This window comes from Notothenia rossii (assembly GCF_949606895.1).
Source record: "Notothenia rossii genome assembly, chromosome: 11".
Classification (NCBI taxonomy): domain Eukaryota; kingdom Metazoa; phylum Chordata; class Actinopteri; order Perciformes; family Nototheniidae; genus Notothenia; species Notothenia rossii.
Window position 1 is genome coordinate 42487503 of NC_136910.1, and position 144179 is coordinate 42631681.

General features: G+C 41.1%; 3 protein-coding genes across 10 annotated transcripts in view; 2 read left to right on the forward strand and 1 right to left on the reverse strand.

Annotated features, from left to right (window-relative positions):
• Window positions 1-5384: 5384 nt before the first annotated feature.
• Window positions 5385-43798, forward strand: pdlim5b (PDZ and LIM domain 5b). 8 transcript variants are annotated; one of them, XM_079656685.1, is made up of 15 exons: window positions 5386-5541; window positions 10632-10737; window positions 24112-24263; window positions 31255-31288; window positions 33186-33208; window positions 34078-34098; window positions 34243-34269; window positions 34465-34619; window positions 35461-35488; window positions 38891-39054; window positions 41198-41378; window positions 41537-41717; window positions 42232-42352; window positions 42447-42562; window positions 42655-43798. In XM_079656685.1, the coding sequence occupies exons 2-15, from the start codon at window positions 10639-10641 to the stop codon at window positions 42742-42744; spliced, it is 1392 nt and encodes a 463-aa protein (XP_079512811.1). In that variant the 5' UTR covers window positions 5386-5541; window positions 10632-10638; the 3' UTR covers window positions 42745-43798. The 8 variants fall into 8 exon arrangements, with proteins under 8 accessions (XP_079512807.1, XP_079512811.1, XP_079512806.1 ...); XM_079656681.1 differs by lacking the exons at window positions 33186-33208; window positions 34078-34098 and adding an exon at window positions 31609-32123 and having other exon boundaries at window positions 5385-5536; XM_079656680.1 differs by lacking the exons at window positions 33186-33208; window positions 34078-34098 and adding an exon at window positions 31609-32123.
• A 497-nt stretch (window positions 43799-44295) lies between these two features.
• On the forward strand, window positions 44296-104133 carry bmpr1bb (bone morphogenetic protein receptor, type IBb). The gene is made up of 14 exons (XM_079656688.1): window positions 44296-44483; window positions 47806-47875; window positions 50056-50196; window positions 85943-86271; window positions 96217-96376; window positions 96715-96817; window positions 97101-97203; window positions 98562-98658; window positions 98743-98887; window positions 101341-101533; window positions 101743-102040; window positions 102138-102313; window positions 102410-102540; window positions 103119-104133. The coding sequence occupies exons 4-14, from the start codon at window positions 86184-86186 to the stop codon at window positions 103242-103244; spliced, it is 1620 nt and encodes a 539-aa protein (XP_079512814.1). The 5' UTR covers window positions 44296-44483; window positions 47806-47875; window positions 50056-50196; window positions 85943-86183; the 3' UTR covers window positions 103245-104133.
• Window positions 104134-143520: 39387 nt separating this feature from the next.
• LOC307025320 (zinc finger BED domain-containing protein 5-like) overlaps window positions 143521-144179 on the reverse strand; it is a gene marked incomplete at both ends in the record, with an annotated part of 1533 nt that continues 874 nt past the window's right edge. Inside the window, one exon of the mRNA XM_079659955.1 lies at window positions 143521-144179. This exon is cut by the window's right edge and continues 874 nt beyond it. Within this exon, the coding sequence (XP_079516081.1) occupies window positions 143521-144179 (659 nt within the window).

Genomic DNA, 144179 nt, shown 5'->3' on the forward strand with positions numbered 1-144179 from the left:
TCCTCCAGCCAGACTCTCTGGACAATATCGCGTCTGTGCACTCCCAAGCAGTCATCAGACTCGACCTAAAGAAAAGGCCCTCTAGACCCTGGCTATTGTGAGGAAAAACAAAGCTCACGGAGTCTGAAGAGAGAACTGTTGCTCCATTTGCTGCCTCCGGACTGTTCTGCTCAAGTGTTTGAGTCCGTGCAGAGACTGCTATAAGCTAAATGTTTAAAGTGTTTATTTATCTATGTGTGAGCAGAAGAGTAAAGTTGTTTTTGTTGTTTACGAAGGTCTTTTAAGTAGCTTTTAAACTCTCAAGCGTTTAGCAATACAGTGCAATTAAATTCATTTGTTTAAATGTTTTTATGCATTCGTATCAACACTTTGGCGAACAAAGAGAAATCTTACAAATGAAATCTCGACTTTAAATAACCTTCAAAATAAAGCAATTTATTCTAAAATGTACCTGTGTCTAAGGGCCACACACTTACTGTATAACAAGAACAATTAAACATCCATATTTATTATCAATTATCTTAATTTATTTTGTTTTGATGAGAAAGCATATATACATGGGTTTACTTTATATCCACCTTTTGTTCATTTAAATGTGGTTAATATTTGAATGTCTATAATGCACAATTGGCAAGTTAATTATTCTATTATGCCTTTATAAATCTTTGCAGAACTCAATATATAATACATGTAATGCGCCAGAAACTGGTGCTTATCATATTTGTACGTTTTCTGATATAATGTGCTGTATCATGCGATATAAAACCGGTGACTTTCATTCACTGCAGCTACTCTGAAACCAGAATTACATGTTTGATATAAAGTGTTTTGCTAACCAAAGGAAGTCATGTTGCATAAACAGCTACCATGTGCCATAGTCATAAAGGCACTTGATGCCCTGATGTATCTTCATTTAGCAAGCGTTCTGATTTTATAATAAGGATTAAGCCTGCATGTTCTCAGGAACAGTATTAGCACCGCAACAATCACTGACATTTTGCACCTTCTCCTTCTTTGATTATTGCATCTTTGTTGCTTTCGGTGCTATTGTTACATTTTAAACTATGGTCATTCATTTGTGTGTTTGTTGTGAGAAATAAACTTCTCATGTAGCTCTCAACACATGTTTCTGCCCAATCTCTGGGCAGCTGTATAAAGCTTGAAACGCAGAATCTCTTATAAAGGCTATTATACAAATTTGAATAATCCGGATCATGGATCATAAAAACCCATGAGATAAATGTTATTTTAAAAGTTGTTTTTTAAATTACTAATTCAATTTTAGCGCATCAGAATTCAAATATTTCTTGATTAGCCATTGTGAATTTGCAAGTATTATGATCACAATTCACACATAATAAACTTTGATATACGGTATTATGCATAAAGATCTTGTATATACAAATTCTGTGTCATGTGTGAGAGTCTGCAGAATTAATATAGTATCTTGGTCTACTTTTTAAAGCCCTCTCAGGAAGCAGGTGGATGAGGATATATTTTCCCCACTAATGATTTTTTTTTAACCAAACAAGTGAAATGTTTGTCCAATTTCAGTCGCTTTTTAGCATGCCTTGAGAAGCATTAAGAGTAGATTACACACACTACATGTGCTTTGATCATCTGAAGCATCAGGGTGACAGGTGTTCATTAACCATATTAATCTTTTGAATGTGTTACTCTATTGGCATGGGGTTTATGCATCCAGTTTCATTTAAGTACAAGGCAATAAATGGATGATGCCAATTGTCTAGTTTTGTCACTTGAAGTGTGTTCTCCCTTTTAAATTCAAACACCCGGAAAGCTCCTGGTTGAGAAGTCTCTGAACTTGAATTCCAAGATGTCCTGACAGTGTGCTCCTCCAGTTATGTAAAGATGATCTTGAGGTATGTACTGAAGGCCTGCTGCACTTCAGTGCTTCAGTCACATTGCACAGGGGGATATCTGCTGGGTTTAGCCATTAGTTTATAACCATATATTGACATGGCACACATGTAGCTGAAAGAATGCCCAGCTGACCTGCGCAGCAGAATGAAAACATCTAAGAGCATCTGGCTTCGCTGGCTTCGCTGGCTTAGTACAGTAAATGGTGATCAATAATAGAATAGCACATGCCTTTTAGCATGTTACACAAATCAATGCATATCTATTTAACAAAATATCACAGTTAACTAAAATGATGCAAGTCACAGTAATGGTATATTTTTGTAATACATCATACAAGTAATCATTGATTAATTTTAGTAATATATTAATAGAAACATACTTTAAAGCACATTGGAAACACTTAGAATACCCTAAATCAGGGGTGTCAAACTCAAGGCCCGGGGGTCAAATCCGGCCCGCGACTTCATTTAATGCGGGCCCTCAAGAGCTTTCAAAGAATATAATATGTTATCACTTTTTTTCTCAAAACAGGTTTTTTTCTCAGAATTTGACTTTTTTTTCTTCTCAAAAAAAGTTTTTTTCTCATAATTTGACTTTTTTTCTCAGAACAAGTTTTTTTCTCATAATTTGACTTTTTTTTCTCAAAACAAGTTTTTTTCTCAGAATTTGACTTTTTTTCTCAGAACAAGTTTTTTTCTCAGAATTTGACTTTTTTTTCTTCCAAATATTCTTTTTTTCTTAGAATTTGACTTTTTCTCAGAATTCGATTTTTTTAAAATAATTTTCTAACATTCTCAGTGAAGAGACTTGCAATGATTTGCCCTAGACTTCTGCTTTCAGACGTAGTTAATTATGAAGTTATTACCCCATAATAATCCAATGCAGAGGCAATAATGTCATATAATACATTATTTTATATATATGATATATTTATATATGTATTTTGATATATAGTCTTAAAGTTACAACCGGCCCTTTGAGTGCAACCATAATGCTGTTGAGGCCCGCGAAGAAATTTAGTTTGACACCCCTGCCCTAAATAGTGTGAATCAGTACTTTGATTTTTTTTTAACAAATTCCGCTCAAAGCCGACACCATAGTCCACACATTCCTCTCCTGTTTAAATCTGTGGTTTATGCTATAATCACACTTTACAAACTGAGGGATTACAGACTCTCCTCCACCAAATAAGTACGCAGCGTTTTACCTTTGAGTACATGAAAAATGTCTGTCTTAATAAATAAACTGACCACAATTGGAGAGGGTTTCCCCTGCTGCCGCCAAACCTCTCCTCCTAACCTGCTCAGCTTCTTTTCAGTAGCAGTCAGACAAGAAAGGAAATTGTTAAACCATGGAAATATGGCTTCAACTATTTCACCATTTATTGATTCATCTGCAAATTACAACATTGATTAAATAAAAATAAAATGTAATGATTAAAATAATTGCATAGTAATTTTATGTTGTTTGATTGAAATATTTCCCCACGAATTTGCATTGTAAGGGCAACAAAAAATGTGCTCAATAATTTCAATAATTTTGATCTGACTGCTTATTGCTATTTTTCTATACACCTCAAATAATTGGCCTGTTGGTGGTGCTAGAGGAAATATATGTCCATAGAAAATAGTATGGAAAGCTTTATCTTAAAAATCATACTTTTTAAAACTTTGTCCATCATATTTGTATAATTTGAGTCATACATTGTTGCTCATTCTAGGTGTAGCGAGTCATAAAGTGACAGTAGCTCAGCAATGTTTTGTAATTAGTTCAGAAAGAATATTAAAGCTAAACAATATATAAATAACAATAATCATTGCTTATTTTAGTTTTAATTAAAATCTTTGTTGGTCATCATGAGACACACTATTCAAAACATTTTTTTGTAATCTCCATTTCCTTAAATTGGCTTTATGAAAAGCTCAGCCTCAGGCTAGGTGCGATGTCGTATGAACTTGGGGAGGAGGGAAGGATAGACGATACGATCTCAGCCCCAGGCAATGAATTACTGAGCGGCTTTAAATCCACAGTATTTAAACTGTGAAGCATGCACTTCCTCTGATGACCACTAGAGGGCAGACCAACACTGGCAGTACAATCAAAGTGACTGAAACCTGCTTACATGCCTTATCACTGTAACTGCATAATGGACCATAAATAAGCAAATAATCGTTTGAATTCTACATTTCAATTAACATTTCCTCCATTTGGATTTTTACGTTTTATATATTTATTGATCATTTCATATTTCACATACTAAACATCTGGTGGGTAATAGTAGGATGGCATGTGACTTGTCTGTCCTTTATATAGGAGGTATTTAGTGGAGAGAATGACATCATTGTCCACTGATGAAACAAGGCAAGCTGACACCCAGCAACGTTTAAATACTTCTTTCATAACATCATGCAAAAAATATCGCTTACATTCCTGTAACCGCTGACAGTCTGCTTCCTTACAATAATGACACAACTCTCTTTGACTCAAAATAAAAACAAGGCACTTTTTGTTCAACTTAGAGATACAACAAGGGCAAATATTGCATGGTAAAATATTATATTTTAAAAGAAACACATTTGATTTAGAGAGCTACTATTGTGATTCATGAGGTGTTAAATAATTGACAGACTTAACAATAATTTAAATGACTTTGATTACAAGCTGATTCGCATGAGCAATTATAAAATATGGACAAAACCAGAGGTGGGAAATAATTGTGTACATTTACTCTGTAGTGTAAGTACTAAACTTAAGTACAATTTTGAGATATTTGTACTTTATTTTTCCATGTTATGCTATTTTGTACTACAATTCAGAGGTAAATTGTACTTTTACTCTACTAAATGTATGTTTTACCTTTAGTTACTGAAGTGTTGAAATATAATGAACTCTTCAATAAGACTTAAGTAAGTTACACCTGGAGTAGACTCACAAGCTACCCTGCAGTATACAAAGTCATTCAAACTAGTTGCACTTGCACCTTTACCAGCTTTGATAACACATGAATGCATCAATAATGATAACCAACCCAAATAATATGCTATTCTGCAATGGACACATTTGAATAATGAGTACTTATTTACTTAGTATATTTTGCTGCTAACACTTTTGTACTTTTATTTGAGTAACTTTTGAATGCAGGACTTTTACTTGTAACATAGTAGGCTATTACTAGCCTACACTCTGGTAGGCTACTTCTAATTTTACTAGAGTACAAAATCTGAGTACTTCTCCCAAGTTAATGTATTCAATCACAACAACTCATTTGTTTGACATGTTCACAAAGAGATCGAGATCTTTCGTAGTGATTTCGTCAGTTTTGCATTTTGTGGCCAGGTATGACCTCAGGAGGGCTTGCAGGCTAAGCTTCACCTGAGCCGTCAACAAAGGGACACTTTGGGAGTTCACTCTTCAGCCTCACCTTTTCTGTCCCACGGTCTGACATGCCCATGCCTGCCGCCGTGCGTTCACAGAGAAAGCTCACACACTCACTCACACACACCCACACACACGCTGCTGTGAGCCCTCCTACCGGCAGCCAGATGGGGCTGGCTTATATGCGGAAGCTTCAGTTCCGCTCAGTCCAGTTGACTCCGAGAACAGACGGACTAAAGTCACGCTTCTCCCTCCGCACCAGACCCGGCTTCACAAGGCAAGGTGAGTCCGGTACATCTGACAACTTCTCACAGATAGCGGTCCAGGGGAAGCCACTGCTTGTGTTACCGTTATATTTAACTGCTTTATGTGCTACAAAGTTGCAATTAAATGAACATATGGCATACGAAATATTTAGGCATTAGTTAAAAAAACACGATTTGTTACGCTGCTCCTAACACAGTAACAGGTTTCTTTTACTTACAAACAAGTTGGTTTAAAGTTTATAAGAAAAGTGCACTATTAATGTCAGACATGTGTTTTATGTCACACCCACTGACTGAGGCAACCAAATACACATTAAATGTCAGCTTCCGTGAAAAAAAAAACAAGGAGTGCTGGACTTTAATGACGCTAATGTGTGTTCCCTAAAGTAAACACACGACTGATGGTGGTGACCTAGGGAGTTATCACTTTCTCTAAAGTCTACAACTAAAGCAAAATATTGTGTTAGAGAATTACCCCTAGAAGTTATAGTATATTTATTGGTCTACTCTAGACTGACACACTGAGGTAGCCTACTTAAAGCCTGCCCTAGGCATTTAAAGAGTATATATTTGATGCGTTCTGAATGTAAGAAAGTGTTAAATGGAACAAGAGTTGCTTTCAGACCAAACATGTATAATCAGCTGGTGTACAGAAAGTGTCCAATAAATTCAGGTTGGTGCAAGTTGTCCCAATGATACAAGGGCCTTTATGTGACTTTCAATCAGTTGTTTTTTAAGTTTTAATTTGTTGTAGTCTTACATAAGAAAATATTTTCACAGTAGGCCTATGTGCTACATTGAATAATTATCAGATATTTCTTGTCTTGTATTGACAAGTTAAAGTGGATGTCATAGACAGCCCACTACAGTACATTGTGAGAACACTCAGTGAGTAAATGTCCTGTCTTGCAATGATGTCACCTGGCAACACATTGTCTCCTGAAACATTGTGAAATGAGCATGACGTCTAAAGAGGCCAGTCTACACTCTATCTACACCATAACCAAGATAACTGTTTTCTTCCCAATACTTAATAATTACTTTAATGAAACATCTGTATTTGGCACATGCAGTAGAAAGGGCATGGAGTTCAGGCTTTTAAATGGCAGTAAAACACAACCCTGTCGAACCCTATTTGATTCCCAATTACTGTAATAGAGCTTTTCTCCTGTGAGGCAATATTTGTCTAATCCAACCATGACTAGAAAGCCACACTGAATTGCAATTTTTATACTATTTTGTAAATCTACCTACAAATGAGATCAAGCAAGTTAAACTAACATCTACACAAATGTATAAATGTATGATAACACAGTAGGCAGGCCTCATGTGTGCTGCGCTGAAAGGATTGTGTTGTTATCTTGTTTTTGGTGTGAATGTGCTGAAATATTGGGCATAAAAAAGTGCCATTATGAAAGGAACTTATAAGATAAGGCCGAAGTGGAAAATACCCAGATGTATACAGGCTTAGAGAAGTGTTGATGTGATTACTGGTGATAAAACGCTTTTTGCACGACTGCTTTTCCCTCGGTGAGGGTTGGGAACACTGAAAGGTGTGTCTGCTCATGTCTATGCCTGATATCATTATGGATTGCAAAACAAGCAGGGACATGAGATGAGCTAATGTTTTTTTCTTCCTTATTAGGGAATGAAATGCAACTGAAATGTGGGTATGATTTGTGTGCGATCCACATTTTTCTATCAGCATTTTATGTAGCTTTTTTTCTGAAATGCCCCAGTTGGCTGGCTATGAAATGTAATACAGAAACAATCTCTTGGGAACAACTGACATAGTTAACAGAGCTATGCAATGCTTTGTAATCCTTAAGGGCTGTTTTGAACAATGACCTCAAGACATTGTGTCCTGAAGAAATGTGAATAAAACGTATAGTATCTATGTCTATAATAACTTTTGTACTATCACCCCTTAACATTAAATGAGCGTTAGCATTAGCAGTTAAGGGGTGTATACTTTAATGAAATTCTAAGCAAGGCCTGCAACAGTTTGAAAGATGTCACTAAGTTCCATATATTGAGGTTAGGACATCACCTACATTTGTTTTCACATCTGAAATGTGTACTCTATCTCTGTTTTAACAGTTGTTCAAAGATGTGTCTCAAATAATGCAATATGATGAGTACAAACAGAGTGAGTGTAATTGATTGGTGATAATGGATGTGGGTTGGGTCTTGTAAATTCCCCAAAAATAAACGTCTTGGCTCACATCGACCCTCGATCACCTTGAAGAGGGAGACAGCAGTCTATAAGTAGTTTATTTCTTATTATAGACCTGCATATTCTCCATGTGGCCATGGTGTACTCTAGTTTGATTCTGAGAGTGTGTTGTATAAATAGTAGAGCTATGTGCTCTTTGTTTTCCAGGTGTTCACCTCCTCACGATCATTTTCACGCATGATTTTATTTTCCAACCGCCCTCATGCCTTCTGTGTGGCTTAGTTGCTGGCTTCTTTGAAGAGCCCGTTCCCCTCCGGGAAATATGATGAGTCAGTTTGTTGGCCAACCCTGTGATCTGACGTGTGTCTCGTACAAGGAACAGGTGATGGTCTGCAGCAGGTGGTGCTGGGTCCCTGAGGGAATTTGTGTGACAGCAGCATGACTTACAACCTGAGAATGGCATGCATCTGGGATGACAAGGCATTATTATTCATGAAATACTGATCAGGAAAATGTGTTTTCTCTGCAGTGCCAAGTGCACAAAAGCAATAGTTGAATCTTGAATTGCTTTGTTTAAGGATGGACTATGTGAGGAAAACGTGATATCATTTTTACTGAGGCTAGAAATAAAAGAGCAGTAGATATTCAAATTGTACAGCACCAAATGATAGCTATACTTTAATGCCTCTATTCACCCCTCTATTCATTCATTAGTTTAGCAGAAATGTCAGATGTTTAGTTCTTTACAACATAATTATTTGGTTCTCAGTTTCTTTCTAAAATTCAATTTGATTACCAATAACATTACATCAGTGTTAGACTTGGCTTTGATCCTACATTTCACTTTTTTCCAAGTGATTGCAGTGTACTGTTTGTGACATAGGGCTTGTGGGTCAGCCTTTGATTTTATGTTTTTATGTCCACATTCACCCTTCCTGTTGTGCAGGGCAGAGTTCACATGATCTTTTTCTTTCTGAACGTTCTGCAAATATGGTACACCAATTTCCCCAATCATTAACCTAATACATTTAATAATGCACTAAATGTAAGCATGTGACTGTACTTAACCTCAATTTAGCTTCTAATAAATAGCTTTCAGCTTCAAATTTTCAGTGGAAAAGGAATGCATGACAGGCAGGGCTTCAACCAGTGAAACTTAATAGTGCATGAAATATTTTACTGGACCAAATAGTCTTCGCGTTGTCTCACTTTTGGAACTGTCCATCTGATTTGAATGCACACATGTATAATCAGGATATGGTATTGGTATCCATCCATGAGGTAATGTAGATGATGGTGCATTTGGCCATTGAGACGTTGGCAAACCTTCTCTCCAATGAAACGTAGAGTTGGCAGTTGAGATGTATCAAGTCTATGACCATCTAGGGTGTGTCGAGCATTTATGCTGCATTCACAGAAAATCAGCAGGCTGAGCCAAAAATGCAAGACCTACATTCATTTTCAAGTGGGTAATATGTTGATGTGCGGATTGCATGGGTTACCCACTGTGAAAAGTTAAAGACAGAGCCGTCTTTTGGAGAAATCATCCTGATGTCATGCTGCGGTAGCATGGCCAATCACGTAACCAGCTGTCCAGATCTGTACAACCCTGCCATGAGGGAGTACAAACGCAGTAATCTTTGTGAAATGACTTGGCATTCATTGTCAGACAAATGTACCATTTAATTGACACTCCCACACATCGTTGCACAACCCTTAGCTAATTGCCGCAACGCCTGATTTGGTGTGAATGCAGACAGACAGTCGCCTGAGGAAAGGTTAATGCTCACTCTGTTATATATTAGGGATAAACAGATATTTTTGCCGGATGTGCTTACGACATATTTTATATAACGTATTTTTTTCTAAAGACCATTTCTCAACACCAGGAATCCATTTTAAGGATGATACAGGTACAGGACTGTTCACTAGGCTTTGTCTTATTGAAACGATGAATACCAAAGGGGGCTACCGTAAGTCTTTTGGAAAAAGGAGATACAATGCCTTTGCCTACCAATGCATCATTTAAAAATGCTGAAGTTGCCACTGGTTTGATTGTTTTACCCCTTATGTATTGTAAGGACAATAATCTATCTACAATAGGCTGACAGTACCTCCATAATGCCAGTTCATTTTGTAATATAGTTTGTTTTCTCAGTCTGGCTACCTTTTGTCAGAAAATCATTTAATCAAGCATTGGGTTCAATGAGAGGACACGGAGATCATGGGTCCAAAGTGCAGCTCCAGAGTCAGTGATCTGAGATTATTCTAGATAAACAAAGGGTAGTCAATGCTAACACTAAATATCCCTGACTTGTCCTTGTTTATTTTTTTCAGACTACCTTTGTGTTGCTTATTACAAGTCACACTCATTTGCTTGAGGATGTACATTTTCATTAGCAATAGCAATGTGGCAACCCTTGTAGTCGAGCCCTGTGCTGTATATGATATATGACAGACTCAGTAATATCCCTATCGTAAATGGCATTGCCTAGGACAAAGCTTTAGAAAAGGACTATTAATAGACAGTTGTTCTTGAATCTAAATAGTTTCACTGTACCAAACCAAAAAGGTCTGGTGATATGTTATTGGATGACAAAAAAGAAATAATTATAAAACACAATGATGAAAAACATACCTGGTATACCTTTGAATCTACACTCGTCATCGGAATGCTTTTCTTCAGGTCAAATAGAATATCCGTTTACAGTGCACTGACTTGAACACACTAAGTTGGCTGCACAACAACTATGAACTACGTGACACACAGTTTGTTTACATACTCATTTCCCGTTTTTCTCTTCCTTATTGTTGTGTTATTTCTGTCTGGGATTTTTCCAGTGTGGATTTAGACTCTTGGTGTTTTATATCCCTCTAAATATTGGTTCATGCCCTATCAAAAGTAAAAATATCTTTTCTTTTGTGTCTAGGTGAATCATGAGCAGCAGCTACAGCGTCTCACTAGCTGGCCCCGCCCCCTGGGGCTTCAGACTGCAAGGAGGGAAGGACTTCTGTCTCCCCCTCACCATCTCACGGGTGAGTGGAACATGCACACAAAATACTCATGTACCCTTCACTCCATGACTGCCACCTCTGAGGCATGCAGTACAGGCTCGTGATGCCATTCATCTCCTGTGTGACAGTCATTGCTGGATTTAGACACCTTCCCTAAAAGCTCACGGGCTCTGTCACTCAATCCCTCACAGTCATGACCTACCTCAGACTATTGTCATAATAATATTACATAACTGAATTGTAACCACACTATCCGTCAATTAAGAAAACTCCCTAGCATTTCCCAGACGGTCATTGAGGGTATATTTTGGAGATTAAGCTGATAGCTGTTAGCGGCTGCTGTCATTTTGGTCATCAGATGAGGGATGATGCAAAGTGTTCTGGCATTTCTCGCTGTCTTAAAGGTCCCATGTCATGGCCATTTCCACTGATCATAATTCCATTGTTGAGCTATACTAAAATAGAAAAATACTGTGCAATTTTCCAAACTCACATTGGTTTCGCATACAGCATCTCTGTAAAGTATGTGTATTCAGCAGTATTCACTTTCTCCACTAAACGGCTCGCTGCAGCTCCCCCCCCCCCCCCCCTCCCTGTGAGCCCAGTGTGCTCTGATTGGTCGGTACGTTGTGAATCGCGCTGAGCTCCGTGGAGGTGCGATTTCCTTGTTTAGCGATACACAGCCAAACACAGCCAAACTCAACCTGAACACACACAAAGTCACAGCCGAAATAAAAACAATAAGTGTGGCTTGATATTGAGTAAGAAAAAGGTTGATAAACGCTGTGAGAATGGGTCTGCAGAGAGAATTTCGCCGCGATCCCAACTGTCTGTTATCAGCCTGCAGCCAGGGAGGAGAGATCAGCAGAGCTGCCTGCACTGAGTGTGTGTGTGGATTGGTCAATTTGGACCAATCAGCGGGGGCTTAACGTAACGGCTCCGCGGACGTAACGTAACGGCTCCACGGATTGGTCCATTTAGTTCCGAGTACGTGCTTTCGTAAGCACGTACCCGGAAGAATCAAATGGATGATGACGTTTCACCAACGAGGCGTTTTTGGGAGGTCTTCTCTGTGTTAGAGTTTTACTCGCTACAGTGTGTACTTTGAGGGTTTTGACTCTATAGACCGTTTACATGCAGAAAAACCTTCATAACACACAAGGGGACGGATAATAACCGGAAAAGCATGATATGGGACCTTTAAAAACGGATACAAAGCACAGGCGACTATGTATACTGGTTCTGCAGTGAAAGCATCAGAACCTGACCTTAAAGGTCACCTATTATGAAAAATCCACTTTTGAATATCTTTTATACATAAACATGTGTCCCCTTTGTGTAAAGAGATTCTGAAAGTTTTAGGAAAAAAGATTCTCTCTCTTTTTGTCCTGATCCATTTATATAAAAACCTGTATCAAAATGAGCTGATCAGATTTTGGCCACTTTATGATGTCGATACGATTTTTTGACTTGTGTAACCATTAGCCAATCACCAACCAAGGTAACCCCCCCCCCCCCCCCCCCCACACCTTATCACCTGAATCTCCTCCTAGAGCACCATTGTGTTCATTTGAACCAAATATCTCTCATAGGGGCGTGGGGAGGGGCGCCTTATTTTCATCTAAAGTAAAAGACAGAGAATCAGCACTTTTGAAACAGGGCTGAAACAGAGGGGTTTATGGGACGCTACAATGCACGATCTGTTTGGTATTTCGAGCCAAACACTTCAAAGACATGTTTTGTATATATCTGAGACCTATAATATATTGATGAAAAACTGTATAATAGAGTTGAGCCCCCAAAAACTCAACCTGGGATTTGGCTCCGGCTGACCTGTTGGGCCCTCAGCTGGGAGGAGGGCTGCGCGGCTGTCCCACTGATTGTAAAACAGTACTATTTATGAGACATGCTCACACTGTTTATGTTCATTGTGAAGGGCCTTCTATGTAAGATTGTTGTCCAAATTACACTACACTGTCTGATAAGTAGCAGTCTTTTCAACCCGAGACTATCAGAAGTGTCTAAGTTAAACTAACATTGCTTCTTGTCAAACATGATTAAAATGATGCAGATTGTGCTCCACCAGTGAAGGCTGTGCTTTGACAACAAATATGGCTGCTGCAGTGTTATTCGGTTCATGCTACTTCCTGTTATGTAATTGTAATCTCTATGTCATGGCCAAGGTCAGCGACTCTGTTTATTTGTTGTTGGAAGGATCAGTTACGGAAGTTTGAACAAGAGGGGAAGTGACATACCTTTTGAGTACGAAAAGGCCAGAATATCTCCTATGATAGCAATGGAATGAAGGACATTGTGTTTTCATAGTGGTATGTAGCTGCCAGGAGACATCATGTCATCAGATCTCAAAAACAATACAAGAATAAAGCTTCACACATGTCATTGTATTAGATGTCGGAGCACCTGGATATATGAAAATAGAAAACCAAATTTCTTTTTCAGAGGGCCAAGATCAGCTTAAATGTGGCCATTTTGACTCTTTTCCCTTTAATTTCCAATCAGCCATTTAAAAGAAAAAAGGTTAAACATCATGTGGATTGATGGCAATGGTTTAATTAGTTGATATGTTTTATTATTCCCTCTATCATTCATAAATCCCACAGGAACAATTAAAAGCAAAGGAGCTTCTGAACCCTTCCTGTGATATTTGAAGTGATGTGCCATGTGATGTTTTTACCACAGAGAGATAGTCAAACAGTAAGAAGACACTGTGAGTTGGTAAAGGTCTAACAAATGCCTTACAGATGTAACATTTATAAATGTTTACCACTTAATGGACATCACAAGTGTTGAATACAACACCTGTGTCCAACAGCAGTTTAGTGTTGAGTCCTAAGTGATTTACTCTGCATGCCACAGTTCTGTTCTTCTCATTCCATCACATTGTTGGTAAGTGTCATTCTGTGACATATTTTCATCCCAGCTCATGACCAGGGAATGGCGCAGTTAATGGCTCACATTTCTTGATATTGTCCAGGCGCCAAGGCTCGTCTTTGTCTATTTCTCTTCCATATCCTAATGTCACACAAGCCACAGCCAAGAGACTGAATGTGCAACATGTGGCCTAGATGTTGCAGTAATGCTGAAAAGGTTTATTTATCTATTATTATATCTTTCCTTAAATCTGTCATTTCTCCATTTAAGTCATTTGTAATGATTACTGTTATGTAATATTAGTTTAGGGAGTAACATAATTTACTAAGGGAGGAGTACGTGAGATAATGTACATACATGGAAACATCTGCCAACAGTTTAACCATTACTTAAATTCCTTTATTAGCTAGATGATGAGAAAATGTAGTTCACAGCCTATGTTTGGGTTCATTAGAGACCCACAATGCCTAATTGTCGGACATTTCAGTGAAGATTGTGCCTTGACTTTAAAGCCTCTATTTATTTTTGCTTAGATGGATGCGATTGCCATGGAATAATGATGTAATATAATATAATATAACATATGCTTACCACATGTAACTGATCCTAAGATTATACACAGTACAGTACCGGACATAAGCCTGGTTTCCTTTTTTAGAAATATTTGTCTTTGGTTTGGTAATGAGGCTAAATCATAACATAAGCTGGAATACGAGTCTTATGTATTGTGTGGTATTCAGTTGGGATGTTTGTCAAAAGTGAGACCACCCAATAATGTTGAATTATGGATGAAGGTCAAGGTATGTACATACAGTAATGTGTGTGGGTGTCTGTGTTTTTGTTCCCTCAGACTCTTTCCGTTACCAACATCTGTGATTTACCCAGATCCTTTTTGGGCATTTCTTGAAAGGTGTCTATATGGGAAAGAAATGTAGACTAATTTGGCTTTCATTATGAAACAGGGGAATGTTTCTGTTTAAAGGACAGACCCTGGACCTGTGTTGAATACATTGGTTTTTAATCATTAGTATCTCTCAGCCACAAAATGTCTGTTTATTGTACATTAGGTCAAGATAAATGTTTATTTTTTCCGCCATTGACCCCTCACTTCCCCCTCTTGTTCTTTGTCCGCTTTTAATTGTTGTTTTAGTGGCACGTGATACTTTGAGTGAACATTATATATTCTACTTTTAGCTCTTTGTTCGCAGCAGGCCCTGCCCCTGAGCTTACAGATGAGCTTAAGCACCACCATCATGTGTTAATATGGTGAGGCTACTCTCACTGTCATAAAAAAGCAGCGTGATGATGGAGTGTGTCTGGGCAACCAACAACAACATTAGGGGTAAGGTATTCTTTCTGTATTCATTTTAAGAGAGAAGGATCACCTCACAGCCCCACATTGGGTAGCTTGCATCTTGAGTTATGTATTACATCTCATTGGACAAAAGCCTTTATAAGCTAAGGTCTGTAGGTTTCAAATGATAAACAGGAACATCTGTTGTTCTTTTTGAAAGTATTAACTCACTTTGAAACAACCTTGAGTGTACTGTACTCTTTGATCTGAATGTAAAAATATCCTTCACTCACCTGTCATTTGCTACGTGCTGAATTTGAAAGTCTAACCAAAACCGCACACTCCGCACGGTAATATAATAAGTGCAACCAAGTTTAATTTTCAGAGCCTAACGGTGAGCGACTTCCAGGGAGGTTCAGCTACTTAACATGTTTTAATTCAGTGTGATATAGTTATGATCATCTTGTCATACAACATTTTCTATCTGTGCTTCAAATTATTTTTAAATAATAAATGTTTTAAACAATCCACATGCAATCTAAATACATCATGTGGATGTGCTTTGACTGAACTGGCTCCACTTTCAGGTTATTCTACACTAGAAAGGGATCATTTTGAGTATCAGATATCAGGACAGTATGTGATAGAAAGTGTTTAAGTGAAAGTAATACAATACCTTTCATTAGAGGACATTTCTCTTCTATATTAAGTTACAATAATACAGAGAAAAGGGTTATTATCTTGTGTACCTTTTTAGATAAAGAGTAATTTGTCCAACATTGAGCCATGACTTTCGGTTGAGCTCAGTTCCAAAAAAAACAAAATCAAACAATGGAAACCTCCTGGCGTTTCAGGAAACTATTTAGACAGATAACCTGTGGCCTGTGATGCAAAGCTGTCAAACAGTTTTAATATCTGTCTCTCGTATTAAAAGCTCTTGAGAATTTTACATGGAAACTGACATTTTATAGAAATCCATTAAATCCACCCCATATTTCATGAATATACATTTCACACGGCATATTTAATAATCTGTGATTCCACCCAGGGTCATAAAGATGTGTTCAGGTTACATATGGGTTTAGTATAAAGCAGTTATCTGCAGTGTGTTTGATCTCTTTGGTGTCTGTCTAGAGCTTTATTAAGGGCATCTGCTTTTAATCTTCCTGATGCTATATGGCAGAGCTATAAAGAATGAGAAAGCTGTAACTCGATTTTGATTTAGATCACTCAGACTGTTTGATTTTTGCTTTGATGAAAGATATTTTTAGGAAGATTCAACTTTTTGTTTAAGAAGATAGATGAATTAGCCTAATTCAAATACACAATGGGCCACTGATGTCTCCTAATGGCTTCTGCTTGGACTACAACCTACAATTAACTCTTGGTTTTAAGGACAGTTGGATTAAAGACAGTGATAGTCAGTCTTTCTTGATAACACGCATGCTACTTTATACTGTAAGCATTGTGAAGTGATCTGATTAGGATGCAATATAAATGCCATTTAAATCAAATCAACCTTAACCTAGAGTGCGTGTTTTCTTGTGCAGTCATGCAAAATATGTGTTAAAGGTCCCATGTCATGCTTTTCCGGTTATTGCCCATCCCCTTGTGCGTTATGAAGGTTTGTATGCATGTAAACGGTCTGCAAAAGTCACAAACCCTCAAAGTACACCCTGTAGCGAGTAAAACTCTAACACAGAAAATACCTGTCTATGCTGCCCCAGAACGCCTTGTTGGAGATTTCTCTTTTTCATTTTTTTCTTCCTGGGTATGGTGACGTGCCCATACCCAAATGGACCCATTGGTCCAAATGGACCAATCCGTGGAGCCGTTTTGTTACGTCCGCGGAGCCGTTAGGTTACACACACACACTCAATCTTTGCTCAGCTGCAGCTCCGCCGATTTCTCCTCCCTGAGATGGCGGGACGTGGCGAGGCTGTGAGTCGGTGTGTGAGCACACACACAAACTCCCAGCCAGGCTGCGGGTGTCGGCTGGTTTCGGGCTGGGTTTCGCTGTGTCTCGCTGTTTCGCTGACGGCTACTGGGCTCATAGGGAGGGGGGGCAGGAGCTCCAACAAGGCGTGTAGGACAGAGAGTGAATACACATACTATACAGAGATGCTGTATGAGAAACCAATGTGAGTTTGGAAAATTGCACAATATAAATCTATTTTAGTATACCTCAACAATGGAATTATGATCAGTGGAAATGGCCATGACATGGGACCTTTAATATTCCAGTGGTTCTCCCATTTGTTATCAGCTGCCACAGCATGGCTGGTATTGTTTTCAGATTCTGAGTGTGCATATGTGTCATCATAGCAAATTGTGTTCCCGGTAACACCTTCTGTCGGGAACTTTCACAGAATTCGCTTTGAGTACTTTGCCAGGTGTTTACGTTTCTCTCTGTCTGTGGGCAGATATTACCACTACGATAGTGACGCAACCGTGGATGTAGTCATGAAACAGGTGCTAAGTTGAGAAGATGGGTGTGGTCCAAGCAAGGGAGCCATAATAGTGGACTAGGAAGTGTAGAAGGGAGCATTTTCCCTCACCCCCTTCCACTTTATGCCCCTGGCCCAATTATAAAGATATATGTATATATATATATATATATATATATATATACAAAGATATTGTGATCACATCCAAATATCGTTTTTAGTTTAGTTTTTTGCTGAAACTTTGCTGTCATGTACTGTGTACTCTGCTTTAGGGCACTGGTACAGTCTATTTGTGTCAGCTTTATCATAGCTACAACATGTTAAGACTTTACAATCCCTCTGCCCGTTGACAGAATCCAGAAAAGCTCAGGAGAGTGGAATGAATCATGGAGGTTGCACTTGCACTTGGCTCAAGGCCCCACCGCAGTTAAAAGCCTTTTCATATCATCTGCCTCAGCAGCATTAGTCAGCCTGGTTTGTTTCTGACCTGACAAAAAAGCATTCAGTATTCAGCGAGGGGTTGGTACTGCTTTGTGTTGTTTTATTTGCGTTGTCATAGCGATTTCACCAAGAGCTCATACGAAGGTCTGCTTGGCATCTCGTGTTTTCCAGCCGCCTGAATGATGTACTAAAATGTGGGGTCAAACCAAGACCATCGCTGGTCTACCTCTGTTCAAGTGGACTTAATTGAGATATGTGGCTTGGAGGAAAATTAGTACTTGCCATTTGGTCCACTCCCAATGACTGGATTCCAATTAATTCTCATCTCTCTTATAGTTTGTTCGAGGTGTTGCCAGTGTGCACACATCAAAGGGAAGACCACTCTTGACAATACAATAATAAATAATGTACTTTATGGCTTCTGCTTGTGCTAGCCAAGCAGGTTGTAGTGGTTGTTCTCCTTACAGATTCCTCCCATTCTGACAGGTAAAATGTGTATTTCTGATGAACTTTACAGGTTGAATGGGTGTAGCCTTGTGTCTTTGTGATGTCATTGTGTGTGGCCCAAGTCTTTTCCATATACGGTCTTCTATCTTAAGTATGCCCTTCACAGACATGACATGCATCTCAAAGGCCTTCAGTCTTCACCACAAGACACTTCCTGTAACATGACTTCTTAAAAGTGAAAAAACACAGCCGTCTTCCTTACTCCATCATTTCACAGAAGGAAGGAAGTTATGCCAGCGTAGAGCATGATTAGTATCCCACTCGTGCTTAGGTGTTATTTTGATAATGTTACCTTACCTGAAATGTGTTTTGTGTTCTGCTCCCATAAAGCGTTTTCTGTGAGATTTGAAAGTTTGACAAAACACTGTAAATCAGTGGTTTAAAAATACACCGTTGATCTGTTGATGAGAAATTCCAGTTTAAGGAGTTTTGGCAGCAATTTCCTCTGGAGAGGGACTGTGTGTCATAAATTTAGCTGTTCAACTATTTAACAATGCTGCTTTCTCTCCAAACAGAACCCCGTTCTCTTACTCCCCCTATAATAACTTTCAAAGAATCCCTTGTTTTTCTTTATTAATTTACTGCAATAATACAAATAAATTGATAACTGAGTAAACAGTCCTTGGAATAAACCAGATTGATTACCTCTGCCAAGGAGGTCATGTCTTCGGTTAGGTTTGGTTTATCGGTCTATTCTTCAGCAGAATTACAGCAAAGCTACTTGCCAAGATGTCCTCAAACTTTTTATAAGGTTGAATCAAGGAAGAAACCACTACATTTGGGAGTATATCCCAATCACAGGGCGGTTATATGCATGGAAATGGCTTTGGTGGAAGTCTGTGCCTTTCCAGTTGTATTTTCTTATTTGCTTTTATGACTGTATTTGATTATGGCTGTTAAACGGATTTAAGACACATGGAAGCAATGGACCCTTAATTTTTTAGGCTTCTGATTTACCGCTGTACAAAATCCCTCTGAATTTCTCTAAATCTCTGAAGAATTGGGAGAAGATAAAGTTATTCTACAAAGACATTTAAACAAGCAATACATTAAGAGGCTTTTTAGCAAGTAACATCACAATCTCCAGTGTACTCAAAGATTTGCTATAATCCCTCAGATGGATCTGCCAAGTGTTGTGAATATGTGTATTTATACATAATTTGTAGGAGCTGAGGGACTTACATGTGTAGTTTGGAAGAACAGTCATTACCAGTGACTGCACAGCAGTAAAATCAGCCGTGTGGAGAAGACCACAGCAGCCACACCATTGGCTGTAAACCTATTCACGAGGCGCAGTTGGAAAGACACTTCATTCATTCGAAAACATCCTTCTCCTCAGCCAATCTCACATGAAATCGTTGAAATTAACGTTTATTTGATGTAGAAAGGTTACAAATATTTTTCTTCTCAAATTCTGATCAATTGCACAACTTATAATGTGTTGTGGTTGACAGTATTTAGCCAAATCCTGTTGCTAAAACATCCAGTTCTCCTGAGAGAGCTGGAGTAGCACAGCCAAAGTTCCAGTTCATTACTTATCTGCTCTCCGTCACGAGTGCCTCAGACCTCTCTTGATTTATATTTATAGACTGTGGATGCCTGGGATTCCTGCTGCAACATCCATTTGTTTTGTATGCATGTGAGAAAGACAGTGTTTGACTGAAAGAAGTTGGGATTCATAAAGTGCCCTCTGTTCACCGCAGACGAAAGCATAAAACCTTGTTAACCACATATGAAAACACATTTTTCTTCTGAGAATGTTACAACAGTCTACTCCTCTCTCCATGTCTTGAAAATATAGTTTGAGGAATTGCCATACAAGGAGTTGTATAGTATTTTCTTTTCTCACATCCCTACAAGGAGAGAACTTCAAATCTCCATTTTCCCTCTCTCTCTTCCTCTCTAAAGAACGCTCACAGGCCCACAGAGAGAGAGACATGACGTCTCAGGGACACGTTCATTCAGCAGATTTTGTTCTGCTATAGACCTCAGGGGATGTCTGGTAGAGTATAACATGGCCAGCAGATGCCAGTGATCTCTGAAGAGTGCTTACTCTCTTTATTAGCTTCTGCCTTGAAGAGCAATGACTTATTTTATTTATAGTAAATGAGTCAAGTCTCATGTGGCAGGTGTGTGTGTGAGCCGGACTCTGAGTGTGTCAGTGGAAGCTGTGTTCAGGCCTGTGAAGTGAGAACGCTGCCCTTTGTGAGTAACACTTAGCATGTGGCTGCTCTATAGGCTGGTAAGCATACATCAGCCTCAGCTATGCATTCTACACTTCCCGCTACTGATCTACTTGATAATGAAAAAAGGAAAGCGCTGCTCCAGAGAAAATGTGTTGCTCGCTGCCACTGTCACTTCCTCATTCTTTCTCCCCCCTCCCACCCACTCTCTCCCCCCTATGTTATAATGAGGGTAACACAATGGCACATTCTTTATGTCTCATTGGCTCCTTTTTTTAAATGCAAGGGGAAATCCTTTTGGAGTTACCTAACCTGAATGCATTCTTAAGCAGTGGGGAAAGGGAAGATCTTGTTTTTCATTTATCAGCTTAATCAGGGCTGGCTGGCTCTTATAAATAACCACTCCCAAGTGTGTGTGTGACTGAAAAATCGAAGGTCTTTTGCATGTATTTAAATGTAATTGGTTCATAGAAAAGTATCGCAGAAAGCACTTCGGGGGCATTAAACTAATTTCTGACATTTAAGTTCCAATTTTATGTTCAACACTCAACAGAGTTGATGGATAACATCCATTTCCAGCCATTATGCTTAACGCCCTCTTCATTATCCTGTTCTGTCTCTCAGCACACTCACATCTCTCCTCAGCTCCATGTCCCGATTTCTAAGTGTTTTTTTCACACTGCTGAAAGATCACATACAGATATGCTTCTAACAAAGGCTGCATCATTTAATAAGTACACATAGTTCAGTCTTGTTCTTGAATGATTTCAGGTGTTGAATGATTGATAGGATGCGCTCAGCCTTACGTAATCACTGTTCCATCACCACACCTGGCAGATAGTCATCCTATCGTCATGGTTATATTGCTTTACTTCCTGTGTGTTGAATGCAAGTCTCAGCAAGGTGGAAAGAGAGAGTATAAAACCCGATAAACTTCAACCTTATTCTACTCGCTGGTGGATATACCGTTGTAAAGTAGAGCTTTAAAGGTGGGGTAGGTAAGTTTGAGAAACCGGCTCGAGTGCGCTAGAATTTGAAACTCCAATACACACGAACGCGCACATGACCAATGAGGGCACGAGATAAGTTTGTGCACAGATGGAAGGCTGAAATGGCAGGTAGGCCATCCAGTTTTTTTAGCCGGGCCGGCTAAAATGATTGGTCGTGCTTTTTACAGTACTACGGCTTTTTACAGTACTACGGCTTCCACATATGACATTTTTTTATGGATTTTTTGTCAAAGCACTTAAGATATTCATTGCTATCGGGATGTTAAGAGCATTCCATGGAATTTAACAAAAAGTGTATCTCGAGCCGGTTTCTCAAACTTACCTACCCCACCTTTAAGGGAGATAAACCAGGTCAATCGGGTAAATATTTAAACTACAGATACCACCATGACACTATCTCAGTTAATTATTCCTGTAAGGCGATTGTTTTTTGTATTGTATTGTGTGTTCTACTTTACAAGGAAAACCTGCTTGAGAGAAAACAACCTGTCACCAGCAAAATTCAATATTCGAGATTGCAAGATTTTAATGTCATATGCACATAAGCTACAGTGTAGAAATTGCAATGAAAGTCTTATGACCCAAGCTCCTCCAACGATGCAACATATTTAATAAAATGCAGAAATACTAATAAAAAATAGTGCAAGAAGTCTATATACACGTAAATATAATATGATACAAGAACAGAATGTAACATTTAAATATTGTACAGTAAAATGAAAACCACCTCCTAGAAAACAAAAAAAAAGCAACTCCCAGAACCACAATCACAGATAAAGTACACAGCACAGAAAACCCTGAAGTAGTTTCAAATCTCTAAAGACACTCATTTTTATCTGACAGAGGTTGAAAGCTGCAAAACGGATAAAATAGTTAACCATCATCACCTGATGCTGTGATCATTGGCTGGGCTGCTCTTTCAAAGTATTCAACACGTCGTCTACATGTTCTTAAATGAAAAATGTCATATTTTGAACAATCACAATTTCCTTTTAATTCAACCCGTTAAGCCCCAAGGTCCCCGCCGGCGGGGAACCTGTTTTTTTTTTCCGGGACACTGTGTCTCAGGGGATCTTAATATTTAAGAACCTATTAATGTGTTATACCAGATTAACGGAAATAATCTCAGCTAACTGATGATATAAACCATTTTTACCAAAACAAAACACAAGTCTCATAAGAAGCATCTAAATGACCCCTTAGCGAAAAATGCTAACGGACATTGGCACAGAACTCAAGATAAAAGTACCCTTATTACTTATCGTAGCTGCACATACAAGATCTCCGATTAAAGCTGAGGTTCCACAGATTATTTAGGTATATAGTATCATCGCTGAGTGATCCGAACTTGCGACAGGGGAAGCAAAGACAGACATCACAACACGTACCTTTACGTAGCTTCTAGGGAGATCGTCTCACCGTAGCTGTTAATCTGATCAAAAGACGTGTTCAATGGCATTGAAACGAGAAAAAACGCGGCTGAATCGGTTAATCCATAGGTTGATAAAGTTCCTGGGCAATAATTGGAATTATTTATAATCCATAATTCCATTTTTATGTAAAAATCGCAGAGCAAAAGTTAGCTGCTAATGGTAGCCACCAGAGTGGCTGCTGCTTCCGGTCTTGGCTATGCGGCAGTATAATACAAACACATGACCAAATAAGGACTATGTGGGAGTTGCCCTCGATTCCATTGGCTCAGACGGTTAGAAAGAGATGTCACATGTCAAAATCCAGCAGGGGGAGCCAGAGATATGAAAATCCACCCAAATGACCCCAGAAAAGTTTTCTTTTTGCTAAATCTGTCTTAAAATGTCAAATATCCCTTGTTTTGCATCAATCTTGATACAGGGTACTTATTATATGTTGTACTTTGGATTCCTAAAGCTTGTAGTCTACTAACCCATCATCCAAGGTTAGTTTTCACTATAAGTACAAAATATATTTGGGACGGACACTATAATTTACAGTTTTTTACCATGTTCAATCTGAATTTTCTTTAAAATAAAAAACATCTATATTGAATCTGACTTTTCTACATCCAACTGACAGGTTTATCATTACTTTGAGAAACAATATTATTAATTTAACCCTTTTAGAAGGGAAGATATGGTCATTTATTCTGGGAATGTCATTTTCGAGCCTGAAACCTGAAAAACAGGCTCAGGGTTTAACAGGTGTTAATAATACGTGAAACTAAAATATATTGCGCTTATTCAATCATTTGGTAAAGTGAGTCAGCATTTAGTTTTTTTTAAATCTTGTGTCGGTGGATGTGTTATCCTGTCCGAGGCCGAGCGATGTTGTGATGTTTTGAAGGGAATAAGATGTGTATCTTATCTGAAGTTACATAAAACAGGAAATGGAAAAGACAGCACATTGCTTGGTAATTACAATAAATAAATCATCAAAATGTGCGTACACAGCCTTGTTTTGATCAAATGCCTTTATTTATTTCCTATTCATTCTCTCAAACTGTGCATTCAAACCCTACAGTTTCCTACAATCTTAATAAAGAACAAGGGGTAGAGTTGATAAGTAAATGCTGTGGAAATAATCATATTTGTTTGGTCACGAGCTTCTTATTTAAATTAATCAAATGTATTGTTTTCTCATTGCAGCTTAATGATGGAGGCAAGGCAGCTAAAGCCAACATGACAGTCGGAGACATCATCATGTCCATTGACGGCATTTCCACGGACCGCATGAATCACCTGGAGGCCCAGAACAAGATTAAGGCCTGCACGGGCAATCTCAGCCTCACTCTGCAGAGGTAACAGTTGCACACATGAGCACACACTTTCTGCAGCATAATCTATGGATTTCCTCGCTCAGCAGTGGAATGCATACTTTGTTGATTTTGCCCACCAGTGTGTATTTAAGCCTGTTTGAAGAACTTATAGGAGTCAAGAGTTTCCATACTGTATGCATTTGAAGCTACTTTTAACAGGATAGTGAACAGACACAAAGAAAACTTTAACTGGCCATCTGAAGATTAATTGACATGTCTGGTTTATTTGTACTTTTTATTATTTAAAAGCAGATGATAGTTTCTGCCACAACATATGCCATGTCCCGGAATCCTTTCTGAGGTTTCAAATAGTTTAAAATACTTAATTATGATTGATATTTCTTGCATGATTTATGTAATAGTACATTGGCAAGAAAGCATGGTATTGACATTTCTTATGTAATTCAATCTAATTGGAATCACACAATAGACAACATTAAATGGAAAGATTCTGAACGAGAAAAAACCCACAGCTGTACTATAACTACTGTGCAATAAATAGAAGTTATAAGTAACAGTCCAACAGCCATACCATTTCCATTATTTAAGTTATACATACCATACAGTCTTTCCAGGTGTTGTCCAGCCAAATAGACACTCTCGGTGCTTGATGCCAATACGTCTAAAAGTGATTTCCATGTAAAGTAAATCTTAAGGCAAATCTATTGCACATTTTACAGTGTAAAATCACAGTTTAGAGGTATGCAAATCAAAATACTTGAGGTTTGCATTCCAGTTAAATTGTTGGCCCAAAATCGCTTCCTTGGATCTCCAGAGCGTGTACTCACAGCGAGAGATTCTTAATTAATAGTTTACACATGTTCTTTCTGGCTGTGTAGGTCATGGCAGAGAATCTGTAAAAGTCTTCAGTTTGAGTTTGATCGTGCTGAGTTCATCAACTGCCTTCTGCTTCTCTTAAGAGACAAAAGGAAGACCCTGGTATTCTGAGGCCCTTGAGTATATTAAACCTTAGCGCAGCGCTCTGAGCACTTTAAATGTAAACCCCCTTATAATAGCGCTCTGTAAGGCCGTAATATATGCTTCAAAGAAAAGACAACACAGAATTCAACTGAGGGTTTCATTTTATTTGTCCACCAAGGAACATTTTCTCTCCAAACAACTTTTATAGTCTATGTAGTGAAAGGTCAGGACGCCTTGAGTGAGTTTTGTCGACAAATAAATAGCTTATATTTACTTTTTAAGGACAGCACTGCCTATCCAAGATCAGTTCTCTCATCTCAGAGCTTCTAATATGGACGAGCAAAAGTAAAAATGATTGTGATCCCTTTCATTGAAGTTTAGCGTACATGTTCTGCAGCAAAGCGTAGAGAAGAGTAACTTTAGTGGCAGAAACAAATAAAGGCAAAGCATGCACACTCTCAGAGCTGTAAACCATGTTGACAGAAAAACTCAAAGACTAGTTTGCATGTCCTGTCATTCCATCACCACATCAAAGGAGTACTATTACTGTGTGCTGTAATCGTGGGAAAAATAATCCTAAAATAACCCTGTCCCACAGCTGTATGTAATCTACTGTGGGTAATGGCTTCACAATGAAACATCAAACATTGGGGTCTCACAGGACATGTAAACTACGAGAAAAAACACCCAATAAACAACAAAGGTTTCCTCGATATAAAGGATTGAAGTTTGCTTCTTTTTTTGGCGGCATTCTTTAGATTGCAGGCTGTTTGATATCGCATGTCTTCATTCAGTGAAGCAGAGAGAAGAATTTAAAAAGAACTTTTCTGTGTTTGTTTCATTTTGGGATTGAAAAAAGGATACTTTATACTTGGGACTTGAACATGATATATTATAAGACATTTGAATATAATGGGATTGGACATTCACACTGACCATTTTGTTATTGTCTTCTAAATTAGTTAAAGATCAGTATAATAAATGTTGTATTTGAGGTGTTTTACTAAAATATTTCTCTCTGACGTGTAACACTTTCTCAATCCACATTCTCACGTTAGATTTATGGTTTTCATGATCACACTCTTCTTATCATAAAAGCTTTCAAAGAGTGCCAACAGATGATTAATGTCACTTCAGTTTAGTACCATTATGTCTCTTTGTCATAGCTCACATTCTTTGGGCAGTTCCCTAAAATGACACTGACATATAGCAGGTGTTAAAAAAGATACTACAGCCCTCACCTGTTATGCACAGCATAACCCTAACCTAACAAAGCATGTAGTTTGCACTACTACTCTAATTAGCTCAGATTGTTGCACTCATTTCAATATAAGGGCTAGATAATTATGTAATTCAATCTAATTGGAATCACACAAGACAACATTAAATGGAAAGATTCTGAACGAGAAAAAACCCACAGCTGTACTATAACTACTGTGCAATAAATAGAAGTTATAAGTAACAGTCCAACAGCCATACCATTTCCATTATTTAAGTTATACATACCATACAGTCTTTCCAGGTGTTGTCCAGCCAAAAAGACACTCTCGGTGCTTGATGCCAATACGTCTAAAAGTGATTTCCTTGTTGCTAGGTAAGGGGAAATATTTATTGTCGAGAGGAAATTGTATTGAGGTTTGAAAATATTCTCCTCATCCTGGCAATATGAGTCTGAATGCACAAAGAGCTGTTGTGTATTTTGTGGCAGAGAGAGAAACCAGTTTTTCCATTTCCAAGATTGTGGTTACAGGAAAACATGTCAAAACAGCGTCTGACAGCACCCACTAAGTTTCGCTGATACAGAATTCGTCATGAACTAAACACACTGTTTAACCAAAGTTTTCTGTTTATGACCACTACACACAGTCCTACATTTCTCACAATAACACCTACCTCAGTGGAACATGCTACATGTATAGTAGGTCAGATATAGGCCTCTCTGAGTAAGTGGCTTTATCAAAATCCTGTATCTTCCATCCATTCACATGTAACTGTTGGTATGACTCGTGAATTTAATGGGTACTTTTTGTTCTACCAACACGTAAATATTCTCGCTGAGCAGCTGATAGTTAGTCACGCCAGGAACCTGTGGGAAGTAGCCGCAGGACGGTATGATAATTGATGTTTATTTATTGTCATTGAAATATGCAGCACAGTGCAATATTCCCAGAGGTTGTGGCTGGCTGCACCTGGTTACAAAACCTCAAAGATAATACAAAACATATCAATACGGCTGGCCCTGCGATTTTATGTCAGCTACCACAGCACAGCAGTCTTTGACTTAGATTTTGTATTTGTAACTTAAGATTTTATTCACTACGTTTCAAATTAAGACAGTGCTGCAGCTACCTTATATAACAAGGTTTACCAACAGGTCGCTCAATATGGCTAATCATGATTCAGCTGGGGGGCTGTGCTTTTAAGTCTACAGATATTTTCATACAGGGCCTATGTTCACCCAACGAGTCTTATGGAATGACCGGGTGAAGTAGAGGACAATCCAATGCAGCCCGAGCCCCCGCTGACTCCTGGCTGCCTGCGCCAGATGTGGTGTGGTGGTCGGAAGAAAAGTACGAAAGGATGAGGGCTTGTTATTGCATCGCTTGGGCCTGCATTAAAAATATCCATTAACTGGAGTTGCAGTTTATTCTGCTGTGGTTTGCAGATCTGACCTCAAGGAGAACTCTCTTAATTTATCCACTTTCTTTATTCAGCAATTGTGTCTCAATGCAAATTTGAATAGCTTTTGTCTAGTCCTCTGGTTGACCTTTATTACCCTACTTGCTTGCCAAGAAGAGCCCACATGACCAACGTTAAGAAGGGCTGTAGATGGGCATGACAAGGCACATTTTAAATGAATGCCCTTTGTCACTATGATGCATGTGACTGCTGATATGGACAAGTGCACAGAGTTCCTACTTGACACGTGTATCAGACACGGATAAGTATCCAGGCAACTGACAGCAACAGGCCGTCTAGCTGCATGTTAATAAGCTCTGAAAGGAGCAAATGCATTTCCTTCATTACAAGCACTGTCACAGTCTTACATCTCTCTTGGTTTCTTTTAAACCCATCTGTTCTGACTGTTTCTCATGAAATATCATCATGAGTTCCACTTAAAAGCCAAACACCCGTCTCCTACGATGCTCATTTGTGTTGAAATATGAGGGAGCAGTGACAAAAGGGGGAACAAGGAGAGGCGGTGCGCCAGAGTCACGCTGTGAGTTTTGCCACTGAGCGGACAGGCTGGCTGCACAGAAAAACATAAATACAGAATGTAAAGTTAGTTTCCACACCGCTTATTCCACATCCCTCTGTTTGAGTTTTTGTTTTGCTTTCCTATGTTTTTGTTTTTCTTCTTCTCCATGCTTTGGCTCAACATTTCATGCAGCGGTAAATCTGCGAAAACAGATAGTATATGCCAGGTCCCCTACGTTTTAACATTCATCACACAAGTTGAATGCAAGAGGGCAGGCCCTGTTCAGAGAGGTTATGAAAGATATAACCCAGGCTTGACATGATATCAAAATATGTACCAAATTCTGACTCCAAGCCTGCTTCAATATGATGAAAGTGAGCCAAACGTTATATAGATCTTAGAACAAGAAAGAAAGAAAATCATTAAAGCTGTTTCTTTGGTACTTTTCCGACAGTAAATAAATGGTGTATGAAAACCACACTGCAAAAATGTAAAGGCTATTATTTTAGCAGTTTTCCTTCAATATAAAAGAAAATGCTATTTGAGTCTGCTAAGTGGTATGATGTGTGTATGGTGAGAAAGCTGTGTCTATTAGCCGCTCCATCATTCAGTCAAATGCCATACACCAGACTATTTCTCTTGGCCCTCAAAGAAAAACGGGCAGGGTGGAAATGTGTCAGCCTGCTCTGCCCTCAGGGTTACTCCTCTGGTAAATCTCCTCGTTCTCAAACTCTTGAGGTGTGTGTGTGTGAGTGTGTTTGTGTGTGTGTGTGTGTGTGTGTGTGTGTGTGTGTGTGTGTGTGTCTGACAGAGTGGGTGTATTCACACGCTCATGACATGTTGTTGAAATCCACACTTTAGCAACCTATTTGTTCTTCTAAATCCACTTTTGCTTTCAAGATAATATTTATTTATACCTTGCACCTATTTATTATCATTTCCTAAAAGTATATTGTCTTTAAGAAATGCTCCATATATGAATCTTGTAGATATCAGCCTCAGTAATCTAATAAAACTAAGCATCCTGATTAGATTAGGAGGAAACAACTGAAGCGTGTTCTGGATTCAGCCGAGATTTGATAATGCCTTCAACAGAGACAGCATTTCTCTTTGTTATGAATACATACTGTGGCATACACTGTGGTAATACGGAAAGCAGTTCTATTGTATGTATAATATTAGTTGGATTAACATTAGAGAAATAACGTCAAATGTGTGTGATGAATGCATATCCAGTGTAATACGGATAATGCAGTTAAGTGGCAAATATATTTAAATCTTGTTTCATTGATGTACTTTGTTATGTAGATACTGCTATATCAGATCAGTGAAAAATGCAAATGATCATAGATATGCTGTAAAATAAAGTATAAATAATATGCATGTATTTTCCGTAAAAATGACATCCTAATTCTTATGCAGCTTTTCTCAATGAGCATTTAACCTTTTAAGTAACCTTGTGAATAATAATAAGTGATACATGGAACTAATACTTCATCACACATTTCAAAGAGAACAATTACGGCATCCAGTATTATTTTTCTTTCCTTTTCATAATATATAAAATGTTTACGTAGGATGCCTTCCATCAGAATTAGACCAGTTGGTGCCATGATTACATTACAGTGAGATTAACCATGCACATGTACACTGACACCCAGAAGTAAATACTGCCTCTTTGTCATAGCAGAGCTAAAGCAGGTCCAGCTGTGCAGGGAGCTGGAAGGCACCGAGGGGCTGAGCTCAACAGATGTTCGCGGGACGACCTGAGCAATATTTGTTCAGTTTGCTCTGAGAAAAAGACAGATAGGGAGTGAATCTGCCCAGCTGCCGCTCACTGTGCCGCTGATGGCAGATACACACTGCCTCATTGTAGACTGGGTCCACATTTGTAACAGAATGTACTGTTTGATCTCTAGCCCTTTAACTGTTTCCATTGGCACTGCCTGCTGCTTCTCCATAAGCAGGTCCAATAATATTACGGTACATTGGAAAATAAGCATATTTACTGGAAACTGTCAATGCAAGTATGGGCACGGATTTTGTCAACATCTGGTTCGAGGGTTGGGTACTTTTAGAACCTGATGCCAATTCCATTTTCTGCAGACAGGAAGTGCTTAACAGTTTGTTGACTGTTTTCCTAACATGGCAGAGAGGAAGGATGCCAGCCGACATACCATAGCTTTTGGTCCGGATATTGACTTGCTGACTCACTGTCTGTTTTTTATGTTTTGTTTTAAAGACCAATAAGGGACACATGTTATGCAGAGACAGTTCTTGCGAGTATTAAGAATGGACGTTAGGTTTGTTGGACATTTGCCGGTTTCTAACGAAAGTATCTCAGGAGAACAACAGATATACAGTCCTCCACATCTCCCAAAGGTGATAAAACTGTGGCAGCTGCTTCAATCATGAGTGTAAATCAGATACGGACACGCAACCTAAAGTACTGTAGGTTCACATACTTGCAGTTTTGCTTGTTTAAGCCCCCTTTACTAAAAAGTACATATAATTGAACAAACTTCTAAAACAAACAATTTTGAACACTTCTCAAGGACGCTATTTGATTCTATGTATACTGTATCAGTGCACAATAAAAGCCAACTTCTGGAGCTTGCTTTAATTTATTTATTTTACATCAAACTCATTTTAACATATAAATGCCATTTCATTTGGAAACATCTCTCCAGTTTGGTGTTTTTCAGGATGCTCTGACTCCCAAGATATATGATGTAACCCTGACAGAAAAAAAAACAGTGGTGCGATTGTCACAAGACTATATTGTAAAATTATAAATTGCTGCTTTGAAGATGTGAGTGCAGTGTTTTCATGAGTTTCTTTCTGTCTTCACAGACCCAGCAGTGCCCCTCAAGATGGAGTCACTAAGGTATGAAGTTAAATATTCACATCAATTCTGTATTTTATGAAGGTCTTCTGAATTCCATTTCATTTCTAAAAACTATAGCAGTTTCTTAAAAGTGAGCATTCTCACTGTGCCCTTCTGAGATTATGTCAGAAAACCGACTGGCTTGGCTTGCATACCTGACCTCAGAGGCCACGCTTTATAGCACCTCTTAAAGTGGTATGGCACAGGCATGACTTGTGAAAACACCTTTGATTTGTTGTGCAGTGCTTTTTGAGAATGCTGTATTTACATGCATGGGTTTATTGTGGATGTGCATGCTGTGTGTCTCCACCTTTATCCAGGAAGAGCCTCAGGAAATCATAAAACCTGTCCCAATCACTCACCCTGCCCCAAGCACGGCATACACCAAGCCCTCCAGTCAGCCCGGCCCTGCGTACAACAAGACCGCCCGGCCTTTTGGGGGCGACAGCAGCATTGTGGTCACAGCCCCCTCCCCGGCTGCCCCCTCCATCCCCTCACCATTATCTGCTTTCAAGCCAGCTGCTCCTTCTCAACCGCCACAGCCTCCATTTCTGCTGAAGTCCAGCCTGCCTGCCCCGGACTCAGCTCCAGCCAATTCGGTCACCAGGCCCAGCCCTGTTCGCTCCACCTTCACCCCCCCATCTGCCTCTTCCTCCTCATCTAACTCCTCCTCTCCAGCCAGAGTGACAGCCCCCCCCTCCCATCCTAATGTCCCACAGCCCTCCGTCTATAACACTCCGATCCACCTCTACTCCAATACCAATGCATGTGAGGTGGCTGTTGGACAGAGACGTGGTCTTTTGGAGAGCCAGGGGCTGTCAGAGAACTTCAATGGGTGGGTACCATTCATCAAATCAGGTTTTTCTTCATGTTGGTGCATTTATTTAGTCATATTTGTACTGTGCGCTGTGTGCTTTGGTGAGCAGACCCAGAAGGCCTTGTGGTTCATAGAGGCCACAGATAAGTTGGCAGTTTTTCTTTGCCCAGAAGAAAGTAAAATGTCCCATTCCACTCCTCCTGAACCTCATTCCCTATTTCACCCCTAAACATGTGTCTAATTTAAAAAGCTAACATTGAAATCTGAGGCACGCTGCACATCTTGTTTAAATCTTCTACACGGCAACCGGAGAAGTAAGAAAGAGTCTAGACAACTTGCTAACTGATGCTACTAACTGCCTATCTATAATTGACAGTGTGGTTCGCAGCACTGCCAAACACACGGTCTGTCCAACAGGCTGCTGCAACACTTGTTTCTAATTAGATGTTTTCTGGCAGCGCTGAGCTAAGTTTGGCTGGACTGAGTCTCATCAGCACGATTTCACTCACAGGTTGGGTTACAGTAGACTTTGCAAGGTTCAAGTGATTTGACACTCTTTTTCAACTCTCTATTACTTGAAAAAATAGGTCGCAGAGATTTGTTTTTATTGGAGAGCAAGCGGCTCAACACTTAAGTATATCTGTGAAGCCTATATTTATGTATTTACAATGAAATAAAACCCGTCAGTTTGCTTTTTTTAGGAATTTTTCAAATCAGTTTTTGCAGATAACCTGTTCAAAAGTCAAACATTTAGAAATAGAAAACAAATATATTCATGTAAAAACTTAGTGTACATAAAAATACAAATTCATAATACACTAATAAGGCTCCAAATGTCTTATTTCTTCAACTTTGGACTATCAGCTCACAGTTGAAGTGCATTTGTTTCAGCATGTGTGTTTGTGTCCTCACCCGCATGCTCTGTTTCTGACTTCCTTGGCTTTTCTTCATGCACATTCTCTCAGAAGGGCCTTTTACCTAAAGGGCATGTGTTTCGGACTGTGATCCATCTCCAAAGCTTGTCTCTTCCTGCTCTTCCTGTGCTTCAATCCTTTTCCGTTTACCCCTTCTTTCCCACAGGAGGAAGAAGAGACAGACACCAAGTTAGTGCTGTGAATGATAATGCATCTGCTGCAGTTGCTTTCTAACCATGTGGAATGTGATTACAGCCTTCACATCTCTCTGGTTTATGATTACCAAAAGGCATGCTTGCACCTCTTTGAGCTAACCCTCACAAACCTCTCATTCGTGCCGCTCATCCACTTATAGTACATGCTCACTTCAAGGTCCAAACAAAGTTCGAAAACGCTGTAAACAATCAATCTCCCAGACACCACAGGACACTCAGTGGGGGTCAGCTCATACAATTCATTCTTTTTCTCAGCGGCGTCAGGCTGTGTTAGCTAATACTGTATTTACAAGCGGGCCTGTCAGCACACTCAGTTCCTCGTGTCACCCACTCTGCATCTGTCTCGCTCCATCTGCTACTGTTGGCAGAATGTTAACTCAAGGCCAGAGAAATCACTGCCAAGTTTATTCTGCTTTGACTGGGAACAGACTGTCTTTGATCATCCTTCACCTCCACTTGAATGACACAAACACACACTTACAGAATACCAAATTGCACACACTTTGACTTTTGACATTGAATTGGCTCACAGTTTAGAAACAGCACTCAAACTAAACCGTGCATGTAAAAACATAACCTAAATATTATTGCATTCTAGAGAACCCTCGAATTATTTTAGGTAGAAAACCTGATCCCTAATTTTCACAGCACATTACTGCCACCCTGTGGTGAGATGTGGTAACTGTCACTTTTATCTCTAAAACTCACTTGACAACCAGCTGTTGGTGTGTTTCATTTCACCATTTTAGTATAGTATAGGTAATTGCTTAATAACCAAATATAATTTTTAAGGGAATTGCAATATTTGGATGACTTATACTCTGTGGGTTTCCTTTCTAATAGTGAGCCTCAGACAAGTCTTGTGTAAGTATAAGTCAGAACAGTTTCTTGACTTATGCATATTAAGAGTGCAGGCTCAAAGAGTTTAGCACTTAATATGACTTTTAATCTTGTGATGATTTCTACCTTTGTGTGTTTCCTTTCTGTCTTCTTATTGCTCGCCTGCAGACTTCCACCTCCAACTAAACCTAGGAGGTAATTGTGAATCTAACAGCATTTAGGTCTAAGTTTGAACATGTATCTACTGTATTGTTGGTCGTCACTAAAAGAGTGAGTTGTTTGTCAGCTTTTGTGTGTGGTATCTTGTTTTTAGTGATGTTCTCAATATTATATGTTTAATACATGTTGCCTTCCATGCCTGTAACATCATCATTGTTGATCTGATCTTAGGAAGGTTAATGTGGAGCCTGAGGACCATGCGTCCCAGCTGAGTGATGCCAGCAAGAAGCGTCTGATGGAGGACACGGAGGACTGGCACCCCCGAACCGGCACCTCCCAGTCCCGCTCCTTCCGCATCCTGGCCCAGCTCACCGGCACTGAAAATGGTGTGTACTAACCTTAGTGTGCTAGTATCTTTAAATGGGGCTTAACACTGAAGCGTCATAATAAGGTGTCTTTCATGCTTTTGTGTTGAAAGTAGCTTGATATAATTTTAGGAAATAGTGTCACTTCATTTTAGACCTATTAAACCACTTAAAGCCGGATCACCTATCAGTTTTATCCAATTCATTTGAGTGGAGCCCATTTTAACATATTTCCTTGAATAGCTTATATAAGACTTTTAATAATGTCCCTCCTGCTAATCATATATCTTTAAAAAAACGTCATTGTCTCTTTAAATCACAGTGATATTACTGTTTCCTCACTCATGGAAAGATTTCATCGCCATATGAATTCAATGTATCTTTTTATATTACTTTTTTTGACTATAATTGACATTGATGGTTACATGATCAGGCTGTGGTTTTTGGACTCTCTCCACTCATAGGGCTTGTGTGAATGTGTGTGTGGATGTGTTTCACCAATGAAAAATGTCATTTAAAGCAACCCCGGTTATAAAAGGAAGTTAGATGAGAGATTGGTCCGTCTCGTTCTCTCTTTCTGTCTAATTAAGTTACCAGACTGGTGTGGAATATGAGACGTGCTTTGAACAGTTGATGTATATTCAATGTGCGTGGTGCTTCTGCAGCTGTGAACAATTGGGGAATATGTCCAAAAAGGGTCTAGTTTGTATGGTTTACACTTGCTTATTCACTTCGTACTCTGACAAGATTAATCTAGAACATGTTAAAGCAGATATGAAGCAGCAGAATTGTTTTTCCATATTCTCACTGACCTTTTATTGTACTTTACATTCATTGGTGTTATTTTTCTCCTCTGTTGCAGAGCAAGCTCCAGAGAACGGTGGAAAGAAGTAAGTGGTTGGTGGTTTGTAATGTAATCAAAGTTGGTATGTGGTTGTGAGTGTTCATTCGCTCTCTGTCTTTCGTCTGTGAGTATTTTTTGCATGCGCTGAATGTGAGGCATCCATTTTATAATAGTAATAATAATAATTTCTTGATAATTGAGGTTTCATATTCCGAATTGGTCCTAAGAGTACTCATGTAAGCATGTCTGGGACTCTGTGATTCAGAGTTAAGCCCTGATTTCCTGTTCTTGTGGTCCCACAGTATCATGCTTCATTTAAGGCTTAATTTTGAGAAACCGCTTTGAGAGCTCTCAGAGGAAGAGGTTGGAGCGGAGACAGCCGGAGACTCAGCAAAGGCCCTGATTGCTACTGCTGTTCTCCACCTTAAGTCAATTTAATCTGCAGTAAACACAGATATCCCTCCACACCGGGGTTTCAAGCTATCAGTGTGTCACTCACTGGAACCTGTGGGTAATTAAATGGCCGTGTGGATAATAGCAGACCTGCCAGAAGAAGATCCTGCTCCTCTTCTATTAGTGTTCAGTGTACTCTTCTTAAAAAGAGAGCATACACGTCTGCCTTGAATTATATTTCAAAAGAAAGAAGGGTCTTATATTTTGTATTGGTTGCGCTCTTGCTATTTCCCCCTCATTCATACATACTCTTGTGTTTTGCTTTACTTGTCTTCTACCTTTATCTTAACCTTTCCAACTTTCCCCTTTTCTCCTTTTTTCGCTTTTGATCCTGCTTCATGGGACAAATCAGAGAGAGCAAGTTGGACCCAGAAGTCATAGGACAAATGTACAACAAGCTGAGAGATTGGCATCATGATGTTTCAGCGCGTTTGCTAAATGTGTAGTAGGCACATGTCTTGTTTCATATTTTATTTATCATTATATTATTCAACATTATTTAACGTACAATGCCTCCAGTTTGCTTACCATCCAAGTTACAGCCATGATTTTGAACACTTAGTTTGAATAACTGAAGTAAAAAGTGAATTGAAAATGTTACTATGTAAGGATGTAGTCATATTTTCAAATGTTAATTTAAGTCATGTAAGTAATTATGTGTGCTTAGAAATGCAACATTACAGTATATCACAGGGTACACGTGTTCTTCTCTTTCGTTACTGTCCAAGCCTCCACTCCTCTGCACTTTCTGTAATCTTGTACTTTTTTTTTTCCAGCATTTCTGTTTCCTGCTATTTTCTATACTAACCTATAGTTTAAAAGCATAGTTTAACTTTGCTTTTGATGATTTTACCCTCAATAAACTTTTGTCTCTCTTTCCTGCTGTTGCTTATTTCCTAATCGTTTCATTTCCTTTTCTGTTCTTATTGGCGGGGGGAAAAAATTGACTTTTCATGTTTTACATTTCCATGAAGTTAAGTTTATGATATGGAAAACTCGGTTTTGCATGAAGAGAAAAAGGGTTCAAATACATGTAGTTTATTTATTTGAAAAATAAGACAATAAATGACTTTCCTCAAAATAATCGAATATAAGTCAGATCCGTTATTGCCAATAGTTATCATAAATCATGAGAACCAGCTGATTTCTTTCCGCTGTGGTTTTATCATCATTGCAATATCAATAGCCTCATACTGACTCTGTCACGCATCACTCAAGGTAATAAACATATGGTTAATGTGCTACATTTAAACACTGTGGGATCTGTCTGCCATTAAAAGAGCTCTGGTTTTGCGTCACTACGATTTGAGGCCACAGACACCAATGCAATCTGGTAAATCTACTCACAAGTGAAATATAAAACCAGCTGCTGGTCGCATTGCATTTCCTTAATATAACCCTCCTGTCATTCAACCAGAAATACCTAACAGGCAGGATATGAGAAAGAAAACTATAAGACATGATGAAAACCATGACAAGAAATAAAACCATGAATCCTTCTTTGACAGTATGCCATGTTGTTGATAACATGCAGTCTTATGTTGCTGCAAAGAAAAACAGCTTCAGGGTTAGAAATGTCTATCCTGCTGGTTCAAGTCCTTTGCTCTTCTTTATCTGAGCAGTCACTTTAAGGATGCTTCTAAAGGGCGGGAAGTTATATATTTAAGATTCAATCAAATGTAAACAAGCAGATCATGTGTACGAAACTTTATTGAAAGTGCCAAATGTATTAAATAAGTATCTTTCTTCATTTTGAGTTCATTGCTCCCAACAGGAGGTCCTCATCTTGAAATTAAATATGAAAAAATTCACAATTGGCAGGCACTAGATATATAAGGGCTTCTCATTTTCAACTGTAATATATTATACAAACAAAGAGATAACCACTGCCTCAGAGTGTCTTCATCATTGCTGTTTCTGGAAAATAAAAGCAATATCCATTGCAGAAATGATCCCACTGGCTATCTCCGATAATGATTGCAGGGTACGCTTCATGTACAGCAGACAGTATGGCATCACCACCTGTAATTGTTGCCTCATGTCAGTAATTGACAAACCATATGTACAGTGGGCGTCAGTGCATATCCTTATTTGAAGGCGCCCCATAATTGCCCTAATTGTTTGCATGTGTCACTGAGATTTCCACTGATTGTAAACGTTTGTACCTTCAGTGAGAGAACCAGCAGTTGACACGATCGCACTACGCATTATTTTGTGCAGGAGGCTCAGTTCAACCTGTGACACTTAGATGTCTTTCTTACTCAGGGATCAAAGGAACATTGCACAAAAATAGCACACAAAATAATGGGAAAAGCTGTTGCTGGTAGGGGGGGGAAAAAGTGACAGGCATTAGTTGCAGAGGTGGGAAGTAGTGGAGAACAAATACTTCGTTAAGTGCATTTTTCCTGTATCAGTACTTTATTCCAGTACTTATTTTTCTGACGACTTTTTACTTTCACTTCTTACATTTTGAACACAAATGTACTTTTACTTCTTACATTTTAAAAACAGACTGGTTACTTTATTTTTAATCTGTGTTTGGTTGCGTGATCATTATTATTTAGAGTCATTGCGTGCCTGTTGATTTTAACACGATCCGTGTATCCATCATTTCCTGGTCTTCTCTAAAGAAGAGGGACCAATGAAAACGTTGTAATTTGCAGTTGTTCATCTGCAGCATCGAAACATTCATTAGCTAACAATGACATTATTGTTCTATTAATATAAAGGGAGGTCAGTTACTCTTTAAAACAGATGGTAGCTATGGGTACTTTTTACTTAAGTACATTTCGAAGCCCATACTTCTTTACATTTACTTGAGTAAAGAAGTTTAGTCAGTACTTCAACTTTTACCAGAGTATTTTTAAACACGAGTATCTGTGCTTCTACTCGAGTAAAGGATGTTTACTTTTGCCATCTCTGATTAGTTGTGTGTGAGTGTATCTTGTGTGTTTTGAGTTGTGATTTATAAGAAATATGTACATCTGTTCCCCAGTGAGGCAGTTGACAAAAGCACTCCCGCTGTGCACACCTCGCCTGCAGCCAAAACATTTTCCAAATCTGCAGCCTCACCCAGGAATGGTAACGGGGTCCCTGCTTCCACGTTTAAGAGCCCAACCACCCAGAACAAGCCTTCCTTCCAGCCTGGAGGCCTACCAGGTACAGAAAGCATTCCCTAGACTCTGTTGTTTACTGCCTCTGAAATGGATGTGGTTTTGTATAAGGTATTGTGTGCAGTTGCTACTTTCAGCCTGCAGAGGGCAGTCCCAGTCTGTTAAATCCCTGCTGCTCAGCCATGGCTTTTATTGGTGGTTTAATACCTGGCTGGTACTAAACCATTTAAGATTATGAGCTCTATAAAAACCAGAGGTATTTCGTTAATGAGCTCAGGTTATTGGATTTCCCCAAGATCCCTTTACTTAAATATATTGTGAAAATGAGAATTATATATCTAATTTTGTGCAAAGGCTGTCCTCAAATCTAGCATGGGACCGTCAAGGTGGTCAGGGTAAATATTTGCTGAAAGGAATCAGTCAGGGATCATTATTAGCAATACTTAGACACAAGTATGCAGTCATACATGAACAGATGCACTATGTGCCCTGAACTATTTCCCTGGAGGCCTTTTTTTAGAAGCGGCTGCTGAAAGGTGCCACGGGCAGAGAGAGCTGGAGAGGGCATAGTTAGCTCTCTGTCGGCCGTGATATTTATCAGATTAGCACATACTTGAGTTCAAGTAAACAGGCACGTATGTTAGCCATGTGGAATGCAACCTTTACATTTATTTACATGAATTAGTAATTTGGGCACTTAAACAGCAAGGCAAAAAAATCTGTGGAATATTTACAACATACAATAAAGCATCAACATGTATAAGATGCTAGAATGGCATTAAAATGTATACATAGGTGTTCTAATTTGAGTCACATACAGTTTGCCAGACTCGTCATTCTCTACATTCCTCTGTTTCTGAATTAAGTAAATATAACCGACGAAACACAGATTTGCACTCCTGCTGAGTCAGTTTGGTCTTCTCATGCAGACTTTTTTCCTCCTTATCTTCCTCATACAGAAAGACAGCACTGACAGACTCTGTTTCACTTTCCGTATTATTAAATGTGGCTCAGCCCTCAATATTTGCTCTTGCCAAAGGGTTTGTTTAGAACGTTCTGCCCCACTGACAGCTTGTCACCATCCACCTCGCTGTGTCAGCTTCTCCACAGATAACACAGTGAAATGCTGCCACTGAAAAATATTCTTCTGTGTAATTCCCTGCATTAATACTGCATTCAATTCAATTTAATAGGCTCCTTTTTAAAATATATTTTCTGTTTTATAAAACAATTTAAATGTAATTTCTTCTCTATTCTCACAAGTAAATTATAATGGAAAGTTGTTTGATTCTGAATCCCTCCCAGGTTGCTAAGGCCCAAATTTGCTTTTGGCTTCGACAAAAACACGTCAATGCTCAGGTAGTGTTTGGAAATGTGGATATTTTAGGTATTATTATGTTTGATGATAACTCTGGTGACAAGCTAATGGTGTTTAGAATAAGAGCAGCTCTTCAAATCAACCATACCAGAAATATTATTTAACATAATAATAATAAACAAATGAAATATCAGAGAGAATCTTCTTTATATCCCTTTTTGTAGCCGATATCTTTTTCTAAATCACACATACTCTCTAGTATCTTTCTTTCTATGAAACCCACTCCCAGTCTTCTCACAACCCCGCTTTGTTTATTCAGTTTGTTTGCTCTCCATTACAAGGACATTTAGGGAGCCCTTGTCCTTTGACCTCGGAAGTCTTTGATAACGGTGCTCTCTTTCAATGGGGTCTCTGTCCCCAACGCCTTCACCCTGGAGCACTCCCTCTGAGGGCGGAAACACTAATCTCCGTTCAAGATGCGTGTTTGCACTGAGAGAGAGAAGGAAAAACTCGTGCATCCTCTCCATATGTGTTGAGATAAGATGAGGGGGGTTATTTTTCCAGGTGTCTCATCTGACTCTGGGAATGTGTTGTTTCCCTTCAGTGGGGAAAAATGTATCCGTTGTCTGGGCTGGGTTTGGTGGCTCTGTCCAACACAGCTGTCTCAGGCTACAGGCAGCGAGGTTAGAGATCATCAAATCACTCACACACCTAAACACAAGTAATGACTAAAACATACAAAATATTGGATCAGTGGAAGAAAAACATTGTATGAAAAAGGTTTTGAAAGGAGTATTTGTCCAATAGCTTCTGTGTTATCAAAGTTTCTTTCCATTTGAAAACTGACCCATTATTTTCCTTACTGGTTTAGGTTTTCCTAAGGGTGGAGGAGCTCCTTCATTTGGCAAAGTGACCAACCCTACTCCCAAAGGTCCAGACCGCCCCATCCCTCAGCCACACCCACAGGACCTCAACTCTCTGGTGCAGCGGGCCGAGCACATCCCAGCCGGGACACGCACCCCCATGTGCAACCAATGTAACACTGTCATCAGGTAAAAAACATTTAAAAAAAAGGCATTTACCATAAAACATTTTTTGTAACAATGACAACGTTTCAGTGATTACATAGTTCAATAAGAGTGACTCACTCTCCACAATGTACTACTACATTTCCCCCCCTAAACCACTTTCCATTGCTTATTCTCAACAGGGGCCCATTCCTCGTGGCAATGGGCATGTCATGGCACCCGGAGGAATTCAACTGTGCTCACTGCCGCTCCTCTCTGGCAGTAGGGGGGTTTGTGGAGGAGAAGGGCCAGGTGTACTGCGAACGTTGCTACGAGCAGTTCCTCGCTCCCACCTGTGGCCACTGCCAACAGAAGATCCTGGGGGTGAGTTAGGAAACTGAAGAGATATTGATATTTTCTGTAGTCTACTTGCACTAAAAATGTATTCTCATTAGAAACATCCGACACTGTTCTTAACATGAAAAGATAATGTAGTCATTGTTATTAAAGAGTGAATGAGGTTGCTTTAATGTAACCGTTAAAACAAATGCAAGCCATTATCTGTTATCCAAAGGACAATAACTAGAAAATAATTTAATATTCAAAACCTGAAACATTTTAGTTTTTGTTCCATAAACAAAAAACAATTGTGTTGCTCATTTAAGGAGTATTTTTCAAAAAATCAAAAGCAACTACTGATTGTTAACACAAACAAAACAATACAGCATAATACATCATAAGAAACCGAGTGCAGTACAAGCCAGGCTTAGAACATATCAGGTTAAGCACCAAAACCCCAACAATTCTGTCTCCAGATTTTTTCAAGAAATCAAATCATGTTGTTAACAACTGCAACAGGCTGTTCCTCATTTTTTTATTTCTTCTATTTTCTCCACAGGAAGTCATGAATGCCCTGAAACAGACCTGGCACGTGTCCTGTTTCGTCTGTGCCGCCTGCCAACAGCCAATCAGGGGCAACACATTTCACATGGAGGACGGGCAGCCATACTGTGAAAAAGGTTAATTATGAAGCCCACGCTAGTAAATGACAATGCTGTAAATAAAGCCATGTGTGCAAACAGAATAACATTTATCAACATGCTTTTATTTTAGACTACTATAACCTCTTTGGGTCAAGCTGTCACGGATGTGACTTCCCCATCGAGGCAGGAGACAAGTTCCTGGAGGCTCTAGGATCCACCTGGCATGACACCTGCTTTGTGTGCGCGGTAGGTCCAGGAGAAATTTTCAAAAGCAACAAAAGGGTTAAAGTTAAATGTTTTTATGTGAATAACAACACAGCTCTTCTCTCTCTCCACAGGTCTGCTCTGCTAGTCTGGAAGGTCAAGCGTTCTTCTCCAAAAAAGACAAGCCTTTGTGCAAGAAACACGCCCACACAGTCAACATCTGACCTGCCTCCCATGAATATGAGTTGGTTGGTGTCAGTTGAACCGCAATGTATATTTCAGTCAGATGATAAATATTTTCAGAATTGTTTTCAGAACTAACATTGGGTCAGAGGTTCCTCTATAAACTTATTTTTACTTTTACATTTTTATGTCAGTCAGTTTTATAGATGAATATGGAGTACATTTCACTGTTGGCCCCCTGCCAGTTCCATTTCTGTGCAAGTTTTTGGTAAGATTTTTATTTGTGCTTTTTTATTTGCTCTTGATGGGCATTTGTTTCACACAGAATAGGATATTTTACAGCAATGACCTACTGAGCCCCTCGGGGGTCACATATCGGAAAAAAGTATTGATGTGTAACAATATACTATCTGTTAAGCTAGTGAAAGGTTTAGAAATTATGATTATTTAACATTAAAGGGGGAAATTATTTATTTGTAAACAAGACTTGATCAGACAACATGTGTTCTGGCAACAAAAAGACAAAAAATGGGATATTTTAATATTATATTATTGTTTGTTTTATTGTTTTAAAGTAATGTGCTATGTAACAATTCCCAGTGGAAATAAGCACACACTGTAATGTGCACAGCAGTGAGGAAATTAGACACTGTGCAGGTCAAGTTTCATGCTTAAAAAACATATTTAAAAAAAAGTCTGGTCATCAACACAAGGAAACCATAATATATTGTGTTGTTTATGTTTATTTTGTTATGCCGACAGTTCAGGGGAAAAGTATTCTTCCAGTAAATACCTCCATACAAGTCATTCCTTTTAATAAAATGCATTACATTTGAAATATTTGTCATTGTTTGTCTTAAACATTAAGGAACTGGACCCTCTGGTGTGGCAGTGCGGCAGGACCTTGTTAGGTTGAATATGTCCTATGTTTGATGAAATTATTCAATTAACACAAAGCGATATATATTTCATGTCCCTTTGTCTTGCACAAAGAACATTGCAGTCTATGTACTAAATGACATTGGATACAATGCATAAATATATACCTCTCTTTACTTTCAATAAAAGGGTTCAACACTGAATACCACAATCAAAGCTCTTGAGTATGTTATTAAACTTGTTTACATACCTTTACATTATCTAAAGCTTTTCTTTGTAGCTGACTTGGACAATAACACATTTTAAAGCAACTCTTCCTCCTGCAGATATGTTGTTTATGATGTGTATGCTGCACTTTTAATGCGTGTAAGTGCATAGAAAGCATTGCAGCAAATAACTGATCCCTCTTTAGTTCTTATGTGCATTACACATCTTTAGTTAGAGTAGTTTATTGGGCTGGCAGACAGGCACCAGTATGCTTCACCTGCAGTGAGAGGGAAATGTGCATCTCCACCGGGACAGGAGAAACACCCACCTGGCACACAGACTTGGATAATTATGCCAATATAGGAATTCACTCCAGGTTATTTATTTATTCATGAGGGAGAGCAGTAAATGCATACAGTGTTGAGTAAATTGAGTTATTTTACGAGTCTATGGAAGGAAAATGTACCTGGAGTGCAGAGCTGAGTGGATATTACCTGCACTTCTCCAAGACGTCGGAGGTGGGAGCTGTGCGCAGGAAGACCCGCGACTGAAGCAGCCTCAAATAACGCGTGGTACACTTGGAAAAGTCTACCACAAGACAGAGGCACGCATGCAAACAAAACGGAGCACGGTAGAGATCAAATCGACACAAACTGGGATCTTGCTGAGCTGCGTTTGAAGCGAGAAGGACACGGTAAGCATACTTTAACTCACAATAAAAACAGGTTTGCGCCGCAGCTGCATTTCATGATAACCAACCTTTTCCTCTCTGAAACCAGGGGTCCGTAATTTGTTTTCCGTGCTGCTGTCCATTAGAATTTAACCGAAGTGCTTATTGCTGCCTGCCCGGAGTTTGGTGCTGGCAGCAGCTGCGGGACCCCCGACCGTGTTATTGGTGGAGTCTGTGATGATGATGGGGATGATGATGCTTATCGGTGTCAGGATCGCCACTCAGTACAATTTAACGTTTGACCCGAGATAGATTATCGCTTCTAAACTGCGTTAGGATAGGATGGAGTTGAGTTTGGTTTGTTTATCACATGATCTTAATCACCAAATGAAGTTTGCCCAGTTGGTAGTGGATTGTAGATGTTCAGATTTCAATGTTCCAAATGTTTGTTATTCTAAACTGGGCTATTTAATCTAATTAGGATCATTTAATATTCATTTAAGCTACTATTGATCTTGCAGTGAGATTGTTTTCCCAACTGGTGTGTCCATGTTATGATTAACCCATAAACTTAATGTTTATGGTATTATTTTATGATTCTTGGGATGTCCTTGTCTAACACTCATAACATGTTGTTGACTAATCAAATAGTTGATATAATTGACAGAACTGTAAATTCTCCCTAGAAGAATCGTACTAAGCACGACTTCTAAATCTCGTGTTTACGAGAAGTGTTCTCATAAGTTTCTTGGAAATAAGTCATTAGCGCAAAGTGACTAATCAAATAAGTTTACTAATTGACTTATAGGAGGCAGGCCCTGTTGCTCACTGTCAATTACAACTCTGGTAATGATCATCAGTGTTCAAGGAGTTAAACACATTACAGGGAAAAACCTACTGTGTGTGTTCATGTTTGGCAGCAAGCTTACGAATTAAGATGTATAGTGGCATGGTGTCAAAGGCAGCGTTTGACTGTTAAATGCATGGCACAACATTCTGTGCTCTGCAGTTTATCAGACTGTCAGTGAACCAGTTGATCTCTGTTACATCACTGAGTTCCTGACGTTTACATCAGCATCTGCGGGCAGAGTGAGACAACGTGCTGCTGCACCTAATGCAGGTATGTGGTGTTGTCTTTAAGAGCACCAACCATCCTCTGACTCCGCAGGACAGAGGAGCTCATTGAAGCAGAGCTGAGTGAGTGTCTTTGGGTAATATTAAACACACAGTGAGTGATCAAACCACCACCCAGCCTTTGCCCTGGCTCTGCCCCTGGCAGGAGTAACGCCCGTCATTAGGCTCACACGCTGGGCATGGCATGTCAAGTGAGGGTGCATGGAAAGGCAGCATTTGTGGTCTACCACAGACTTGAGTGTTACAGCTTGTTGGACTCTAGCAATGATGGCTAATTGTGTGTGTGTGTGTGTGTGTGTGTGTGTGTGTGTGTGTGTGTGTGTGTGTGTGTGTGTGTGTGTGTGTGTGTGTGTGTGTGTGTGTGTGTGTGTGTGTGTGTGTGTGTGTGTGTGTGTGTGTGTGTGTGTGTGTGTGTGTGTGTGTGTGTGTGTGTGTGTGTGTGTGTGTGTGTGTGTGTGTGTGTGTGTGTGTGTGTGTGTGTGTGTGTGTGTGTGTGTGTGTGTGTGTGTGTGTGTGTGTGTGTGTGTGTGTGTGTGTGTGTGCGCGATAGTGTTATGGTTGCAGCATGAAGGCAGGCCTGTAAGATAGAGTCCTTACGAGCTCTGTATTCAGTACAATGTTGGACAATAGTATTCCTGAAAAACAAATCCCAAACATGTAAAGATTGTTGAATGGATTGATAAAATACACTTTATACCAAAAGGTCAGATCAAACAAGACATTTCCACTAATACTAGTACATCAGAAGTACCATCACATATATGTACAGTAGCAAAAAAATCTGTCCTTTTTATAAACAGGAGCTAATTTGAGCATATACCTGCAGCTTCAGGTGCACACACAGGCACCCACACACACAGTTAAACACACTCGGTTATTAACTCTCTAATGCACATAAACACATGGACAACACTTATGATATAGCTAGATACTGGCCTGAGTCTGGGTTTGTCCACAGGGCTAAGCATAGCAAGCTGCGACCCATCACCCCAGTTTCCTTCCTTATAATTACAGGAAATGAGTCCAGCCAATCAGAGCAAAGATATTTAGTGCATATTAACAAGCTCAATGGGAGCAGTATTTTCGGACCGGACAGGTAATGAGCGGGAATGTGAGAGCAGATTGGGGGAGGTTTTTGCCAGAAAGTTTGAAAGATGTTAGATATTGAAGAGCGCTGCCTGAAAGCAGAATAAAAGTAATACTGGAGTTTTGAGTTTATCACCTCACACTCCAGCTCATTGCAGTCTGTCATGTAATATGAGCACAGTGACTGTCAGACGGATCAAATGGTGGAGTATTTCAACAGACAAACTGTCACAGTGAACTTTGTTCAATGTCTTTACCATCTGCCACGATATTTTCTTTACTTTCTTATTCTCCACTGATAGAGAAACGAACATTAAGGCTTTCCGAAGGTATGTCTTTTCCATCTGTCATTTATTCTCTGATTTCTGCCTGTGGTGATCTGTTCAGTTCCAACAAACTTACACAAGAGGCTAGATCTCCCATGCACACCCATACAAACCAAAGGAAAGACACAGCCATGTTTTCTTTGTAACAACAACACTGTCAACACAAATGCTGCCTGTGATTCAGTACTGTGCTTAAATTTGCAGTATTGTATTCACAAGTATTGTGGTCTTTCTCTTGACCATAGTCAGGGAAATCCTTTTGTGGGAAAGGTAACTTAAGTTTGAATTTCAGCTTCGATTTAAACTGATCAATGAGAGTATTATCCTGTACCGCCTCTGGCTCCCATCAGCTCGGAAGTACAGACGCAATGCAACTGATCTTGTTCCACTTAGGAATAATCTTCTTCTTACCTGTAGGCTCTATGACAATTCATTCAGAGCTAAGCACAGCAGCCCCGCTCTCTGTTTCATCTATAGTTGCTGATGAGAGACAAATGAAGGCAACAGGAATTACTTCAAGCTGCAAGCTACTCTGCTCTTTGACTGGAAGGTCAGCAGCCATGTGAGAGAGAGCCGACATCCTGTTATTAGACACAGAGGCAGAAAAAAAGAAGGAGAGTTAAAGGATGAGTGGGGTGATTGAAGATCGAAGAACAGAAGAGGATAAGGGGTACTTTGCAAGATTCGGTGAAAGTCAAAGTGGGGAAGTGACCTGAGCTTGAAATGTAGTCTCAGTCCTTTCAGCTATAGATGGGAGACATATGAGCTGCTTCTAATAACTCCACTTATTTTTCTTCCAGAGAAACAGAAGTACTGGAGCTTTGTCTGGGAACAGTGACAGCATGCTTTCCGATGTCCTATGTGTGGAGGGTGAGTCAGGCTCTCAGGCACTCTAACTGTTGTTTTTCATCTTTTATAACAATTCCTATGAATTTAATGTAATGGCACATGCTTTTTGCAATTTCTTGAATGTAAAACTGAAACATATTGACAAATGTTCAATATAAACTCTCAAATATATTTGAGTAGTTTTACTTGCCTAATGCACAATCCATTCACAAATAATATTGTGAAGAAAGTGAATCCAAAGCTAAAAGCTGTATTGATCAAGAGTGTTGATTCTCCTGCAGTTAAGGTTGTATTTGGCAGTTCTGATCTGTGTGTTTTGTGCGTATGTGTTCCTGATCGTACTGCCGTTGCGGCAGCAATTTGCCTCCAAAGTGGCAAGCTAATTGACTTTCTGCCGAGCATGTGGCTATGTAAAATAAACCGCACCGACTATAATACAATCCTGTTTTCTCCTGTGAGGTATCAGGCTAGACACAGGCTCCCTCTACCGACTGGAGTGCCGGAAATGAATGAGATCAACATCTGATAAGAGTGTAGTACATTTTAGAAACTCTCAGAAGCTTTGATTTCATATGAGTCAGTCACCAGAGAAGTACAGTGCTTGTCAATGTATGCTCATGTGTATGAAAGATTAGACATTTGTATCTAACAAAGTCCGACAAATAACCAGTTTTAAAACATTACAGATGGGGCTTATATTTGTTTTTATAGATGCTTAATTTGTTATAAACTAGAGGTTAATGGATGCGATGGATAATACATTATGACTTCCTACGCTCATGTATACACCTCTACACCTCTACACAAAACAGTAGTAACAAATCATAGGATGCTATTAGTCTTTTGTAAAAACAGGGGTATGAGGACATTTTTGGGCACAAAGAAATCATTGTTACTGTTAGTGGAGTGAACCCATATATTTTTGCCTTATCGTTTCAACAGTGAGCACTGAGCAGGCGTGCTGCATCGTTTAATAAGCATTCCTTTTACATTAAGCAATGAACTTGCTGCTACAGGACCCATCATAAACAGCAGAATATGCTGACAAAGCTCCAACATAGCTGCATATTGTACAGTAAGGAGCCAAACCCATGCAGAGCTACTGTATGTAAGGAAGGACAATAGCAGCTTCTATATGTTGGGAGAGGCTGGCTGGGACTCCTTGTGTGACAGTGACCTGCTGGCAGGAAAGCAAAGAGGGCCGAGGCCAAGCACCGCTTTGAGTCGGAGAGTAACTCACACCCGTAAAGAATGTCAAGAATCCGCGTGTTAAAGTTCACACTGTATCACCATCTGCGGCTGGATCCTGGCAAATAAAAGGCAGCTGTGTGTGCGAGGGTATGTGTGTGTGCATGCATGTGAAAAACAGATGATAACAATAGTTCATGCAATTACTTTCTTTGAAGGTTTGATTGAAGTTGATGCATATTATGTTTGAAGAACTGTGTTTTTAAAAACATTTTTTATAGCAAATGTTATATTTCACAGTCTCTCTCATTGTCTCACACACACACACACACACACACACACACACACACACACACACACACACACACACACACACACACACACACACACACACTTCTGACAAGCAGGTAGCAGGCTGGATGTCAGCACATAATTACACTCTAACTTAAAGGTTTATTAAGAAAAGACAGGTCACCCAGACCACCCAGAATAGCTCTGAAACTCACCTGTTTTAGCTGAAATGGAAAGTGGGAGAGTCGAAACTCTTTGCTGTGTTATTTCAGTGCAGAACCCAGCTGTGACTCAGTGTTATTTTGCTGATACAATATTGGCTCAAGGTTACCGGAGAATGTTTTGTGACACTTGCTTAATATTTATATTTCTTTATATCTGTGTGAAGAAGGGGTTCTGTGTGTTGCCGCACTCAAAACATATCAATGTGTTCTCCCTCGACAGTTTGATCCTTCAACAGATGGATCTGAAAAGCTTTGTTCAGAATTCTTTCCCGTCTTCTCTACAGAAGACCTTACTCTGCACCGTATCTGATTCTGCAATTGAACTTGCGCTTGTCCGCTAAATAGCAAGTGACAGCAAGTGCCAGTCAGACTGTGAGAGGAGAGGGAGAAACAGATGCAGTCAATTTCAGTCGTGTTCGTGTTTCTCCTGTTGCTTAGCCCTGTGTTTTTGATGACAGATTGTGAAATGGGTTTCATGTGTGCATTTTCCCCCCATAGATTCGTGAGAGGGCAGAGGGCATTTAAAGAGGTACCTGTGAGGCCATCTGCAGGGAAATGCGCTGACGTCAGAGATTTGGATTTCAGGAGGAGGATGCAGTGAATATTCAAAAGAAGAGGGGTTTACATAGATCAGAGCAGGTGAGTCCGCCCTCTGGGTGACATATCTTATTAACACCACTAATCCCTTTTTATTAAAGACTCTGGCACATCCTGGAACAACAGGACATAATTGATTGTTAAGCTCCTTACACACCAAACTGACACCAAAGAACACGTACCGAAAGAACGTCGCCTCACGTCCCCTCACGTCTTGGCCATGTTTCACACTGGAACACACCGCAAAGACTTCAGCCGACGGTCAAGTTGCACATACGAACTGCGCATGCGTGAGTGGCAATAACTCTCCTTACCAGCAGGCGTCGGTAGTGTGTATTCGTCATTCAAAAGAGGCAACAACCGGAAGACAGACTGCGTGATACACCGAGAGAAGAAGAACAGACTGCGTGATATAAACAAATAGCGTGTGCGTTCCATTTTCACTCTACAACGAGAAGCTCATGGGGCTTTCCCCAACCTGTGTCGAGAGCTGGAGTTAAATGAAATCTCAGATTTGCCTTCTTAATAGTTTGTTTGGGTCCCTCACTTCCGTTTCGCTTCTCTTGCAGTGATTCGCTAAACTGAACAGCCAATCAAGTGATTTCTTTAGCCGATTGCCTACCGATTCAACATGTCGAATCAGCGGCGGAAGGTCTCGGCACGGCCGAAAAGACACAACGGTGCAGTGCACACCAATCTGAGTAGGGCGACACGACGCTCATTGACGGCCCGACATCTATCGACGCCGAAAATTGGCTCAGTGTGTAAGAACCTTTTTAGGGGTAGTACAAACACTGTCACCTCAGCTGTGCAGTGTTTTTTGAGTTCATATGAGTTTATTTTCAGCTTCTGTTGTGATGTTTGGCATCCAATGGCGCACTGGTTATTTCTAGAAACAAGCAATCACATCACAATCCTTGTCAGGTTTGCTCTATATATGTTCGTCACATCCCTGGTGGGTACTTTTGACGTGACAGCTGTTGTTCTTCACTGAAGCAGTATAGTATTTTGGCACGAATTGTCAGAATTTTCCAGACTTTCTCCAGTGACATTTTGAATGTTTTTTTATTCTTATTTTTCACCAGATCTCCTGCAGTTTGACTGGCGATCATTTGTCCTTTTTGGAGCTTTCTTAGGTGTCTTATGTTTCTTTGAAAATATCAAAATGCAGATGGTTAAACTTAATTTTATAGCTATAAATATAGCTATAAAAGGAAAGCTAGAGTGATTGGCTTTCAGCCTCATATGACCTACCTCGGCAGTGTCTGTAATCGGGAGTAAGTTCTTTTGTGGGCTTTGTTTAACAGTTGGCACCACTGAAGGATACAGAAACAGACTTTCTGAATTATTCATGCAGAAAAACAACACTTTCAGCAGCTTGAAAAAAATCATTCTTATTTATACCGTTGAATTGATTTGCAAATAGGTCTGTAACATTACAGTTCAAACAAAGACTTCATCCAGGTATTTTTCTGCTTTTCAAATCAACTCTCAGCAGGAAAACGGGTTATCCACACCGATCAGTCATTCGTCCTTCATCTTTAGTTACGCTTTCTGTTCAGTCTGAGTAGCGAGCGGCCTCTCCCTGTCTTTCCAAGTCTGGACCTTTTTCGGTGGCTCCTAGAGATTTAAGTAGAGGAGAGGCTGTATCGGATTACAATCCAGAGAAAGAGCGTAGCAGCTAGCTAACCTGCTACAGCCTGGATTGTTATTGCAGGTGTAGAGCAAACAGCTGTTAATTACCTCTACAGTACGTAGCCGCACATGGTGATCTGCTGTCACACATGAATGGCCTCGTACAAGTGCACGTTGGCATGCCAGAATACACAGATTAGGATTTAGGGATCAGAAGACAGTTTCAGGGGATAAAACACTTTCTTAGTTTATATAATGCACTGGTTGTATAGAGTATTTGCTCTGGTCGTTATTGCTACATGTATGTATGAGGAAGGCTTGTTCTGTTTTATTCCTGCAGTCAACCACATCTGACCACAGAGCATCGAAAATGTGTCATCTGAAAAAAATCTATTCTTTTGAGTATTTATTGGATCTCTTCAGAAATATATAGACATTCTTTTCAGTAATACAGTTGCTTGTATAAAGCCCCTAGTTGTATTAAATCATATTGTAGAAACATTGACTTATTGAATACTGTCTGTCTGTCCATTTTTATCAGTATTAGAAGAGTATCAGACTAACAAACGATAAAGACTCAAGTGCTCGTTCTTGTTTAGCACTTCTCTGGCCTCCTAAGTGCTGCAGAAGCTCCTTCCTCTGCTTGTCAACACACATCAGTCACATCATCATATCCTGAAACGGCATAGAGCGGGTGATGAGTATTTTATGTCAGTCATTTCAATTTGAGTGACTAGCCTGTAAGTAATACTTAAGATAACTAACCTGATCATATTTGAGAAGTATTTTGTCCAATTGAATCATGTCAACATTATTTAATCTCAATCTCAAGTCAACCAGAACAGTTTTCTAAACCACCCTTTATCACAGACACAAGCACGTCTCTGTTTGAGAGTTCGTGCTCACTCCCTAAAGTTTTACGAGGTGTGTGTGTGCGTGTTTGAGTGATGGTGCTCACATTTGTTTGAGCGAACAGCTGCTCCTCCTTTACTCCACCTGTGTAATGCAGCTTTAAACAACACAACAGTAGTTCTCTTGTGCTTCTTGTAAAGATCAAGTTTAATTAACGATTGCCCCGGTTCTGAGCACATGATTCTTACTGGCAAGAAATTGGAAGATAAGCGCCTTTTGTCTTGAGTGCCAACATCTGTGGCTTTATTGGTTTCCAGATTCAAGTTTGAGCTGAAAAGGCTTGAATTGAACACATAGGTGCAGTTTTTCTGCAATTACAATAACTGTTTTCTGCTTTTGTACACAGTGGTCAAGATGGTGGGTGTTCGCCACCTTTTAAAACCTATGTTTATTTTACTTTTTGAAAGTGGTCCAAATTAAGCTGTAGGTAACCTTGGGTGGACCATGGGAGTACACATGGGTGAAAGGAAAGGGAAGGGGAGACGGGAGAAAAACCTCAAATGTGAAAGGACTGGAACTCCGAGGGTTCTCAAAACAGAACCCAAGATTTCATTACACATACCTGGACCACTGAGGGCATGGAAAACCCCTCCCTGTGTGCACACACTCACACACATGCATGCACTCAACAGCTGGGTTGGTCAGAGAAATAATAAGAATAATGTAAACTAAATAAGGCAGAGACAAGTCCCAGCCAACAGAGCCAACACGTGTCGGCGGCTTCAATAATACGCCGAAACCCAGGTCATCAATCACAGACAGGAGGCTTTCAGTCGCGCTGACAGGCTCGGACAAAGAGGAGTTTTTTTGGGCTGCTCTCTGAGTGTGGATGGGCCGGTGGCGGCTGTTTCCCCAGACCTGACTACAGCTCCTTGAGTCAGGTTTGGTTGGGACTCATCCAAAGCGTACAGGACTGACTGATGAGGCATCACATTTAACCAACGTCAACAACAGAGTTAAGCTAATGGTCATCACTTGTCAATAAGGACGGTTGGCAGCCATCACACAGTTCCTTCTCACTAGTTGTTTTTTCAAGTATTGGTGTCGGTGTAAGCTGCGGATCATAGAAACCATCGTGTTTTTTTTGTGGGAATATTCTCATGGTGGCTTGACAGTTTGCTGGTAACATTATAACTGCAGGCAGTAAATTGGCCTAAACAGAGCAAAGGGAGACAGACAGTCCTGAGGGGCCAAGCTGGAGTTAAGTCCCTAAAATGTAACCTTCACCAAGGTTCAGAAAGACGAGGAAGGATCCAGAACCTCTGGCAAAGACAAAGCCCCCAGGATTTCTGTGTGTGTGTGTGTGTGTGTGTGTGTGTGTGTGTGTGTGTGTGTGTGTGTGTGTGTGTGTGTGTGTGTGTGTGTGTGTGTGTGTGTGTGTGTGTGTGTGTGTGTGTGTGTGTGTGTGTGTGTGTGTGTGTGTGTGTGTGTGTGTGTGTGTGTGTGTGTGTGTGTGTGTGTGTGTGTGTGTGTGTGTAAAGGGAAGAGGAATTGTTGAGTAGCAAGAATGTTGTTCAGTCTAGTGGCTCTCAACCTGTTGGTCGAGACCTCTCAAGGGGTTGTAGAGAACATGTTTTTCTTACGTGTTCTGCCTCTTGTGTGCCAAAATGAATATATTCTCCCTCTTGGACACTTCATTAAATAAACTAAAGGTGTTATAAATCAGATATTTAAAAGGATTGCGTGTTGCTTTAGCTTCATCTTTACAGTAAATACATTAACGTGATATTGATCTACACAACTACCCCTTAGTGAGAAATACAATATGGGTTTCAGTATTTCTTAAATAATATTACAATTTAAATGTGTGGATGAAAATGCTTTCACTGAATGTCTCACAACCATAAATTAGAGTTTTTGGTAAGACTTTGAAGACGCAGTTTTTGAACTGCTCTCGTTCTATTATTTCAGTTGATATGTTACTTCAGAAACCCAAGCAGGCTGTAATTCTCCTGTCCACGGACACAAGTTAATACTATGGGCCCAGTACAAATAGAGTTCATCATCATCCCGATGTTCTCAACCCCCCGTGAGTTGAATGGATGTCTCACTGCGTCCAATCGTTTCTTCACCCACAGTCTGTCTATATTAGACACAGGCTGACAGGACAGCTGTCTCTGTGCTCCGTCTTGGTCCATGTTTGCATGCACAAGGATGCATGTGTGCCTTTGCAATGGATATGGCATGGTAAATTAATGTTATATGGCTTGTTTGACTGAGTACGCTGTCTCAGTGCTCCAGCCTCTGATCCTGATATCGGACCCTGCAGGGGAATCATCACCAAGGAATTTGGCAGGCTTTGATCAGAGAGCTGTCCAGTGATGGTGCGTGGTTTATGCGCTGTGTGAAGACGCAAACATGTCACACACAACCCATTCTTTTGTAAAAGATGAGTGTGTCATCTAAACAGTGGAGTGTAAGATTGCCTTTCAAGTCAGACAACTGTATATAATTGTCTATCGAAGCCAAATTTCCTTCTGTGAAACAACCCAAAATGAACACATTTGACATATTGAAGGCCAAGAAGCCCAGATGACTAACATAAACAAACAGAAACCATAAAAAGTGTATAATTGCCATGGCTGTTTACATTGTTTCGTCAGAGCCTTCAGATAGAAGTTTAACAGATCATAAGAAAGTAAAAACTGCTGATCGACATGTGCTAAAACATAATATAGGAACTGTAGAAGAGCATCCTGACATTTCAGCGACACTTAACCCAGTCAGCCTAAACATTTCAGAAAGTGCTCAGTATCCAAAACGCTCCCCTCGCAGCATCCTGGCATTAATTATAAACATATGTGAAGAGGGAATGCAGGGTCACATGGTTACATTTCAAAGCTCATTTTTAGTTGTCATTTGAAGCTTGCATGGCTATGGCTGCTCTTTAGTTCACTGTTTGATATTTTACATTTTGGCTTTCAGTTAACTCTTCAAAGCAACCAATAGCAAGGAAAACAATGCCAAAACCGCAGATGAAATATTCCTAAAATGAAAGATTGATCTTGAATTCTTTGACACATGATATACAAAGGTATATGTGACTCGGGAATAATGTTGCATCAATTCTTCCATTGGAGACAAGGAGCAGGAATATCTCAGTAGCTACCTCTGTGTTGGGTGGGTACTGCAGGGAGAGGGTCCTATATCAGCCCCACGTACCAACCCCAAGATAAAGGAACAAAACTTTCCTATAAGAACCTTTAGTGTGGGAGGAAATGGCCATCCATCATGGATAGCATGTGATGACAAGTCTGACCCTGTGTCCTCTCTTTCTTTCTCTCTTTCCCCATCTCTTTCTTTCTCCATCTCTATTTCTCCATGCACAAAATGCTGGTAGTCTGGCTGCCAGTGGTTCACATTGTTTCCTCATTTAGTGCCATTTATCACGACGTCTCAAAATGCTATTACCTGTATTTTGTATTGATTTATAACCTTGAGAGAATTCTCAATTTTACTATTTATAGCTCAGTTACATACTACTGACTAGGGCTGCTCAATTAATCGTATTTTAATCGTAATTACGATTTTGGCTTGCAACGATTATGAAAACAACATAATCGAAATAAAACGATTATTTAATTAAAAAAAAAAAAAATGTTTTATTGGTTTTTCAGTTGAATTATACTTAAAGTTCAGGGTAATCAACTGTTAAAAACATACTGTTCACATTTTATTTTTCAATAAATAGATGTTTTCAAAGTAAATGGATAATCGTTTTTAATAATCGTGATATCAATTATTGACCCAAATAATCGAGATTATGATTTTTGCCATAATCGAGCAGCCACTGACTGAAAAAAGAAATACAATGGGGAGTTATGTTAATGTATGAAAGAAAGATGCATTGTGTTTTTTTCTGAATACAAAACTCAATCATCTAGTTTATCTTAAATAAAATATATAATAAATATAATCTGTTCTGCATTGTGGTATTTGTTTCTGCAAGGCTTTATAAAAAAATCTACTGAGGCCACTCTGTACGTCTTAGAGGAGCACTCAATCTTCAGTGGTGGCGGCCTCGGAGTCCAGCCCTCCTCAGCAAACTGGCAAACAGTTTTCTCTCCCTTTTCAACCAAGCAATGTTAAAAGAGAATACATATGCAATCAGTAATGCCTTGTTACAGTATACAGTAACATACACTTACAAACAGTTGCCATTAAGTAAGAAAACGTTGCTTATGAGGGGCAATCATGTGCCATGGAAAGCCAATAATGTGCTGGTTTTCCTTCGAACAAACCACCATCAGTTTATCCTCTGTGGTTGAAGCTGAGTTTATCAGTGAAAAAAAAGCCAAGTCTTATTGTAGGTTGGAATTGAAACCTGCAGACTCTCAGCCCATCACAGCACATTGATCCTTCTTTGTCTTCATGACTCAAAACAGAAACATCAAGGAACAGTGTGGACGTTTTAGTCTGATCAAGAATAATTTCACTCCTCTCGTCTCTTTGCTCTCCTTACACATACACCATACTTTATCGGCAAGTCTTTTAATCCACCACAGCTGCTCTACTGTAAATACAATTAACCCCAGTAATTGTGTGATGTTGACTTTAGGTTTGGTGCACTTTCTCACTGACTGCCGGTAGCCCGTGCTCTCTGCGGATGACATCATTGGGTTTCAGGTTGCCCGCTGTGGCTTCGTTTTCCCAGGGGGTCGGGGGGGGCTGAGCGTAGACCTGGAGAGCAGATCCATGCTGTGTGAGTAGACACTCATTCTTTCTGCTCAGACACATACATACACAGTCGACTGACCTCTCTGCCACCTCGCTGTGAGCTGCGTTTGTTATTGGCTCAGTTATGATGTGTTGACAGATGAGGCAGATGTGTGTTCCCCTCTCACAGATAGTTAGCCGGTGTTGTTTTCAAAGTTGAAAAGCTCCGGAATTAGCAGAGCAAAGACAATAATTCGGCTTCACGGCAATCTGTGTTGTCAATTAGGAAATACTGTTTTGGCTATGATTTTTCCTGAGTGTGTGTGTGTGTGGGCCTCCTTACATTTTTATTTCCCATTGTGTATAGACAAGGATTATAAGAATTTCCTCTGGAAGTTGGATGTCATGCTATATGTACTTTTGCTTCATTCCGTATGATTTTGTGATGAAAATGCAGGCACCAAATCCATTTTTTTGGAAGGCAGTTTAAAGTGCCTTCATCCCTGCAGAAACATTTTAGAAACTAAGGGGAGTAAGTGAGTTGTTAGTTTCACTCTGTCAATCATCACTTTCAGTTATTTAAATTCCCTGGAGCTCGCAAAATCAACCTTTTCCACTGCGATGTCAAATAAACAGTGTGGGTCAGATTGCCTCTCTTTTATTTTTCTATTTTCTACATGGACACACCTGGGGATGGCAGATCGTGGTCAGCAATGAGGCATCTTTAAGGAAGCGATCCCTTTCAAATCTTCATGGTTTTGTTGTTCTGCCTAGTTGTTTTATGTAAAAGATGTGATGGATAGAAGCACATGGTTCATGTATCTGACTGTCTGACAGGCAAGATGGAGATTCCTTAAATCACCTGGCTTCATGAGGGGAAACCTTTTAACACTTGAGGATCGTACACACTTAAAAACAAAGTCTGAATCGAGGGATTTGTCTGTAATCCTGTATTGATCCTTCCTAGACGGGCTGTCTGGTGGACTGACACTCTGCCATACCTACATGCACACACTGGCTGCATGCCTCACTACATCTAACTATAGAATTGAATACAAGTGGAGGCCAATTTGTGTCAGATTTAATGACTCATAAAGGAGTAGTTATGTTGGGTCGAGATTGGCAGAACTGCCCATTTTGTTTTCCAGTTTAAATGTCAGTCCCAGAAGAGCTTGTATGTCAAGCCTGTGTAGACATTTCACTGCTGCTGACTCACAAACTGTATTCATCCAACTAAACTGCACTAGAGGGAGATGTCAGCTACTCAATGCAGCCAGCCAGGAGTCTCTAAAAATAGGTTAACATTTATGTTGTTGTCGGCTGTTTATTATGTTTTGTTAAGAAGGAATGCTTGGACGTAATGCTCTGTTACGATCCATCATCAGCAGGCAAGTTATTAGTGTACATTTGATAAATCAGTTTAAATATGAATTGAATTGCATCCGTCATTTTTTTCACTATTTGCTTAGAAATACTACAGTATGGTTGAATATTTTAGGACAAAGTGATGTTACATTTACATCCCTGATTATCAATAAAGTTTCAAATATTAGTATTATTCTCTAACACAGAAAATATTTACAAAAAAATATTAAAATAAATATGGCTTATTGTATTTTCATGAAACCGGCTATCATTTTAAAGCAGGTGTCCCTTTTGATCAATACTATGGGCATAATATAAATGGCATTTGCCTAAAAAGACTAGGTAAAACAGGTGTCCAAGAGAATTTCAGAAATAAACACTACACTGTAACAATTTGCTTTGGTCTATACTTTTGAAACAAAGGACATTAGTACAATTTGCATTTAAGCAACTCTCTTACTAGGTGTGCTGTCCACGCCTCATTGTGTCAAAGAGCATTGAATGATCTGTGAATGACAATTACAGTGAGTCAGTTTGAAGTAGATTTCTTTTTAGTTGCAATTTCCCGCATCAAGACACAGACTGCACAAGCTTTGACTTACAGAATGAAAGAAATTTAACTGTGTAAGCCAGTGGATCAACTTAAGACACAGAAAGGCTACTAATGATCAGTCTATAGCTATACATTTGTGCCTTTTTGAATGCATGCTTACTGAACAGCTTGCACTCTAAGTAGAATTAATTCAAGCCATTGGATGTTTGAAGGAAAGCACTTGTGGTAAGTTGACTTGTAAAAAATCTCTAATCGTGGTATTATACAATTATTTAATGCATTTAAATTGTTTTCTATTCAGTATATCTTAATCAAACAAATGATTTGTTTGTTTTAATTTGACTGGCAGATTGAAATATCATATTGTCGCAACGCTGCCCAATATCAGTTTTACTGTCCAATTCTTTCTCTTCTTGCATTTTGGAAAATGTAGGATTGGGCCTGACCCATACCATGGACATAAAGGCAGTTTTTATTGCCCTATGCTGCGAACATTAAACATGTGTATCACAAGCCCCCTTACTTAATCAAATTGACCTTGTACATATGTGGAGTAAGATAAAAAGTATATCTGTAAACAGGTGGTATCAGTTTAATTGGTAGTTGATGCCATTTTCCTCTCGAACACCTGTCAGTGGGACAGCAGTTACCAAAAAAAAAAACGTCAATCAGTCAGAACAACTCAAAAAGTGGCCTTGACCATCAACTGGTTTACACCGGATTCATTTCTGCCATGGAAGTCTCACAATTCGGCAGAGTTAAAGAAAAAAAAATCAGAGCAATGACTAATGATGGATTAAAAAAGGTTAAATGAATATCCTTCCCATGTTTATTGGTGTGTTTCAGCAGAAGAAGAAAAATATAGCCAGAGTGTGTGTGCGGAACAGGACAATGGCTGGAGTGTGACTGAACACTCATGCGAAACGTGTGGTTGCATTCTCGCTTTGTTCCATGAGATCACAGTTGTGGCAGATGCAGGATAGACTGGGAGCAGCTGTTTTGCTTTCTGCTCTCCAGTTACAGACGCTGGCACTGCCTGCACTCTGGGGATGGGCAAAGGGGCACGCTGTTGAGTCTTAATAGTGTTTGTTCTCTGAGGGTGGGCACAAAGAGTCCTCAGACCCAGCAGTACCACACCAGTATTCCTGGCATCGGAAGAGAGGGACGTGGCCGAAGGTGTCAAAGAGAGTGGGACTGGTGACAAGACATAACAAGCAGCTGGTCCCCCTCTCACAGGACCCCTGGCGCCATTAATTACACTGACTGTGGAGGCTATGGTGAACTCAAAATATTATTGGAAAGTGCTCTGATTTATTGTGCTTTTCAGTGGAAGTCAGATCAGGTAAGCATCTGGTAGAAATCATTCAAATTGACTACATTTAATAAAGGTGTGAATGTTATATGTATTTGTAGGAATTAGGACCTGAGAAGTCACCTGGCAAATGTGCTCTAAGAAAATCTTGTTTTATTGCAAAGGAGAGGAAAAACTGAAAACTCCTAATAAAAATTAAACCCAATGCGCCCAGCTGCCAGACTCAATGGCAAGAAGTCTAATTTGTGCATAATAAGCAGTATAGCAAAGCACTTCCAGTATTTACATCATAAGCTGGCCTTACTGCTGTATTGTTGAGTTTGATTGTCATTGTACGGCCTGAATCAGCGCAACAAATGTCCATTGTAGCTTGGAGTAGGAGATACATTTATTTAGATCTGCATCCACATATGCAGTGGATTCAGGCACATTGTATGAAGTTTATTATCTTTGCTCAAAGCATTAACAGAGCAGTTTAATTTGAATACAGACCAACAATAATAGGTTTTCTGATGCAGCTCCATTGTGGTGGACTTGGCTTTTAAATTTGCTTCACACTCTGCACATTTAGTCCTGTTGCATTAAAGGTAGGGTATCTAAGTTTGAGAAACCAGCTCGAGTGCGCTAGAATTTGAAAATACACGACCGGAGAAAATCTGCCACTTCCTTACAGAGCCCCTCCTCCAACGAACGCGCACATGACCAATGAGGGCACGAGATAAGTTTGTGCACAGATGGAAGGCTGACAGGCAGGTAGGCCATCCAGTTACTTTAGCAGGGACAGCTAAAATGATTGGTTGTGCTTTTTACAGTACTACGGCTTCCACGGATGACATTTTTTTATGGATTTTTTGTCAAAGCACTTAAGATATTCATTGCTATCGGGATGTTAAGAGCATTCATTGGAATATAACAAAGTGTATCTCGAAGCCGGTTTCTCAAACTTACATACCCCACCTTTAATGTTACTTGTAGGCTAATTTGTAATAGTTTTCAAGCTCAAATCTATGGCTGATATTTTCTGATCACAATAACCAAGACTGGTTATTGCTGTTTCATATTACAAAAGTGTATGGAGAGAGCAGAAGGTTTGAAGAAACAGTCTAATGAGATGCTCCTGCCAACACGTTTCCAGTTTCACAGCCAACAGCCAACAGCCAGAGTCAAGAGATCGGAAAACAACAGAATGCAATTATCTTCAGAAAATCCACACTTCTCTACAAAGTCTGTGTGGATTTTACTAATGTGTGCTTACTGAAGTTTTTATCTAAGGCCTACAGTATTGATCAGAAAAAAAGGAATGATCTTTGAGAAGTTTGATGATACAGTAGATGGAGGTTGTTACTTATTTATAAATCAGGTGCAGAATTTTAAATCTCACCAGGTGTATTCAGTGGTTTGATCTAGTCTTAAAACTGGTATTTCATGATCTGTGGATAGTGTGGGAATTCATTTTTAACAAGCAAAGATTAAGATTGACTTACTTTAAAGAAGACTCAAAGCAATATGCATAAAAGCATTCAGGAAAAATTAAGTATTATTTCTTTAGGTTTTAATCAATATTATATTACTTTGTATTATGATTAAAATGTGTTATGTAAAATATTTGTATTTAAATAGAATATTTATAAGATGTCGCTCCTGACATGAATGATCACTTTCAGCTGGTGTTAATCCGCCTACACCAGGACTCCTATTGAAATTTGGAAATGAGTTCTCCTTGCCAGTGGAACGCTCAGTTAGTCCGTTGCCCAGGAGTAATAAATACCAAAATTGAAGCTGAGAGATGTTGCAGTTTTTAGAAGATACGAGGAAGAACTTGCATTTTACTTCATCCTAAGGTCACCCTTAAGGTGTGCTTTTTTAAAATTATTATTAGAATGATTTGAAACGGCAGCTCATATTTTACAATCAAGAGCCCAATTCAGACACGCTGTCTGTTCGATGCAATTTTAGTAGTGAAAACTATGTCTGTGGTTTCATCTGGTGATGCTCGGTCAGAGCCGGGCCGCCTGGTGTTGTCTTCCTCCCTGTCAGCATATGGGGATAGTGCCCACAGTGATGCACACTTACAGTAAGTGAAGGAGTGATGTTTCAGAGATGGATAGCGTTTCCAGTATTTATCGACTGCTGCGAGTCGGCCCTAGATGACTCTGCATTCAGATACATTAGCGGTAGAGGGAGACTTGACTGCATGTTGGAGGGAAAGAGGGGGTGAGAAGTGAGGAGGGTAGCGTTAAGATATCAACTAGCTTACAGTCTGACACAGAGGCATCGATCGCAGGCCCATTGCTCTCAGCTGCTTCCTGTGTTTTCATTGTGCTATCATTGGATGAGAGCAAACAACAACGTCAGGGGGAAAGGCGACTGATAGCTCCGTATCTAATGTGCTCGGATCTCCGGGGAAAGAGATTTGCATGGACTAGAATGCCTAATAATGTATGTCTGGATGCCGTTGAATAAGCTATTTCTGATGGAATGAGAGCAATACACTTTCTCACAACACAATTTGCGCTACCATAGTTAGAAAAATGAATATTGGTTCAAATTTGAAAGTTATTTGTAAAGAAAAAGTAGTATATGAGGATGCCTCTATGTATGCATTTGATTAACAAAGTGTTCCTTTAATTCTGCTGACATGTGTTTAACTTTACTTAGTGTGTGGAATAGTTTGTGATTTAGATAATGTATTCATACCTACAGTTATCACATTCTAGATGAAATACAGTGTGTAGGACAACATATTAGTTTTTACCATATATTGCTAAATATTGAATTCAAGCCAACAAGACAAGAAGCCGCTGTGTGATGTTTCCTCTTGTGCATGGACTGCATGATTCTTCTGGTAATTCCCAAGCCACTGCTCATGATTTACATTCAAAAGGCTCAGTAATTTAACACAGATGTGAACATTTCAGACAAAGTATTGTGGCACTCTACCCTCACAGACAGTCGATCACTTTCATCAAGCATGTCTATTGTGTTTCCAACACTGACAATACAAACATTTTAAATGATGCTAGATTTAAAGAATACATTACTTTAGCTCAAAAACAAATGTGGAGCTCAACATAATAAATATTTAGTTACGGACACGTTTATTTTCATCTGCGGAATATCAAAGTCTTTTGTGCAGTTTAAATATGCAATGCAGCATCAAAAGGTGGTCCAGGGTTAGATACATTAGAGGGAATAGAGCCAGAGAAGCAGAAACCAACTTGTTTTTCCCACTGAATGACATGTTTCTGCTGAGGCTCAACACAAGCGGTTGGGCTGTTGCTCCTAATTAAAGGAAAGGGCGGCTGATTGACAAATTATCTCAGGGTCAGCCAACCAGAGACGGGGTTTCCTGGCCAAGACGGCAAGGCCCCTGGGTTTCCCTTCAGCCTGGGGAGCAGACTCTGGAGTAAGAGAAAGACAAAGCTTATATCATCTGCTTTTGTTTGAAATGAGGGATTAACATGAGCATTCCCATGAGTGCAAGAAGGCAGAGCAACATGTTGGATTAATGAACAAAATATAGTGAATATCATCTCTTGTATGCTGAGTGTTGTTATTGATTGATTCCCTCACACTTAACACTTAACCTTCATTTGATTTCATACAAACTCCAGATAATTGATTTGTAAACTGTGAGCAATTATACACAACTGAAGTGTACTGTATCATTTTATAGATATGGTTGGTGTTTATTTGTACACTGTGTATAACTTTGACTCATCTGAAAGCCATTTGCATGTAAGAAACAATCTGTAATGTCATTAAAAGTCTATTCAATGCAATTAAACAGCAGTTTATGCTTCCAAAATAAAACCTGGTCATGCAGGATTTAGATTTTCCCTGCTGGAAAACAGTGTTGCTGATAAGGACGGCAATGTTTAAGTTTTATGTTATTCCTTCATTCATATCTGTTGAAGTTCATATCGGATATGGACAACCCTTACATTTTTATGGTGATTATCGTCATCACTGTTTATCTGTAATGAGCAGAGTAACAGCTTGTGGGTACCTCTGTTGCAAATCCATTATATATCCAATACATATTCCACTTGGAGAAGACATTCTGCAATTTTGCAGCACCTTCAAATTGTGCCACACTTCCCTCAAAGCATTCAGTCGAAAAATTGTTGTGGATAATTAATCAAAACATGTTGTTCATCATACACACAGTTTTTGCTGACAGATAAGAATTATGTTTTATGTAGCTCTGTTAAGAAACGTTTTACTTGGATTTAAAAGAAACAAACATAAATCATGATCATAAAACAAATGCAAAAATAACCTTGAGCTGAAGCATGTCCTTGCCTGAGTAAATATTCAGTTGGTCGTTGCTCATATTAGGAATAAAACATTACCTTGTTGCACATAAATTGTGCTTAAGTTTGCTCACATAAAAACACATATAACTACTTATATATAAATCACAGATAAAAAACAATACATTTTGGCAAAAGGTCACGGCTTGATTGCCTCCAACATGGAAATGGGACCTTTAGTATCAAGAGCTGTAAGACTACTGTGTATCCTTGTTAATACTGAAACCTGACACTTCATTTAATTTTGCCATTTAGGCACTATCTTAATTTCATAAGTGGCAGTCATGTGGTTATGTGCAATTATAGTAATTGTATCTCTCTCTTGTTCCATTGTCTTTGACTGCTGTCTAAGTGAGTGCTTACTGCCTTTCAGTAAATCTCCACTTTAATTCAGGTTGATCCTCAAGTGGGTATATTCAGAAAATCTTTACACCATCTGACTTTTTCTGAAATGACAAATCACCTTAAAGTTTCCTGGCAGTTATTAATCCCCTCTCTTAGTATAAATCTGCCATGGAAAGTTGCTTTTGACCATGCAGTCAGAGATCTGAAGTGTGTGCTGTATCACTGGAGCCTTCACACCACTCATAAACACACAAAAGAGCTTTGAGCATTACAGCCAAGGGAGGGGTGTGAGTGCACATGGAAAATATGCACCCCCCCCCCCACCCCCCCCTGCTCTCGCCCTCAATCCCACTCCAACAACACAGGGCAGGTAGTTTGACCAGAGGCAATGGATCGGCCACTTCTATTAATTCCCTCTGAATTATAATGCTGTAAAACTAAATATATCCAAGCCCCATTAACCTGAATTGCTAGGAGCGTCTGTGTTAATGAACAGAGTCTTTCTGGGGGCATCTATGGGTGGTTAGTTTGCCTTTTTAAACCCCACCTGTCTGTGTCAACTAGTCCGTAGAGAGGTGCGTTAATGAAGTCCAATAGCTGATCCCAGGGTTGGGCTGTGTCCATTTCTGCATGCATTGCTAAGGGCCAGGGAATGTTAAAAAAGCTCCAGTGTGGGAAAAGCCCTGATGAATAACATAACGGGTTTTTATTTCTCAAGATGTGGTGTAAATTGAGAAAAAATTGACTTGTTTGCTGTACATCTGTGGACTTGAGCTAATATATGAATCAAATGCTAATGATTTAAAAGGCATTTATTATATTACTATTTGTGTTTCAAAGACACTTTATTTACTCCCTAAACACTCCAACCAAATAGGCATGAATTAACTTGCAAAATAATAAGAACTCATTGACAATGTTTCTGTCAACCTGTATTCATCTGCATTGATAGTAATTGTTGTTAGTGGTTCTGCTTATTGTGAAATTTAAAGTGGTGAAAGTGACATACAAATGATCATTTATGTGAAAAACACCTTCTTTTTTTAATGTTTTCTCATTTTCGATCTTCTTCCTTTTTTTGAGACATACAATCTGAATACAATTTATTAGACATTCAAATATATTTTTACTAACCCACCAACAAGATCTCTTTTAAAATATTTTCATAGCTCTCATGACAAAAACAAGTATTAAAAAGCTGACCATTTAGTGAGCACCCTCATCCCCTTCTCAGTCTGTCCCAGTCAACTCAGGTTCACACTTTCCCGTTTATATTGTTTTTGACAGATTTGACACAAACCATGTCGTCCAAGCTGCTCTCTTCATTAAACATTTCCTGCAGCTTTGGTACGACATTCCTACATGCGCTGAGTGCACACACACAATTAGTGCTTGTTAAAGAGCCTGTGATATAGTAAATACACGACCAGTTTCCCATAATTACAGCCTCCTGTGAACCTTAGAGGAAGCGAGCGCTCTGGGTGACTTGCTTCATACTGAAAGGTCTAAAGTGGGACATCTTAACTTCCCCCTTAAGATTTCTCCTCTGTTCCTTTTAGATATGCTGTCTTTTAAACTGAAACCTATAGAGAACCTAAACAAGTGTCTCGGCTCATCCTCCATTTCGTGCTCTTTATTGCATTGTTCCATATATTTGACCCTATTGCTGTCCTGTCGCTTCCCTCCCTGCTGGTTATTTAGCACTTCAGTGGCTTGCAGGACTAATTGGAGCAGGAGACAGGTGGAGCAACTCTGTAGAAATCCGTCTTGTAATAGTGGCAGGGCAATAGCTCACACTGGGTGATCTCCTTGTTTTTGCAGTGTGAACGGTGGAGAGAGGGCATGAACCTTTGACACATTCATACAAGGGGCCCCTAAGCAGCCTGCCAGCTTTATTTTGTGGTTTAATGTCAAGGTTTCCATGTAACGCCAGTAACTAAGTCAAAACACCATGAACATGCTTAGTTAAGTTTTTTTAGCAAAGGATTCATGTGATCATAGTTACCAGCTCAATTAACAATATTAATATTAATGTTGTTTCAAAGGTTGACCCCTACACTTCCATACCAAGATATGTAAGGATGTAAAATTAGCAATACGTTAATTGTAGACTGCAGGCGTTGGTACTGACAGTAAGTTGTCTAAATGTTCACACATTTTCTCTCAAAAAGAAAATCAATTTCATGTCACAATTTGTATTCCCTATCCATGTTTAAAACTACTTTTACTTTGAAAAAGAGGTACAAATTAATTTCAACTTTTGTGATGCTTCAGATTAATATTTGTTTATTCAGATTTTAAGACATAAGATGATACTGCTCTGCACTCCACACCAGGGTAGGATTTTCACGACAGCCTTGGCCGTCGTAGCCCCTCGGTCTGGCCGTTATGCCCCACAAATAATTGTACGTCCTACGGCCACCATGGCCTGTCTGCCCCTCACACTGTTAAAATCTCGAAGTTGCTTTAAAAGCGTCAGAACAGTGTTTTCTGAACTGCATTATGCTGTGTTCACAACGGACGCGATGCGAATATTCTCATTGCTCTAACCGCTGGAGTTCTCATTCGTAACACTCCGTTCGATGTCTCACTATGGGATGCGCCTCATCGCGGAGCAAACGGAAGCATCAATCTCATTACGCCAATCCTGATTGGCTTGTGATCTTGACGTCAGCGTCAGGGAATCTACCCCCTATAAGTAGCTTGCGCTACGCCGCATGCATCATTCAAACACCTCTTCTCGTTTCAGAGCACATCTCTATTGGTAGCCGGGCTAGCTCACACAGTCCACAGACGGAACCAAGCTATCCAAGCTAACTTCGGTCGACAGGCGCTCGCGGGCTACTTTTATATATACTTCTGCAAGAAGATTGTTAATACTAACACACCAGTTAGTGTTGCAATCTACCTCGCCGTTTATTTCTTCGGAATTAAAGGTAAGGTTTTGATTTTTTAAGCTGGTAACACACCTGTTACTAACTTGCCTTTCCTCACTACCGACACCAAGGTAGCGGGGACTGTTTTTTCTTTTTCTCTCTCACATCAGAGGAGGGGAAGATAAAAAGGGTATTAACACACCAGTTAATATTCTTTGAGAATAAAATTCTACACCGTCGATTTTTTCTCCGGATTAACGACAGGTGGGGAAGGATTTTTTCTCAGCAATGTACCCGTTACGAGCGGGTCCTCTCCGCACCTTCAACACAGCGAACGAGATGGACGCTTCTCTCCCTCACACCAGAGGAGTCAGGGACTCGGAGGCTCGGCTCTGCAGCTGCGGGTTGAAGATATCAGGCACAGACTCACACCAGGTCTGCTCGTCCTGCCTCGGGCTGGAACACACCCAGGAGGCTATCGACAACCCCGGCTCGTGCGGGCATTGTGCCCGCTTCACCATCAAGAGCCTCCGCCAACGGCTAGCACGCCAAGCTAGCTTGTCGGGACAGGACCCCCTCATGTCCGCTGTTTCGCCGGCCGGCAATCAAGACATGGGGGCGTCCGCCGCGGTGATTGAGCCCCGCGCTGTGTCAGGCTGGGGCTCAATAACCGCGGCAGCTGCTGAACCGGAGCCCCGCGCCGTGTCAGGCTGGGACCCGGTGGCGGCAACAGCCGCGAGAGCGGAGCCCTGCGCTGTGTCAAGCTGGGGCTCCCAACTGGACCTCACCATGGTCTCGCCCGCGGATGATGTCCTGGAGTTGGACTACATGGAGGACGAAGAGGATACCTCTGAGTTCCTCCTGTCCGACTCGGATGAGCAAGACGATGATGTCTTCGTGTCATCAGCTCAGGCTGCAAAGCCGGGAGCGATGGCTGCTCTCCCGGGCGATAGCGCACCAGCTTCACCCTGTCTGAGCATGGACCTGCAGGCCGTGTGTCAACGTGCCGCGTCCAGGCTGGACATCCCATGGCCTGAAATGGCCAAGGAGACCTCCAGGTCTCGCTACGAGGGGAAGACTTTGCCCCAAGCATCGAGGACAAAGAGGCAGCTCCTTCCAGTCTTCCCGGAGATGCTGGATGAGGTGTCGGTCTCGTGGAGAGACCGCCCCTTCAGTAATAAGGCCCCAATCCAGGGTGCCTCCTCCCTGGACTGTGACGGTATGGAGAGGCCCGGCCTGCTCCGCATGCCGCCCATGGAACCGCTGGTGGCAGCCCACCTCCAACCGAGGCTGGCTCTGACACCAAGCAGGAACCCCACGCTACCGGTGAAGGCAGACCGTTTCCAGTCGGCGATGACGGAACGGGCCTATAAAGCCACAGCGTTGTCCGCCAGGGCACTCAATGTCTCCTCACTGCTGACCGCCTAGCAGGCGGAGCTCTGCGAGGACCTATCGAGCAAACCTGGGCCGGCCGTATGGGATGAGATCACAGCGATCACGGACATTTGCCTCCGTGTGCAGCGCTGTGCAGTCCAGGCCACGGGGAAAGTCATGGGCATAATGGTGGTACAGGAGAGAGCCAGGTGGCTCAACCTGACCAACCTCCCAGACCGGGAAAAGGAGGATGTTCTTGACATGCCTATCGTTCCCGAGGGTATTTTCGGCTCCGCTTTAGTCTCGATGCAGCGGAGATGTGAGTCGAAAAAGAAGGAAGACGAGGCCCTCCACCTCTGTCTCCCCCGAAGGGTCCAGCCGCTACCTGCGACGGTCTCGCGGCAGTCCTTCGCCCAAGTTTCCTCACGTTCTGCCCGGTTACCGAGGCAGCAGAGGCCACAGCCCGCCCCGAGTCCCCAGCCCAGGCAGGAGACGAGGACGAGCTCGCCGAGGAAATCTCCGGTTTCGGCAGCTGCTGTTCAGGCACAGCCAACTCAGATTTTCGGTCACCAGTCGAGGAAAAAGAAGCGGGCGGCCTGACAGCCTCCTTTCCTCTCCTCGGTGACAGAGCTGGAAGTTCCCTGTTCCCCAGCTCCAGATGTGTTTTCGGGGTGCCACCAGGCCTCCATCTTCCCGCCGCCTCGAGTGATGCCGCAACGCCATCCTCAAGTTCGCGCCAGAAGGGAAACAGACTTAATACCAGAGACAGCGAGTTCTGCTATCTGCCTAAGTCACAAAAACACATCACAATTGTTGTTGTTTTCAAATAAACCATTTTTCACTGTCGCATCCAGGCTTCAAGCCGAGGGCGCAGTCCAAAAAAATGAAAAGAAAGACAATAAAAACAATAAACAGTCTGTCGCCTGTCCCTCTTTTGAGAGCAGCTACGGCCTCTCTCAAAAGGCGGATAATAGACGGGTCTGTGAAGGCACCACCGCCATGCGCATGCGCAGTGACAACTGGGGTTATAGAGCCGCTACCGTCACGCGCATGCGCAGTGCCGGCTGGGGTTGTGAAGGCACCACCGTCACGCGCATGCGCAGTCTCGGTGGGGATTGTCGAAATGGGGTACCATCGTTTTCAGACACTAGAGGGCCCCATAACACAACAAATAGAGACTCAGAGGGTAAGAGACGTGACATCTCCGCTGGCTCTAAGGAGCAAACAATGAGAGATGCTCACAACGTCTGCTTGGGTGTTCAAGACAGTTACACGGGGCTACAGACTCCAATTCGCTGTCACCCCCCCTCGCTTCTCGGGCGTTCTGTATTCACAAGCCCGAGGAGAGTCAGCCCATATTCTGGAGAGAGAGATCCTCTCACTTCTAGAAAAGAAGGCTATATCTATAATACCCGCCGAGCGGAGTCAGAGCAGCTTTTATTCCAAGTATTTCCTCGTTCCCAAACGGGGAGGGAACGGAATTCGGCCAATACTTGATTTGAGGGCTCTGAACGCGTATCTAAAAAGATACAAGTTCAGAATGCTCACTCACACATCTCTGCTGCGTCTCGTGCGACAAAACAACTGGTTTACATCAGTCGACCTGAAAGATGCGTATTTCCACATCCCAGTATATTACCCACACAGGAAATATCTGAGGTTCGCATTTCAGGGGATCTGTTACGAATACAGAGTACTTCCCTTCGGTCTGTCTCTCAGTCCAAGAGTGTTTGTACGATGTACGGAAGCCGCGATAGCCCCGTTAAGACAACAGGGTATTCGCCTGGCAACCTACCTAGACGACTGGCTGCTTCTCGCACAGTCGGAACAGAAGGCTATTACGCAGACAAATGTCCTCGTAAAGCACCTGCTCAACCTGGGTTTCATAATAAACACAGAAAAGAGCATGTTGTGCCCGGCACAGACTGTACTCTTCCTGGGTTTACACCTGAACTCGGTGCCTTTTACAGCCCGCCTGCCAGCAGAAAGAGTGAAAGCTTTCAGAGCTTGTCTCGCTCATTTCCAGCTGCGCAAACATGTTCTTTTCAGATCATGCCTGCGGTTACTGGGGCTCATGGCGTCAGCCATCCTGGTCGTACGACTGGGACGGTTACACATGAGGGAGTTTCAGCGCTGGGTAGCCGCTCTACTAACTAAACCCCTCGCGTCATGGCGCGCGGAGAGTGATGGTTACTGTGAAATGCGTAATGGCACTGCGCCACTGGCTGCACCCTACTTTTCTGGTACGGGGCGTGCCTATGGGTGCTGTCCTTTCACGGAAGGTGGTAACCACAGACGCATGTCTGACAGGCTGTGGAGGTATTTACGAAGGTCGTCCGGTGAGGGGCCTCTGGAGCAGAGACCTCCAGCGGTCGTACATAAATTACCTGGAGCTTTTAGCGGTGTTCCTCACCCTAAAACGCTTTCTGCCTTTTCTCAGAGGACACCATGTCCTCGTGAGGACGGACAATAGGACCACAATATCGTATATAAACCGACAAGGAGGTTTGCGCTCTCTCCAGTTACCAGTGCTTGAATTGGGCCGGTACTCACCGGTACGCAGTACCGGCACTTCTGATTTTTACCCATGTGGTACCGGCACTTCTTACTGAGTACCGGCACCTTGCCGGTACTCAGCCGCCGGCAATATACGTATATATTGTAAACGCAACGCAGCGCAAATGTGGGTCTGACTCTGCCTCACAGAGGGTGACTGGCTGTCTACATGACGTGGCCTGCCGACATTGCCACTTTCATACAGATCATACTAATGCCCTCGATTGGTCTCTGTGTGTCATTCAAGCTTGGGAGGGTGTGTGTTGGTGTATGTGTGTGGCGCGAGCGAGTGAGAAAGCGCGCGCACCGGTTATGTGTATTGTTGTTAGCATCTGGTGCTAGCTAGCTGCGCTAACGGATATAAGGAGCTGTTTCAACAACAAGGTGGAGGGAGAGTCCTTCGCTGTCAGACTGAGAGGCTGATAACTACAGCTCTGGTGAGGTAAATTACTCTCTGAGTCTTTAGATAGTTAACTTAGTTTAAGTTATCTCAGTGGGTCTCAAACGGTTCGGTCACAATTTATGTAAACACATATTTCCATTTGAGGGGGTAGTGATTAGTAAAATATGCATGAATAATACAAACAAAATGTTAACTAGGAGAAAAAAGGTAAGATAAACTTGTTGAGAGCTAAAACTAGTCTTTGCTGTTGCCTCAAAGAGGAGCAGGGGGGAGAGGAGGGAGACAGGAGAGGCCGATTCAGGAGCCCAGACACACTCACAACTATAAATGAACCAAAAACAAATAAATAAACAAGTTTCAATGTTTTTTCATATTGGATATTGTATGTTATTGGTTATGGCCATGTACTTATGATTTTATGATTATTTAAATGTGTACATTTTTGTTTCATATGGGTGTAGTCTCTTTATTTCCCCCTCAAAATGCATCAGATTGATGCATTTAAGTCCAACATTTAAAAAAAAATCTTACCGGGGGAGCATGCACCCGGACCCCCCTATAAGATTTGAGGCCCAGCCCTACTGTTCCCAAATAGATTTGCAATTTTTTTAAAATAGTAACCCATCTCCATATGTTTCTTTTTGGGTAGTAGATTTAAACTAGAGGGCTATCACTTTGTGCAGCAACGCTATTGACAAATAAATCCAGCAAAATGGCACAAAAAACTGGTAGTGGCCTCAGGGACGAGGAGTCTCCTGAACTTCCCCACTCAATCTATCAAGACCCGAGCAGTTCTACTAGAAGTCCAAGGTAAAAGGCACGGGCCGGCGCATACCGCTCATGGAATCCCTCACAATATGAACTCTGACCCCTAGAGTATACAAGTGAACAAGTGAAGAGACACCATGTATCCACTTTTTTTAGAATAGTATTTTTTCTCTTCTCTGAGAAACAAGGGTATGAAAAGATCAGCCAGAAACAGAGGAAGCGAGGCACAACGTGTCTACGTAAATGCACCCTCCTAAAAATTAAATGAGTCAGAGGTGAAGAAATACAGAGTCCGAAATTTGAAAGGAAAAGGCACCATCGTGCTTCCCTTTAGAATAGGGTGGCAATTATGAACAGGGGACAGGGGATACCAGTGAAGTGGGACAGCAGTAAAAAGGCTCAACGTATCTCCCGTCCTAGCACTCTCCAAAGAGACAGGAAGTCAAAGTATACACCGAGAGGCACAACGTGACTACGTAAATGCACTCTCCTGTTTAAATTAGTTCAAGGGAAAAAGGGTTGAAACCCTAGACTAATAAAAGGCAGGAATTAGAGAGGCCTAAATGCACTCTTCCAGATTGAGTTTAAAGGAAAGAACTGGGGAACCAAACAAGTACAGGAGGAGAGGCCCAACGAGTCAACGTCAATACACTCTCCGAGAATAGTTCAGAGTAAACGGGGTAAGAAGAATATAGTAGGAAATAGAGCTGAAAAGGCGTCCGAGAACGCTTTCCCTCTAGTCCAGGGTGAAAATGTAGGATAAGAAACAGAGATAGGGAGCACAACAACCTATCTCTTCGTCAGATGCACTCCCTCGCCTGGCTAAGCGACTCTGTGCCCCATCCCCCTCTACCAGACCCTAGATCCGCAGAGGGAGAGGGGAGGGACAAGCCCCAAGGGGGGAATTTTAAGGGTTTCAAGAAACCCGCAGAGATCCAAAATTGGATGAAGAAGTCATTACAAATGGTTTATAAAACCCAGAGGTTATTCCTCAACTCTAAAAAAGTGTTACAATCTAATTCAGGGTTTTACCAACTCCGCCCCAAGCCACCCAGTGTAGCAACCCCTCCGTCCAGTCAGAACTCCCTCTAAGATCTCCCCGCCCCCAACCCCTTTACTCGTGAAACCGATGAGAACCCCATAAAAACCCCCCCAGAATCTAAATGACCCCCAATAATGTCAATAGCATTAAACACATTCTCAATAGTGGACCGGGAGATCATTGAGCGTTTCGGCCCTTTATCACTAGACGCTCTCACCCCCGGAAGGCCCTGCCGAGGTCGATCAAATCCCCACAGTGTGTTCAATAGTATTAACACTACCAAGGCATAAGTATAAAGGACCCCAATGTAACCCCAACTTCAAACCCGATCCCCTATTTTTAAGTCAAACTACTGTGTCCCGTACACCGCATGACCCCAGTAGAGTAACCCTTCCAAACTGAGATCCACTGTTGACCCCAGAACCAGTCAGTTGGGTCCCCCATACAAAATTACTCAAAGAAACCCAGGATACCATTTTACTCCCATAACTCCAATTCAGAAGATCTCTCCGATGAATCCGATGAATCCGAACCTATCCAAAACCTGTAAACTCCACCTCACCTGTGTCCCATACAACGCACGACACCAGGTTACAATACCAGAAACCACTCACCTTGTATCCTCAATTTTGAAGATGCGTAATGGCAGAAACTTCCCCCGTAGTCCATCTTCTCCACATCCCCCTCCCTCATGGTTTCTCCCACCCCAACCGGAAAACCACCCTTTGAGATATATATAAATCAGTAATGTTTTTTCCCAAATAATTTGATATCCATAAAGAAAAAGTAAATCTGTTTACAGTTGTTTCATTATGGATGTTGAGAGGTATCCATATATCTCTTCATTTTGCTCTCAAAGTGCACCAGATTGATGCATCTAACTTCAATATTAAAAAAAAATGTTCCCGGGGGAGCATGCCCCCGGACCCCCCTAGACTAGAGGGTGTCAGGTCCACTCCCCACTTATAAAAATAGCACTTTACCACTGCATCCCCTCTAATCTCAGATGCACCCGGAGTCATTTTGTTTAAGTACAGTGAGCCTTTCTAAAATATACAGTAAAGAGACAAACCCACCAGCATTATAGGATATACTATGACTTTGTGCCAAATACTTGTTGCTGATTTAGAGTACTGGCACCTTTTTTATTCCAATTCAAGCACTGCCAGTTACACATGCTGGCACGCAAACTGATCTTGTGGAGCTGCGGCCTTCTCCTCTCTCTGAGAGCGACGCACGTACCGGGTGTGATGAACCTCGGGGCAGACCTGCTGTCCAGAGGTGCACCACTGTATGCAGACTGGACTCTACATCCAATGGTTGTGAGTCAGCTGTGGGTGCGTTACGGCCGAGCCGCGGTAGATCTGTTCGCATCAAAAGAAAATGCTCACTGTCAGCTTTTCTTTTCAATGCGCGATCAAAACGCACCATTAGGCGTGGACGCGCTTGCGCACATTTGGCCTCCGGTCCTCCTGTACGCGTTCCCACCCCTGGCGCTGATACCCCCAACTCTGGCCAGAGTGAGGGAACGGCGACACACAATGATCCTGATAGCTCCGCACTGGCCTGCAATGTACTGGCTGGCGGAGATATATCAGCTGCTGTGCGATCAGCCGTGGCAGCTCCCCCTACGCAGAGACATACTGTCTCAGGCGGGGGGGACGATCTTTCACCCACACCCGGAGCGCATGGCCCTATGGGCGGTATAATCTGAATGCAGTGGGTCTCCCGCAGAAGGTGATAAACACTATTCAGAGTACGAGAGCTTCCTCCACTAGGTGTCTTTATGACTGTAAGTGGAGGGTGTTTGAGGACTGGTGCCTTCAAAAAGGGCACACCTCTTTTCAATGCCCTGTGGGAGTGATTTTATCATTTCTACAGGACCTAATTGATAAACACAGAGCTTTCTCCACGATCAAAGTCTACCTGGCTGCTATTGCTGCATGCCATGTGGGTTTCGAGGGTAAGACGGCCGGCCAACATCCTCTGGTCTGCCGTTTTATGAAGCGAGCTCGCAGGCTCCTTCCTGTTTCCAGGTCACTGATGCCCTTATGGGACTTGACAGTGGTTTTAGATGGGCTCACTCGAGCCCCATTTGAACCCCTGGAAGAAGCTGACATGAAGCACCTGTCACTCAAGAAAGTGCTGTTACTGGCCCTGGCATCCGCCAAGCGAGTCAGTGACATTCATGCGCTATCTGTACATCCTTCATGCACTCAGTTCGCCCGAGGGTTAACGATAGTGTTGCTGAAGCCCATCCTTCCTTTATACCTAAGGTGGTTGGTTCATGTTACCCCATTGACATTGAGGCATTTCCTCCGCCGCTGTGTCCCTCCGGGGAACAGCAGCCGAATTTGCTATGTCCAGTCCGTGCTTTACGCACTTATATGGACAGATCAGAAGAGTTTCGTCATAATGACCAACTTTTTGTGTCCTGGGCTAACCCTCAGAAGGGCAAGCCTGTTACTAAGCAACGGCTCTCTCACTGGATTGTGGAGGCAATTGCTTTGGCTTACACGAGTCAGGGTCTGCAGGCACCTTCGGGTTTGCGTGCTCATTCGACTCGTGGTCTGGCTACATCCTGGGCTTTGTTCAGGGGTGTTTCCATCCAAGACATTTGTGCAGCGGCGAGCTGGTCCTCGCCGCTCACTTTTGTCCGCTTTTACAGATTAGACGTCTCTGCTCCCAGTGTGGCCCATGCAGTGCTGGGCCCCCTGCTGAGTTAGAGCTCTAACTGTTAAATTCTGGTTGGGTTTGGTGATTTTCGAGATAAGCTCGTCTGGCAATACGGGAGCTACAATATCCCATAGTGAGACATCGAACGGAGTGTTACGAATGAGAACTATAGGTTACTTACGTAACCCCAGTTCTCAGAGTAACATGAAGTGAGATGTCTCACCAGACGGCCCTCCTTGCTATGGTGAAGCGAGAAGAGGTGCTTATTTTGAATGATGCATGCGGCGTAGCGCAAGCTAATTATAGGGGGTAGATTCCCTGATGCTGACGTCAAGATCACCAGCCAATCAGGATTGGCGTAATGAGATTGATGCTTCTGTTTGCTCCGCGATGAGACGCATCCCATAGTGAGACATCTCACTTCATGTTACTCTGAGAACTGGGGTTACGTAAGTAACCTATAGTTTCACTGCGGCTGTCAGCTGTGTTTACTCCTGTCATTCAAACAGAACGCGCTGGAGAGGGGGCGGGGCTTATTTCAATGTAAATACTGTGGTGGAAACCAACTACGACAAAATTAACCTATTTTACAGTTATTTCATTGTAATACACGTTTCAAAATGATGCTGAAGTAACTACAACCGGTTAGTAAAAAAACATGAATTAATGCTTGCCAAGTCTGCAGACAAGACGGCAAGCGCAAAACCTTTTAAAATGCGTGTTTTCTGAATGGATCAATCAAGCTAAACTAACCTGTAGCTGCTCCGTCCACACTCACAACAACGTCCTAAAGACAGAATTTAAGTAGCGATTGTATTCGCCATGACTATTCGCCATGACACTCTGTGGTTTGTACATGTTTAACTTTTGTCCAGTTGTGAGGAGTTGATCAAAGAGACTCACACGCACGCGCGCGCGCACACACACACACACACACACACACACACACACACACACACACACACACACACACACACACACACACACACACACACACACACACTCACACTCACACTCACACTCACACTCACACTCACACTCACACTCACACTCTCACACACACACTTACTTCACTGTGCACTGCTGAATGATGTATGTGCAGAGTTTGACCCTTGAAGGCTGTTTCTTCTGCTCTGAAATTGAATATATTTGTTACATATTAATATAATTGTAGATTTTTTGATTTGATTTTTGATTTGTGAATGGGAGAAGTAGTAGATGGAAAACATACCAAACACTAATTATTATACACTTATTATTATTAAAGTATTTTTATTTTATATACGGTAATACTAAGGAGGCATAGGCCTATATGATGGAAAATGTGTGACTCCAAAGGCCAAATGGCCTTGCCCCTAAAATGACGAAATTCCAAGTTTGCTCCACACCCCAGCATAATTCACCTGTAGGTATTTTTCCGTCTCGTTTCTGCAATTCTGTTTCAGTGTGTGTGGTAAAGTTGCAGTTCAGTAATGATGTGTCGGTGTGAGCGTGTCTGCTGTGCACCGACATGTAGCAGTGTAATGTAACCAGGCAGGTGTGAGGGTCACAGCCAGTTTGTGGGCCAGCGTCTTAACCCCTGCTGTCTGCTTCGTCTGACCGTCAGAGGAACCCCTTAATTAAACCCTTTGGTTAGCGGTGTCTGCCTGACGCAGCCCAGCGGACACTCTGCAACAATCCCTTCATTAAATGCTCCTGGTTGACTTGGCAAGAAAAGCATCAGTTTCCCAATTCCTGCTGCACAAATAATATGTTAAGAAAATACCTGAAGCACTGCTTCCTCTTTTCATCACTGAGACTTTATGTATCACTTATTTTAAGAGATTGATCAGATTAATAAAGTCGCTTTGGGAGGTCTGAACCTTTCCAAATGTTATTGTTGACAGTTTTTGCTTTGGTTTCATGGGTGTCTAAATAGATTGTCTGTCATGTTATGTCAATCAATGCAAACAGCTTAACTGTTATTAAATGCTAAGAAGAAGTGTATTGCTGAACTGAAACTTACCGTATGGTTAAATATATTTACATTATGTGGCCAAAATGGTAAGATATTACTAGCATGCTTTTGCTTCACGAAACTGTCTTCGTCACCAAGCAGTTTAGAATGATTAATTATTGGCTTCCACACTTCCACACAGTGTTATTTTAACACACAGTTTTATTTGTTTTGTGGACAATTGCAATGTGAGCACTACAAAATAAGAGCCAGAATACAGTGATCAATTGGCCAGAAAAATAAATAGGAGCAGGGCTGTGGGGGAAATAACTGAAGCACAGTTCACTTTCAGCCAGGCCTGCTGATAGAAGAAAAAAAAGTTAGATATCCAGCGAGACCTGGCCCAGTGACCTTCAGTGGTAGAGAGACTCAGAGAGGAAGTGAGAGAGAGTGGAAGGACTTCATTCTGCTGTTCTTGGCCGGTTCATGTGTTTGCCCCGGCTGCGGAAAATCACAGAGCACTTTCTTAACGCCACCTCCAGAGCCAGACAGACACTTCTTTACATGGAATCCATCTGTAAGGTTGTGTGGCTGTTTTGTAACCACGGGTGCCCATGGGTGAAACCTGAGCCACAGGTGCAGTCACCAGCAGGTCCACAGGAACGGCCTTGTGCTTTGTCGTAATCTCAGCCTTTCAGTTGGCTTCAGTTGTCAAATATTAAGAGATTAAAACATTGTCCGAGTGATTTGATTAGCTTCTCATACAGAAGCTACATCACTGTGGATAAAGAGAAGTATAGTGTTTGAGGACATTTGATCAGCTCATTTGCAGCTTAACTGATATTTGATCACTACTTGTTGTTTAATACAAGACTCTTTTCAGTGGTATTTCACAAACGGAATACAATTATGTAGAAAAATTATACATTTGCACAATAACAACTAGTATATCAATTCAAAAACAGTCCACATAACTTCTGTATAATGTTTAAAATGTAATATAATGGTTTTGCTGTGATTTGCAAGGCAATACGTCTGTCTGTTCTTGTTCTGCAAACAAAGCCTGTGTTATAGAATCGTTTCTGGAGATGTCATAATTATAAGTCTCAGCCACAGCAAAGCTGCTTTTGACAATTCATAAATGCAGGATTTGTCCACCCACACCATTTATACTGTAAGCCAATGATGGATGGATTTACTGACTTTCCCAAAAAGTTAACCAGTCCAAAAAAGTAACTTCAAGCTATAAATGGATGTAATTTGACTGCTTCAGAAGTGCTGGTTTGAACATTACAGATTCCTTGATTTTGATTTGATTTTAGGAAAGCCAATCAAAGAGCAGAGCTGCTTGTGTTTTTGAAGTGTCTTTGAAGTTAGTAAGCAAATAAAGGTCCAGTGATTTGTCCTGGATAGTGGGAATCATTCTGAAGAGCAGAGTCTGCATGATGGATAAAGTCTTTGTTGGGTTATGAAGAGCTATAGGTGAATTGAGTCACTTGTGGAACATGAAAATATAGCTTGGGTGAGGATAAAGATGTGTCTACTGGCAGAGATGTATAAATATTATCCCTTTCCAAATCACAGATCACATGCAGTCCTGTGAATTCATATGCTGGACTACTTTGTATTATTTGATTTACAGGATTTTTGTGTCAATGCGATGAAGCAAAATGTTGCCAGTTATTAAATATTATTATTGGGTTCACCAAAACAAGAATCATCATTAATCATTTAATGTTTCTTAATGGGGTTTTAAAGACATTGTGATAAAGAATTACCTGTATCATGATTGCATTGTTGCTTCATGTCCCATGCATTTACTGTGGGTGTGGAAATGTATGTGCTTATTAGAGAATACAAAGTTCAAAGCTGCTTTACATGCCATGTCAGGGTTCAGTTTTCTTGAAGGGCTAGACGCAATGTTAAACTGAATTGTTTATGGGGATCACAAAAGCTTTGACATTTACAACCTGACACAGACAATTGGCTTACAGAAACTGGGCTGTTGCAACAAACTTAATTACTACCTGCACACTGAGCATCTTTATGCATGTCTGAATGCTATAAATCCAAGTGTGCAGATACATCGTGTTGTCTCGCGTCTCTGGAACACAGAGTTTACAAGCATTTCTTTCTCCCGTCAGACAGGTCCATCAAACAGTGATACAATTTATGGGAGTAGTTTCTGTTAATATTAGTTTTTGAGTAATGTGCAATCACTTTAATTATGCAAGACGGATATAACTCAAGCATTCCTACTTTCAAATAAGTTGTTCTGGCTACAACAAGATTGTATTGGCAGAAACAAATTATTATTATTATTACTATAAATTAAGATGATGTTTCAACATCTCACTATGTTGTCACATCATGAAGGAAAGAGACAGTGAGACAGACAGAGTGAGAGAATGAGAGCGTGACAGACGGAGGGAGGTTGAATCTTTCTGTGACAGTCTTTTCACTCCTTGTGAATGACGTTTTTCTTCCCACTCAGCATTCTCTGACACTTCAAAGCGTCAATCTCAGCAGAGTGGTTTGGCCTTACTATTGTGTGAATCTTGAATATTCATCAGGGTCTTTCTTTTCCCTGAGGGCTGAGACTGTGCTGCTGGTGTGTGGGATCTCACAATATATATTGTCATTATATATATATATATATATATATATATATATATATATATATATATATATATATATATATATATATATATATATATATATATATATATATATATATATATATATATATATATATATATATATATATATATATATATATATATATATATATATATATATATATATATATCAGTGGATGAAATAGATTGTTTTAAATTATTATGTGGACAAGGGTGTCTGTATTTAGATGGATACATACTCTTAATAATTAATTGAGTTACATGACTAAATGTTAATTAGGCATAATGCCTTCATAATGTTTATAGGAGTATTCCTATGAATTAAAATTAAATACAAATAAGGGAATGATCAGATTGCTGCTAGGGGATGCCTGTGTCCCATGGCTAAAGCATCAAATAAATGATTAATGGGATATTCAAAATAATTTATGGTCTGTAGGGAGTTGGCCTGGGAACCAAAGGGTCGCTGGTTCACGTCCCGATCAGACCAAAAGATTAATAATACGGAGTGTGGGCTGGTAGCTGGAGAGATTTGACTCCTGGGCACTGCCGGGTAGCCCTTGAGCAAGGCACCAAACCCCCAACTGCTGGGTTAGGGTTAGGGTTTGCTCTGCCACCTCTCCTGCATGTGTTTCTCTTTGTGCAGGTTTATCCATTAAGCCTTTGTGTCTGTAAGGTGTGTAAAAACACAACAGAGGGGAGAAAGTAATTTACTTACATATTTGATTAATAAGTAAGTCTTCTTCTTCATCTTAATATTGCACTGTAAATAACTGAATATATTTGAGCTTTAATGCAGTTGAATGCAAGGATAAAAACAAAAAATCTGAAGATGTTGTATCAGACAAGTTAAGATTAATTTATTGGTCCTACATTGTTGAAACACACAGTGTTGCAGCAAAGGGACAGTGCAACAATCAAAGCAACTACAAACATATAACAAAAAAAGAATAAACCTTATTAGACCGACTGACATTTGAAATGCTTATGACAGTAATCCAAGAGAAGTTTGCCACACTAGTTCTCTATGGTACTACAGTGTGACATTTTTTCAAAAACTCAGTAATGAGGGGAAGAACATCTTTGTCTAGCTGGATGATGAAGATGGTGTCACACGTTCTGAACTCTTGCAACCCCATTGGACCATCTGGGGCAGACAGCTGTGTTGCCACGGTAATAAACTGCTTTTCAGGATTCTATGACAGCAGTTTTAACTCTGAGCTGCTGAAAATCCAGCTAATTTCACAGAGCTGGGGGTCAGTTTGGTCCTGGCTGAAGCATCGCTCATGATACGCATTCCATCTCCGCTCAAAGTAATTTCATCATCTGTGTTCCGCCATGGCTTTTTGTTTCTCAGGTTAGCGGTGATTTTTCACAGTCATCCATCCCGTTCCTCCTGCTGTATGATGAAAGGTGCGTTTGCTCCTGTAAAGTCCTCTTCTGAAATTAAAAACGTGGCTCATTTTCATGGTGCATTAAAACTATACTGCTAGTATTATTGTAAGGTCTCAATTTCATAAGAAAATGTTTGCCTTATGAAATGGAGACAGATTATTACAAACAAGCAAGCTGCATTAATTGATCTGTGACTGCTGGAGGGCTGAATGTGGGGGATACAGAGTCTGCAAAAAAAATTGAAAATAATCTCACAGCTAAACTTCACCCTATATCTCCCTCATAGTCTGTCCAACATCTCGATTTTATGCCCACTGTTCTAAAAGATTATGCCCGGAGTGTAACACCATAAAAAAACTAAAAAAAACACAGTGCCGGCAGAAATTATCTTTACATGTGCCACCATGACAATTGAATAGGTGCTTTCAATACTGAAGTACAATGTGTGTCACAACTTCTTATAGTGTTTATGTGAAGATTAAATATTTAGATAGAGAAGAAGCAATTAAGAAAACTGGACACCATATATGTTTTGGCTCATTTAGCACGCTCGAGTCCTTCTGTTTGCTAAGCAAGCTAGGTGACATCCCAATGACACGTGGTTGGCTTTGCTGAAACTTGGCTAGCATATATGTGGCAGACTTACAGGCTGTCCTTCACATCGCAAATAATCATTTTGTATGCACAGCTGCAAGAGAAAAATAAGGAAGAGTGGTACAAATCAAAGCTGAAGAGGCTGAGATAACCTGACTTTCAGTCTGATTATAGATCTTGTTTGGAAAAGTTGCTGGATCACCCTTTTCACACAACTCAATAGCATCTTTTGTTAGCCTTCCCCTGCCTGGTAAACGCCATTAACCTTTAAATTGCATAACCCTACTATTAGTAGCCTTTAAACCCAGCTTATCAGGCCATACAATAAACCTGAAGGCAACTTGTAGAACGCAAACCGTTGCCAAGGCCATTTCCATAAGTAAAACATAATGTGTGTATCCGCCCTCTGATTCAGATGCATTACAAAATGTATTGGTTTCCTCCATGGCCCATGCTACACCTTTCCACTGAATCTCAAGAAATTTGGGCCAGTAATATTTCTGTAATCCGGCTGAGAAATAAACAAAAAGAGCCGAAAACATAACCTGAGGTAATAAAATCTCCATGTTCACACATTAAGTGGTCCTTCCCACACCTTCAAGAGTAAACTGAACCATAGTGTGTGGAATTGGTTCAGTTCCTCTTTAACACCGCTTGCATGTCTAATGTGACTATTTCTCATTCCAGTTGCAACAAACATTGTGGTTTTTTATAATGATCAAGGTGCTGACAGACATATTTCTCGGGCAGTATTAATCATCCTGTAACTATGTGTGTGATGACAGATGGGTTCTGCAGTAAAAATCTATATGAGAGAGGGAGGGGAAGAAAAAGCATGGGAAGTGAAGAGTTAGCTTGTTTGAAAGCAAGTCCTCCAACCGGTCTGCTCCACTTTCAACCTCCTTTATGTGCCAGAGTGACCCCCACCTACAGTGCCACTCACTCCCCTGGACCCCCCATCCCTGTGGGCTGAGTAGGCTGTCTGAGAATACAGGGAGGCTTCATGCTGGGCGTTTGATGGAGCGCAGAAGGGTGTGTGAGGTGCACTGACCCATTCACATTGCTCCCCATGCACTCGTGCTCCAGAAAAGGCTGACTTATCACATGTAATACACAGTGCTGCACAAACCAGGAGTGACAGCTATAGGGCCAGTGGAGCTCTAGAGGGGAGAAGTGGCTTCTGGGAGCTGGTGGTCCCTCCCAGTCAGACTTTAAGAGGGGACAGGTGTGGGGTAGCCCATATGGCTGTTGTTGTTTCCCCCTCCTCCATCACTGCTTAACACCACCAGCTTTTTTTTTTCTGTCATTGACCATTTGGAATGGATAAACACTTCAAGATGTTCATCTTACGTGTGTGAATTAGGCCATCTCTGAGATGTTTATGATTTATCTAGGTGCCATAGTAGACTTGATATAATCTTCCTAATAGCTCAACTAATCCTCTTAACTTGTAACCCACATAAATCTTTCACCACTGGAATGTGTGTCCCTTTTGTTATGATTTTTTTTTGTTGCATGGGTGTTGGATTAGTGTGAAGTTGCAAAATGGCGGTGCCTGGGTGTGTGACTCCTAATCACCTCTAATCACCTGACGTGTGATGGCTTGATCCCTTTTGCAGCTCTACAAGTGTTTGTGTTTTCAGCCCCGTCACACACAGACTCACATGAGGAACTGAACACACTTCAACCTGTGTCTGAACTTTAATACCAGACTCTTGGTTACAGATTAATGCCAGGCCAATGCCATTCACACAGCACCTGTGTCTGCAGCTGTACTTCCACACATTATGCAAGAAACAAGTGGTCGAGAGCTTGGTTGCTTTTCATTGTGGAGTGAAATTCAAGGACTTCTATTTTAAATTGTTTTGTTATAATTAGTTTGATCTTTTATTCTTCTTGGACTTTCTGTAGTCATTAAGGAGGGTGGTTGTTACTTGCAGCCTTACTTTTTGTTTTGTTTCTTGTCTCATTAATAAAGTTGTTGATTGATTGATTGATCATAGCCTTTGCAGGATTTGATGCCAGATGTTTTCACCAAAGAACATGTAGATGTCTCGGTTGTAAGCCTATACTCATACATTTTACAGTGGTTTCTGTGTCTCTCTTTGCATGGTACGTGTAGTGTGCCTTTGGCAAAAGCTCATAATGCGTTCACACCTCATTCAGCCCCTGCTCACATCCACGGCCCTGTCACCCCCTTCATTTCCACTCTACTTTCTGAGTTTGAGTGATGTGAGAATCTGTAATGTGTAATGTCTGCGTGTGAAAGAGAGAGAGGCTGTATGTAGATTCAAATATACTCAGCTGTTCCCTCTATAGTGAACCGGTCATAGAAAGGGCTGGACAAATAGCACAGTGAGAGAGCAACGAAGTAACACCCTCCTCCCCCCCGTCTTTTCTCCCCCCTCTTCTTTCTCTGTGTCTGTCTCTCCCAGGCTGTCAGTGTGGAGTATTGCTGGAGGCTGCGGGGCTGCTGTGTGCTGTGGGAAGTTCTTGAGAGTGCAGAGTGGCAGTCAGTCACAGAGAAACTCTTGTACAGAAAGTGGACTGGCGCTCTTTCACGGAAAGGATATAAAAACGCAGCCTCACACATCCGCCTCTTTGCCCGGGTGTGTTCGTTGTGGCTGCGCCTCAGGGATTTGAAGGAGGAGGGCGTCTGGGGTCGGTGCTGGAGTGATGGTGGTGGTGTGGCCACCTCAGGAGTGGGTCTGCCAGGCACTGCTCCTGCTGACTGGAGTGGTATCACTGAGCTGTGGGTCTGATGGTGAGTACTGTCTTAAACCTCATTCAATGAATTGTAAGGTGTCCCTGGGTGCTTCGAAAGGCACCTCTAAATATAATGTATTATTATTATTATTATTATTATTACTACTGCGCTGGACACTTTATGTTTTTTGATGCCATCATTTATTTTGCTGACTTTGTTTTAAATCAGTTTTAAGCTGATGAGGCGTCTTGTGATTGCTTTACGTTTATTGGCAACACTTTTATGTAAAGCTGCAAGAGGGAAGTTGAAAGACAATTTTGAACCTTTTATTTTTAGGCATCTATGTTTGTGTTTAGCGGTTCCAGAGGGTCAAATTTACTTAATTTCCTAAAGTCTCAAACATTTTATTGTGAGTGTTGTCAGGTTGTAGGCTGATGGTGCGAGCTGTGAGGTTATCTTTCTATTTTTTACCCTGCGGTATTTATGATGGGCAAAAGCTATAATGATCTCCACAGGGGTCTACCATGAGAACTGGTGTGCATTTATCTGCCCTGTCCTCTCTCCCCCCCACCACCATCTCCACCACCCCCCCTGGTCATGTTTTGAATTGTTTGAAGATGGACAGCCAGTTGTCTTTTTAAGATGAATGCCAACAGTGTCACGATGCCCCGTAAGGTTGTGACAGGCGGGGAAGGTCGACAAGCTCCCAGCGTCAAGAAAATGACACTTTGTGCATTTGTTCTGTTTCTGATCAAGCAGAGGGGAGAGACATTGTTGCTCCGTATGAGAATTAGCATGCATTTCCTGTTTTTATTGTTCACATATTTGAAATGCTACTTTACAGTTTTTTAAGTTGATCAACCATCCATATTAACCCTTCCATTTAGGTTTCCCCGTTAGAAGTTTTATTAGAGCTTAAACAAATTATCAATCAGGCCAAAAGTGTTATTTATTTTTCTAATGTTAAGGCTTGGTGATCTGGCCGAAATCGTCTATCACAGTATCAGTCAGTTAGTCTCCTGATAACTATATGCAATAGTCAGGATATTGCATGATATGTTTGTTAAATTAAATAAAACAATATTATTGGTTTGACAATACAAATACTCATATTACCTAGCTCTATTTTATATGTAAGCTAACTGAATATATTTAGGTATTGCGCTGTCAAATTGATAAAACTGGCCATTTAACGACGTCAGTGCAATTTAGAAATTGTAAACAATTAATTTCTTCAAACAAAAAAAATAACAATTTGTTTGAATCAAGTTACACAAATGATATTAGTTGCAGCCTTACTTTTAATGTTTCGGGTAAACAAGCTTAACAATATAACTACTTAGTTGTTAAACACTTATTAACAAGGAGAATAAATTGAGTGTCAGGCTTTTTAGCCAGCATAAAGATAAACAATAAAAGGTAAATATATGCATATAATCAACGTCTTATTGGAATACAAAGGGATTCTGGTTTAAATCCTGCGATAAAGCGATGCTTCACTTAAGCAACCACATAAAGACCAGCTGTAAAATCCCAGACTGACTGAGCGGTTCAGAGCTAGCTGTAATTTTCGCAGTTGGTCACGAAATACCTCAGCTGCTGATGAATGTTTCTTCTGAGAATTTCCATCATTCTTCCTGTATCTGTGCAGACTGAGCTAAGAGTTTAACTCCTCTTCTAATATTAGTTTAGGGTGTTTGACGTTCAGTAGCCAAACAGATAGAAAGGATGTGGAAAGATGGAGTGAAATTCAGACAGAGACGAATGTGAAGTACCATTGATTATCTTTTTTCCAACAGCACGACTATACATTGACATGAGATTATTTCATACTATGGGCCTTTATCCTGCCTTGTACTTCCTCTGTTTTTCTCCTTCTATCCACTTTTTTGACCAATACTTGAGCCACCAGTTGCTTTTTCTCCGTTTCCTCAGTGACCTGGTCTTTTAAGGGTCTCCCAAATGAGTATAACATGTGGGAGGTTGCCCATAAATCTAAGCAGCACAGTCAGTTTGCCACCTGTTTCCACAGGCTGGTGAGGTTCACTGAGAGTAGATGATCCCTAGCCCCATTCTTCCGGTCGCAATGCGGTGGAAATAGAAATACTTCTGTGTGGCTAAAGGGCGACAATACCTTTTTATGATGGTTACATTCTTAACATTTATATTGGTTTTGACTCATTTCCTCCATCAACATTTTGGTTTCGCTTTCCAATGTTTGTAACACAAAACCACTGACTGACCATGAAAACTGGATGTTTCGGGGCCACTGCTGCTAATAAGACAATTCCCAGAAACACTCACCCAAGGCGGTCCCTTCACTGTTTACACTTCAGACACACAAAACCCCTATATTCAGAGGCTGTTAATGAATATTGCTGTTTTTAATCTCATCCAATGACCGAAAAAGTTCCCTCTACACCACTAAAGCAATCCACTGGCCTTCTGAACAATGTAGGGTTTTCATTCTCAGCGGTCATCGAATTTCTGGAAATGTCAGTGTGTCTCTGTAGGAGTGTTTCTCTGTAGGAGCATTTAGAGGAGGTATTATTTTATCTTTATCAGCAACCTTTTTTTTTTTTACTGCAGCTCGGCTTCAGTTACTCAAGTGCAAAGGAGGTTTGTTATAAATGGACTAATTAAAGTTACAAAACTTTCTAGTTCTAATTTTGGAGCGGGTAAAACAGGATCATCCTGATGTTCTGTAACGGCCGTTCAAATCGAAAGTATGTTATTTCAATGAGGGCTTGTTATTCTATAGGATCCTCACAGACTCTGTTTACATGTATCACTGTGGATTCCAAGTGCAAGAAATCTATTTAACTACCTATATAAAATGTTTCTTCAAAAATGTAAAAAAGAAAGCTGCAAGTACGATTCACTACACATTTATCTTTGCAAGACATCTGGGTTGAATGTTGTGGAATAAGGTCAGTGTAGTCTGATGCAGTGGTCCAGAAGTACAAAACAACGGTAGTTGGTCCTCGGCAGGACCAGGCCTCTCCAGCCTTCTGTGCGCTGCTTCCTGTCAGGATGTGGATACGGTTCCCCCACACAGAATTTGATCCCCAGGCAGATGTGCTGCTCCAGCAGTCGTGTGTGTGTGTGTGTGTGTGTGTGTGTGTGTGTGTGTGTGTGTGTGTGTGTGTGTGTGTGTGTGTGTGTGTGTGTGTGTGTGTGTGTGTGTGTGTGTGTGTGTGTGTGTGTGTGTGTGTGTGTGTGTGTGTGTGTGTGTGTGTGTGTGTGTGTGTGTGTGTGTGTGTGTGTGTGTGTGTGTGTGTGTGTGTGTGTGTGTGTGTGTGTGTGTGTGTGTGTGTGTGTGTGTGTGTGTGTGTGTGTGTGTGTGTGTGTGTGTGGGGTTCATGAGCACCATATGAGTGTATCTGCCTTGTGAGATTTGGAGGCTTAAGACTCATTTTTGTGCGTTAAAGGATAACTACATTGAATATTTAAGAATTGCAACTTCTGACTCCTGAATTTCACAAATGCACGAACACAGAATAATACTGTAATTTTAGTTACAAGAAAAAACGTGTTTAAGTTTCATGATTATATCAACCGAAAACATACCTGGCTTTGCGTTACAACGCCCTTGAACAACTCTGTGGAAAAAACACTGGCAGGGGAAATATTGTGGGGTAAAATGACATATTGTGGCTGAAGTCTCTCAGTATGTCTGTAATGGAGCCCAACATTAGTCGGTGGCTTGTGGCTTCTTCCAGTAAGTCCCGACCACATGGATACATAGACGAGCAGTGAGATGAACTGATGACCTTTGTGGATAGACAATGTTAAAAAACATATCTCTAACTTCACAGGAGCAGGAAGATTGAGATAGTGTGTTGGGATGAGGGCCACACACAGACACCGCACTGTGGTCAATGCTAAGCCTTGGTTTCATAACATGCCAGCCTCCACGCTGCGTGTGTTTGAGTGAGCATGTGTGTTGTATATCATTTGACACATTCTTGACTTTTCTTTTGTTGCTGATAGTTGAAAATACTGCAATATTATTTACGAGGGAACAGAAATATTCACAAAATGACAGACATAAAAAGATATCGAAAAAATTGGATATGATAGTGATAAGCTGAAAAAATAAATATTGAAATATGGAGATTGTAATGTTTCTACAAAAATAATCTTTTCAATTCAGTTGTTTGAGAGAGACAGAGTTTATTTATGTTCCTCAAAATAATGTTTAAATATTTTATGTAAAATCATTGCATTAATAACCCTATATATAGACTTATATTTTTCATTAAGTCTCAAAACCTCAGTGCGCAATTCTCCTTTTTTCTTTCATTATGCATGTGTGTGTCTGTCCCTCTGTTCTTGGCATTTTTTTGAAAAAATCTGAAGACAGTGTGTCTGTGTATTCTGTTGTGGATATAGCAGCTCTCTGTTGTATTCACACCCCTGTGGAAGGTTTCCTCTGTGCAAACATTGTGAATCCCTGACCGTTGAGCTAGTTTTTCTTAGGGTGGGATTGGGACACAATTTGTAGCGGGGTCTGTGGCAGACCGGTGCCCCCTCCATAAATGTGTTGTGCCGGTATTGCTGAAAGTAATGGGAGTGACCATCTCATTCCTCCACAAAAGCAGCTTGGTCACGGCTGGTAAATGCAGAACAGGTTGCCGCACCATGGAAACGGATGAGCTGATGGTGGGTGTAGCATCAGAGATGGAGGAGAGAGTGTGGAATGTGCTCCTCAGACTTGTGTGTGTGTGTGTGTGTGTGTGTGTGTGTGTGTGTGTGTGTGTGTGTGTGTGTGTGTGTGTGTGTGTGTGTGTGTGTGTGTGTGTGTGTGTGTGTGTGTGTGTGTGTGTGTGTGTGTGTGTGTGTGTGTGTGTGTGTGTGTGTGTGTGTGTGTGTGTGTGTGTGTGTGTGTGTGTGTGTGTGTGTGTGTGTGTGTAATGTGTGCACATGTGTGTCTCATGTGGCAGAGTCCTTTGAAGCCTGTAGGGGGTGAAGGGGGATGAGGGTGGGGTGGTAGGGCGGAGGAGGATGTATGGCCCTGCAGGTTGGTTGTGACTCCCTCAGGGTCAGAGTGCACTCGGGAGACACTGGGGATGATGTCTCCTTTGAGGAGGTGATTTATAATGGCCACCTGGAGTAACTTATCTCCCGTTTCTCTCATGTCCTCCGTTCTGCTTGTGATGAACAGCCTGTTTGAATGTCTCGGCCCACAGTCGAAGCGGCTGTTGTGCTGTGAGGTCGGCTTCTTGTGAGCTGTTTATTGGAACACTTAATGCAGAGATTACATTTTCCTGGACTTCAAATTCCCCAATCAACATCTCTCTTCTAACATATCACTTGTAATGGCAGTAATCCTATTATGCATTGATTTCCAGTCATCTCTTGATGGAAAAATAAAAAAACTAATATTTTAATTGTATATTCATTGATTCCCGGTGTCTGTCTTTGGTTGCATGTATTTCTATTCCTACTGCACGGAACAAATCCAGAGTGGCCGTGTACACTGAATATTTATCAGGAATTCAATTCAGTGATGTATAAAGGACAGTACACGTCTATACACACACAGATATTAAGCTACAAATTAAAGGAAAAGATTGGCTTCAAAGTCTCATTAAAAATATCAAGATCTCATAGCATATTCTCCTCATGAATTATCGCTGGCTCTTGTTCTAAAAACAATCCCAATATCCTTCTTATTTGAATCATTTGACATCCTTAATTCAAGAAATGCCTTATTACACTGTATCTTTTCACTCTAGTTGCTTTTGTGTCATACTTGTTACCATATCATCAAGGTATGTGTGCCTTGGTTTAAAACTGTTAAAGCCTTATAACCATACACATGCTCATCTATAATCATGTATATTTTGCAAATGTCATAGCCTCCTGTCTATTCTGCAAACTGCTTGTTGGAAATAAAGCAGGGCATAGGAAGGTCTGCATGATGATAGAAAGATGTACTGATAAAATATGGATGTCCATATTCCAGATGTTAATCATTCTGCTGTGCAAGTGACATCGATCTCTGTCAGCGTTCCATATAATGTCCCCTTGGAAAACAAATATTTAGTAGAATATTAAACAAGAATATGTAAAAATGTGACTTTTCTAATAAGTCAATACGTACCGTTATATGAAAAACACTATCTGAATTATCTTAAAAAAAACAATAGTAGAGGGAAAACCCCAAAGGTAGACCCTTAGAGAACAAGGAAAGTGATAACTAGGAAAAACATCTGGATCTTGTGTGGACATTTCAATGTCAGTTTAGTTCCCATGTATCATTCATTTTATCAAAGGAATGACACACAGTCCACAGTCATGATACTTCTGTCACCACGGCAAACTTGACTGAATGTGAGTGAGGAGGAGGAAGGAAGTGTCACAGACTACAGTGATAATGTTTCTACAGAACTGAAAAGAGATTACAAACAACGCCATGAAGACGGCACATGAGCTGTCATCACTGATTCAGAAATATTTCGGAAAAGTTGAAGCCAGTGTGAAGTTGCAGGGCCACTGCGGGTGACGAGCCGTGACTGAAGGTTCTCCAGCTGGAGTTATATGTGTGTTAAGTGTGTGTGTATCCGTCTGTGTTTATGTTTGTGTGTGCTACACTGACTCTTAGTGTGTGTGTCTAGTTTGACGAACAGCCTGTGGAATGTGTGGGGGACGTAGATCACATTTCGGGGTGACCTTGAGTGTGCCCTGTAGCTAACACATCAAGTGTATGTGTGTGTGCGTGCGTGCATGCATGTTTGTAAGACGTGGACAAAAGAGAATGTGTGTAAGCAATTATGTGAGAAAAACCATGAAATATTTAAATCTATAAATAAGGTATTTTTTCTAATATATCTAAATCTATAAAGTGCATTTACTTGCATGGTCATCTTTTTACCGTTACACATATACCTGTGTGATTTTCTCCTGTATCAATGTGCTTCTTTAGTTGAGGAAGAAAAGCCCTCTGTTAGCAGTGCTAAGCATAACAAAGATGGCCTCTCGCTTACTGTAAGACTCCTGCTGGCTTTACATCTTATAGCCTCTTTAATAGTCTGTGGAGCACACACTGACTCTGTAGTAAACCTGCTGCTATATACCAAGCATGACAAACCCCCCCACACACACAAAAAACTCTCTTTGGCAACAAGACAGTCCTGTGTTACCTAAAGTTCTAGAGTAATAACTTCATGCTGTAAATGTATAATGTATCTGCTTTGCCTAATTTAAATGCTCAAACTTTAGACTTAGGCCCCCTTTGTCAATGCTTGGGGGACGTTGTGCTCTGAGCAAACAGGACAGTAAATGATAATCAAACTATCATAAAGACCATTGTATGCATTTTATAGACAGAAACATTTAAACATATACCCCCAACTAACTTAATTATACATACAGTGAGGTTTATTATAGGAGAATATGTCCAAAAGGTGTGATTAGGGCTGAGGCGAGAGGGGTGAAAATGGATTTAGTGCCGTGTCAAGTCACACACTTTACTTTGAAATGAAATGCTTATTATGTGTAGGACTTGAACATAAACGTGTTGTGCTGTATACTGTGCAACCAGATAGTCTCACAACAAATGTACTCATTTTACTCTTTAGTGTTGCATCTTTAGATTTACCCACATTTATTGTCCTTACATCCACTTTCCTGGAACATTGCTCTTGTCATTGCAATGCCCCTGTTTTCTTAACTCACTGAACTCATTTTTAATATCTTTAAAAACAGAGCTGAGATGGGCAGAATTTATCTGAAAGTCAGACCATTTCATTAAACATTAAATTCTTGTGTAGACAAACCAAGGCCACTGTGAGGGAAGACAGAACTGCTCCACAAACTTCCCTGCCGACAGAAACAATATCACAGATAGTGTTGGAAGGACACAGAGTACTATTAAAGAACAAACTCTGTGTTTATACTATACCACACACTCTGATTCAGCCTTTTCCTCACATAGTCCTGGAGAGGAATCCTCATGCTTATAAGGAGGCTATTCTTGGATTTTATGGATGCATTAATGGATCTTATGTTGGGATTTACACCTATACTTCTTTACATAGGTTTAATAGTTTATAGTTGCTTGTGATTGTTTTTTTGCTATGCAAACAAACTCACAATTTCAAATCAGATGAATAATACATATTTTTTATCTATTTATCTATTGATAACCCTGTCTTAAAGTGTTATATACTGCGACATTTGCATGATATTTTTCTGCCATACCTACAGTATTTATGACTTATTTGTACAATGACTTATTTACAACATGCTATTCTATAGCCTTTGGTGATATGTTGCATGCTTAACTATGACCTTTTATTGATATTTTTATTATACAACTTTACTATGACGTTTTTATATTTTTTATGCCAAACTATGCAACCTTTTTATCACATTTTTAATAGATATGCTTCGTGCACAATTTTGTGGCATACTATACAATAATTTGTTTCTGACTTTTAATACGAGATAAACTCTATGATAACCTTTGTTTTACGTTTTTAAGATATTTTGTGGCATGCCATGCTCAGATTTTCTTGAAATTTACAGTTTTATGATGAAAATATTATAATAAAGAGAGCAAAAGAGGAGAGAGAGAGGAAGACATCCATCTGGTGCGGCACAACACATATCAGCTCTCTGACCACAGAGGTCTTCAGGGACCAGCTGCTGTCTGACCTGGTTTTATTCTCCACTGATAAATGTGTGCATCTTCAGTTACTTGATAGTAAAGATAAAGAAGGCTGCACAATCACTAAGAATGCTTAATAACAGTAGGCCTCTTTAATAAAATAGTTTACATTTTATGACAATTAACAATGAATGTGCTTCAAATGAACAGTGGATTCATCTTCTTCTTATATATAATAAGGATATTGTCTTATCTGTTAATGTTTTAAAATTCTAATTGGTTCCTTATTGTTTTTTCATATTTCTTTCAAAATCAGCATTTCATAATGTCAGTGCCGTTTATAACTAAAGATGGCATTTTTATGGCACACATTACCTTGGAGTGATTTCAGTTCAGTGGCAGCAACAGTTAACACTTCAAGGCTGAGCAAGTTCAGAGCAATAATATTTATCCTCTCCTGGCTTATGTGAATACATGTCTACTGTCTTACTGCACTTGGCTTGACTCTGTTTAGGTTCTGCGCTTCACTGCATCCATTGCCTGCTGGAAATGTTATTTCTCCTCTCAGAAGATAAACACTAAATCATCATGTCATGTATCCAGTCATCTAAATACTTTAAGTAGTAGTACTATACTTTAGTAGTTTGACAAAAATAATCAATTCATGATACTGTATGTCAACTGTCCTATGCTATTTCGAGATTTATTTGGGATGTAAATGATTAGCATTATGCAAGAATAATTAATAAAAAGGTGGTGTACAGTATGAGAAATAACAGGATTTTGTAATATACATGTATTAAGTCGTATTGATATTCAAATCTGTTGATTTTAAATTATTCCATTGGTCAGGAGTATTTCATTTATTGGAGGAAGAAATAACATAAACAAAACCATTAATTATATCAGGCTCTATATTTTTGTATCACGCCAAAAATGGTAGATGGATTTTCTTTAATATAACAATGTCTTGCCGACTCACGTTCAAAAGCACTATGAACACTTGCATACTCAAACTTAATACACACACGCACACACGCACGCACACACGCACACGCACAAAGAATTATTTCTGGTGAGTTGCGCTGTTCTGGTTCCAGACTTTATTCAGGCACATTAGGTCCAGTCCAGAACAGTGTGATTGCTTTTAGCAACACATATTCACACATAATGTGAATTGCCATGGTAACGGTGCAGAGAATGGCAGAACTATACAGTCTCTCTGGAAATGAGCAGAAATGTTGTTTGGAACCTTTGATTTATTCCGTTTTAAATATTCCTAAGGTCGCTGTAATGAAGTTTTACCTCTTTGACTTTCCTACAACCAGAATACTGTCCAGATATTTTTGGCTGAGTCCAGTTTTTCTCTCCCTCTCTCTGTACAGCCAACATGTTGGACACCATGCTGCTGAAGAACGGATGGAAAGGGGGATCGGAGCGAAGGTTGGAGGAGAGCAGCAGCACAGCCCCGGTTCCACCTCAGAACATGCTTTGGTGTCACTGCTACCACCACTGCCCCGAAGACTCTGTCAACAACACATGCATGTACGGTGAAGCGCACACAATTCCATGCTCACTCTAACATGCACGCAGGATATACAAACGACTCTATTTAAGGTTAAAACAATAATGATTGATTATAAAAATCTTTTTTTTTTTACTTAATCTAACATTTCTAGACCAAGCTTATTAGCACTTTCATTAGTCAAACCACCTGCATTAATTCATTTTCATTTAATGGCATCAGCTGTATGTAGCCTAAATGTAGGTGGTGCATATGATGTAATATAATTCAAAAGGCAGTTTCAATTCTGCATTTAGATTAAATAAATTACCTGTAATGATGGATATACAGTAATAATTAAAAGTCTCCATTTTGACAGGACTGATGGTTATTGCTTCACCATGGTTGAGGAGGAGGAGGGGGGTCATGCAGTCGTCACTGCAGGTTGTTTGGGTCTCGACGGCTTCGAGTTCCAGTGCAGGGTAAGTCAGCTGTGTGTGCGTGTGTGTGTGTGTATGCCTGCCTATGTTTGCACTTGTCTTTGTATGTGTGTCCTCCTCCATTAGCTGTTGTTAAGCCTTTATGAGCTTTCCTTTACTCACCACAGCTCTTTATGAGACCTATTTAAATACAACTTGTCCAGCCCTCCATCAGTGGGAAAAAAAACATTGGTGTTGTAAAACGTTCTTATTAGGAATAGTTGCGGCTGTAAATACACACTACTCATTAGTGTTAACTGCGTGTGTGTGTTTTTGTGTTCGATAGGACACGTGGAATGCACGTTCGAGGAGAGCTCTCGAGTGTTGCACAGATCAGGATTACTGCAACAGAGACTTGCATCCTACTCTTCCTCCACTCATCACAACAGGTAAGACATTCTTTTGTTCACGCAGGTTTTCACACACTGAAATCCTGCCCCACTTGAGGACATTTTACAGCAGACTCATTCAGGCCATGCTGGGTGGTGATGGGTAGTGACAGTTTAAACTGTTACAAACCACAGTGTGGTGCTGGAGTAAAGTGGCACATACTGCTCCGGGGGGCAGCGAGGGAGAGAAAGAGAGAGGCAGGTGAAACAGAGCCTGCAGCCTCGGCTTGTTCTCTCACCCTCTAATGAAAAGGACAGCCTCTCCCCAGGGCCTGCTTGAGTTTCTTGCCTCGGGACGGATGTGAGATATCTGTCCATCTGTTACTCCGCAACACACCAACTCGCACGCACACACATTCCTTCTCTTTCTCGCTCTCTGTCTCTGTCACACAAACTCACCCTTTTGCTGTCACACAGCCTCACACACTTTTTGTCTTGACCTTCAAGCAAACGACAACAGACTGACTTCGCCAGTCAGTTGGAGAGAAATAAATGACAATTATTATTTGGTCTTATTTTCATAATTTTGACCATCAATGTTTATCAGCTATGATAAGACGCTACTGCCAAACGATAATAACTGAGAGTTGAGAAAAGGGCAACTTTTGCAACCACAAAGCAAGTAAATAGCTTCCAGACAATCAATGGTTATCCAATTCAAATAAACACTTGTATCGAAAATATTTAAAACAACTTTGGGGGTAAGCTTAGTTGCACTTTAATTGTTGATAAGATTCCCTCATTGCAGAGAAAACTGTGAAGACCTTATATAGCTACATTTTTACAATTTGCCTTTGCTTACCCATCCAACAAATCTTTGACTAAACCCAGAGCTATTATTTAACATGCAAGGTTTTCACAAGACACTTTGCTATAAATGCAGTTTTTCTTTGTTCGATTGTCCTTTCTTTTGTGTGTGTGTGTGTGTGTGTGTGTGTGGGTTCGTGCACACCATGGAATCCCCCCCGGGTTTCGAGCCTGTGTGTTTTTGTGTGTCTGATTGGCAGGAGCACGGCAGTAAGGCTAGAGTCCCAGAGCTGCTTTCGGCCTCTGGGGTTTCTGTAGCGATGTCAGAGTGACAGCTGATCTGTGGGATTCAGGAAGGGGATGTGATCGATCACACGCTGAGAGAGAGGCGGGGGAGCAGGGAAGGGTTAGTGGGAGGAAGAAGAAAAGGAGCTTGTCTCTGCAAGGGAAAATTACAAAGATTTTGGAGCTGATAACAATGAACAAATGACTGTCACTACCTATTAATCACCTCACTCTCAGGACAGGATTATTCCCATTTAGTGTTGGTTAGATCATAAAAACTACATAAACAAATTGAAATAATATACATATTTCTTCCTATTTTTTAGATTACGTTGACAGCAGTATCCAGTACATGGCACTCTTCATATCAATCACCGTCTGCAGTATCATCCTTGGTCTCATCCTCCTCTTCTGCTACTTCAGGTAAGCTTCCTGAAGACATCTAATGCGTTTTCAACAACTTCCCAGATGTGTGTTGGTAAACATTTCATCACCTTCTTGTTGCAGATATAAGCGGCAGGAGTCGAGACCACGTTACAGTATTGACCTGGAGCAGGAGGAGACGTACATCCCCCCCGGGGAGTCCCTGAAGGACCTGATCGAGCATTCACGCAGCATCGGGTCAGGCTCTGGGTCAGGACTCCCTCTACTGGTAAGAAAATACAAGTGCACATCTGGCTCAACATCACAAGCTCAAATAACCTCAAATAACTATAATAAATGTCTGCATTATCCTTCAATTTTCACCTTGGGCTGGTTGGTATAAAAAAATCCATTTCAATGCCTTTATTAGGAATTGTGTTTTTTATATTTTTTTATAAAACGGTCCAACTTTTACTCTTAGTGTGAAGGTAAAACATCATAGAAAAGGCACATACAGTGAGGCAAAAAAGTATTTAGTCAGCCACCAATTGTGCAAGTTCTCCCACTTAAAAAGATGAGAGGCCTGTAATTTTCATCCTAGGTACACTTCAACTACGAGAGACAAAATGAGAAAAAAAAAAAAAATCCAGAAAATCACATTGACTGATTTTTAAAGAATTTATTTGCAAATTATGGTGGAAAATAAGTATTTGGTCAATAACAAAAGTTCATCTCAATACTTTGTTATATACCCTTTGTTGTCACTCAAAATCTCACGATACATGGCCCCATTCATTCTTTCCTTTACACGGATCAGTCGTTCTGGTCCCTTTGCAGAAAAGCAGCCCCAAAGCATGATGTTTCCACCCCCATGTTTCACAGTAGGTATGGTGTTCTTTGGATGCAACTCAGCATTCTTTCTCCTCCAAACACGTCTAGTTGAGTTTTTACCAAAAGGTTCTATTTTGGTTTCATCTGACCATATGACATTCTCCCAATCCTCTTCTGGATCATCTAAATGCTCTCTAGCAAACTTCAGACGGGCCTGGACATGTACTGACCTAAGCAGGGGGACATGTCTGGCACTGCAGGATTTGAGTCCCTGGCGGCGTAGTGTGTTACTGATGGTAGCCTTTGTTACTTTGGTCCCAGCTCTCTGCAGGTCATTGACTAGGTCCCCCCGTGTGGTTCTGGGATTTTTGCTCACCGTTCTTGTGATCATTTTGACCCCACGGGGTGAGATCTTGCGTGGAGCCCCAGATCGAGGGAGATTATCAGTGGTCTTGTATGTCTTCCATTTTCTAATAATTGCTCCCACAGTTGATTTCTTCACACCAAGCTGCTTACCTATTGCAGATTCAGTCTTCCCAGCCTGGTGCAGGTCTACAATTTTGTTTCTGGTGTCCTTTGACAGCTCTTTGGTCTTGGCCATAGTGGAGTTTGGAGTGTGACTGTTTGAGGTTGTGGACAGGTGTCTTTTATACTGATAACGAGTTCAAACAGGTGCCATTATTAAAGTTAACAAGTGGAGGACAGAGGAGGCTCTTAAAGAAGAAGTTACAGGTCTGTGAGCGCCAGAAATCTTGTTTGTTTGTAGGTGACCAAATACTTATTTTACTGAGGAATTTACCAATTAATTCATTAAAAATCCTACAATGTGATTTCCTGGATTCTTTCCCCCCATTTTGTCTCTCATAGTTGAGGTATACCTAGGATGAAAATTACAGGCCTCTCTCATCTTTTTAAGTGGGAGAACTTGCACAATTGGTTGCTGACTAAATACTTTTTTGCCCCACTGTATGTTGCCCATATGACATACATGTATAATTATCAATATTGTTACGCCCAGGTCTAGGGGAACCTAGGCGCAGCACAAAATTTGCACTCTCCCCACTCTTCCCACTCCCAAGAACACGGACACCGAGTCAGAGAAAGCGTTTGGTAAATTTATTTACCAAATATATACACAAACAGGAGTAGCAAAACCAACAAAAAAGAAACAAACCTTACAAATCAAAATCTTACCAAACCGAGAAAATAAATATACACGCTTCTTACCTACACTACCTTAAACATGAGAAAATGATCGATCCAAAAGGGAAAAGAAAACAAAAGGGTTTGCACTCCTGAGAACATAAACTGTCTTGCAAAGACAGGTAAAGTGACACTAGCCCGCAGCCAGAGGAGAAGGACAAACGATACCAAAGTGCACTCACAACACCATAGAACAAAATATCAAGCGCCGCGATGGGAGTAGGAGAAGTGGAGTCAGTGAGAGCGGCCGAGGAACTGCACGGCTGCCGCTTAATATGCTCCTGTCTCCTCAGGTGGACCAATCAGCATGCAGGAGGTATCTAATCAGCTAATGGGCACCACCTGCTTGCACACACACACACACACACACACACACACACACACACACACACACACACACACACAGGAGGGAAAAATGTACACACAAATGACCTAACGACCAAGGGTCGTAGCAATATCATACAAATTATTCCCCTACTTTTCCACATTGAGACAAATGGACCACTTAACAGAAATTGTTTATTTTTAAGTGCTTTTCATGGTGCTGCAACTAATTACAAAAGCAACAAGAAAGACATTTAACCATAAGGTAATACGTGACTGTAATGATGGAAGTACAATTTTCAATATGAAGGTGTTTAATTAAATAGTTTTCTAAAGAGAAATGTCATAATAAATAACACATGTTTTGCATTAATCTGTTGCCAGGTGCAGCGCACTATCGCCAAGCAGATTCAGATGGTGAAGCAGATCGGAAAAGGGCGATACGGAGAAGTCTGGATGGGCAAGTGGAGAGGAGAGAGAGTGGCTGTTAAAGTGTTCTTCACCACAGAAGAAGACAGCTGGTTCAGAGAGACTGAAATATATCAGACGTTCCTAATGAGACATGACAATATATTAGGTAAGGTGACATAAATAGCGTGCAACATTTAATTAATCTAAGGACTGTCCTAAGTGTTGATGTGCCTGTGTGTCTGTTAAGATGAGCTTAAATAAAGGTAATATCCCAGGGACAAGTCATAAAATGTTTCTCATGTTGACCCAAATTATTACTGTTATATATTTGTACGTGTGCACACATTTCTTATTTCTGTCACGTCTATCCCCCAGGATTCATAGCTGCTGATATTAAAGGAACCGGCTCATGGACTCAGCTCTACCTTATCACAGACTACCATGAGAGTGGATCTTTATACGATTACCTCAAGTCCAACACCTTAGATGTCAAGGCTCTGCTCAAACTGGCCTACTCGTCAATATCAGGCCTCTGTCACCTGCACACTGAGATATATGGCACACAGGGCAAACCGGCCATCGCACACAGAGACCTGAAGAGTAAAAACATCTTGGTAAAAAAAAATGGATTCTGTTGTATAGCAGACCTTGGACTAGCGGTCAAGTTTAATAGGTACAACAAACATTTTGTACTTTTAAATACTTTTACTATAGTTTAGGACATTTTCTTACATATCTCCATTTATTTTTGTTTCTCCTCCCTCTCTTAGTGACACCAATGAGGTGGATATCCCTCCTAACCTACGAGTTGGTACGAAGCGTTACATGCCACCTGAAGTGTTGGAAGAAACCCTGAACAGGACCTACTTCCAGTCTTTTATAATGGCTGACATGTATAGTTTTGGCCTTATCGTTTGGGAGATGGCCCGACGTTGCATCTCTGGAGGTCAGGAAAACATAAAACTTGTTTTAAATATGATATATTCGTAAATATTTTCTTGATGATTTGACTAATTCCCACATAAATCTGTTTATCCTGAAGGCATTGTGGAGGAGTACCAGCTGCCCTATCATGACCTTGTGCCCACTGATCCGTCCTACGAGGACATGATAGAAGTTGCCTGCATTAAGAAACAAAGACCTTCATTTGCGAACCGCTGGACAAGTGATGAGGTATTCTAAATGTTTATCTTTATCACTTTAATTGTAATATGGTTAATGATATATCTTTTTTTTATTTATTTATTCATTTATTTAACAGGGACAGTGCACATTAATTAACATTTCTGTAAATGTGCTAGATAGCCAAGAGGCTATTTTTCCTCTGTAGTCCCTGGACCGATGTTGTAAGTCAACCTAAAACATAATTCATTTCAAACAAGTAAATACAATCAAATAAAAACATATAATATAATAATATGCTTGTTTTATACAGAAGGAATACAACATTAAAAATAACACTTCTGTTTGCCAGGTTGTAACAAAATGTCTTTGGTTGGTTTATATTCTCCACATTCACAAATGTCGAGAAAAAGGCTTGTTAAATAGCTGTGATCGGTTTCTAACAAAAATACATTAGTCATAAATAGCAATAACTAATATGTGTTCAATAAAATCATGATTGCATTTTTAAAGAAAAGCATTGGTCTTAAAAATTCCTTATAATTAATAATAAATCAGTAATGATCCATGTATTACAACCTTTTTAAAGGAGTCATTTACATACAACTTATGTACATTTGTGTCTTTAGTGTCTAAGGCAGATGGGAAAACTGATGTCCGAGTGCTGGGCTCACAACCCGGCCTCTCGCCTCACAGCCCTGAGGGTGAAGAAGAGCCTGGCAAAGATGTTAGAGACCCAAGACATCAAACTGTGAGAGAGAGTGAGGATCTCATCACCAGAGACTTGGCCACTTACACTGGCCAATGAAGGAAGGAGGGGAGAGACTGTGAACGAAAAGACAAAATAAACTGATAACGAGGATAAGCAATGAGGATAACAGTCTGCTGGCAGCCCAAAAAATTAGGGGCAAAAGATTTATTATGTCAGGGGAGATATGCCCTTCCATTGTCTGAGCCACCTCTGCCTCAGAACAAATGTTCAGGTGTTGCTTTCTGTGAAAGCTGAGTGGTTGTCGCTTGCAAGAGAGGAGCACTAAGTTCCCTGTGATTTGTTCTGAATTGAGGAAGCTCCTGCTCTGCTCTTCTAAAGCCATATAGCAGTATTCTATGTGCAGTTTTTTGTACTGTTACAGCTGCTTTCACACCGTCAATTCCATTCATGGTGACTGTCATCCATCCTAAGGAAGAAAAACACTGATTGAAGACCTCATTGTAAATTATATAATTTTTTGGAACAAAGCCGAGTAAGAAAAGTAAATTAATTATGAAACATATGTCCAGCAGAAGAATATTTTTTTTATAAATGTACTATGAATTTCAATATTAAAAAAAACCTCTGCATAAACATTTGTCATTGTGGAATTTGGTAATTTGGATTGTCCTTCAGCATTAGCTGAGGCCTTGCTCTTTCTCATCATCTCTTCTTTCTGCTCACAATTCATTTGTACATAATCAAGCTGGAATCTATTGATAATTATTACATTGCTGGATGTCATGTGTTTTTGAGGATTTATCTGTGTAAAGAATATTTCCTGTCCACTCTACCACTATGGCATTTGCCTTATTTAATCTGTACATATGTGATTAATGAGTGTATGAGTGGATCTGGATGACATTCCCCAATAAAAACGACTGTGTATCAAAGGTTTGTCTATTTATGTTAAACCAAACGCTGCTCTAAGATTCTTGTTATTAATAACAAATTAAATCCTCATGTTCAATATATAAATATGTTGTATATAAATAAGATATATCATAGTATTAATAAATACACAGCAACAACATAACATATTTCGAATTAATGCGCAAATATACCAAAACAAAACATACAGGACTGTCTCAGAAAATTAGAATATTGTGATAAAGTTCTTTATTTTCTGTAATGCAATTAAAAAAACAAATGTCATACATTCTGGATTCATTACAAATCAACTGAAATATTGCAAGCCTTTTATTATTTTAATATTGCTGATTATGGCATACAGCTTAAGAAAACTCAAATATCCTATCTCTAAATATTAGAATATCATGAAAAAGTATACTAGTAGGGTGTTCAACGAATCACTTGAATCGTCTAATTAACTCGAAACACCTGCAAGGGTTTCCTGAGCCTTGAAAAACACTCAGCTTGGTTCAGTAAACTAAATCACAAGTATGGGGAAGACTGCTGATCTGACTGCTGTCCAGAGGACCGTCATTGACACCCTCCATCAGGAGGGTAAGACACAAAAAGAAATTTCTCAAAGAGCAAGCTGTTCACAGAGTGCAGTTTCAAAGCACATCCACAAAAAGTCTGTTGGAAGGGGGAAATGTGGCAGGAAACGCTGCACAACCAAGAGAGATGACCGCAGCCTTAACAGCATTGTGAAGAAGAGTCGCTTCCAGAATTTGGGGGAGCTTCAAAGACAGTGGACTGAAGCTGGAGTCCAGGTATCAAAAGTCACTGTTCACAGACGTGTCCGGGAAATGGGCTACAATAGCCGTATTCCCATGGTCAAGCCACTTCTGAACTCAAGACAACGGAAGAGGCGTCTGACTTGGGCTAAGGAAAAGAAGCACTGGACAGTTGCACAGTGGTCCAAAGTCCTCTTTTCAGACGAAAGCAAGTTTTGTATTTCATTTGGAAGTCAAGGCGCCAGAGTCTGGAGAAAGGCTGGAGAGGAGCAAAATCCAAGTTGCTTGAAATCCAGTGTGAAGTTCCCACAGTCAGCGATGGTTTGGGGAGCCATGTCAGCTGCTGGTGTTGGTCCACTGTGTTTCATCAAGCCCAGAGTAAATGCAGCTGTGTACCAAGAGATTTTAGAGCACTACATGCTTCCGTCTGCTGAAAAGCTCTATGGAGATGAGGAATTCATTTTCCAGCATGATCTGGCACCTGCCCACAGTGCCAAAACCACCAGTAACTGGTGTACTGACCATGGCATTACTGTCCTCGATTGGCCTGCAAATTCCCCTGACCTGAACCCCATAGAGAATATGTGGGGTATTGTGAAGAAGAAGCTGAAAGACACCAGACCCAACAATGCTAATGAGCTAAAGGCCGCTATTGAAGCATCCTGGGCATCCATAACACCTCAGCAATGCCACAGGCTGATTGCCTCCATGCCACGCCGCATTGATGCAGTAATCCGTGCAAAAGGATTCCCAACCAAGTACTGAGTGCATTAATGGACATTTTCAAATGTTTGATTGTGTTTTGCTGTTATAAATCTTTTTTTTTTACTTGGTCTGAGGAACTATTCTAATTTTTTGAGATAGGATTTTTGAGTTTTCTTAAGCTGTATGCCATAATCAGCAATATTAAAATAATAAAAGGCTTGCAATATTTCAGTTGATTTGTAATGAATCCAGAATGTATGACATTTTTGTTTTTTTAATTGCATTACAGAAAATAAAGAACTTTATCACAATATTCTAATTTTCTGAGACAGTCCTGTATAGTGTGCTGAAATTATTGCAAAAGGTTGCATCATCGAGTACAACCCAGTCTCACTGCATTTCATGTTATAGTCACGACATTTAATCTATTGATTCGTGTTCACCAACACAATTTACCCCTTTTTTCGTGTCACACAGAACGATTTTAAAAGCAATTTATTTCTATTGGTAGTGTGTTTCGTGCCTGCAACACGTCTTTTTGTCCGGTCGGGTCTTGGAAGACCGGAAGCTGTGGGGTTCATAAAAAAATCTTCTTACTCATCAACTCACGATTATTGTTTTTATTTTAAATTGTATAATGTCGGACTTTTTTTGCCGTCCGCGAAGAAAATAAATGGGGCTCAGAGCATCAGAATACTGAAATCTGTATTTTTTAAAATCTTTTTTTCCTTCTAATTTGTTATTTTCTAAATAACACACTGTTATTTACTCAACAACAGAGTTGGGTGTAACGCGTTACAAAGTAACGGAGTAGGCTAGTGTAGCGAGTTACTTTTATAATTCAGTAATCACACTACAGTTACTAACATTGCCCCGACACGCGTTACTTCGTTACTTTTTTTAAATAATCACACTCACTGACAGACAAGAGGGGTTTCCGCCGCAGGTTTGTATACATGTAGGCCTACGTAATTTGCGCGATTTGCGCGTCCACAACTCCACGTGCAGTGCTGCATAAACATAGTCTTTTCATCTGTAAACTTCCTCAACGGGCCGCTCGCTCTCTTTTCTTGATTGCCCTCTCACTGGTGAACAGTTCAATGTCCCGCTTCATTGTAGGAATTCTGCCATGTCTCTACCGCTTTAGTTTGACCATCTCTGTTAGGCCTACTAAGCTATGGAAAACTAAGTAAATAAGTAATTAGATACTGTTAGAAATTAAAATCAATGTTTTGATGGTATAATGTAGCTTAAACATACCGTCAGTTTAAACGCTCTTTTATACTGAAAAACCAGAAATTCTTGTGCACAAGCAGTTAAGCTTTTATTCTGAAAATCCTTCATCTACGGTTAGCATTTAGCATGTGGCTAATATACGAATTCCTAAAGAGGTGAATTGAGAAGCGAAATGACGTGGTGTGGTGAAAACCGAAACCTACTGATTTAACACTACAACGATAGATGTCGAGATACTACCATGTTGAATATTAAATGAAAGTACAGTTTATTTGAATACATTATTGTTTACAGACGAGAGTAGCATGTGACAACATCCGGAATGACCGGAAACCAAACGAGCCGAGAAGTATTGTTTAGAGCAGGGGTGTCAAACTCATTTTCACAAAGGGCCACTCTGGGAAATTGGAATCACATTAAGGGCCGGACATATGCTTTACTGACATGCCTTTTTTATTCAATAAACAACATAAAAACATATCTTTCAATGTATTGTTGTATGTACTATATAGCCTTCCCATATATATTTAAACACATTGCTTGGCAATCATAGCATTGGGTAAAGCAAAATAATGCTTTCTGGCTAGCATACAGCCAACTCAGAACCTGTTGCACAGGCCTGAATATGACAACAATATGAAAACATTGTTGTGTTGAATAATAAACAAACACAAATCAACCTAATATAAAAGGAGAAATATTGAACGTTGTCCCACATTTCAACAGATATCACAAGCCTTGATACAACAATTAAATGGTTTTGTGGAACATTGTATAAAAGTAAAACACATCTCAACATGTTGTCCCTTGCAGTCTGTCCCATTGGCATAACATCAGCTGCAAATAAAACCCCCAACATTTACATACTAACCTCACTGTCAAGCAAAACACACATTTAACCTAATTCACAGACCAGTACCATATGTACATTTATATATATATAAATATATATAGCCTTTTCACATTAGTTGGTCAACATAAAGCCCAAACTAAGTCGACAAAAAACAAAATTTCTTAGCATCATAGCATTTAGTCAAGCAAAACAATGCCTTCTGAATACATTTGAACTGGTATGCAGCCAACTCAGAGCAACCTCTTTCACAGGCCTGAATAGGACTATTTAAAAAAAGGTTATTTGGGACATTATATAAAAAGGTATGGCCTGATGTAAAAGCTAAATAATGAATAGTGAATGATCTTGCCCACATTCTACAACTCTCAAAAGGCTTGTTTTAAAGTCCTGAATATGGTTGTGTGGGACACTAAATAGTAAGCAAAAAAGTAACAGTAACAGATCTTTGATCATATTGTTAACACGTCCCATATAAACTGTAGCCTTCTGATTTGCAACCAGGTGCACATAAATGTCAACAAACGTACAAATAAACTTTTCAGTCAAGGAAAACTCACATGCAGCTAATTTCCCAGATTTGACACATCAATATTGGCATGCTATTTTAAGCCACCAGACACCTGACATCTTTTCTTTGATGCAAGTTCATCTATTCTTGGCTGAAAGTCCTGAGCTGTAGCCACTTTCAGAATGGAGCCAAGGTGTTTGTCTGTGAGTCGGGATCTGTGAGAAGACTTGTTGATCTTCATCAGAGAGAACATCTGCTCACACAAATATGTGCTCCCGAACATGCTCAGGACACGGGCACACAGAAGGCGGAGCTGTGGCATTGTGCTTGGGATGAATGTAGCAAACTCACCTGCCCCAACAGAGTCAAACTTGGCCTTTAGTGGCCCATTGCATTGTAGTTCTATTAGTTCTAACTGTAAGTTATCTGGGGCGCTTTCCACATCAACTGAAAATGGATTTGTAAAAAGGTCAAACCTGAATTTCTGGGTCTCAAAGTCGGAAAATCGCCTTTCGAATTCGGCTTTGAGTGTTTTCAGTTTTTCTGCGCATCTCTCATTCGGGAAAGCAGTGTTGAGGTTGTCTGCAACAGACTGACAGGTCGGGAAGTGAACATAGTTTCCCTGCTGCATTTGGTTCTCCCACAATCGCAGTTTTGTCCGAAAGGCTTTCACTGCATCGCGCATGTCCGTGATCAGCTGTTTGCGTCCCTGCAGTTTCACATTCAGTGCGTTGAGATGGTGCGTTATGTCACACATAAAAGCCAAGTCATGTATCCACTTTTCATCGGCCAGCTCGGGGACAGCTTTCTCCTTCATAGCCATGAAACTAGCAATATCCTCGCGCACCTCATACAATCTGTGCAACACCTTGCCACGGCTTAACCAGCGTAGGCTACTTCTGTGTGGTATGGCACATCTTCATACTCCGAATTTCTCTCCTCCAAAAGTGCCCTGAATTGGCGGTGGTTCAAGCCCCGTGCTCGGATGAAATTCACCGTTTTCGTAACCACTGTCATGACATGTTCCATACCTAGCACTTTTCCACACAGGGCCTCCTGATGAATAATGCAGTGGTAAGCAGTCAGCTCTCCTCCCGTCTCCTTCATCTTCTCTCGCACCTTTGCTACCAGTCCACTCCTTTGCCCACACATAGCAGGCGCCCCATCGGTCGTCAGCCCCACAAGTTTATTCCATGGTAAGCCGGTTCCACTGATGCACTCATCCACCTTTTTGAAAATATCCTCGCCGGTGGTTGTTCCGTGCATCGGTTTTAAGTCCAAAAGCTCCTCAGTAACAGACAACTGTGCATCCACTCTGCGGATGTAAATCGCCAGCTGAGCCGTGTCTGATATATCCGTACTTTCATCCACAGCAATTGAGTAGTTTACAAATTCTTTTGCTTTATCTTTGAGCTGTGATTGCAAATCGTCAGAGAGCTCATCCACACGGCTGGCTATGGTATTTCTTGTCAGACTGACATTGGCAAAGTTTTGTTTATTGGCGGGGCAGACAATGTCACAAACTTTAAGCATACAGTTTTTTAGAAAGTCCCCCTCGGTGAATGGCTTCCCTGATTTAGCGATTTCCTCTGCTATGATGAAACTTGCCTTTACAGCTCCATCTGTTAAAGATTTGGCCCTATGAAACATATTTTGCTGTTGTTGCCTGCCTTTTTTGAGCTCCGTGACTTTCTGAAGCCTCTGTTCCCTGTCCATGGTGGCATATTGCTGCTGGTGGGCCGTCTCAAAATGACGACGCAAATTATATTCTTTGAACACGGCTTTTGTCTCATTGCAAATAAGACACACAGGCCTCTCTTTATACTCACTAAAGAAGTATTCTATCTCCCACCTCTCTTGAAATAGCCTCCCTTCAACATCAATCTTCCTTTTTTTTGACATTCTCTGTGTTACTAGCTAACAGGTGCGGGCTAGCAGACCGTTAATGCTTCTGTGTTGGCTGCTACGTAGGCTCCGCAATTGGCCATAGGAATTGAGAGCGTTCTGCCTGTGCCAATCAGGTACCAACAACGTAATTTGCGTAGCTTACGGCGTAGGCTCTTCGTGCCGCCAGAACAGTATCATACATTTAAGCGGGCCACATTGTATTGATGATATAAATTGATATGCGGGCCTGATCAAAATTGTAGACGGGCCGGATTCGGCCCGCGGGCCTTGAGTTTGACACATGTGGTTTAGAGTATTGATTACAGCGTTTAGAATGTGTTAAATGAAAAGTGATGAAAGAGAATATGAGGAGAAACGGCGTGTTAAGCATATATTGAATGTGAAAAGAACCTATCCTCTGTTTAAATGCAATAACGGACATTGGAGACGAGGTGAGCCGGCTGGTGGGGAGGAGCCAGCAGAGGATATATAACAGCGCCGGAGGAGAGATCCAGTCTCTTCTCTTTTTGCTCAGGAGAGCCAGATCACAGCTGTTTTCTGCCGGAACAATATTCTGTCTGTAACACTACCGCGCCTTTTTTAATTAAAGTATCCCATTTGAATCTTTTCAGAGACTCCATTTAGTCTCATTTTAAAGCTTCTCTCCTGGACGCGAGAATAAAGAACATATTTAACAATACCTTACCGTTACTGCGCCCATAAAGAATGATAAGAATAAGAATAATGCGTTTTGAACTGGTTTCATTAATTAGTGTCTTTACGTTTCTCAGATTGTTAGCTTGTTGTGGTAGGCTGGTAGCCTATTTTATTAAAGAGCATATCAAAAGAAAGACTTGTGTTATGTCTTCCTTAATGTAATAGTAATTGGGGGTGCAAGAGGAGTCTCGCAGAGGCAAAACTGTGGCGCGCTTAACTGTAGGTGCGCCGCAGTCTGCGTGATCTGCCTGTAAGGAGGGGCGGGCCGGCCCTGCGAGTAAAGTAACGAGTAAAGTAACGAGTTACTTTATGTAGACAGTAACAAAGTAGTGTAATATATAACTTTTTTTTAAAGTAATATGTAATATATTACTTTTTTTTTAGTAACGACCCCATCTCTGCTCAACAATAACACACAATTATCCTTGTTTTTATTTATTTGTTTAGTTCCATAATCTGGCTTTTTTGGCGTCCGTCAGGAACTGAATTTCAAAATAAAAATAACCGGAAACAGACGTAAGCCTATATGGGACATTTCGAGCATCATTGCGATAGACAGCCACTGTATTCATTACCCAAGATCCTCAGCTATGGTTTAAGCTTGGTAATGAATAATGAATAAATAATGGATGTTTTAGCCGCAATGCACGTTGGGATTTGGTGTTAATGCAATTTTGCAAATATGGCAGTAGCCATCGATCATCTTAAGATAAGATAAGATATACTTTATTGATCCCAAGTTGGGAGATGTTTTTGTTACAGCAGCATGTACTACTTTGTTCTACTCCACTACAATTCAGATGTTAGCCTGGTATTTTTACTCCACTACTTTTATTTTAGTTACTTTGCAGATTCTGATTAATGATGTGAAATATAAACAACCCTTAAATCAGACTTTAGTTACACCTGAGTAAAATTCAGGGGAGGTGATTGTCAAGTGCCAACAATCAGGTGAGATATTTGATAGTTGGTGCTTGAGAAGACTAAACATTTATCTACAGATATCTATAAAGTATATTCATTACTCGTTATTCTCCACTAATATTTAATTAAAGACTGTATAATGGCTATTATACACATCCCTTACAAGGTTTCAAGATTTTCTAAGGTTTATTGACATATATACACAACTATGGTGTAGTTATGCAATGAATGAAAATCTTGGGTCGCAGGTTCCTCAACAAGACAAGACATCTATCAATATGTGTGTATACATCCACCATTCAACTGTCATATTCTGCACATCTTTTATACTATCTACATACATAAGAGTATAATTCATATTTATTTAATCGTTTATTTGGCAGGGACAATGCACAGTAATGAACACTTAAAACATTCAAATGTGTCAAGCGTAACAGTGCCAGATTTTGCTTTGAGCTAATTTCCATCGGCAGTCCCTCACATAAAACATTTAAGAAAATTACAAACAATAGCAAAAACAAAATACATGATATGCAAAAAGAGCAAGAGCAGCATACACAAGTATTTACCACATGGCAGTACAATATAGCAGCTAAAACATATACAGTGCAAGAAAAGATAAAAGTGCTACATAAAGTGAAAGAGGAGATACCCCTGTATTAAAGTGCATTTAGCGGTGATATGTGTTACAACCCGGCTCCTGGGCTGCAACATAAAGCGGGGAGGCGAGACGAGGGGTATGATATAATGTTCGTTTATTCATAACAAACAAACAAACAAACAAACAAACAAACAAAAAGAACCAGCAACAGGTCCCTGACGCTGGCACGGGGAAAGTGCAGAGAGGAGACAGAGAGCGACGTATCCGGCTGGGCTCTTTCTTGAAGGCTTCCGGCCAGGTTTAGCTCATCAAGGCTTATGCAGCTCGTCACACAGGTGCAGCTTGTCAGGCAATGGAACCTGCAAACACAAACACAAACACACACACAACCAGACGGCACCCACGTGGTGTGGAGGGGTCGTCACACTCCCCCCCCCATAAGAAAGGAGTTCCACTAGAACACCGTTAACTACCTAAATAGCTAGGAGCTCTTCTCCGATATTTTGGCGTGGACAGAAGACCACTCTGGCCAGTCCCTTGACCCAGCACCTGGAAGAACCCGGAATGTCCTTCCAGAAACCGCAAACTAGCCCTTGGCAACAAACCCGAGACCTGACCCCCACGTCGCTGCCGAATTGGCTTACCTGTCTGACATGATTTAACGTGCCGAGACACATCTCTCTTCAGACCAGGCCGAAAAACATACTGCAACATGTAACCACATGTTTTACGGACACCCAGATGTCCCATGCACTTTCCTGAGGACCTCCTCATGAAATCTGACAGGAACCACAATCTGATACACTGGCTCACCAATGAAGCCTTTCCCACGTGACAGCATGGTAGGCGGTGGACCCTCAGCCCACACACGGCTGCCAGCCAGGCCGTTACCCAGGATAACATCCACACCACCAATCGGCATTACAGGACGGACCCCCATGGCGACCTCACCCTGCACCAGACCAGAGTTAAGCACAACAGAATGTAGAGGAACAGGCACAACATTCATTCCCATACCTCGCATCCGGACAAAATCCCCAGTTCCAGATTTGTCCGAAAACGGTAACACAGAGCTCTGAATGTATGAGTCATACGATGCAGTGTCTCTCAAAATCTTTACCGGCACGCTGATATCACTTCCCGACAATGACACGTATCCGGTTGACCAAAATGCCGATAACACTGGTTCCTTCAACCCGCATGGCTCATTAATCTGCTGACAGGGAGAGATGACAGGTAAGGGTACCACAGACACAGCAAAAGCAGCAGAGTTAAACTGGCCTATACAGTTCCCCCTGCTAGCCTTAGCTTTTGGACAGTCAGCCTTCCAGTGCCCTCTCTCCCCTGCAGAAATTACAGATTTCCGAATCGTCCTGTGGCTGACCTCGCATCTTACGCTCAGGTTTACCCCAGTGCGGATTAGCTGTCTCTTCCCATCTCCCTGCTGCATGATACATACCAGCTTCATCCTGGCCCCTGAAAACTCGACCGCCTCTGTGCGTCAGCACATAGTCATCAGCCAGTGCAGCAGCCTCTGCAGCAGTCTTCACTTCGCGCTCGCTGATTTAAACCGCAATGTGGCTGGGTACATCCATCCATCCATCCATCCATCTTCTCCCGCTTATCCGTGGTCGGGTCGCGGAGGTAGCAGTTCCAGCAGAGAGCCCCAAACTTTCTTTTCCCTTGCCACATCAACCAGCTCTGACTGGGGGATCCCAAGGCGCTCCCAGGCCAGAGAAGAGATATAATCCCTCCATCTGGTTCTAGGTCTACCCCTTGGTCTCTTCCCAGCTGGACGTGCCTGGAACACCTCCCTAGGGAGGCGCCCAGGTGGCATCCTAACTAGGTGCCCGAACCACCTCAACTGGCTCCTTTCGACGCGAAGGAGGAGCGGTTCAACTCCGAGTCCCTCCCGGATGACCGAACTTCTCACCTTATCCCTAAGGGAGACACCAGCCACCCTGCGGAGAAAACCCATCTCGGCCGCTTGTACCCGCGATCTCGTTCTTTCGGTCATGACCCATCCTTCATGACCATAGGTGAGGGTAGGAACGAAAATGGACCGGTAGACAGAGAGCTTTGCCTTCTGGCTCAGCTCCCTTTTCGTCACAACGGTGCGGTAAAGAGACTGCAGTACCACTCCCGCTGCTCCGATTCTCCGACCCATCTCACGCTCCATTGTTCCCTCAATCGAGAACAAGACCCCGAGATACTTGAACTCCTTCACTTGGGGTAAGGACTCATTCCCTACTTGGAGTGGACAGTCCATCGGTTTCCTGCTGAGAACCATGTCCTCAGATTTGGAGGTGCTGATCCTCATCCCAGCCGCTTCACACTCGGTTGCGAACCGATCCAGTGAGTGCTGAAGGTCGCAGACCGATGAAGCCATCAGAACCACATCATCTGCAAAAAGCAGTGGTGCAATCCTTAGTCCACTGAACTGCAGACCCCCTCCCCCACGACTACGCCTCGAAATCCGATCCATGTATATTACAAAGAGGATTGGTGACAAAGCGCAGCCCTGGCGGAGGCCAACCCTCACCTGAAATGGGTCCGACTTACTGCCGAGGACCCGGACACAGCTCTCGCTTTGGGAGTACAGAGATTGGATAGCCCTGAGTAGAGACCCCCTCACCCCATACTCCCGCAGCACCTCCCACAGTGACTCCCTGGGAACCCGGTCATACGCTTTCTCCAAGTCTACAAAACACATGTAGACTGGATGAGCATACTCCCAGGCCCCCTCCAGGATCCTTGCGAGAGTAAAAAGCTGATCCGTCGTTCCACGACCAGGACGGAATCCGCATTGTTCCTCCTCAATCTGAGGTTCGACAATCGGCCTGACCCTCCTTTCGAGTACCTTAGAGTAAACTTTCCCGGGGAGGCTGAGTAGTGTGATGCCTCTGTAATTGGCACACACCCTCTGATCCCCCTTTTTGAAAAGGGGAACCACCACCCCGGTCTGCCACTCCTTCGGTACTGTTTGGCTGGGTACAGAATTTTTAAATTGCTCCAACACCATCAACTCACATACTGCAGTATATGTTTCGACATTCAGGGATTTACACCACCTACTGAAAAAGGTAACCAGATCCCTGGCAAACTCAACATGGGTCTGTCCTCTAAACTTCTCCCAGGACCTGAACCTCTGCCGATATGCCACAGGGACCAACTCGTAAGCCTTCAACACAGCAGTTTTAACCATTAGATACACTTTGCTGTCCGCCACCGTTAAAGCAGAATAAGCTTCCTGGGCCCTAGCCTACCTGTTAGCACACATTGCAGCAATAAGGTGCTATTAGCATCTGACCACTCTCTGCTCTCAGCCACACGCTCAAATAAGGAGAAAAATGTATCTGGATTTCGTTCATTAAACTGAGGCACAAACCGCAGATTACCGGCAACGTCAAATGGATTAGCTCTACCAGGGAAATTAGAGGCCTGACTTGCACCACCAGCAGAAAAACCCAACCTCCGTGAGAAGGCGTGAGAAGCCCTCCAGTAGCTCCTCTGTAGGTGCTCTCACAAACTCCTCCACACTCTCCATCATGACAACATTGTGTGGCACGCTCACGCTACTACACAGCCTACACGCTACCGGCGGCCCGTCCCTCTAACTGCCTCACAGTAACTGGCTAAACTCCCCGCTAGTCTTCAGGTGCTAGTTATGGCGGGTACTTACGCACTCAATACCGTAAGCTGAGGACAGACAGGGATAATGCCAACGGTACGCGACTGCCGCGAACAAATGCAGTGCACCACACCTAACTCGCATTCCAAACAACCAGCTACCTTACTACATTCACTTACCCTCGTCAAAGCTACTCCCAACAAACAGTGTGCTCCGTTCAGAACAACAATACAAAATACAGAGTACTCTGGGCTCAATTCCACTACCGTGCGATACTCTTTACCGAGACGGTCAGTTAGAAAGGGCGCCGAGCATCAGAATATCACTTTCCAGCATCTGTTTGATCGTCAGCATGTGTTTCTCTCTTTTTGGAACACTGACAGATCAAGGATGGGTCTCACTCCCCCGTTTTTTTCCCGGGATTTAGAAAATAACGGGAGTAAAAAACCCTGATTTTCCTCCCTTTTGGAAATAATGCCTTTTTCAACAGGATTTCCTGCAGCACTGAATGGAGCGCAAGACACTGTTCCTGGGATGACAGGAGTGTTTCTTGGGTCTGGCGGCGTCAGAGTATTTTTGTTGGGCAATCTATGGTAGGGCTAACCTAGGCTTCTCTGAGATATGCTGTAATGGTCGTCATGGTGACGAGCCACGCCCTCGCTGCTCGCGCTTCTTGAGGAGAAAGGGCTGTGAGGGAATCTCCACACGTTGCATTTCACTCTGGCTCTCATCATGAGGCGCATACACGCCCAGGCCCAGGGGATGAGTAGTGGTGTGTGCAGTGCTGTCCACACGAGGCGTTATAACGGTGCTCGTGGATTTATTATGACTGTGTGTAGGAGGCATATCTGGGATAGAGGAATGCTGCGAGCTCTACCGTTTATAAACCAATAGGTTAAAACAGCAGGCTTCTGCAGCGAATGAACCACCTCTGGAGACTCCACCTGTGGGGGAGACCCAGGGGGATCCCCACGTGACCAGCTGACGCCAACACCGAGCAGCTGCGTCACGGAGAGGGCAGTGAGGGTTTTTGACACACCAGAGGAGAGCTGTCAGTTTATCCACTCACTGCCGCGAGAGCCGCGCTCTGCTATCAGATAAACGATTGTCTGAGAGGGAAGAGGACAGCTTTTCTTCCAATTTATTATGAAACCCAGGCTTTGACAGATGCGATACGAATGTAACGTCTGTAAAGCGACTTCCTCCCTGGAGCGAGCCAGCAAATAGCAGGTCGTCCAGAGGAAAACACACTCTCATCCCTCCTCTGTGTAGTGGCTCCAGCCTTCTATACACAAAAAATGCGAGGAGCCAGGAAATATCCGAACGCTTTTTCCTGTGTTCCGGGACGATGGGTACGTGGAAGTATGCATTCCTTCAGGTGGAAGTGAACCAGTCGTCCTGGTGAACACATTCCAACACCTGATTTTTCTTCCCCTTGAGGAACCCTGGAAATAGCCTCTTTCAACAGGAGTTCCTGCAGCTCGGATTGGAGCGCAAGACATAGCTTCTGGGAGGACAGGAGTGTTTTCTGTATCCCATTGAACTGTAGGGGGGGAGAGACGAACTGCAGGGCGTATCCTCTGCTGATCAGCCTGCTCATCCATCTGTCCATCAGACACACGCGCTGCCACTCTGAGAAAAACTCTGAGAGCGGGCGCACGTGCTCGAGATGTGTTTTTGGTCGTCATAGTGACGAGCCACACCAGAGCCCCTGCTGCCGCTACCCGTGAGGCAACCCAAGGTGTGCTTGGACCGAAAGGGCTGCGGGGGGGCCTCCACACGCTGCGTCTCACACCGACTCTCATCATGAGGCGCATATACGCTCAGGGGATGGATGGAGGTGTGTGCAGTGCTGCCCACATGAGGCGTTATAACGCCGCTCATGGGTTTATTAAGGCCGTGTGTACGAGGCGTATCTCGGACAGAGGAATGCCGCGAGCTCTGTAGTTTATTAACCAACAGGTTAATACCAGGCTTCTGCAGCGAGCCCTGCTGTCTACTAATCAACAGATTAGTGGCAGCCGGCTTAATTAGCGCGCTCTGAAATGTATTAACCGACAGGTTAAAACCAGGCTTTAGCAACGAGCCCTGCTGGCTATTAACCGACAGGTTATAGGCAGCTGGTTTACACAGGGCGTGAGGCAACCCAAGGTGGGCAGAAATATTCCCTTACACCCGCTAGCCGGTGTATATGGAAAGGCCACCAAAAACTGGCCTGGCCGCTTGAGGACAATTAAGGACGCTTAAACGGGGCAACCCGCTGCAGTGGAAATGCGCCATAAGACGCAGGATTGACGCATGTGAGGCTGTAACGAAAGACATTATGAAAATTATCAACGACCGCTTAACGGAAATAGATGGCGATTTTGATGCGGAGCATGAAAGGCACTGTCTTCGCCAGCTATCAGCCCATGACTAAGCGTACTACTACATTTATGGCACTGCCTCTCATTCAAGCGCCAGTCACCATTCTGAAACCTCGGTCCTAACTGCAAAAAGAGCTGATGCAGCCGCAGAGCTTGCTGCAAAAAAAGCTCAATATAAAGTAATGGAAAAAGAAAGAAAGCAAAAGGAAGAAATAAGAATGATGGAGGAGAAACTACACATGCAGAAGTCTAAATTAGAGAGTCTACAAGTAGAAAGGGAAATGGAGGCTGCTCGTGCCAGACTGGAGATCTACGACAGAGAAATCAGACAGGAAACTGATAGACAGTCTACACAGCAGAACATGAGACATATCCCTTTCAGCCCTTCTGTAATTTGTCAAAACCCTCACATTACGGCACCAACGCCCACTACTGACGTGTCCTGTTTGGCCCAAGCAATACAAGACAGCATAGCCATAAACAGACTCCCAAATTGTCAATGCCCACAGTCTTTAGTGGAGACCCACTCCTCTGCATTGAATGGAGAATGTCTTTCATGTCACTAGAGGACCGAAAGGGCATTTCTTCAGCTGATAAACTTTGCCATCTAAAGAAACATGTCAGTGGCCCTGCTCACAAATTCCTTGAAGGAACATTCTATCAGAATGATGAACCGGAATACATAGATGCATGGAATAAGCTCAATCAACGCTTTGGGCAGCGATTTGTGATCCAAAGAGCTCTCAGGGAGAAGCTTTCAAAATGGCAGAAAATAGAACCTAAGGACACTGAAGGGTTAAGAACATTCTCTGACTTCCTTAATGCCTGCCTGCAAAGCATGCCTCATGTGAAGAGTCTAGATATTCTAAATGACTGCGAAGAAAACCAAAAGCTAATCCAGAAAATTCCTGATTGGCTAGCAGCACGTTGGAATCGCCAGGTTACAATCGCTCTCATGGAAGGTAAAGAGTTTCCCACCTTTGAGAATTTCTCTCACTTTGTGTCATTAGAGTCAGAGGTAGCATGCTACCCAGTCACTTCTCTACATGCTCTCTACTCATCCAACTCACAAAAGAGGCATTAAAGAAACAAGGGGAAATAAAGTAAATGTCTTCAGCACGCAAACTGCCATAAATACTGAGAAACCAAGGCCCCCTGCATGTGGTGCAAAGATGATAAGCATCAACTGCCCAAGTGTACAACCTTCATGGAAAAGTCCCTGGAGGATCGACGAACATATGTAAAAGATAATAAGCTGTGTTATGGCTGCATGAAGCCAGGTCACGGTGCAAAGGAATGTCGTCACCGCCACACTTGTGATGTATGTCAGAGAAGGCACCCTACCTGTCTCCACGATGAGAACTTCAGAAGACGTGAAAATCAAGAAAGATCTGTTTTCACTGTGAACACAGCTCTTAATAGTGAACATGAAACCAAAGCAGCTACGGTACTCAACTTCACTGGAGGCAGTCAGACAGGCAGCACTTCCATGATCGTTCCTGTGTGGGTGTCCTCAGCTAAAAACCCATCCAAAGAACAGCTTGTCTATGCATTATTAGATACTCAAAGCGACAGCACCTTCATAGACCAAGAAGTAAGCAATGAACTATAAGCCGACACCTATCCTGTGAAACTGAAACTTACCACCCTGCTTGGAAAGAACATGATCACGAGTGAAAGAGTGTCTGTGCAAGGCTTTAATTCCTGCTTGCACATCGACCTTCCTCATGGTTACACAAGAGACTGTATTCCTGCAAATCGTGATCATATACCCACTCATGACACAGCAAAGCAATGGTCTCACTTAACAGCAATCACAGATAACATGCCACCTCTCCTCAGCTGTGATGTCGGACTCCTAATCAGGTACAACTGTCCCAGAGCACTGACAGCCCAGACAGGTCTTAACAGGAAAAGACAACGAGCCCTTTGCCATCCTGACAGATTTGGGGTGGAGCATTGTAGGCTGCTCAACACCGTCTCACGAGAAATCTGAATCAAGCCTGTGTCACAGAGTTACGGTAAAGGAACTCCCTCCATTCACGCCGATGGATGTGATAGGCGCCCTGGAGTCAGACTTTAAGGACACAAAAGGAGATGACAAAACTGTCTCACAAGAGGATCTTGTTATCCTTGGAAAACTCAAAGACGGCATAAGGAAAAATGACAAGGGACATTATGAGATGCCTCTGCCCTTCAAACAATGGCCACAATTACCTGACAAGAAAGAACTTGCTGAAATCAGGCTCAGTCATCTACGACGAAAGTTTGGCAGAGATGAGAAATACAAAAATGACTACACAACATACATGAAAGATATCATTGAGAGAGGTGATGTTGAAGAAGTAAACAAAAGCGGAACTCACGCTGAAAAATGGTACATTCCCCATCATGGCATCTACCATCCTAAAAAGCCAGGCAAATTGCGTGTTGTGTTCAACTGCTCTGCAAAGTACAGTGGTACAAGCCTTAACGAACATCTTTTTACAGGACCAGACATGATCAACAACCTAACAGGGGTCCTTATACGGTTCAGACAGCATCACATTGCTCTGATGTGTGACATAGAGAAAAAGTTTCACCAGTTCCACGTCCAGGAGGATGACCGCAACTACCTGCGCTTTCTGTGGTGGAAAGACGGAGATAAGAGCACACAACCCCAGGAGTATCGAATGAAGGTGCATCTTTTCGGTGCAGTGTCATCCCCTGGCTGTCCTAACTATGGGCTGAAATATCTAGCCAAGGAAAACAGTCACTCACATCCAATAGGATCCCAGTTTGTTGCAAGATACTTTTATGTGGACGACGGAGTCACAAGTGCAGACACGGTTGAAAAGGCCATAGAGTTGGCATACGAGGCAAGAGAGATAGGGTGGTCTCCGTCTACACAAATGTGTGTCAAACAGCATGGCTGTCTTACAGAGCTTACCATCATCAGAATGTTTAATAGACACCAAGACAAAGAACATGACCTTCAATGATATGCCAATGGAGCATTAGGGATAACATGAAGCATAGAGGAAGATAGCTTCAGATTTAACAACACTTTGAAAGACCAACCAGCAACACGTAGAGGCATATTGTCTACTGTCGCCTCCATATATGACCCTCTCGGCTTCCTTGCCCCATATGTTCTCACTGGGAAGAGGATCCTACAAGAAATGTGCCGCCAAGGTACTGGCTGGGATGACCCTCTGCCAGAAATACTCAAACCACGGTGGGAGAGCTGGCGACGCAACTTTGCCAACCTCAACATGGTAAACATAGCTCAATGTTATGTTCCTGCCCACTTTGGAGAGATTGCGGAAACAGAGCTGCATCACTTTTCGGATGCGAGCAACAGCGGATATGGCCAATGCTCTTATCTGAGAGTCAGGAACCAAAGAGGAGAGATTCACTGTTCTCTAGTGATAGGAAAGGCCCTTGTTTCTCCCACAAAGTTGACTACAATACCAAGGCTTGAATTAACAGCAGCAGTGGTTTCAGTCACCATCAGTAATATGCTCAGAGAGGAACTTGGCTATGCAGGTGCAAATGAGTACTTCTGGACAGACTCAAAGGTAGTCTTAGGCTACATCAATAACGATGCGCGACGCTTCCACACCTTCGTCGCCAACCGGGTCCTGGTTCTCACCCAGGTGCCCTGGGTTCAACTCCCGGTATAGAAAAATTAAAGTATTGTAGTGCCGAGGACATGGAGTCGGAGACGGTGCAATGGAGATGTGAAAGGATACTTTAATAGAGAGCAGAATAGGACATGTTGTCGGGTCGCAGCCCGGGTCGACAAGAGAAAGAGCCAAGAGGGCACACACCATATATAGGCAACACATAACATGTCCGTGCGGGAACAATAGCCGCAACTGTAGTTCCCAGTTTGAATTATGAACCCAGTGTATAAATAGGTGGTCACCACACAAGCCCCCCCAGAATTCAAACAGGGCAAAATAAATCCTCGCGCCCGTGGAGGAAGCACCATAGGGGCCGACGAGGGTGTGGTCGCAGGTGAGGACCGGGCCATGGAACGGGCCACGAAAGGGGGCCGCTCCTGACCGCTAGCGGTTAGGATTCCTGGTTCTTACCCAGGTGACCCTGGTTCAACTCCCGGTATTGGAATAGGATATTTATTTGTTTAGTTTAGTTTGTCTAAAATATGCAAAATACCATATAGTATAGTATCTCGAAAACATGCAAAAAAACCACAATTAACATGTCCCATATGGTGTAGCGGTTAGTATTCCTGGTTTTCACCCAGGTGACCCGGGTTCAACTCCCGGTATGGGAATAGGATATTTATTTGTTTAGTTTGTCGAAAATATGCAAAAAACGACATAGTATAGTATTTAAAAAATATGCAAAAAAACAACAACAAACATGTCCCATATGGTCTAGCGGTTAGTATTCCTGGTTCACACCCAGGTGGCCCGGGTTCAACTCCCGGTATGGGAATGGGATATTTATTAGTATAGTGTAGTTTGTCTAAAATATGCTTAATACCACATAGTATAGTATCTCGAAAAGATGCAAAAAATCAACAATTAACATGTCCCATATGGTCTAGCGGTTAGTATTCCTGGTTCACACCCAGGTGGCCCGTGTTCAACTCCCGGTATGGGAATAGGATTTGTATTGGTATACTTTAGTTTGTCTAAAATATGCTTAATAGCACATCGTATAGTATCTAAAAAAGATGCAAAAAAACCACAATTATCATGTCCCATATGGTCTAGCCTTCAGGATTCCTGGTTTTCAATAGGATTTGTATTGGTATACTTTAGTTTGTCTAAAATATGCTTAATACCACATAGTATAGTATCTAAAAAATATGCAGAAAAACAACAATAAACATGTCCCATATGGTCTCGCGGTTAGGATTCTTGGTTTTCACCCAGGCGTCCCGGGTTCAGCTCCCGGTATGGCAGGGGTGGGGAACCTTTTTCCTCTCAAGGGCCATTTCAATTTTTACAACATCCTTCGCGGGCCGTACAAATGATTGAACTCAGCGTCTGCTTAAAAAACTCAAATCACAGCCCATTCATTTCGCCTTTCTTTCATGCTGTGCAAAGAAAAAGCAACCTCTTAATCCAGATATTTGACCATGACCCGCGCATTCATGCACCGTGGCATGACCACCAAAACAGAAAGATATGGACACAAGATGTGTGCAAATGTATTCAGTTTCATATCCATGTGGACATGATTTAAGTGGGGGTGGGGGGGGCGGATCTAACCTCATCTCGGGGGGTTTGGGGGCATGCACCACCAGGAAGATTTTTTTTAAATGTTGAAGTTAAAAGCATCAATCTGTTGCACTTTGAGAGCAACATGAAGAGATCTATGGATACATCTCTCAACACCCATATGAAACAGAAATGTAAGCAGATTTTTTTCTTTATGGATATTTTACAAATCACTTCCTTTTTAAACTGTATTCTTGTTTATTAATAACAACTTTTTTTTACTGTCATATTAGTATTGTATACCTGTTTACTTTATTCTCTTATTTTTCTATAACTATAATGATCATATAAAGATGTGCCTTTACCTCACTGGTTGGAGAAAAAGCTTCTTATATTCGTTAGCATAGCTAGCTAACCAGATGCTAATAACAACAACGTTATTGACTGTATAATCAGTATGACAGATGAACAGATCGCCACTGGGCTTTCAACTAAAGACACAGCCACCAAAATACTGCGGCATGTGTCCAGCTCCTTTTGGGTATTGCAATTTGTGAAGTCCCGGCCCGGAGCCGCGTTCTGGTGCTCTCCGTTAGAACTACACTCCTGTCAGACGAGACATATACCAAGTGATGACAGGTTAGGCTCGTGTTGTGTTCAAGGACCCTGACCTTGGCCAGGAAAAAAAAGCTTGTTTAATTATTTTGCGGGCTAGATTTCTTGAATTTTTTTCTTTTTTGCGTGTGTTTATAAATTACCTCGAGGGCCGTACCAAATGGTCTCACGGGCCGTATACGGCACGGAGGCCGGAGGTTCCCCACCCCTGCGGTATGGGAATAGGATATTTATTTGTTTAGTTTGTCTAAAATATGCAAAATACCATATAGTATAGTATCTCGAAAAGATGCAAAAAAACAACAATTAACATGTCCCATATGGTCTAGCCGTCAGGATTCCTGGTTTTTGATAGGATTTGTATTAGTTTAGTTTGTCGAAAATATGCAGAAAACGACATAGTATAGTATTTAAAAAATATGCAAAAATACAACAACAAACATGTCCCATATGGTCTAGCGGTTAGGATTCCTGGTTTTCACCCAGGTGGCCCGGGTTCAACTCCCGGTATGGGAATAGGATATTTATTAGTATAGTTTAGTTTGTCTAATCGGATATTTATTTATTTATTGGTATAGTTTAGTTTGTCTAAAATATGCTTAATACCACATAGTATAGTATCTCGAAAAGATGCAAAAAAACAACAATTAACATGTCCCATATGGTCTAGCGGTTATGATTCCTGGTTCTCACCCATCTGGCCCGGGTTCAACTCCCGGTATGGAAATAGGATATTTATTGGTATACTTTAGTTTGTCTAAAATATGATTAATACCACAAAGTATAGTATCTCGAAAAGATGCAAAAAAACAACAATTAACATGTCCCATATGGTCTAGCTGTCAGGATTCCTGGTTCTCACCCAGGTGGCCCGTGTTCAACTCCCGGTATGGGAATAGGATATTTATTAGTATAGTTTAGTTTGTCAAAAATATGCAAAAAACGACATAGTATATAATCTCAAAAATATGGAAAAAAAAAACAATTAACATGTCCCATATGGTCTAGCGGTTAGGATTCCTGGTTCTCACCCTGGTGGCCCTGGTTGAGCTCCCGGTATGGGAATAGGATATTTATTTTTTTAGTTTAGTTTGTCGAAAATACGCAAAATCACATAGTATAGGATCTCGAAAATATGCAAAAAAATAACGATTAACATGTCCCATATCGTCTAGCGGTTAGGATTCCTGGTTTTCACCCAGGTGTTCCGTGTTCAACTCCCGGTATGGGAATGGGATATTTATTAGTTTAGTTTATCTAAAATATGCTTAATACCACTTAGGATAGTATTTCAAAAAGATGCAAAAAAACAACAATTAACATGTCCCATATGGTCTAGCGGTTAGGATTCCTGGTTTTCACCAAGGTGGCCCGGGTTCAACTCCCGGTATTGGAATATTATATTTATTAGTATAGTTTAATTTATCGAAAATATGCTTAATACCACATAGTATAGTATCTCGAAAATATGTAAAAAAACAACAATTAACATGTCCCATATGGTCTAGCGGTTAGGATTCCTGGTTCTCACCCAGGTGGCCCGTGTTGAACTCCCGGTATGGGAATAGGATATCTATTGGTTCGGTTTGTCTAAAATATGTTTAATACCACATAGTATAGTATCTCGAAAATATCAAAAAAAAAATACAATTAACATATCCCATATGTTCTAGCTAGCGGTTAGGATTCCTGGTTCTCAACCATGTGGCCCGGGTTCAACTCCCGGTGTGGGAATTGGATATTTATTAGTATAGCTTAGTTTGTCTGAAATATGCAAAATACCACATAGTATAGTAACTTGAAAATATAAAAAAAAAAAACAATTAACATGTCGCATATGGTCTAGCGGTTAGGATTCCTGGTTCTCACCCATGTGGCCCGGGTTCAACTCCCGGTATGGGAATAGGATATTTATTAGTATAGTTTAATTTGTCGAAAATATGCTTAATACCACATAGTATAGTATCTCGAAAATATGCAAAAAAACTACAATTAACATGTCCCATATGGTCTAGCTGTCAGGATTCCTGGTTCTCACCCTGGTGGCCCGTGTTCAACTCCCAGTATGGGAATAGGATATCTATTGGTATACTTTAGTTTGTCTAAAATATGGTTAATACCACATAGTATAGTATCTCGAAAAGATGCAAAAAAACAACAATTAACATGTCCCATATGGTCTAGCTGTCAGGATTCCTGGTTCTCACCCTGGTGGCCCGTGTTCAACTCCCAGTATGGGAATAGGATATCTATTGGTTTGGTTTGTCTAAAATATGTTTAATACCACATAGTATAGTATCTCGAAAATATCCAAAAAAACTACAATAAACATGTCCCATATGGTCTAGCTAGCTGTTAGGATTCCTGGTTCTCAACCATGTGGCCCGTGTTCAACTCCCGGTGTGGGAGTAGGATATTTATTAGTATTGCTTAGTTTGTCTGAAATATGCAAAATACCACATAGTATAGTAACTTGAAAATATCCAAAAAAACAACAATTAACATGTCCCATATGGTCTAGCGGTTAGGATTCCTGGTTCTCACCCAGGTGGCCCGGGTTCAACTCCCGGTATGGGAATGGAATATTTCTTAGTATAGTTTAATTTGACGAAAATATGCTTAATACCACATAGTATAGTTTCTCAAAAATATGCAAAAAAACAACAATTAAAATGTCCCATATGGTCTAGCGGTTAGGATTCCTGGTTCTCACCCAGGTGGCCCGGGTTCAACTCCCGGTATAGGATATCTATTGGTTTGGTTTGTCTAAAATATGTTTAATATCACATAGTATAGTATCTCGAAAATATCCCAAAAACTACAATTAACATGTCCCATATGTTCTAGCTAGCGGTTAGGATCCCTGGTTCTCAACCATGTGGCCCGGGTTCAACTCCCGGTATGGGAATAGGATATTTATTAGTATAGTTTAGTTTGTCAAAAATATGCAAAAAACAATATAGTATATCATTTCAAAAATATGGAAAAAAACAACAGTTATCATGTCCCATATGGTCTAGCGGTTAGGATTCCTGGTTCTTAGCCTGGTGGCCCTGGTTGAACTCCCGGTATGGGAATAGGATATTTATTTTTTTACTTTATTTTGTCGAAAATATGCAAAATCACATGGTATAGTATCTCGAAAATATGCAAAAAAATAACGATTAACATGTCCCATATGGTCTAGCGCAGGGGTGCCCATTACGTCGATCGCGATCGACCGGTCGATCGCAAAGGTAGTGTGGGTAGATCGCATGGCATGGAAAAAAAAAAAAATATATATATATATATATATATATATATATTTTTTTTAAATTATAAGTTAGCCTATAATCCATCCTTACTATGTAATTTGCCACTTGATTGACATACAGGTAAGCCAGTCTGAGTTGTATTGTGCCATACAGGTTCATGCAGTTATGAGGGGGCCTCACCTCCTCATCTGAAGCGCAAATGTGGCGCACTATTATGTGCTTATGCGGCGCAATTCGTCTAAGCGCGTCACAGTTTATCCGCCATTTACTCCAATAGCACCCCCCCCCCCCTCGCGCTCGCGACACAGATTGGGCAGGGGCAGCCCTGTAGGTAGATCTTTTGGGCTTGGTCATTTTAAAAGTAGCTCCCAAGCTGAAAAAGTGTGGGCACCCCTGGTCTAGCGGTTAGGATTCCTGGTTCTCACCCAGGTGGCCCGTGTTCAACTCCCGGTATGGGAATAGGATATCTATTGGTTTGGTTTGTCTGAAATATGCTTAACACCACATAGTATAGTATATCAAAAATATCCAAAGAAACAACAATAAACATGTCCCATATGGTCTACCGGTTAGGATTCCTGGTTCTCACCCAGGTGGCCCGGGTTCAACTCCCGGTATGGGAATAGGATATTTATTAGTAGAGTTTAGTTTGTCAAAAATATGCAAAAAGCAATATAGTATATCATTTCAAAAATATGGAAAAAAACAACAGTTATCATGTCCCATATGGTCTAGCGGTTAGGATTCCTGGTTTTCAGCCTGGTGGCCCTGGTTGAACTCCCGGTATGGGAGTAGGATATTTATTTTTTTACTTTATTTTGTCGAAAATATGCAAAATCACATGGTATAGTATCTCGAAAATATGCAAAAAAATAACGATTAACATGTCCCATATGGTCTAGCGGTTAGGATTCCTGGTTCTCACCCAGGTGGCCCGTGTTCAACTCCCGGTATGGGAATAGGATATCTATTGGTTTGGTTTGTCTGAAATATGCTTAACACCACATAGTATAGTATATCAAAAATATCCAAAGAAACAACAATAAACATGTCCCATATGGTCTACCGGTTAGGATTCCTGGTTCTCACCCAGGTGGCCCGGGTTCAACTCCCGTTGTGGGAGTAGGATATTTATTAGTATAGCTTAGTGTTTCTGAAATATGCTTAATACCACATAGTATATTATCTCGAAGATATGCAAAAAAACAACAATTAACATGTCCCATATGGTCTAGCCGTCAGGATTCCCGGTTCTCAACCTGGTGGCCCTGGTTGAACTCCCGGTATGGGAATAGGATATTTATTAGTTTAGTTTATCTAAAATATGCTTAATACTACTTAGTATAGTATCTCAAAAATATGCAAAAAAACAACAATTAACATGTCCCATATGGTCTAGCGGTTAGGATTCCTGGTTCTCACCCAGGTGGCCCGTGTTGAACTCCCGGTATGGGAATAGGATATCTATTGGTTCGGTTTGTCTAAAATATGTTTAATACCACATAGTATAGTATCTCGAAAATATCAAAAAAAAACTACAATAAACATATCCCATATGTTCTAGCTAGCGGTTAGGATTCCTGGTTCTCAACCATGTGGCCTGGGTTCAACTCCCGGTGTGGGAATTGGATATTTATTAGTATAGCTTAGTTTGTCTGAAATATGCAAAATACCGCATAGTATAGTAACTTGAAAATATAAAAAAAAAAAACAATTAACATGTCGCATATGGTCTAGCGGTTAGGATTCCTGGTTCTCACCCATGTGGCCCGGGTTCAACTCCCGGTATGGGAATAGGATATCTATTGGTATACTTTAGTTTGTCTAAAATATGGTTAATACCACATAGTATAGTATCTCGAAAATATGCAAAAAAACTACAATTAACATGTCCCATATGGTCTAGCTGTCAGGATTCCTGGTTCTCACCCTGGTGGCCCGTGTTCAACTCCCAGTATGGGAATAGGATATCTATTGGTATACTTTAGTTTGTCTAAAATATGGTTAATACCACATAGTATAGTATCTCGAAAAGATGCAAAAAAACAACAATTAACATGTCCCATATGGTCTAGCTGTCAGGATTCCTGGTTCTCACCCTGGTGGCCCGTGTTCAACTCCCAGTATGGGAATAGGATATCTATTGGTTTGGTTTGTCTAAAATATGTTTAATACCACATAGTATAGTATCTCGAAAATATCCAAAAAAACTACAATAAACATGTCCCATATGGTCTAGCTAGCTGTTAGGATTCCTGGTTCTCAACCATGTGGCCTGTGTTCAACTCCCGGTGTGGGAGTAGGATATTTATTAGTATTGCTTAGTTTGTCTGAAATATGCAAAATACCACATAGTATAGTAACTTGAAAATATCCAAAAAAACAACAATTAACATGTCCCATATGGTCTAGCGGTTAGGATTCCTGGTTCTCACCCAGGTGGCCCGGGTTCAACTCCCGGTATGGGAATGGAATATTTCTTAGTATAGTTTAATTTGACGAAAATATGCTTAATACCACATAGTATAGTTTCTCAAAAATATGCAAAAAAACAACAATTAAAATGTCCCATATGGTCTAGCGGTTAGGATTCCTGGTTCTCACCCAGGTGGCCCGGGTTCAACTCCCGGTATAGGATATCTATTGGTTTGGTTTGTCTAAAATATGTTTAATATCACATAGTATAGTATCTCGAAAATATCCCAAAAACTACAATTAACATGTCCCATATGTTCTAGCTAGCGGTTAGGATCCCTGGTTCTCAACCATGTGGCCCGGGTTCAACTCCCGGTATGGGAATAGGATATTTATTAGTATAGTTTAGTTTGTCAAAAATATGCAAAAAACAATATAGTATATCATTTCAAAAATATGGAAAAAAACAACAGTTATCATGTCCCATATGGTCTAGCGGTTAGGATTCCTGGTTCTTAGCCTGGTGGCCCTGGTTGAACTCCTGGTATGGGAATAGGATATTTATTTTTTTACTTTATTTTGTCGAAAATATGCAAAATCACATGGTATAGTATCTCGAAAATATGCAAAAAAATAACGATTAACATGTCCCATATGGTCTAGCGCAGGGGTGCCCATTACGTCGATCGCGATCGACCGGTCGATCGCAAAGGTAGTGTGGGTAGATCGCATGGCATGGAAAAAAAAAAAGATATATATATATATATATATATATATATATATATTTTTTTTTTTTAAATTATAAGTTAGCCTATAATCCATCCTTACTATGTAATTTGCCACTTGATTGACATACAGGTAAGCCAGTCTGAGTTGTATTGTGCCATACAGGTTCATGCAGTTATGAGGGGGCCTCACCTCCTCATCTGAAGCGCAAATGTGGCGCACTATTATGTGCTTATGCGGCGCAATTCGTCTAAGCGCGTCACAGTTTATCCGCCATTTACTCCAATAGCACCCCCCCCCCCCCCCCTCGCGCTCGCGACACAGATTGGGCAGGGGCGGCCCTGTAGGTAGATCTTTTGGGCTTGGTCATTTTAAAAGTAGCTCCCAAGCTGAAAAAGTGTGGGCACCCCTGGTCTAGCGGTTAGGATTCCTGGTTCTCACCCAGGTGGCCCGTGTTCAACTCCCGGTATGGGAATAGGATATCTATTGGTTTGGTTTGTCTGAAATATGCTTAACACCACATAGTATAGTATATCAAAAATATCCAAAGAAACAACAATAAACATGTCCCATATGGTCTACCGGTTAGGATTCCTGGTTCTCACCCAGGTGGCCCGGGTTCAACTCCCGGTATGGGAATAGGATATCTATTGGTTTGGTTTTTCTAAAATATGTTTAATACCACATAGTATAGTATCTCAAAAATATCCAAAAAAACTACAATAAACATGTCCCATATGGTCTAGCTAGCGGTTAGGTTTCCTGGTTCTCAACCATGTGGACCGGGTTCAACTCCCGGTGTGGGAATAGGATATTTATTAGTATAGCTTAGTTTGTCTGAAATATGCAAAATACCACATAGAATAGTAACTTGAAAATATCAAAAAATCAACAATTAACATGTCCCATATGGTCTAGCGGTTAGGATTCCTGGTTCTCACCCAGGTGGCCCGTGTTCAACCCCCAGTATGGGAATGGGATATTTATTAGTTTAGTTTATCTAAAATATGCTTAATACCACTTAGTATAGTATCTCAAAATATGCAAAAAAAACAACAATTAACATGTCCCATATGGTCTAGCGGTTAGGATTCCTGGTTTTCACCCAGGTGGCCCGGGTTCAAGCCCCGGTATGGGAATGGGATATTTATTAGTTTAGTTTAATTTGATGAAAATATGCTTAATACCACATAGTATAGTTTCTCCAAAATATGCAAAAAAACAACAATTAACATGTCCCATATGGTCTAGCGGTTAGGATTCCTGGTTTTCACCCAGGTGGCCCGGGTTCAACTCCCGGTATGGGAATAGGATATTTATTTGTGTAGTTTAGTTTGTATAAAATATGTTTAATACCACATATTATAGTATCTCGAAAAGATGCACAAAAACAACAATTAACATGTCCCATATGGTCGAGCTGTCAGGATTCCTGGTTCTCACCCAGGTGGCCCGTGTTCAACTCCCGGTATGGGAATGGGATATTTATTAGTTTAGTTTATCTAAAATATGCTTAATATCACTTCGTATAGTATCTCAAAAATATGTAAAAAAACAACAATTATCATGTCCCATATGGTCTAGCGGTTAGGATTCCCGGTTCTCACCCAGGTGGCCCGTGTTGAACTCCCGGTATGGGAATAGGATATCTATTGGTTTGGTTTGTCTAAAATATGTTTAATACCACATAGTATAGTATCTCGAAAATATCCCAAAAAACTACAATTAACATATCCCATATGTTCTAGCTAGCGGTTAGGATTCCTGGTTCTCAACCATGTGCCCCTTGTTCAACTCCCGGTGTGGGAATAGGATATTTATTAGTATAGCTTAGTTTGTCTGAAATATGCAAAATACCACATATTATAGTAACTTGAAAATATGCAAAAAAACAACAATTAACATGTCCCATATGGTCTAGCGGTTAGGATTCCTGGTTTTCATCCAGGTGGCCCGGGTTCAACTCCCGGTATGGGAATGGGATATTTATTAGTTTAGTTTAATTTAATGAAAAAATGCGTAATACCACATAGTATAGTTTCTCCAAAATATGCAAAAAAACAACAATTAACATGTCCCATATGGTCTAGCGGTTAGGATTCCTGGTTCTCACCCAGGTGGCCCGGGTTCAACTCCCAGTATGGGAATAGGATATCTATTTGTTTGGTTTGTCTAAAATATGTTTAATACCACATAGTATAGTATCTCGAAAATATCCAAAAAAACTACAATAAACATGTCCCATATGGTCTAGCTAGCAGTTAGGATTCCTGGTTCTCAACCATGTGGCCCGTGTTCAACTCCCGGTGTGGGAGTAGGATATTTATTAGTATTGCTTAGTTTGTCTGAAATATGCAAAATACCACATAGTATAGTAACTTGAAAATATCCAAAAAAACAACAATTAACAAGTCCCATATGGTCTAGCGGTTAGGATTCCTGGTTCTCACCCAGGTGGCCCGGTTTCAACTCCCGGTATGGGAATGGAATATTTCTTAGTATAGTTTAATTTGACGAAAACATGCTTAATACCACATAGTATAGTTTCTCAAAAATATGCAAAAAAACAACAATTAAAATGTCCCATATGGTCTAGCGGTTAGGATTCCTGGTTCTCACCCAGGTGGCCCGGGTTCAACTCCCGGTATAGGATATCTATTGGTTTGGTTTGTCTAAAATATGTTTAATATCACATAGTATAGTATCTCGAAAATATCCCAAAAAACTACAATTAACATGTCCCATATGTTCTAGCTAGCGGTTAGGATCCCTGGTTCTCAACCATGTGGCCCGGGTTCAACTCCCGGTATGGGAATAGGATATTTATTAGTATAGTTTAGTTTGTCAAAAATATGCAAAAAACAATATAGTATATCACTTCAAAAATATGGAAAAAAACAACAGTTATCATGTCCCATATGGTCTAGCGGTTAGGATTCCTGGTTCTCAGCCTGGTGGCCCTGGTTGAACTCCCGGTATGGGAATAGGATATTTATTTTTTTACTTTATTTTGTCGAAAATATGCAAAAAAATAACGATTAACATGTCCCATATGGTCTAGCGGTTAGGATTCCTGGTTCTCACCCAGGTGGCCCGTGTTCAACTCCCGGTATGGGAATACGATATCTATTGGTTTGGTTTGTCTGAAATATGCTTAACACCACATAGTATAGTATATCAAAAATATCCAAAGAAACAACAATAAACATGTCCCATATGGTCTACCGGTTAGGATTCCTGGTTCTCACCCAGGTGGCCCGGGTTCAACTCCCGGTATGGGAATAGGATATCTATTGGTTTGGTTTTTCTAAAATATGTTTAATACCACATAGTATAGTATCTCAAAAATATCCAAAAAAACTACAATAAACATGTCCCATATGGTCTAGCTAGCGGTTAGGTTTCCTGGTTCTCAACCATGTGGACCGGGTTCAACTCCCGGTGTGGGAATAGGATATTCATTAGTATAATTTAGTTTGTCTGAAATATGCAAAATACCACATAGAATAGTAACTTGAAAATATCAAAAAATCAACAATTAACATGTCCCATATGGTCTAGCGGTTAGGATTCCTGGTTCTCACCCAGGTGGCCCGTGTTCAACCCCCAGTATGGGAATGGGATATTTATTAGTTTAGTTTATCTAAAATATGCTTAATACCACTTAGTATAGTTTCTCCAAAATATGCAAAAAAACAACAATTAACATGTCCCATATGGTCTAGCGGTTAGGATTCCTGGTTTTCACCCAGGTGGCCCGGGTTCAACTCCCGGTATGGGAATAGGATATTTATTTGTGTAGTTTAGTTTGTATAAAATATGTTTAATACCACATATTATAGTATCTCGAAAAGATGCACAAAAACAACAATTAACATGTCCCATATGGTCGAGCTGTCAGGATTCCTGGTTCTCACCCAGGTGGCCCGTGTTCAACTCCCGGTATGGGAATGGGATATTTATTAGTTTAGTTTATCTAAAATATGCTTAATATCACTTCGTATAGTATCTCAAAAATATGTAAAAAAACAACAATTATCATGTCCCATATGGTCTAGCGGTTAGGATTCCCGGTTCTCACCCAGGTGGCCCGTGTTGAACTCCCCGTATGGGAATAGGATATCTATTGGTTTGGTTTGTCTAAAATATGTTTAATACCACATAGTATAGTATCTCGAAAATATCCCAAAAAACTACAATTAACATATCCCATATGTTCTAGCTAGCGGTTAGGATTCCTGGTTCTCAACCATGTGCCCCTTGTTCAACTCCCGGTGTGGGAATAGGATATTTATTAGTATAGCTTAGTTTGTCTGAAATATGCAAAATACCACATAGTATAGTATCTTGAAAAGATGCAAAAAAACAACAATAAACATGTCCCATATGGTCTAGCGGTTAGGATTCCTGGTTTTCACCCAGGTGGCCCGTGTTCAACTCCCGGTATGGGAATAGGATATTTATTAGTATAGTTTAGTTTGTCAAAAATATGCAAAAAACAATATAGTATATCATTTCAAAAATATGGAAAAAAATAACGATTAACATGTCCCATATGGTCTAGCGGTTGGGATTCCTGGTTCTCACCCAGGTGGCCCCTTTTCAACTCCCGGTATGGGAATAGGATATCTATTGGTTTGGTTTGAATGAAATATGCTTAACACCACATAGTATAGTATATCAAAAATATCCAAAGAAACAACAATAAACATGTCCCATATGGTCTACCGGTTAGGATTCCTGGTTCTCACCCAGGTGGCCTGGGTTCAACTCCCGGTATGGGAATAGGATATCTATTGGTTTGGTTTTTCTAAAATATGTTTAATACCACATAGTATAGTATCTCAAAAATATCCAAAAAAAATACAATAAACATGTCCCATATGTTCTAGCTAGCGGTTAGGTTTCCTGGTTCTCAACCATGTGGACCGGGTTCAACTCCCGGTGTGGGAATAGGATATTTATTAGTATAGCTTAGTTTGTCTGAAATATGCAAAATACCACATAGAATAGTAACTTGAAAATATCAAAAAAACAACAATTATCATGTCCCATATGGTCTAGCGGTTAGGATTCCTGGTTCTCACCCTGGTGGCCCTGGTTGAACTCCCGGTATGGGAATAGGATATTTATTAGTATAGCTTAGTGTTTCTGAAATATGCAAAATACCACATATTATAGTAACTTGAAAATATGCAAAAAAACAACAATTAACATGTTCCATATGGTCTAGCGGTTAGGATTCCTGGTTTTCATCCAGGTGGCCCGGGTTCAACTCCCGGTATGGGAATGGGATATTTATTAGTTTAGTTTAATTTAATGAAAAAATGCGTAATACCACATAGTATAGTTTCTCCAAAATATGCAAAAAAACAACAATTAACATGTCCCATATGGTCTAGCGGTTAGGATTCCTGGTTCTCACCCAGGTGGCCCGGGTTCAACTCCCAGTATGGGAATAGGATATCTATTTGTTTGGTTTGTCTAAAATATGTTTAATACCACATAGTATAGTATCTCGAAAATATCCAAAAAAACTAAAATAAACATGTCCCATATGGTCTAGCTAGCAGTTAGGATTCCTGGTTCTCAACCATGTGGCCCGTGTTCAACTCACGGTGTGGGAGTAGGATATTTATTAGTATTGCTTAGTTTGTCTGAAATATGCAAAATACCACATAGTATAGTAACTTGAAAATATCCAAAAAAACAACAATTAACAAGTCCCATATGGTCTAGCGCAGTGGTTCCCAACCTTTTCCAACTCAGGGCCCACTTTTAAGTCTTACATTTTTTCGAGGCCCACCTTCCCATAAATACAGAGGCCATATAATGCATTCTCAAAGCACTTTTTTGTATTAAAATTTGAACATAAATGGAGCACTGAATACAAGAGAAACATGTTGGAAGCTCTACAGTCGCTAACACAGCAGTGAGGAGCCACACACACACACACACACACACTTTCTCTCTCTTTCGCTTTCTCTCTCTCACACACACACACTTTCTCTCTCTCACTCACTCACTCACACACACACACACACACACTTATTAAAGCAGCTGTCCATCAACACCACACAGATATCAGAAATGACAATCAATGGGCTGTCTGTAACCGGCTAATTATCAAATGATTAATAAATTACTATATCCATCAACAATGGAGAAATGCATTCTCATATATAACAATTTGACATCCAAATTATTAAAATTTGAACCTAAATGGAGCACTGATCTCTCTCTCTCTCTCTCTCTCTCTCTCTCTCTCTCTCTCTCTCTCTCTCTCTCTCTCTCTCTCTCTCTCTCTCTCTCCAATGGGGCTTTATTGGCATGAAAGTTAAATTAAACAATGTTGCCAAAGCATCACAATACAAAATAATTAACAACATTAACAGACATTTCAAATGTTTACATATTATTGATGATATATATATACAGTGATACAATTACATTTCAACGTGTGTGTGTGTGTGTGTGTGTGTGTGTGTGTGTGTGTGTGTGTGAGTCTCATTCACTGTCCCTCAGGTTGTGGCATGTGTATACATATTGGGCAGCAAGGTGTGCCTTGTCTCCTTCTCCTAGGAGTACTCTCAGTCTTGAGAGGTCATCAACCTCCTTGAAACCTGGGATTACAGAGTTCAACTTGTTCCAATAAATGCTCCTTACTTCGTTGAATGTTTGGCACTTCAGGAGGAAGTGCATCTCTGTCTCAGTCTCACCTGTCGTACAGTGACCACATGTTCTGTTCTCTTTTGGTTGCCAGGATCTTTTGAGTCTTCCTGTTTCGATTGCCAGTTTGTGGTCACTGAGCCTGTACTTGGTTAGGATCTGTCTCTGCTTTCTATCTCTGACAGTAGAGAGATACTCTGCCAGCTCATACTCTCTGTTTAGAGCCAGGTAACATTCTAATCTACTTTGGCTTTTAGTTTCTTCTTCCCAATGTTGTAAATAGTTGTCTTTACATTGTGTTATAATGCGTTTGACTGTGATTGGTGTTTGGAGAGCAGTGTTGTTGAGAGACTGGTCAGAGTGGCTCTGAGAGGGGGCAGTTAGCCTCAGCACCAGCTGACATAGGGGACTCTTCTCTGGGGTTAGCTCTTGGCTTTGGAGGGCTTTGGAGTGGAGGGTGTCTCGGGGGCTGGATCTAAGGTGGTTAAAGAATGTCAGTGCTCTCTTTTGAGTGTTAATGATCAGTGGGTATCTGCCTAATTCTGCTCTACATGCATTTGTTGGTGTTTTTCTCTGAACACGTAAAATGTATCTGCAGAATTCTGCATGGAAAGACTCTGTTGGATGTTTGTCCCAGCGGGTATAGCTCTGGTGACTGAGTGGACCCCATACTTCACTACCGTACAGCGCAATGGGCTGGATCACACTATCAAAGATTTTGAGCCAGATTTTAATTGGAATTTGGACATTATAAAATGTTCTCTTAATTGCATTAAGAGCTCTTCTGGCTTTTTCTTTGAGTGCATTCACTGCCATGTTGAAACTTCCTGATGCTGTTATGGTTAAACCGAGGTAGGTGTAACTCATACTATGTTCGATGATATGATTATTTATGGTAAACTGGTATTTGTTCTCCTGACATCTGGGGCGTTTTGGGAAAACCATGACATTAGTTTTCTTCATATTGACTGCCAGGGCCCAGTTCTTACAGTACTGGTCTACTATGTCCAGCTGTTGTTGTAGTCCTTGTTCAGTAGGAGACAGCAGAACAAGGTCATCAGCATAAAGCAGACACTTCACCTCTCTCTCTAGGAGGGAGAGGCCAGGAGCAGCACAGTGATCCAACTGAACAGCAAGTTCATTTATATATATATTAAATAAAGTGGGACTTAAATTGCAACCCTGACGAACACCTCTTCTCTGGGTGAAGAATTCAGTTTGTTTGTCTCCAATTTTAACAGCACACTTATTCCCTAAATACATTGATTTAACCAGATCGTACATTTTGCCCCCTAAACCACAATGTAGAAGTCTATAATAGAGCCCTTCGTGCCAAATAGAGTCGAAAGCTTTTTTGAAATCAATGAAACAAGTGAATATCTTACCATGTTTTGTTTGGTGTACATGTTTGTTAACTAAAGTGTGAAGGGTATATACATGGTCGGTGGTGCGGTGTTTTGGAAGGAAGCCAATTTGATTTTGACTCAAGATGGATTGTCGGTTAAGGAAATCTTGTATTCTTTTATTTAGAATACTACAGAATAATTTCCCCAGACAGCTGCTGACACAGATGCCACGGTAGTTATTAGGGTCTGATTTGTCTCCACTCTTATGAATGGGGGAAATGAGCCCTTTGCACCAGATGTCAGGAAAACATCCTGACTGCAATATGATATTGAACAGCTTTAATACTGTACCCTGCATCTCTGGGGTGCTGCATCTGAGCATTTCGTTTTTAATGTTGTCTGGGCCACAAGCTTTCCTTGGCCGGAGAGATTGTGTCTGTGTGGTCAACTCTTCCCAAGTCATTGGGAAATCAAGGGGGTTTTGGTTGTCTTTAATAGTTTCTTCTAATGTTTGGAGTTTCTCTTTTGTAATACATTGATCTGAATTCATTAGATTTATTGGTATGTCTTTGTACAAACTTTCAAAATGTTCTCTCCAGATGTCACCGTTTTGGATGGGTAATGCTTGCGGTTGTTTTGTGTTGAAGTTGCTCCACAGATCCCAGAATTGATTTTGATCAATGGCTTTCTCAATATCCTCAAGTTTCATGTGGGTATAATTTTGTTTTTTGTTCCTTATTGTACATTTATATTTGTTTAAAAGGTCATTGTATCTAATGCGTAAGGCTGGGTTGTTTGGTTGCCGATGTTTTTCATTTGCTATTTTTCTCAGGTCTTTTCTGATGGTCTTGCATTCCTGGTCAAACCATTTGTCAGCGTTTTGCCTTTTAACAGGCTTCCGCTTTTGTTTTACAAGGTCAGCTTTAATAGCTGCCTTGTGAAATATCATATTGATATAATCAATGGCCATGTTTACACCATCTTTGGTAGGAACATATTGATTTTGGTCAAATAGTGACATGTCATTCATCAGATCAGGTGAGTTCAAGGCCATGGTGAATTTGTCTCCACTGTCTGGGGCCCATCTGTAAGTAGGATTTAATGTATACAGCTTACTGGGTCCCCTTGTTGTGTCACTCATTGGACCTGAGACTTTAAAGAACACATTGATTTGGTTGTGGTCTGAAAAGGGGGATTGCTGTCTGACAGTGAATGCACTGATAGTGGAGGGGTCCATGTCAGTGATTGCATAGTCTACTACACTAGACCCTAGAGCTGAGGAGTATGTGAATCTCCCTAAAGAGTCCCCTCTGAACCTCCCGTTCACTATGTACAGGCCTAAGGCCCGACAGAGATGCACTATCTCTTTGCCATTCTGATTGATTTCAGAGTCAAGGCTGTTCCGATGGCTGACGGTTGGTGTGGTAAACAGGGGGGGCTCACCAAATACATGGTGGCTGCCCTGTGGATCTATGACATCAGGTTCAATTCCTGTTCGTCCGTTCAGATCTCCAGTTAGAAGCACATTTCCCTGGGCCTGAAAATAGGCTATTTCTGAATGGAGAGTTTCAAAAATGTCTTCTTCAAAATAAGGAGAATCTACTGGGGGTATATAAATAGCACACACGTATAGATTCCTGTCAGTTATGCCCAGGGCTTGATCTAACCTTAGCCAAATGTGTGATTTACCTTGTTTTACTACTGAGATCTGATGGCAAAGATCTCCTTTATACCACACCAAGATCCCCCCCGATGTTCTGCCCTTGCGTATGTTTTTTGATTTTATAGAGGGCACCATTACTTCATTATAACCTGGAGGACAGTGAGTGAGCAGATCATTTTTACACCATGTTTCTGTTAATATAATTATATCAACATCTTTGATAGATTCTAAGAACTCTGGATTCTCACTCTTAACCTCAAAGGTTGAGGAGTGGAGTCCCTGAATATTCCAACAGCTTATATGAAAAGAACGCATCTTTTAAAAAATACAAAACAATCAAAATGAACCTGTATAGTGAGACAAATATATATAAAAAAAACAAAAAAACAACAACAAATAAAACAACTACTTTCACTAATATTGCTATTGTACTGATTACTACGATAACATATAAATGTAATGTCTTCGCTGGACAGAAGTCGGGTGCACAGGGTGTGCAGCATCATCCTGATGTCTCCCAGTTCAGAGGTAGCAGGGGGAGGGAGGGTGGCAGCAGGCTGGGCTACAACTGCAGCATAGCTCCGCTGCTGTAGGCGGGGAGGGAGACAAGGAGCAGCTGTTGCTGCATATCTCTGCTGCTGATGTTGTGCAGGTGTTGAGCTGGGTGAAAGCAGCCTCCTCTGGGTGTGTTGGGGGCGTGGGGAGTGGGAGGTCCAGGCTGAGCTGTTGTGTCTCCTCACAGCAGGGGTGGTGATCCTGGGGTGGTGATGGGGAGGAAGCGGTGTGGGAGGGTCTATAAGGCCTCTAGAGGAGGGGGTGGGAGGACTGCGTCCCAGGGCTGCATCTTTGAGGGTCTTTGCAAATATCCCCACCCTCTCTCTGTGTAGGTGGAGTCCATCATAGAGGTCCCAGGGGCCAATGGTTGAGTGGAGGGCCAGGTGGACATTTGGTAAGGTGGCACATCCTTTTCTGATCTCCATATTAATGTCATGGATGACATGAGGAGGGGTGTCTGTCCTTGGCAGCAGGGTGGAGACCACAATGCGGGTGTCAGGGAATTCCTTACTGGCCTGCTCCGCCATTTTCCTCACTGCCTCAGCAGTGTCCCTACGGAGGGTGTGCAGGTCATTTGTTCCCGTGTGGATCACCAGGTACTGAGGGCTCCTGAGGGTCTCCTTTTTCAACAGCTTCATGGCCTGGCCTGTGGTGCTGCAGTGTTTAGACAGCACCTTTTTATCAGGGAAAAGCTTTCTTGGGTCCAGGAACTTCCCGTTTGAGTCAGCCAGCAGGACCACTTGTGGGTCTTGTTCTTCCTGCTGAGTAGAGGGAGGCTGGGATGGGCAGAGCTGGCTGTGGGCAGCTGGCTGTGTGGGTGTATCAGGACGGGCCAGGGTGTTGTTGGGCTGGGTGCTGAGCAGAGAGGGTGGGCCAGGGACACTGGCAGGAAGAGTCTGTGTCTCTCTACTTGTCATTGTGAGGACTGATGAGAGTTTCTCTGTCAGGTGCTGGACCTGCCTGGTGAAGCTCTTCTCTCTACACTCAGCATCCTCCCTCACCTTGGCTAACTGAACACGGAGCACACTGTTCTCCTGTTTGAGTGCCTCTACACTTCCTCTGAGGTCAGATGCCAAAGCCTCGTTGTCGCTCTTGAGCTGCTGGAGGTCCTCTTTAAGCTGCTGCAGAGTGTTGTCTGGGGGACCAGACTGCCTGGCCTGGGTCCGCTCTTTGAATTCTGCAAAGTCCAGCTCCAGCAGGGCCATACTCTCCTTCAGCCGATTGTTGGAGCTGGCCGGTGTGGGAGGGGCAGAGATGGACAAGGTGTTGGGGTTCTCTATTGGGCTCTCATCACCTTCGCTGTCAGAGGGGACATCAGAGGGGACATCAGAGGGGACATCAGAGGGGACATCAGAGGGGACATTGATCCTCTTTGTGTCCACCTCAGCTTTCAACAGGGGGAATGCCTCTTGGAATGACTCCAGGTTGGCTTCATTCCCTTGGACCATGACCTTTCCTTTGGTGTAGTATGTGATGGTGAGCAGAGGGTCATTTTTGTCAAGGTGTTCATCTTTACAGATTTTTAATCTGCCTCCTGAGCCGATGCCCTCTCTGGATACGTATGCATAATTCCTGCACAGAGTATCTTTCCAGATGTAGATGGAATCAGTGAAGAATATGAGGTTGTTCTTCTTCCTTCCTCCTTTTTGTTGGGCATAGTCAGTGAAGAGGACCTCTGGGTTTCCACACAGTGTCTTCTCCTTGTGTTTGTCCTTCGCATTTACACTCTTGCATTTAGCAGGATATTCAATCTCTCTTCCCTCTGCTCTGAGAGCTGAGAAGTTCTTTTTTGCCTGCTGGACAGTTTCCATGGCGACCACTTGTTTTGTTCCAAAGAGAGGCTAGGCTAATTAATTAGCTTACAAATACTTTTCTTTTCCTTTCTTTTTATCTTCATGAAATAATTCACAGTTTATAATGTTCCTCTACCTTCTTTGGTGCAGCTCCTTCCAACAGTGGCAGGTAACAGCTGGCAGCCCACAGCTAGCAGCCCACAGCTAGCAGCCCACAGCTAGACGGTTGACAGTTGTCAATTGGTAGTTGAAAGCTAGTTTGTAGTTTCAACTCAAAAATACATCCAAAAATTGCGTTTCTTCCTCTGGTTTCTGTCGATCAATGTCGTTAACTCTTCTTTGGAGTTAATTCTGCAGATTTTCCTATAAAATGTCTCACTTTTTAGGTCCAATTTCGATTTTTTGTTCAGGAGCTCATTTCTGATGCAGCTTACTCAAATCAAATCTCTCTCTCGCGCTCTCGCGCTCGCGCTCTTTCACACACACACACACACACGCACACACACACAATTATTAAAGGAGCTGTCCATCAACACCACACAGATATCAGAAATGACAAGCAATGGGCTGTCTGTAACCGGCTAATTATCAAATGATTAATAAATAACTATATCCATCAACAATGGAGAAATGCATTCTCATATATAACAATTTGACATCCAAAATCAAATCAAAACAAAATCCAAATATCAAAAGTAAGCCCATTAAATCGATAGGCCTACAAATAAACACAAATCCGTTGTAAAGATGATGTAAATTCTGCTTGGGCTCATTAATGAAAAATTACACTTTGTATTTTAACATTAAATCAACTGCCTACAAACAAACAAACCAGTGCACAGATAAAGTTCAAAACTATGCATGTAATGTTAAGCCTCGACAGCAGAAAAATATTTACATACAAGTAAAAGCAATACTTGCAACAAAATAAAATTAAAGCTTCTATAAAGCTGCAGTGGATCAGTCCAACAACAGGCCCACAATATGTTGACTCACCTAATGAGACGGCTGGTGTTGCATGGCGGCAACCAGATGTTTGATGTCTGGCACAATGGATGAAAGTTTCAGTCGAAGATCTGGCTCAACATTCAGTTGGTTTCTGTACTTAGTTTTTAATCCCACGAGTGCAGAAAATCCAGTCTCACAGAGGTACGTCGTTTGGAAAGGCATCAGGAATCTCACAGCTCTGTTAGCCAGATCAGGGTACTCAGAAGCAACATGAAGCCAGAAGTTTGTCAGGTGCTTCTGTGAGAAGATCAGCTTCAGCGCGGTGTCACAAGAGAGATCCAGGAGACTGTCTTGCTCTTTTGCACTCAAAGCAGCGAGAGCCTCATCACTGTGGCTGGCGAATGGGTTTTCTATCCAGTTGTACTGCACATCTGGGATGGGGAAGTATGCGCGCAGCTGGGTCCTCAAACCTTGCAGGTGCTCTCTGACAGCGTTGCTCACGGTGATGGGAAGTGGACTCTGTTCCGTTGTCAGAAAATCAGCCATATTTTCAAACGAGTCATAGTTTGACTGCTCGACACGCTTAGCCCACAGCGCCAGCTTTCTTATGGTTGCTTCAACTTTATTCTGGACATTGAATATGTTCACTGTTATCCCTTGAAGACCGAGGTTGAGTCCATTTAAGTGGCTGAAAATATCAGCCAGGT

Coding starts and splice junctions, on each gene's coding strand:
- pdlim5b (XM_079656681.1), top strand. CDS start 10,639: ATGAGCAGCAGCTACAGCGTCTCACTAGCTGGCCCCGCCCCCTGGGGC. Junction 39,055..41,197: donor CCAGCCTGGAGGCCTACCAG/GTACAGAAAGCA, acceptor TTACTGGTTTAG/GTTTTCCTAAGGGTGGAGGA. Junction 42,353..42,446: donor GCAGCCATACTGTGAAAAAG/GTTAATTATGAA, acceptor CTTTTATTTTAG/ACTACTATAACCTCTTTGGG.
- bmpr1bb (XM_079656688.1), top strand. CDS start 86,184: ATGGTGGTGGTGTGGCCACCTCAGGAGTGGGTCTGCCAGGCACTGCTC. Junction 96,818..97,100: donor GCTTCGAGTTCCAGTGCAGG/GTAAGTCAGCTG, acceptor TGTGTTCGATAG/GACACGTGGAATGCACGTTC. Junction 102,041..102,137: donor CTAGCGGTCAAGTTTAATAG/GTACAACAAACA, acceptor TCCCTCTCTTAG/TGACACCAATGAGGTGGATA.